The following is a 144,179-nucleotide window of genomic DNA, read 5'->3' on the forward strand; positions in this document are numbered from 1 at the left end:
ACAGCCGGCTGCAGGGGAAGCGTGAGAAGGCAGGGGCTCTGGAGGCACCGCGTCCCCTGGAGCGCGGCCACCGCACCACCTGCTCCCCGCTGCACCCGGCTAGCTCCGCTCCGGGGGCGCTCGCCCGGCAGAGTCCTTGTGCAGGGGCTCCCGCTGCGTGGGGCCCCGACTCCACTCCATCCTTCTGCAGCGGCACAAGGCCAGCCCCCAGCCAGCCCTTAGATTGCAACCCCGGGACGCAGGGCGCGGCCTGTGGGGTCACGCAGCACGAGCCCAGTGGGGAGGAGGACAGGGTCACTGTGGCTGAGGATCACAACTAAGCCCTGGGGAGGGTTTGGCGGGTGGTTCCACAGGCCAGTTTGAACCAGGACAGGAAATTTTACCTTTCCCAACAAGAGACGTCTCTGTAATGACTGAACACATTCCTACCAGCCGGAACGCGGGGGAGAGAGGGTGAAGAGAAAGGAGCCTCACAGCCCAGCCCTGTGTGGGACTAAGGTAAGGTCTCGTTTACACTGGGACTTAGCCCCAGTTCCAACCTCTGGCATAGCCACCCCGGGTGCAGCCCAGCCCAGTTGCAATGCAGGGGCAGCTGCACCTTGCAAGTCACCACTGTCACAGTTCAGGGTAACTTAGGGTGACCAGGTGTCCAGTTTTCGACTGGAACACCAGGTTGTCACGGAGTCCCCGGGCGATGCTCTGGAACTGCTCCCTATGAAGCCAGGCAGGACTCTGGGGAAGTCTCCTCTCTGGGAGCAGCCTGTCTTCAGGACATACAGCTCACCCGGCTTCCCCCTTCCTGGGTCTGACCTCGGAGCATTCAGCATCCTCTGCCCCTCCGTGCGCTTCCCACAGCGGGTCCGCCCAGGCGGGGTCCCGGGAAAGCCAGAGGGTCCTGCCCCCCAACTCCGCAGTCAGATGTGACTCTCAGCCAGCCGGTAAAACAGAGGTTTATCAGACAACAGGGACATGATCTAAAACAGAGCTTGTAGGGGCAGAGAACAGGACCCCTCAGCTGGGTCCACTTTGGGGGGCAGTGAGCCAGACAACCATATCTGCACTTCACTCCATGTCCCAGCCAGCCCCAAACTGAAACTCCCTCCAGCCCCTCCTCCTCTGGGCTTTGTCCCTGTCCCGGGCCAGGAGGTCACCTGATTCCTTTGTTCTCCAACCCTTTAGCTCTCACCTGGCAGGGGGAAGGGCCCAGACTATCAGTTGCCAGGAAACAAGGTGTCGGCCATTCTCCGTGTCCAGACCCCTGCACACACCTGCCCTCTAGGGCTCTGCAAGGATCACGCACCCTTACCCCACCCGATAGATACTTAAGAACTGCATAGGGGAAACTGAGGCACCCCCACACTATTCAGAGGAACCATTAAGAACAGTCCCACTTCATCACACAGGTCAAAAAAGGACCCTGGCGGCTCCGGTCAGCATCGCCGACTGGGCCATGAAAGGTCCAGTCAGGGGTGCTGCAGGGCTAAGGCAGGCTAGTCCCTACCTGTCCTGGCTGGCACCGCTCTGCGCCCCGGAAGCGGCCAGCAGGTCTGGCTCCTAGCCGGGGGGGCCACAGGGCTCTGCACGCTGCCCCTGCCCCGAGCACCGGCTCCACACTCCCATTAGCCAGTTCCCAGCCAATCGGAGCTGGGGGGGGCCTGTGGCAGGCAAGAGCAGTGTGCGGAGCCTCCTGCCCCCCCCACCCCCACCTACTAGTGTCGGACCTGCTGGCTGCTTCCGGGGTGCACATAACGCGGCGTCAGGACAGGCAGGCAGCCTGCCTTAGCCCCGCTGCACCGCTGACCGGGAGCCACCCAAGGTAAGCCTGCACCCCAACCCTCTGCCACAGCCCTGAGACGCCCCCAACCCAGAGCCCCCTCCTACACCCCAACCCACTCATCCCTGGCCCCAGAACCCTCACTCCCTCATACCCAAACCCCCAGCCCTGAGACGCCCCCCAACCCAGAGACCCCTCGTGCATGCCAAAGCACTCATCCCCAGCCCCACCCTAGAGCCCGCACCACCAGCCCAGAGCCTCCCCAAACCTGGAGCCCCCTCCTGCATCCCAAATCCTTGGCCCCAACCCGGAGCCTTCACACCCCAACTCCAGCCTCGGGCTCTGGTGCTTGTCAATGCTCCAAAGCCCACAACTGAATTTGCCCCATAGTTACAAGTTCATAATGGTCTCCAATCCAGAACCAGAGCCCCACCTGGGTGATGCAGCCATTGCTGCTAATGCCGTTGATCTCCAGGAACAGGCAATCAGCAGACAATGACCCACTGCCCGGGTGTGGCATAAAAAGGCTGGGTTTTGCCTAACTGGAAGTGGGGGAATTTGCATTAACTTCTCCCTAGTGATTCCCCGGGAAGTCCACTGCATGCTTGTTGTCCCACAAGTCCATCCTTGTCTGGCAGACTTTCAGTGAAGTCCTTTCCAACTCCCAGGCCTCGCATCACATCCCCCCTCCCGCCCCCTGAGAGGTTACATGTGACCCTGCATTTAATACAACGGACCCCAGAGGTACCTAATTAACCCTAATTCGATACGGTCTCCTGAGGATATTGCAGGAAACTGCCACATCGGTCGCTGCGGCTTGGGTTGGTTTTGCCCGCTGGGGCCTGAGGCAGCAGCCAGTGCGCACAGCCGGGGGCGGGGGTACACTCAGAGGCAGGGGTTGGGCCCACTGGCTTTGGGAGCAGCACTGGTTGCAAAGGGGCTACGACAGGAAATAGCACGGAAAACTGCCAGGCACCAGAATCTAAAGCCAATCAGCACCCTGTACTGCGGCCCGGAGAGCTCGCAGTCTGGTTTGATTGTTGGCGTTTGGGGGCAGGGTCCGAGTCTGTGTTCCGTGTTCATACAGCAGCTGGTACACTGGGGGGCCGGTCCAGGACGGGGGCTCCTCGGCATTCCCACAAGACAAAACATGCTGAAGATTCTCCCTCACTAGGGAAAGGAAATGGAAGATTTGCCCTGGGTTCTGCAGGCCAGGCAGGCACCCGCAGGAAGCCAAATGAGGCAAAGGAAGGCACACTGGTGATGTTGAGAATCGCCTTCTCCTGACACAGAGCGTCTGGTCCAAAGCAAACCCCTCAGCTCAACCCCCACCTCATCATTAGAAATCTTAGCCTTGTTTCACAATAAACTAATCCTGGTTTAGCCCTGCAATAATCCTGGCCACGCAGCCAAACAACAGCTGGGCTTGCATGCTCTGCTCTGGTACTTAACCTTCTCTGGCGACCTAGATTTAACCACTGCACGTTTTAAGCTACTGTCCGCTCATTTCAAAGACTACAAAGCACCTTATGCAGGACCCTTCATAAAGCTAAGGAGCAATACAATCTAATCACAGCAAGATCAAAGCTCTCAAGTGTTTTCCAATTGTCTGGTCAATACCCTTCCAGCTCTGTTAGGGGAGTTGCAGGGGGGTCTCAATTGACTAAGTGGCTGTAAAAACCTGCCAGGATTTGAAAAATATTGGCCAATAAGACTTAATATATTTTATTGTGTATAATTCCATAAAGCCTAAGGCTATATTAATATATCTTTACTATAATCATCGATAAATAAATGATGGGTGTATGATTTAATTTGACATCTGTCATACCCATCTCCATACAAGATATGAAACAATTATGCTCTTTAAAATGTAATAAAAATATGGATTTCATCTGCGTCCGTGACCTTACGGTGAAATTTAGAGGCCAAAGCTGGGGGTAGCCAAGCAACAGAAAAGGAGAAATGCAGGTATTCTGGGACTGCGAAGGGTAAGTGAAAACTAGCTGGTAGTGAGCTGTACGGCACTAGCAGGGGCCTTCACAGTCAACACAATTGCTTGGCTGCTGCTCCAGGGTCAACACACCCAGTGGGAGAGGACAAGAGGGGAGAGAGGCTTGTGGTTATGGCAGGAGAGCAGGGCTTGGAAATAGAGGGAATTTTCCAGTGACATGGGGGTTTTTTTTTATCAGAAAATGCTTATTTGTCGCCACCAAAACTCTTGGCGGAAGCGTGTCAGTTTCAAGGAAACTTTTATCCTTGGGAAGGTTTCTCAGGCCCAGGATGGAATTTCTGATCCAAAGAAGAGGGATCCCGCAGACTAGTTCATAGCCCAGTGCTCAGGGCACACACCTGGAGTAGGGGAGACCCAGGGTCAAGTCCCTACTCTGCCCAATTTGGCACAGATCATGAGAGATGAGACGGGGGGAGTGGCCGAACCACTGGGCTATTGGCTAGTCTGGGGGTGCCGCCATTTGTGAAAAACATGACAAGGGCTCTGGTTTGCTCCGCGCTGCAATGAAAACAAGTTCTGAAACTTTGTTTTTTCCTCATGGCCCAGCCAGCCCTCCTCAGCAAGTCAGTGCCTGGCTTCACCACCAGCTCCCCGCAGGACCCCCGTTTAGTCTCCCTGGACCCCAGCTCCCGCTCTGTATCCTGGGGTAACAGCCCTGCCAGACGGCCGACGTGGGTTGTGGCAATGGAGTCCGTAAGTGTCTGCAGGGGGTGCCTGTATGGCCGAGAGCAGGGCTCTGGAGGACAGGTCGTGACACGGGCTTGTTAAATAGATGTCGATCGCTCTGCCCTGTGGCCAGAAGCTCCAGAAGGGTAGAGCTCTCTACCCCTTCTACGGTGCAAAGGGAAAAGTGATGTCATAGAGACACGGAATTTGGATATGCTGCCTACCCACAATTCCTCTGGTGGCACGTGAGGAGTCACTGTAACCGTGCATGAATTTGGATTTTGGGGGGTAGTGGGCTCTCAGAGCAGCCTGGTGGGGGAGGTATCTTGTGGTAAAGAGGTTATTTCCAACCAGTCAGGACTTTGCTCAAGGGTCTTATGAGTTCTTGGCCCCTCTCCTGTGCGGCTTTAGCTGTGAGAGGTGACCCAGATTGAGGACTCTGCAGCAAGACGTGACCGAGGACAGCAGCAGTGTTCTCCGTTGAAACTCCACCTACCCAACACCTCAGTACAGCTGATCCATTAAACTGCATTAAGGTGATGGCATCTCCAGAACAGCCAGCAAAGCACTTGAGACAGATGTGTAAAGAGCTCCTCAGTCCGCTCCTCCTCGCTGATTCCAAGCACAAGTTGGATTTGGTGGTGCAGTCCAGGGCCTAGCTCCTGTGGGACATTCTCAGCGGTGCGCAGGAAGGCAGCTGAGACTGACCACTGCCGGAGTGGGGCAAATTTTACTCTTTATTTGCTCTTTTGACTGTGGCTGTCTTTTCCCAAGCGCAAGCTCTGCTCCTTACCTTCCCACCAAGCCCCTCGCACGCACAGCCTCAGAGTTCTTGTGAGCAGGGAGATTGTGCCTGTTACGGGCACCCACGGAGGGGCGTTTAGTTTCCCAGATTTCTACGTGGGGGCTCAGGGTGGTTTAATTATTTGTCCGGAGGGACCCTAAATACATTGTACCCAGCCCCGTTGCTGCGGTGGCCCACCTGGCAGAAGGGTTACATGGCCAGCATGTGAAGTTTCATTGATACAGAGGGCTGGAGCGAAGGCCGGCAGTGGCCGGGTCACTGAGGGAAGGGAGACTGGAGGGAGGATTTGGAGAAGAGGAAAGTTGTCTGGGTCAGGCCAGGTGACTCCACAGCAGGGGCCAACCCAGGAGAAGGGCCAGGACAGTTTGTGGGCAAAGGAGCTTGGAGCTGCTTGTGCGACAGAGCTCACTGAGGGAGCCGGGGTGCTGGGTGGAGAGCCAGGCAGCTGGAGGAGACCTGGGCAGAGCCCACAGCAAGGCAGGGAATTCAGGGAGGGGTGTGTGGCGGAGGGGCCCTGCCCAAAGATGGGGAGGAGGGGGCAGTAGCCAAGGCAAGGGCTGGCCTGGCCCCAGCCGCCAGAAAGGCTGAACTTTGGAGACACGAGGGAGGAAGAGCCAGCAGCTCAGCAGGAGCCTGGGGGAAGAGAACACGAATCTGGGCCTGAGGCTGTGAGCCTGGAAGGTGGCAGAGAGGGGCGCTGGCAGGGACAGGAGCTGCAAGGGGGCGGGTTGGTGCCCACCTTGCACAGAAGAGGCCTCGCTGCTGGAACACCCAGCTACAGCCGATTGCCCCGCAGGGCCTGGCCCGTTCCCTCAGCCCAGCCCCACACCACGTCCCCATGGGCCAGGCACTGAGGGGTAGCTGATCCTCATGGCCACCCGGGCTGCTGTGGGGCCAGTGAAGGGCAGCCAGAGGTGCCCCCTCCTTCCCCTATTTCCCTTCCGGGAGGCAGCAGCTCCTTGATTTAGCGGGGGGGGGGGGGGACAGGGGGAGGTGCTGAGGAGCAGCAGGGGGTGCTGGCTGAATGGGAGAGGCCAGTGGTGAGACCCCATATCTCTGCCACCCACCTCCGCACCCTTCCTGACCAGCAGCCACAGCCACCCGAGGGCCCTGCCCCCCTCGCTGCTCCCGTGGCCCCACTGAGGCAAGCGGTGCCGTGCCGTGCACACGGAATACAGCAGCCGGGGCCGGCGGGAGCCTGAACGCACGTCTCGCGTCCCGGCCCCCAGGGGCCGAGTTTGGGCTGCGGCCCGCGTGTTGCCTCCCGGGCTGCACGCGCGCACAGCCAGGGTCTCGCTGGCCCGCGGTTCCCACGGCCTCAGGGAGTGGCCAGCCCCGGAACCCGCTTCCAGCGGGAGGAGAGGAGTCCACAAGGCGAGTCTCCAGCAGGGATCAGACACACACGCAATAGCCTAAGAAGCCCTCGACCAGCCCTTGTGGGTCAGAGCAACGTACCCGGCTCGGCTGCCGGCGCTGCTGCCTCTGGACCCTGAGTCAGACTCGGTTCTCGTCGTCAGCGCCCTCCGCGGGGTTGGCCCAGGCTACCCGCGGGGGCCTCAGCCTGCGTGCCCATGAGCTGCCCTGGCTACATCCCCTGAGACCATGGAACCGTCGTCCCCAAAGGCCAGGCTCGGACGTGCAGCAGGTGGAGACTTCTCAGCCACTGGCCCACGGCTCGTGAACTGGCTCCTGGGAGAGACCGGAGTGAGCAGGGGCCTCAGAACCCCAGAGCAAATGGCCCCCAGAGCCACCTCCCCCTGGCAAACTGCCCCCCCCCAGCCGCCTTCCCCAGGGCAAACTCGCCCCCACACTGACGCTCCAGAGCAAATGGCCCCCAGAGCCGCCTCCCCTAGGCAAACCAGCCCCAGAGCCGCCGCCCCCAGGCAACCTGCGCCCCCCAGAGCCGCCTCCCCTGGGCAAACCGGCCCCCAGAGTCGCCTCCCCCAACATGCAAAACAGCCCTTCCCCTCTGCCCCCAGAGCCTCTTGCTGTGATTTTGGGCAAAAATCCACAAGGGACTAGAAATAGCAACAAACTAACTTCCTCTCTGACCTCTCCTGGGGCTGGAGGAGATGCCAGGTCACCCATTAACTTCCAGCACCAGGGTCCTTTCATCCCTCCGCTTTCCAGCCAGGTGTAAGTCACATGGTCCAGTCGAGAGTTAGGTGGGGACTGGTAACAAGAACTGCTGTGCTCCTGAGCCTTTGTCAGAGGGGTACTCGCATGTCAGGGCCTGCCCGTTACTCTGGCTAGTCTCTCAAGGCCTGTGACCCTTGTCCAATATGCTTTGAACATCTCCCAACTTGGTGTCCTGTTACCTGCACACTCTAGGGCACCCACATTTACCTTTCTGTGGGCTCAAGGAGTAACCCCATTAATGTAGGCACCCCCACCCTTTACTAGGTTCTAGGGCTCAGGGCCACCCATACCCAACTCCTAGAGCTCAGAGTGTAACTTGGTTAATTTAAGTACCCCTCCTTACCCAATTCCCAGGGCTCAGGGCATAATCTTCTGCCAGTTTGTGGGGCCTTTTACCAGTGAAAGAGCCTTACACAAGGATATCCTTAACCTCTATTTATTATCAGTTCCCAAACCAGAACGCACGCACTGAGCATTTGATGCTCACCACTCCCAATAAGGCAGACAAACGTTTCCTAGGGGCCAGTCAGGATCAGGTCGTCCAGGGCTCCTCCAACTTCTGCATGATATAGTTGGCAGGGTGTTGAGATCTGGCAGCTTTGATCTTGGGCTGGGTCCTGGGGTTAGGTTCCAAAGAACTTCCTGTTGGACCCCAGTTTATATAGTTAAACCGGAATTCTGCTTAGCTGTACCTTAACCAATCATTTTAAACTAAAGTTCTACAAAACAGTGTTTTGTACCAATCCTGGCCCACTACAAAACAATTCTTTAACCAATCAGACCCCACCACTATAGCCGATTTAAATCTTGCAAAATTAGTTATGCAACGGACAAACAATTAAAGAATCAGACAGAAACCATTCAGATAAACAAGAGAGAAGTGAGGACCATAAAACAATAAAGAAGTGGGGATTTCACTCTCACAACTGTTGATAAGTGATTCCCTGCCAGACAGATGCCATCAGACAAAGTTTTCTTTAAACCTCTTAAGATCTGTATCTTTATCTGGTGAAGGTGGATTCTATTCGAACAGGATCTCCTTCTTAACAGCCCGATATTTCATTGTTTGGATAGAATTGAGAGAGAATGTGACTTTCTGCTTCTTGGCTCATGGCTGCTGCTGTCCTAACGTAGCTGCAGAAAAAGATCTCTGGCCTTACAGTCCCTCTCTTCCATTCAGAAAGTTTGCATGGCTCCCAGGAGGTCACAGCTTGCTCGCCTGCTGAGGTCTCTAAGCATTTGATGGACGCTTGACTCTAGTGATCAAGTGTCATTGCTCTAACAGCCTATGGCAAAGTCGCCAAGCCAGAGGCTCAGATCCCAGATCGGCAACTCTGGGTCAGCTTCCGAGCACCCCCCACAGGGCTGGCTCCTTAGCAGCGCCAAGGCGGGAGTCAAGGCTAACTAGGGCATCACCCCTCCTTCCTTTCCCAGCATCCCTGGTGTTTCTTAGCTTTGCCAACGAGGACACTAGTTCTGCTCTGGTAATGCTCAATCTAGAGCCTGGGCAGACCTGTTCCTACTGTGGAAATTCATGTGGCGTTTAAAGCTTCACCATTGCTCATCTAGAGATCTGGAGTCTCACCCAGCTGGGTACTGGGTCCATTTTGGGTGCTGCCATCCCCCGGGAAATTTATTTGCCAACATACCCACTGCAGACAAAACCTGGCAGAGGATTTTGAACCGCTCAGAAATCTTTGCTTTGCATTCCTTCACCCTCACTACCCTGCAGAGGATGCATGCATCTCTTGTAAACAAAGCACAACTCCAAGGGGCGGGGGGAGCCCGGCTTGTCTATTGCAGCCAGCTGCTGCCTCCCCAAGCTCTCTATCTATGTACCGAGCAGGCACAGCACAGTAAGTGGCTGCCAAACCAACATTCAATCCAGCCCTCAATTTAATCAATACAGAACAGGCTGGTCCGGGGGGACTGCAAAACCCTATTTAAGGCTACTCAGATCAGGCTGCTTTGAGAAGGGCACAGACTTTCCTTATGGAGGATACAGACTCCGAGGAAGAAGCTGTCACTTGTACCAATGCACTGGCCCAATTAAGCTCCTGCATTATTCAGAACATGATCTAGAAGCTTCAGAGCCAAGTGTCAGGACGTCAGCGCCCGACGGGTCACCTGGCCCCTCCGGAGTCCAGGCCTCTGTGTGGGGGAAGCTTCCAACGGCAGGAACACACGGGATTGGTCTTGGGCTCTGAGTATCAGCTACAGTCCTGCCTGCAAGGGGAGATGCACTGGAGAGGAGCCAGCCCCCCAGTTGAGCCTGGGTCGCGGCTCGTTCACACCAGTGAACAGTCACATCATGCTCACATCGGTGGCAGCTCCTGCAGAGTGGTGGGCACTAAGGGAAGCCATGGCGCCCGCTCAGCAGAGCCCATTAGTCCAGAGGCACAACGGACCTGCTAGTCTCTGGGCTGCTGCTGCAGACGCAGCTAGCGGAGGGAGCCCAAGTTAACTGACAGACCCACAGGCGAGGCAGATTCCCAGAGCCAGGGGTTCAGCCGGCCACGACATGTGGTTTCCTGCTCCCTACGGAGCCCAGGAGTCAGAGCCCACTTTGCCTAATGGAAAAGACAAGCCCAGGAGGGGAAGGAGCAGCATGCAGGCAGTGCTGCTAATAGGCAAATGCAGGGGAATCCCCGCAGCAGCTGGGAAAGAACAGAGCACGGGGCCCCCCACCTCTGCCAGCCTCAAGCAGCCCTGTGACCTGGATGTTTCCAGAAAATCACCACAATCCCATCTGAAGTCTCACCCCAGTGGCTGAAGAAGGGATAGAGCAAGACTCCACAAGGGAGCTGCAGCATCGGTCTCTTTGTTAGCTTCTCCGGGCTTGTGTCTGACGCCAGCGGTAAATGAGATAGTTAAGGCATGGCTGGTTTCTCAGCTTGGTTAAAATCAATGTGGTGACGCTGGCAGACCAGGTGCCAGTTCCTGCCAAGGCCCGTACACCTCACTGGCCACGGACATGGAGCGTATCACCAACCAGCAATTCCAGAGAGCTGGAAACCAGTCTGGCTCACCTGTGCATTAGCCTTGTTAAAACTGATGTGAAGTTGAAGGTGTTTAGACTAGGATAGGGCTGTCAATTAATCGCAGTTAACGTACATGATTAACTCAAAAATTAATCGTGATTAAAAAAATTAATTGCTATTAATTGCCATTTTAATCGCACTGTTAACCAATAGAAATTAAATATTTTGGATGTTTTTTTATGTTTTCATATATATTGTATTCTGTGTTGTAATTGAAATCAAAGTGTATATTACTTTTGATTATAAATATTTGCACTGTAAAAATGATAGACAAAAAAGTACTTCTCAGTTCACCTCATACAAGGACTGTAATGCAATCTCTGTCATGAAAGTGCAACTTACAAATGTAGATTTTTTTTTTGTTACATAAAACTGTGCTCAAACAAAACAATGCAACTTCAGACCCTACAAGTCCACTCAGTCCTATTTCCCGCGCAGCCAATCACTAAGAGAAAACAATTTTTTTACATTTACAGGAGATAATGGTGCTTCTTATTTACAGTGTCACCAGAAAGTGAGAACAGGCATTTGCATGGCACTTTTGTAGCCAGCATCACAAGGTATTTACATGCCAGATATGCTAATCATTCACATGCCCCTTCGTGCTTTGGCCACCATTCCAGAGGACATGCTTCCATGCGGATGCCACTCATTAAAAAAATAATGAGTTAATTATATTTGTGACTGAACTCCTCAGGAGGAGAATTGTATGGCCCCTGCTCTGTTTTACCCACAGTCTGCCCTATAGTTCATGTTCTAGCAGTCTCTGATGATGACCCAGTACATGTTGTTCATTTTAAGAACATTTTCACTGCAGATTTCACAAAACACGAAGAAGGTACCAATGGGAGATTTCTAAAGCTAGCTACAGCACTTGACCCAAGGTTTAAGAATATGAAGTGCCTTCCAAAATCTGAGAGGGACGAGTTGTGGGGCATGCTTTCAGAAGCCTTAAAAGAGTAACACTCTGATGCAGAAACTACAAAACCCGAACCATCAAAAGGGAAAAATCAACCTGCTGGTGGCATCTGACTCGGATGATGCAAATGAACATGCATCAGCCTGCACTGCTTTGGATTGTTATTGAGCAGAACCCGTCATCAGCATGGACGCATGTCCCCTGGAAGGGTGGTTGAAGCATGAAAGGACATATGAATCTTTAGTACATCTGGAATGCAAATATCTTGCGACGCCAGCTACAACTGTGCCATGCGAACGCCTGTTCTCACTTTCAGAAGACATTGTAAACAAGAAGCGGGCAGCATTATCTCCTGCACATGTAAACAAACTTGTTTGTCTTAGCGATTGCCTGAATAAGAAGTAGGACTGAGTGGACTTGCAGGCTTTACAATTTTACATTGTTTTATTTTTGAATGCAGGTTTTTTGTACATAATTCTATATTTGTAAGTTCAACTTTCATGATAAAGAGATTGCACTACAGTACTTATATTAGGTGAATTGAAAAATACTATTTTTTGTTTTTTTACAGCGCAAATACTTGTAATCAAAAATGTAAAGTGAGCATTGTACATTTTGTATTCTGTGTTTGTAACGGAAATCAATATTTGAAAATGTAGAAAACATCAAAAAATATTTAAATAAATGGTATTCTATCATTAACAGTGCAATTAATTTTTTTTAAAGTGCTTGACAGCCCTAGTTTAGACTATATGAAATGCTTGTAGGATGCTGCATGTATTGATCTCGCTTATAATATCTGCAGCCCATGGTCTAAAGTTACACTGAGAGTTTGCATTGCAAACCTCTGTCCCTGTGTAGCTCACCGGACAGAAAAGCAGCCTGAATTATTGCAAAGTGCTGGTCCTGCATTCCAGGGCCCACTGAAACCAAACGAGCCGTTGTGAAATAAAGGCCAAAGACTTTGTTGATTGTCCACACACACACTCCCCCGCCATGAAAAGGAGACAGGTGCTGACACTTGTTCCATCAGTTTGAACTCCAGAGGAAGGGAATAAAAATCCCTGACTAGAATAAACGTGACCAAGGTGCCGTTTGGAATTTGGAGAGGATGATACTTATAAGCTTAAGCAAGGGATCCCCAAGCTGCTTGGCATGGGTTAGCCGTCCAGGGCAGACAGATCTTGCATATTAGAGCAGCTTCTATTATCTTATGAAACCCAAGTCTAACTCACTTGTGTGTTTGTATGTTTACCTGCTTTAACCTTGTAAGTAACATTTCTTTTCCTTAGTTAATAAATCTTTAATTAGTTTACTACAGGACTGGCTACAAGTGTTGTCTTTGGTGAGAGATCTGAGGTGCAAATGACTGGTCTTTTGGGACTAGGAGTAGCCTGAATATTGTTCTGATATTTTATGTAAAGGGACCATCTAGCACAAAGACAGGCTTACCTGGGTGGCAAGACAGACTGGAATGTTCAAGGGGACTGTATGACTCCATGGCAAGGCCATTCTAATGCTTGAGGAATTCACACTTGTTACTTGGTTGTGAAAGGTAAGCATTGAACACAACCAGTTTGGGGTTTGTGCCCTGAAGATGGCACTCTCGGCCGTGAGCCTCTCCAGACACTGTGGCAAATGCCTCTTGATTTTGTTATGAAATTTCCTGAGGCCTCCAAGACACTGGCAGCCTAGTAAATGGCTGAGTCTTGTTCCCCCTTAATGGCTGGCCTCATACGTGCCCTGAGTCAGAGGTGCTGGCATTCATTTCAGAACTGCACCATTCACACTGTACTGATGGACACAAGCTGCAGTACGGGTACATGGGGCCGGGGGCAGGACAAGGCGTCAACAAGGGAAGGAATATTAAGCTCAGCAGCCTCCAGAAGCAGCAGGTTTAGCTCAGGCTCCTGCTGCAGCTGGGAGGGAGCTGGAGTCCCCGTGACAGATCTGGAGATCAGTCCACGTTTGGCCACCAGCAGGTGTCTAGCTCCCCGCCCTGCTGCACAAGGAGTCTCCATAGGAAGGGAGGCTGCAGTGGCTCCACTTCCTCTTTTGAGCCATGTGCCCCAGAGACGGGGCATCCTCCCAGCGCATGCGGCAGCCAGGACAAGCGCATGGAGCAGAGCGTGGCAGACGAGACAGGAGCGTCTGACCCCTGGGGACAAGGGGCCGGAAGACGACAGTCGAGGAGAGCGACTCGCCTGGTCATCAGAGGCTACGTGTCTGAGGAGAGTCTCCCCAACCCCTCCTGCAAACACCATCCCCACCGCAGTGGCTCCACCAGCCCCAGAACGGCAGCCTGAACCCCGCCAGCAGACGCACGGCACCAGTCTCAGCAGCCCTACGTACTCACAAAGCACAGGTCAGACCCGGAAAGTCATGAGGTCTTAAAAAGAAAGATGTCAGGCTCTTGGCCTGTCTTTGGTTGTTCCCAGCCCCGGTGCTGCCACCACTCAGTGGTGGAGGTACCTGCTAGAGGACCCTGCCTAGACCAGGGTACGCCGCTCCGCACTGGGCTCAGAAGTCACCATTCCATCCTTAACCGGCCCTTCTGGTCCTTGGAGCCGGACTGGGACGTTACCCTAGGTACAGCTGTTCAAGCCTCCATACTGTGTCCCCTCAGTGCTCCAACCTGGGGTGCCTTTTACACTGCTTCATTGTGAGCATTCCCACTCCTGGTGTCCGCACACCCCGCCTCCAGCCTCTACGTTACTCCCCGCTGTGCTGCACGAGTGCGACAGCCGCCCGCTCCCGAACTGTGTTACCAAGTGACACCAGCAAATTCCCCGTCCCAGACTTGTCCCCAGAAATGTGCATCTTGTACCGCCCAGCTCTCTCCTCCTCTGGACAATGCGAGCTTATAGAAAGTCCATCCCTTCATGAATAGGAAATAATATGCACAACCCCTATTATCTCCAGTGGAGGTTCCCAAACACTTCAACCAAACACACTGGTTTAGATACAACTATTTTATTAACTACAGATATTTTTTAAGTGACTACAAGTAATGAGGCATAAAAGGTAAAACAAATACCTAACTTAACGAGCTAAGTGAATTCAAAGCAAAATGGCTCTCTCACCACATGCTTTTGCAGTCTGACTGAATCTTTCAGCCAGGATCCCTCCCCAGTCCAGTGATGCTTCCTTTGTCTTTCAAGTATTGTCGATGCCGTGAGTAGAGATGAAGGGAGAGAAGATTTGGGGGGCTCTGTTCCCCCTTTTTTTATACTTTGTCTTTCCTCTGGAAAATCATCTCCAGCTGGGGTTCGGGAGATAGGATGTCTGTGCGGACAAGAACTTCCAGCTGTTCCTTGGCCATAATGTAAATTTCTTGCTCACCCCCTTTTTCCTGCCAAAGAAAGACCACTTAACCAGGTAATTGTCCATCTGACGTTGATGACACCTGGCTCCAGTGTTGGCTAGCCTTTTGTCTCTGGGGAACTGGTTTGAAGTGGTTTCCCCAGACTTGGAACATGTCTTATAGAGTAGAATCTTATAACTTTACATACAATGTTGCCATGCACATTTTACCAGGACAATAATGTTCAGCGGAATACAGGTTTTTGAATGAAACCTCACAAGGCATACTTTGTACAAAATCCATTATAGTTTTGTAGAAAGGATGAACATAGGGATACAGACTGTCACTGTGCTTCCGGTTCAAGCAGCCCAGCTCCATACGTACTTAGCCACGACAACAGGAGCCACCTCCCAGCCTGCCTGACCACAGCCTGGAGTGTTCATTGACATCAGAATTCGTCACAAGCAAACAGCTGGTTGGAGCTGTAATCACCCATCAGAACTGGAGATTTCTCCAATCCCTTCTCCTCCAGCCCCACAACCAGGCTGGAGCACTCCCTCCAGCACGTTCGCCAGCACAGCCTGGAACAAGCCAAGCAATGGAGCTGGAGAACTACTGTACATCCCTGTTCTGACAGCACAGAATCAATCAGCAACTCATCTACATTCCAGGAGAGCTCCCATGTTCTCGTCACTGACGGGGAAAAACCATCACTGCATAACCCACCAAATGAAAAACAATATTTAATTAGGACAGAGCTAGGCAAGCACACAATTAAATGTTCTATTACTATCAGTCTTACCCAGTTTAAGCCTCAGTTCAATAAGGGGCCATTAAAAAAGGCTAATCGAATAGTGAAATGTACACAGGGAAGTTACATGTTGCATTTCAATAACTGCTCCAGCGCAAGAGATCTGAGGAGAGTTCTGCCGAAACCAGCATGAAAACGAAAGGCAAATGGGAGCAAGAGGCAGGAGTCAGACAAGACCTGAATGCGAAGCCTCCCAGCTCCCTCCCGTGAGAATCGGAGAGGAGATGGGAGCAGCCGCAGCTGTAGGACTCTGCAGTTCCTCCTGGAGAGGCAGAAGCAAATGGCCAGAGAATTGAACCAGCTGCCTTTGCTAAGCAGAGGCCCAAGACTTCCCATTTTACTAGGGAGCCTGACAGTGAGGCTGCTTGAGAGGAGCCTGCACCCTGCATAAGGGGACCGTCCCCAGATGCCAGCCTGGGGGCATGGCAGACACGGGAAGGGCTGGAGGAATCCACCCAAGGGAGCCAAACAGGAATCAGAGCGATTCAGACTGCTAGCCTGCTCCCCGCAGACCACCACTCACCAAGATAAATGAGGCTTGCGCCAGCTTGTCGTCTCCCCTCCTCAGGGCATCACAAGGGGATTCCAGTCCAACATAGCAGCGGCCAACGGCAGCACACGAACCAGAACATCCAACATCCTGAGTGTCCGAGAGAGAGGAGGCCTGAAAGAAAAGCGGGATGGGGCAGGGGGTCTGCTTCTCCTTAACCTTAGCAAACAGGAACCATGCCTGGTCTTCCCCGCTTCTGCTGGAGGACTCCTTGGTGGCCTGGAGTGGAAGGCTTCCCAGCCCTCTGAGGAAGAGATGCGAGTGTTGTGCCTTTTACTGAGCGTGCTCTCCGACCCACTGTTGGTCAGGAGATGGAATTCAACTTCTAGATCGCTACTGCCCTGGGCAGCAACGGAACCCTCTGGTTTCCCAGGCTGCCTCCCCTGCCGTGCAAGGGTGAACTGACATTGAAGACGACACACTGGATCTTTCTGTCTTTGCTGAAGAACACACGGCAAAGTGATTCAGGGCCAGGGAGCGGCCTGGGTTGCCTGAAGTTCCCAGCAGCACCTTACCAACCTACCACGCCATCCCAGGCCCAAGCAGAGCTGAGCTGCACAGAACAGTACGAGGGTGGATTTCTGGGAGGGACTGGGTGAAGCCCTGGTTTAACTGCGGACACTTTTCCAAGCGGAGCAGGAAGTGACCTTGCGGAGAGGGGCCTTGGGCATGAGGCAGTGGAGTGAAGTAGGATTTGTCGTGCATCCAACAAGGGGCTCTGAGCCAACACCGGAATCATGGACATTCACTCCCTTTAGGTCTGCGCTGCACCTTGGAGAATCAATTCCATGAAAATCCTGCCTCAGTGGTATATAAACCCACCGAGCCCAAGGCATCAAAACATTTCACTCCTCTAGGAGTCTGCAGACCTGAGGAGCCTCCAGATGAGTTTCTGAAACTTGCCTGCCTGTCAGGGTTTAACAGGATGGTTGTGCCATCTAGCGGCCACAAAGGAGATTCTACGCTACCCACCAGCAAGACACGAACCATGTAATTTGAACATCGTAGAATCTCATCTAACTGTAAGAAGTGCCTTTGGATCTGGCTTATCTCCTATTATTTGCTCGCAGGGACAAGAGACAACCCTGCCCCCGGTCACTAAACTGCCATGTCAGGTATAAAGGCTCTGTATACCACCTGTATACTAGACACACTGCACTCAAAGCCACATAGTCCTTGTACTCTAGAGCTCACAAGTCCAGGCAGTAGCATGCAAACAGAGGAGGGCGAGGGAATGCCCGGTGAAGCCAGGGGGCTGATTGGAGGTGAGTGGCCACAGCATGACAATGCCATCTTTATGTGTGTCCTTGGGCCTGGCCTGAAGGAGAGAACTGGCAGGAGAGATGTGGTGTCAGGCCAGGTTCAGGAAAGGGTTTGAGCAAGGAAGGGAGGCCAACCCAGAAATGGCAGTGAGACCCCAAAGGGAGAAGTTAGTCTGTGGCCAAGGTGGAGCGAAGTGGAGAAAGGGGAAAAACAGGGAGTATCGCAGATATGAAGAAGGGGCAGGTTTATGGGGTGAATCCGAACCACATGCCTTGGGTAGCAGGCACCAACCCCTCACCTCTGAAGAAAGCTCATACAACCAAGATGCATGGTAATAAATTTATTGTATTTTATTACATTTTCCCACTTTTTCCACTTAATTCCAATTCCTTGTATTCAAAACTCTTCTTTCTGAAAGAAAATGATCTTTTAACATAAAAATATAAATTCTGCATATTAAAAGTGCATACACCTCGAATAATAAAACATACAAATAAATAATAAAAGGCATCACAGTCTCATGCACTTGTCCTCAAATAATTTAAAAGTTTTTATGGTACAATGTTCAACCCCAAGTAAAGACAGCCTGCTTTCCAGATTACTGTACAGTTCAAAAACATTAAAATACAGAAGAGTATCAAAGGTAGGGTGATCCCCACTGCCCAGTGTCAGCGTACAGTGATATGACATGCAGCTTTTAGAACTGTAGATATTCCAGTGTAAAATCTGAAATTTGGTGACCAGAAGAGAAACTGCATTTGTAATGGGACTTAAAATTCAATTTTAACCAATGGTGAGGCACAGCTGGTGAGCAAACCTGTATACTCTGAAGGCCAAGTGTTCTAGCCATGTGTAGCCTATATCCCCTGGTGTTTAATACTACCCAAGGCTGTATAGCACCTAGAAACATTTCCATATGGCATTGCACAAATGCTGCATCCTAACACAAGCTTTCTTGAAAAGGGTTTGTGCTGCAGGACCTTAAGAGTGGAATAGAATGTATGTTTGCACCTAGTTTTAATCTGTGCCATTTAAATACTATTTGCAGGTATACTGGATGTTAATGGCTTTTTAAAAAACCCCGCTAAGCTTTGAAAAACCAGAAAGATACTGTAGGAATCTTCATTTTACCTTTGTTCTGCAAAATAAAGCTCCCAGTGGTAACAAACGCTTTATGGTGCTTTTATTAAGAAAACCATGTAGTACTTTCATCTCACCACAGATTAAAACTAAATTTTAGTTGCCTCCACAGATAACATGAGATACTGCCAAATTATTTCAGAGTCGTAGGCAAATGACAGCAAAGATAAAGAGGATTACAGTAAAATGATTTGGAATGTCATTTCAAAACAAACGTTCTTTATAACTGCTGTTGAGCTGAGAAAAAAGGCTCCTGGAACAGATGCCACAAAGAAATGGAGGCAGTAAGGATGTCCTAGAAGTGACCAGTGACTGACTGGATTGTTGGCGATGGAAAAGATGTCTGTATAAGAGGGAATATCTCCTATCGGGGTCACACTCAGTTTTCCAGAAAAATTATAAACACATTTCATTGTGGCTCTTCAGTTTTCCGTACTAAAAATGCCTAATCCCTCAAGAAGTCTTGAAACCCACCTTTGAATTAAGAGGGCACAGTCTCTTAGACCAGCTGTTCTCAACCTCCTAGGGCACCTGTACCAAGCTAAGACCTCAGCCAACCCCATGATGCTCCCATTAGGCCGTGCATGCTCTACCAACCATGGAGTCTGCACTCACACAGGACTGAGGCTTGGTGGTCATAGCCTGGGGTACACAATGGATTGTAGACAGCCAGTGAACAGCAGGGCCTAGGACAAAAGCTTATCATTCAGGGAGGAACCTAAGATCCCAGTCACCAAAGCCTGCTGTGCCGACGTAGGCAACATGCCAATGGCTGGTAACCACTCCCTGAGAGACTGAAATTCTAAAAAAGCTCTTTTAGACTGTCAACACTGCTACGGGTGACCTCCTTGTCTCACAGCATGATGTACAGAATGGGTCATTAAAACCATATAGAAAGTGGCAGGCTACATACAGAACATAACAGAGTCAGGCTATTCCGGTTAAAAATCTATAAAAAAACAGTTTGTTCTCATTTCAACACTTCAGATTCCTTTCTGACTTTACTCTACACTGCAGTCTTGTCAGTAATCCAAAGTTCTGCAAAGGAAAGAGAATCAAAGATGTGCAAATAAAGCAAGAAACTAGATACATGCTCCTCTCTGGTGCTTGATACTTTCTGTGCTGACATGCAGCTGCACTGGGACTCAAAACCAGAGCCCCAGAGTGCACCTAGTAGCTTGTGATACTGACAGTGCAATCTCTAGTTTATCTTTAATGCTTGCATAGTTAATAAGTGCATGCAGTCAGGAAACAGCAAGAATTGCCATGCAAAAATGGTCTTCATTTCTTAGGAAGAATAGTTGGTCATGCTCAAATTTCTGTTGTGACAAGGAGACAGCTCTGCGTGTAGAGACTGGGGAACTTGCAGTGGGCCAAATGGACTGTAATTAAACTGGTAGTTTTCTATCTAAAGCATGTGGTTTTTGACTTAGCCATACAGATCGCGTAGAGTTTTAGAGTTAAAAGTTTGTACATCCATCCAAAGTGAGCCACCTATCACACTTACAAAGAACTGTAGGCACCAGTTTGTCTATCAAATGCAAGTAACACAAAGTACAAGGTGCCTCTATAAATACACTTAATTTAAAATGTACTTATAGTTAACATACTACTAAATACTACCCATAAAACCTTGCCCAGAAGGGTGAAAATAATTTCTTCAGATGGCTCTAGGAAGAATCTAGCTACGGAATGAAGGCTCAGCTCTTCCGCAATCAGAAGGCAAGACATCAGGATTACAAGCGAGTAACTAGAGACATTTGAATCTCCACAATTTAAGAAATAAATTCATTCACACCAGGCCCACCCAGAGATGGTTATAACCATCTATTAAGCCCTTCAAGATGACTAACTCTCTCCCGTCTCCTCTGAGGATTGTGTGGCTCTGCTGGAAGTTCAAAGACAGAGCTAACACTGGAATTCCCTACTCAAAGGACTCTCACATCTAGTAACTTTCTCTTCCAGTTTACCAGTCTCTGATCTTACAGGATTCTCACCTGTGAGCTAAACAAGCTGGAGACCAGACTCGACCCCACTAAAGGCTACACTGGCAATTCAACAGAGGCCCAAAGGCTGCACCTGACTAATAAAATGGAGCAGGATTACAGCCACTTGTCTTTAATTCAGAGCTGCAGGCATGAAGACTACAGGACCCAGCATACAAACCCATGAGATCAGAATGGCATTCTGGGTCCTGCCATCTCCCCAGGTTGCATCTCCTCCACATTAGGTATGAGCTGCTCTGGGAGCCAAAGCTAAATTAAGTTACTGTAAACCAGGTACAGGTAACTGCTTCAGGGCAGTCCAAGACCTTTAAAGGACTAAGACATAAACCCCTGCCAGACCTGGCTTTTAGGACTTGCAAAACTCACAGCCAAAGGGACCCCATACTGGGGTTACCCCTAATTTAGGATTGCTCTGTTGTGTTGGACAACAGCACACACCAACTGCTTCCCCTTCCTCTCATCTTGCAGGAAGGAGAAAAAGTGGATTGATGGGGAAGTGAGGGAAAGAGATTGAGATGTCCCTCCTCCCCAAATCATCTCCTCAGTGGGAAGCCTCCAAAATCATGCAGATGGCCCTAGAAAAATCTACTCCCCATAACTGGTTCAATTAGGGCTAGCAGGACAGATGCTTGGCTTAGATTCATATTCAAGGTGGTTCTTTTTTGGTCAAGCATCACATATCCCCAGAATTTCACATTCTATTTGATATCAACAGAACCCAAGGGCAGAGGATGCAGAGAAAAGCAGCGAACGACCATCACACTTTCCAGACAGTTTTGTGTTCGGGTTTCATCTGCCCATAAAGATACAGCTCCAGTTCTAGTTACTGGTAAGAGTCATAGCCATCATATTTTACTCACTTTGCCCAAAGTTGTGCACTTTATGAGACCAGCAACAGAAAACCACCGCCCTATATAAACCGAAGTGATTTGCTGTATGGCTCAGCCTGCCTAGTCAAAAATATACTGCAGCAAAAATAGATATGAAGTGCAGGCAGTCTGCCACAGGAGAACAGCACGTCACTCACTCTCAGAGATTTCGTTATTATACTTTTCCCTAGAGATGAAAATTAATGGGAAGAGGGCAATATTCTAAAAACTTCAGATGGGCGGGATTGACCAGACGTAAGTGTCCTGTGTATCATAGGTCCTGTTTTCAAAGGCGCAGATACCAACTCGCATTGGACAGTTTGCGGAAGAGGAGAGGATTTTGGAGCTAGTAGGATTCCCAAGAGGGATTATTCGCAGACCCCAGAGAAAGATGGGAGTTACCTACCAGAACGGGGCAGTCTGGCTGTTTTTGATCTTAACTATTAGAATATTTGGCAACAATAAACTTCTTGTTCCCATTTTGGTGCTGCAGCTTCTGTCTGTAGAGCAGACTCACCACATGGTGCTGGCGCACTGGGTTAGCACTGGTCTACAGCACAGTCAGTCTCAAGACGCTGCTGCAAATTTGCTTCAATAAGGCAGTGAACACAAGCAGTAAAGCTACCACTTGGAACCCCTAAATCCACTGTCAGCTGTACATAATACAGGACTTGCACAATGAATGAGTGCACAAGAGGGGAAAGCTATTCCATAAGGTCACTTTGCACAATGCCACCTCACTAGAAAGTGCATCAAACTAGGCCCAGCCTATAGTGAGATGTCGGACCATGTTAGCACTGGCTACTGGAAAGGTGTTTCTGCTAGAAGAGCTGTCGCAACAAAGGAGCTAACATGGTTTGCGCTCTCAAGACGACAAAGCCTTAAACTAATGCTTCAATATCAGAAATTTTAGGTAGAAATTTACGACTAGAGGAATATGCCCAGTAACTCCTGCCTGTTTAGGAAACAGGGTACAAGAAACAAAACAATCCAGCTTCACAAATTAAAATAAATTTTTCATGCTTCTCTCCCCCTTTTTGCTCCATTAAGTGTGCTATAGGAACAGGAATGAATGGAGTCTATGGCCATGTTTGGCTTTTAAAACATAATCCACGACATGGAAAGTCAGGTAGAGTACAGAGAAGTGTTACAGGCTAGAGCGCTGCTTCTGGGTATCAAGAATGCTTGTCCTGCAGAGCACATGGTCTGGACTGGATGGTGTGGGTTACACTGCACATGGGTTCGTATTCACAGGTTACACAGAGCTTTGTGGTATGCAAAATCACGTATGAGGCCGTATATGCAAGTCTTCTGTATTACCAAGATGAAGCTACCCTGAAAGTAAATTTCTCAACAGCTTGTTGCAGATGAACTAAGTGTAAGTGATCAAAGAGCAGCCACAATCAGTGACCTGTGAGCAACTTGCCCAAGAGGTTCAAGAGAGGAGATTGAACTGGATATTTAACAATAACTATTTGTTCCAGGGTCATTTGTTACTGTAATACTGAGCAGGAAAGGTTAATAAATAGGTCTGTCCACACACTAAGCTCACAGAGCCAGAAGTGTTCATGTGACAGGCAAAGAATTAATGTACATAATAATGTAAACTGGAGATGATTTGTGCACACAGTACAACCTGGCTATTATACACCACTTATCACAAAACACAATTCCATGCATGAAGGACAGTTTGTTGTTTTCTTAAAATGAGAATGCAATTCATCATCATCATCTCATGAAATAAAAAAAGACAATGCCACATGTGTGTCAAAGGACTTGAGGGAAGAGAAGCCACCTTTCAAAGAGAAAGTGTGTGCAAAGATGTTGCCGATGTAATGTTTTAACCCTGACAGAATTTCCCAAAGGACAAGAAACCAGACTTGTAAGACATTGTTGCAGCTGGACTCATCAGCAAGCATTAGAAACGTAGAATGAAGAGAAGAATGTGGGACTACACTATTAGTCCAAATACAACCCCGCAGCATTGTGGCCTGGCCACACAGAGATGCGTTGAAACACACTCGGAAAACACAAAAAGGCAGCAGAGAACATGTGGTTATCTATTCACTTCTCCAGCAGATAGAGATGCCACTACAATGAAGCATCTGAGCATGTGTGTGAGAAAATGCTTCTCAGGGGTTTAACGATAAGGGTCCTACCAGCTTCACTATTATTCAAGACTCAGAATTCCAGCTGTCTTTCTAGGCATTGTAATAATCTTTCACCATGGACATTTCACAGCTAATGGCTGGCAACTGACTAGTCATTTTCTCTGTTACTTAGGTAACACTTCAAAGGAAGAAGGAAGCTAGAGCAGACAGTGGAGTCTCCAGATATCCAACAACAAAAAATTAAGCCTGTTGGAATGAAAATATGAACCCTGTTCTGCACAAACATACATGGGAGTACCTTTTGGATCTGTCCGGTCACTAATGCTAACCCTCCTATACTGGCTGAGTATATACCTGAGAAACAACATTAGTGTTGAGATATTGCCCTTTAAAAAGCTTCAAAAATGGGGGACTGGGGAGAGCACAAAGAAGCAGCAGTCTCTCTTTTCACAGTTCCCTTAGCATCTTCTGCAGCCAAGAACCAGGCCACACATCAACAGAGACGGAGCCTGCTTAGACTAAAACCAATGGAATATTAGTTCACAGTTCTATAAAGCACGCTAGTTACAGTATAATGGAGTCACAGGTTTCAAACCTGGTGTCTGAAGAAAGTTGTTGCATTTTTCTATAAAGAGACTGTACAAGTGCTATGGGACAGTTGTGTTTATATTCTATGACTCCAGCTGGACTTCACTTGGTATCAATGCTGGCCAGCTGTGGCTATTTGGTTTGATGGCAGAATCAAAAGGCGCTTTACCAATTTGCAGTTAAGTTCTCCTCAAACACACATTAGGCACATAAACAAAGAAACAACAAGAACTCAGCATAAATTAGCTCTCAGCAGGAGAAAGAAAAACACCTGGATTGCAGCATCTCACTGAGGTTTCGGAGAAGGCCGTGCAGACATGTGCATGCTGGAAGGTAACTTTTTCAATGACTTGTCAGCAGCCTGTTTGTCACTGGAAGGAGACTGCGCTCCGGGGTCTAGCTGGGAAGACTTGGATTTGCGGCTGGACAGCAGAGAATGTTTGCTGGATGTGGCATCTTTTGGGACAAGCTTCTCTTTCACAGCAACCTTGGTGTTTGCATGAGAGGATGGTGGGAGGCTGCTCTTCTCTGACTTGTCTTCTGCCACAGTTTTACTGCCTGGCTTGGAGGAGCCACCTGCAGTCTTCTTTGAAAGCATTGTCGTCTTCCCCAGATCAGCTGACCGTCGGGTCTCCTTCTGCCTCAGGGCTGATTTGAAGAAAGACAGCCCTTTATCTTCCGACTTACTATCCCTCTTTAAACCTGAACGCATACTGATGCTTGGGGACCTCAGGCTGGCCATAGAGGAGCTCCGCACATGCTTGCTGTCCATTGCTCTGCTCTCGCTTCTAGGCTGGCTTATCCGAGGAGAGCTAGTTCTTGAGCTAGAATTGACACTGGTCTTATCCGAACCAAGGCTTACCTTGGAGCCCTCCCTGCTGAGGCTTCGGTCTGAAGTCCTGCTCTTCCCAGCAGAGGGCCCCCGTGTCACTGAGCCCGAAGTAGTTTTCTTGGCAGCTGTGGAGGATGGGGAAGAAACTGACTTGTGTTTCTGTTGAGCCCATGACAAAGCAGTTTCCTGGAGTTTGGCACCAGATTCCTTTCTAGCCTGGCCGGAAGCAGGAGATGCATGTCGCCCACTAGTCCTGGAAGAATCTGTCTTGCTTCTGGAACGGGAAATCTTCTGAGAGGTCTTTAAAGGAGGGGCAGAGGCAGAAGAAGGGTGAGAAATTGGGGATTCTTGGCTAGACAAGACTGTCCTTCCTTTCCTCAAACTTTTATCTGGCTCAGAAATGCCTTTGGAGCTGGGAGCTTTCTTCAGGGTGCCATCTGCCTTCTCGGAGAGCAGCCCTGTCCCACTGGGGGCTTTCACCTCTTTGACTGGAGAGCTCTCTACAGAGTCACTCTGATCTACAAAAGCAATTTGATTGTTGTTATCAAAAGGGTCCAGAGCCAGATGGCTCCTGTCTGCTTGCACCGAGCTTTTCCCATACGGGTCCATGAAAGCAGAATTCGATTTCCTTGCAGTAGATTCCTCTCTGAATAACCCTTCCATGACAGCCAGAGGGGCTCTGCCCACAGTCCTATGTTCTTGCCTCCTGCTGCTGTCGCTTGATTCTGGGTAACTGCTGGAGAGATTCCTTAAGCTGCCAAAGCAGGAGGTGGACACTTTATCATCAGCAGCCTCCCCGATCTTCTCCAGTGTCGAGGCAGAAGCGCGCACAGGGGAGTCTCCAGGGAAGCGTGAAGGAGAGTTGGAGCGCATCTGCAGCTTTGCAGACAGCGACCAGGATGGTCGGACGCCATTTTCATTTACTGCCAGAGGGCTGGTGACAGAGGATCTAGAAGACAAGCTCTGACGCTGGACACTTCTTACAAAGGGTCGAGTTGAGAACCCCCCTGCAGGGGAAGAGAGCAACACTTACTTTTGTAACTCAGAAAGCTAAGCCAGCAGCACATAGAGAAATCCTGGAGAAGCAGGGTGCAGCCAGCAGCTATTGGGGTATTTGTAAAGGTGAATCTGCTAGCATTCTCTTTCCTGGGAAAATGAGAAGATCGCACCCCATGCGTGCTTTGAGCATGGCAACACGACACCAGCAGTTCTCATACTGTGGGTCAGGACCCCAAAGTGGGTAATGACCCCATTTTAATGGGGTTGCCACGGCTGGCTTAGACTTGCTGGGCCTCAGGGCCGAAGCCCAAGCCCCACCACCCGGGGCCGAAGCTGAAACCTGAGGCTTTAGCCCTGGGCGGTGGGGCTCAGGTTACAGGATCCTGCCTGGGACTGAAGCCCTTGGTCTTTGGCTTTGGCACCCCCAGGACAGCAGAGCTCGAGTGGGCTCAGGCTTAAGCCCGCCTCCTGGGGCCATGTAGGAATTTTGTTTTCAGAAGAGGGTTGTGGTGCAATGAAGTTTGAAAACCCCTGCTCTACACTAAACTCACATGGAGTGTCAGCCTGATATTGCTCCCTACAAACATGGAAGAACTTAATTCTCAAAAAAACAAAAAATGTTTTCTAGAGGGGCTGGGCACACGCTGTGGTTTCCCCCTTACATTTTCTTCCTCTAAAAGGCCCCCTATGCTGGTTCCCACACTCCCAAAAAGGGCAGCCCATCAGTGCCACTCAGTCTCCTAGCACTCCTTGATCCACTGTCTGTTGCTCCCAGAGGCTGGGGTCACTGCCTGCCTGCCTGCCTCCCGAGCTCACCCTGCTCAGCTTAGGGAGCCCACTCCCAGGGCTGTGTGCATTCTGCTGCTATCCGAGGAGAGAGTCTGTATTGAGAGGAAACACTGGATCCACAGACCGGTTTTGATTTTATAACCCCCTGCCCACACTGTGTGCCGGAACGCTCACCATCATCTTCACTCCGTTCACCAGTCAGCTCAACTGATTCCGAAAGCGAGGCCAGAGACGTGCGTCGTGAGGAAGCTGCTGAGGCGATGCTGGGCTGTTTGCTGCCAGGAAGCCGGCTCACCCAGTGTTCACACAGAGAAGAGCTTGTAGAGCCTGCAGAGGGGTCAGGGCACTGAGACCACACAGACTAGCAGCATGTGGCCAATTACAGATCACACCCCCCCACCAAGGCGCTGATTGATCACAACCAAATTACATTCCTACCATTAGGATTCAACTCTAACCCCCAGAAACCAGCGCTGTGCCTACATGACTGCAATGTTCTGACTAGCTGAAGCAATAAATCCACATTCATGTCCCATGGTTTGGCCCATAAAGAGAAACTCTTCCTCCAGCAGCATGTGAACTGCAGCAAGAAAGCCACTAGAGCCGAATGCAGCCCAGGCTGCCACTCAGACCCACGGCAGCGATCCTGACCCTGTCCCAGCACCCCTGTGCCTTCGCTTCTATCCGACCCCACCATGGATGGAGTCACTCCCTTCAGTTGACTGACTGGCTGCATTTGGTTGACTTAGTGAATTAAGTGAGATTCTACCAATGACAGACCAGGTTATATTTATACCATATCATTGTAATTGGATGAACAAACTAACTTCAGACTGGTTAGCTTTAAAAAAAAAAACAAAAAAAACCCATTTTAATTGAAGAATAATGCTCCGGCAATCTGACTGGCTGCTACATATACAAACATCCAAATCAAAATGGGCTCCAAGACTCACCTATTTACTCTTTCCCCTTCGCTTTCTCCCCTTCATATTCAACTTTCCCCTTACTATATTCTTCAACTCGCAGCCCTTCGGAGGTGATATCCCCCTCTAACCCTGCCCCACCCCAGTGCGTGCACACGTACCATTTCCCTGGAGGAGATTTTTCTTCCTTTTGTGGGAAGGAGGGGAGAAAAAAAATCAGCCTCCCTTTGTGGCTATTAAGTCTCCTGAGATTTCTTTAAGGCCCTGCCCATATCACATCTTATCCATGATTTTGTAACCAGGCACAGCCACTTCAACCAGTTACGAACAACCCTTCAGTTTGTGGCCAGGGGGCAGGGATCAACAGTCATGTCGCACTCCCCATCGGTACCTGGCCTGGGCCAGGGAAGCTAACGATCCAACCAGCAGCCCAAATCTGGGGATGAAACCTGGGTACAGGGCACCTGAGGCACGGTGCACACACTTAGAAGTAGTTAGTTTGTAGGAGTGCATTCTGGGAAGAGGCTAAGCAGCCAGCCTACAGCAGGGAGAGCATGCCTGGAGAACATGCAGGTGGAGCTGCCCCAGGGACACATGGAGCTGTCCACGTGGACTGGCCTCCTATCAAAAGGGGACTGACCAAAGCCCTGTATACACAAGATCAGCGTGCCCTAGATAAAAAACAGAGCTGAACTGGATCCAGGAAGGAAGCCCCGTGCCTCTGGCAGGGTGAAGGGACAAAGCTGAGCGCAGTAACTGAACTGGAAGCTCCCTGGGCACGGACACTAGCCGGGTTGGTTACGGTTCCCTCTGCACCGAGGAGACCAGAGTCCGGCCGTGCTAGTGCAATCTGGCCAGCAGCGTTTTTATCTCTGGGGTACAAGTGCCAGTGCATTAGCTACAGGAGCGGGTCCCCCAGAGAACAGAGCCAGTGCAAGAGCAGCCGCGGAAGAATTTCCCAGCGTCTAGAAGAGGCCTCAGTGGGAGCAAACTCAGGCCAATGCTCTAGGACGGCCAGAGCTTGGGCTGTACGCTCTTTGGGAGCCGTCTCTATTCCTGCTTGGTCAGCACAAGCTGAAATCGTCACTAAGAATGGGCAGCCACAAGGGCCAGCGGCACAGCTAGTGAGCTACGCCAGCTCCCTGACCACTCCCACAGCAGCCCTGTGCAGCAGGGGCTGACGAGAAGTGAGACACAAGGCTGATCTGATCACTAAGCTAAAGCCCTTCCTTCAGTTCTATAAGGAAAGACCAGGTAAGTTCCTTGACCAAGCCAGCACAGCTTTACCTGCCACAGAGCTGTTAGCTGACCACGATGGGATCGTCGTGCGCCTCTGGTAGAAGAGGATATAAGCGGTCTGCTTGCAGACTTCATTTTCTGCCAGCTGCAGCACATCAGTATCATCGAAGCAGTACCACAAGCCATCTACAGAGTTCTTACAATATGCTGTGAGACAGAAGAGTGCGTTAGAGACCTCACAGCACCAGGCACCATTCACTTCATTCCTGCCAACCCAGCAGCCAAATCCACTGTATGACAAACTGCAAGCAATCTCTTCCGCTACCACAAGCTCAGTTAGACAAAGTGGAGAAGGATGGATCACAGATTTATTATCCTGGCTACCCATACTCTGAATGGCCAGCAGGAAACTTGCTGAAGACACCAGAGATGTGCACTGCCCACATGCCGGTGCCTACAGTTGCCCCATGCTGTCCAGAGAAGGGACCCCTGCTTTGGGGCAGCTCTATTTGTTTTATTGTTTGTTTGTGGCATTTTGCCTCTGTTGCTGTATTTTGTCTCTTAACTGAACCTATTCAGAACGATGCAGGACTGTACCATCCAGAGAACACACACGGAAGGAATGGCATGTGTCTCATCACTGGGCTGGGAGTGCACAAGCACAGACATTGAAAGGTGTTAAATTCCTGTCTCTCGCCAGCTGTTCCTTAGAGCTACATAAGGCCACGCAAGTAGGGATCTGCTGGGATATGCACACACATAGCTGAAGCATCACCACATCACATATACAACACAAGCTCTGGTGGCAGGCGAGCACTGAACAGCATTTTGTAAGATGTAAGGAGGGTTAACTTGATCGTCCATTCTAAGGATTATGGCTTGTTAGCATTTTTATCTGCAAGAAAAGCAGTTAGGATGACTGGGAGAAACTAATTTTTGTCAGATTTGATTGTAGTTTCATCTAATGTGCAGCTCATTTCTAAAACCCTATTGGCACTCCAGACTCAGGCAAACTCCTGTCAGAGTCAAACAGGGCTCTAAGTACCTACCCAGCAGCCTTCATCATCATGTTCTCCAAGCACCTAGAGTTGGAGTCCGCTGTTTTACTGTGTTTCTAGAATTACTGGCACTAGAAGAAGCTGTGCACAGGCTGTTTGGTAGGACGTGTGAAGGGAGTTTGGGCCTACAGGGCATTGTTCCAGTTCCCTGTAAGCAGGTCACAAAAGGCCATAAAAACACACCTATAAAATTGGACACTAAGTGGCCCCTTATTAGCAGGCTCAGGGGGGCCAAGCTAGATTCCTGCACGTTTGGGAAGGCGGCATATCAGTGAGGCTACAGAGATCCACCCTGGAAAGTGCATCAGTCTAAAGCTGCAGAGCACTTGCCTGTATAGTGCCCTCCTTGCATAGTGCCATGGTGATTGCACACAGCATACAGGTCATAGACATAGTCCTCGGGATCCCTTCCAAGTCCGTAGGGTCGTCTCCATGGGGACCAATGAGACGGCAGACTCCAGCTACTCTGACTACGTTTGACGACGTGAGGGGTCATATCCAAGCCGGTCAGAGGGAACTTGACCATGTTTTGAAGTTTCATTCTTCGGTCTCCTTCCTGTTTAAAAGGAAATGTGTGTTACAATGGCAGGGAGGATCCAGAGCTTGAGGAGAAGAGGAATGCATGATGCAGAAGCACAGTCACACCGTAAGGGACTTCTCTCTGCAGCTCCTCTCTCCAGAGGCTACTGAGCCACCAACACAGCAGCAAGAGAAACTAGAGCAAAGTTCCAAAGCCAAAAGCGGTTATGGCAGACAGAAGAACGCACAGGATGGCAGGCAATGCCGACATGTTCCGGTGCACAGTAAATGCGGCTTTGAACCGCAGTGTCAGTTGTGTTTGATTTGCACAAGAACCACAACTCCAGGTGTCAATACAAGCCCATCTAGGATATTCATACTTCTAGTGAGCACAATTGGCCACTTGGGGACAGTATTCCATTGCAATGCAGCCAAAAGGCAAAGGGCTAATCAACTGCCTAGCTTCAGAGGGTCAGTAGTTTGAAAGCCCATTTTTCAGTGTTCCTTTTGGAGTCTCCCACTTCATGCACCTGTTTCTTACCTGTCTAAACCTCTTTAGATGTATGATGAGAACATCAGGTAAAGTCCATAGGCTCAGTGTAATACTCCCCTGCTGCAGCTGCTTGCAATGGGGGCAGCGCCATGCATCATCTGGAGCAAGCTAAGAACAAGGAGCATTAGCAGCTGTTAGCTGGCAAACATCTCAATTAAACCATTTACCAACAGCCATTGCTCACTTATGCGCTCAGACCCAGTGCCTCCAGACACCGGCTCCAAATACCTTCACTGTCTGGCTGGCATGCTGGCCAACCAGGGCTTCCAGCAGCACAGAGGAGCTCCCCAAATTGATGGTGCATAATAAACATGGAGGGGATGGATGCAGGAGACACTTCAGCCAGTGCAGCTGTGCAAAGCACCTACTTCTACTTCCAAACACTCCCTTCCGTGTTCTCTCTCACTCACACGTAATAAATGGACAGGTCTGGCAGTATGAGAAAGCCATTTTTTGCTGAGGGTGAGAACACTCTTGCCCATGGTCTTCATGGCTCAATGGATCACAGACAAATACACAGCTGAAGTCAGTCTGGCTCATCAGGGTGTTAGTATTGTTAAAATAGGAATTGGAATTACAAGGATGTGTTTTGTGTTGAAAAACTTTATTGAACGCTTGTGAGCTGCTGCATTAATCTCACATATAACATCTGTATCCCATACTGTAAGGTAATATTTGAACATTTGTATTCTAAGCCTTTGCAACTGTGCAAATTACCAGACAGGAGAAACATTATTTATTGTCAGGTTTCAGAGTAACAGCCGTGTTAGTCTGTATTCGCAAAAAGAAAAGGAGTACTTGTGGCACCTTAGAGACTAACCAATTTATTTGAGCATAAGCTTTCATGAGCGAAATGCTGGTCTCCCACAGAAGGGGTTCTATCCTGCTGGACAAGAAGGCCCATCAGCGCCAGATGGGCTAGAGTGGAATATCAAAGGACAAAAGACTGGTGTTTACTCTCCCCCTACATCCAATGAGGAAGAGTCTTGCAAGTGAATTCCTCCCATCAGCTCAGTTTGCAGCTCAAAGCAGAAGGGGACCATGGGTATAAAAGCCCCTAACAAGGAGGGACTATATCTCTATGCTGTTTGGACTCGAGGGCAAGGCTTATTTGGCATAAGCAAAAGATCTGCCAGATTTAGCCCTAAAGGTCATATAAAGCTTATTTATCATAGAAGCTTTTATTATCTTTTAAAACTTAGACTAACTCATTTGTGAGTATCTATGTTCCTGCTTTAACCTTGTAAAAAACTCTTGTATCCTTTTCCTACACAAATCTTTAGATAGTTTATTATAGGATGGGCTACAAGTGTGGTTTCTGGGGGGAGATCCAAAGTGCCTGGGATAAGTAACTGGTCCTTTGAGACTGGAGTGTCCTGAATATTGCTGTGATACTTCGTGTAAGGGATGTTCTAACATAAAAGTCAGTTTACCAGGGTGGCAAGACAGAATTGGGAGTATCCAAGGGGACTGTCTATGACTCTGTGAGGAGTTTACACTTGCCAGTTGGTTGGTGAAATCTACGTACAGAGCTCACAGCCAGTCTGGGGTTGGTCCCTGGTTCCGAACACTCCGCCCTTAGGTTGGTACTCATGCTTCTGAGCCACCGCAGAGCAGCTTGACCTTAGAAAGCAGCGTAGCCCCCAAACTATGTATACGTACAGCCCCTGCCCAAGAAATGGGGAACCCAATTTAACGTTCTGGACTGTGCCAGCCCGTTTCATGGACAGGCATATAGATCACATGTGCATGCATGAAAGTGACATCTGCATGTTACCCTCCTTTACAGCCCCATGTTTATCATGTACAGAACATCCCTCCCAGAAGCCATGAAAAGGCTGCTCTCTGAAAGCACCTGACACCAAGCTAGCAGTCTCTCCCTCTAAAGTTCCCTAGCTTGAAGAAGTTCTTCTACGAAAGGTTAAGTACAGCATGATCTAGACGAGGGGAGTCTCCAGCCTTCCTAATAGTCTCCATCTAGCAGGGAGTGCTAAGAGAAAGAGGCAAGACCACTGGAGTGAAGGAACCGTCAGCATGCTTGCTGAGGAGGCCTGTGAGCATGGTGGCTCAGACTGAGCACTGTAGCTCCAAGGTGCACTTGTAGAGGCGTTACAGGCAGCCTGCACTGCAAGAGAAAAAAATCCTCCCGGTCTGCCTCAGAGACTTGGAAACACACAACAGCATAGTTCCGTGAGAAGAAAGAGAAGCCCACGCGGTCTCCAGACTATCGTAAAGGAGATCTGCAGAAAGCATTACCCCTTCGAAAGGCAGATGCTGCCAAGGCGGGGGAGGAGGATTTGAACCTGGGGCTCTGACACCCCAGTGAGTCCATGTCTGCAGAACAGCTACTCCAGCAAATTAGTGAATCTAGGCAGCACTGGAAGTGACTAAAGCAGCAGAGAAGATGATGGAATCCCATTCTCCTCCAGAACTTCCCGCTCCATATTTAAAGAGGCCAGGCCCTGGACTCCTACCTGTTCCTCTTTGGTGTAAAGTTGGAAACACTGAGATAAAGTGCAGGACTGAGGTTGGTGATGAAGCTCCCTCTGCTGACGGACACTTTCAGAGTCTGGGACGTACTCATCCTCCATGTTCACAAACAAACTGCATCAGGGAAACAAGGCATTTACCAGCTGTACAATACACACATCCCAACGTTACAGATGAGCCATTGCAAGGCTGGAAGTATTGCTTGCTTGATCTGTCCCATCCCATAGGTAGCCAGCCTTGGTAAGAGGCTGCTCTACAGCAATTCACTCAAAGAAAGGAAAGCAGTTTTCACTCAGCCTTGGGTCTAGATCAGATAGCAGAAAAGCCACCCCATGAATTTCCCTTAAGACCCCTCGGACATGAATGGGAGCTGTGCACATGGAGCAAATGGTTTGTGATGGAGAAGCCAGCTCGTATATTTCGGAATCCAGGCTAAACAGAAGTAGGGATCCCACCACACAGAAGCTCCCGTAGCTTAGATCCTCCTGTCTTTACAGCTACAGTTTCACCTGAACATTTCCGAAGCTGGAGATTTTATGGGATTTAACATTTTGCTGTATTTCCTATCATGCCAGGCTGTTTGCAAATATTTCCCTGCAGTTAATGCAATCATACTTACTAATCTTTAGTCTCTTTGTCCCATTCTACCACTAATTTCACATGAGCAGTTCCACCCTGTCCACATGATTTCAGTGCCCTGGAGAGAGAGAAGCAGACATTGTAGGGTTAGAACAGCACTGAGTCTAAAGCTCAAATCACCCTGTACTGTGTATGTGTGTATCTATATCTATACCCACTGCGCACCTTCACCCCCTGAACTAACCTAGGAGGGCCCTATGAAGTAGGAACTCAGCTAGATCAGAGAAGCAAGTCTTTCAGCTTAGCTACTACTGCCGCTAACCGGCTGCATCGATACAGACACGGTACTCAAAAGAAAAAAAAAATCCAGCAAGAACAGCTTATCCATAAAGTCTCCATTCACAAGAATGACCAGATATGCTGGGGGATTTTCCTTTGTGCTATCAGCAGGGAATCAAATAAGGAAATGATACCAGAAACAAACTACTTGTCAATTCATGTGCTAGACACACCTCACTGTGCAAAATGGGGCAAAGAAAACAACTTAAACAGCAAGTTATGAAGCCAGCAACATGTGCGACCAGAGAAACATAGCATGAACCAGATTTTCTGTTAGCCAATTGGATTCCAGCATTTTCTCCCTTGAAAAATGGCTGATTTTGTCTGTAATCAAGACTGTCCCATGGACAAGACTGACAAGAATTTTAAAGGGTTTCTCACATCCAAAATTGGAGGCCCTAGCCACTCAGTGTACTATGGTATGTAACAGAGAAGAGTGGTGCCCACAAAACTTTGCCCCAGTGAACTGGCCAAATTCCAATTTGGGGATCTACCTGTGGTATTTCATTATGCCTAAGGATATGATTCTGTCACAGAGGTCACAGGTTCCGTGATTTTCCAGGATCTCCGTGACTCCTTCTGGGGCAGGGCTGAAGCAGTGGCTGGGGTTTGGTCAGCATCGCTTGGGCTGGAGCAGCGGCAGTCAGCCCTGCTGCAGGAGCAGCCCCTGGGTCCAGCTGGATTGCCCCCCCCGGGGGGGGGGCAGCAGCAGACAGCCCATGCCGCAGGGAGCTGGAACAGCTGCAAGCCCCGGCAGTGATCTATTTATCCATCCGTCCCCCCCTCCTACCCTACCCCCTGCGCAGGGTATTTTTAGTAAAAGTCAGGGACAGGTCACAAGCTTCTGTGAATTTTTGTTTATTGCCCACAACCTGTCCCTGACTTTTACTAAAAATAACTATGACAGAATCTTAACCTTAATTATGCCCATCACTTCAGTATTTTATTGCTGGCCATCATATTCCCTTGGGTACAGTTTCTTGCTTCATTCCCTGTCTTAAGGATAATGCAGTAATGTCACACGCTGCTCCCATGGTTTTGTATTCCAATCTATTCTAGCTACATATGTGACTCTGCTCACACATTATCTAAGCACCTAGAGGAGTGTACATTGCAATGATGGGTGAAGTGGTTCTTGAGTAAGTTCCTGAAGCATTGTGGGATGGGAGTACTAGGGAAAGGCAGAATTACTATAATATGTTCCACTCTGGGGGCAGAAACCCAATTTTAGAGATGATGTTTTAGAGCCCACAGTCCCTTCCTTATTTTCCTTCGACACTAGCATGTTTAATGCCAGTTAACAGCCTGCAAGTTGAATTCCTCTCGCTCCTAGAGATGGTCCCATCCTTGGCACAGCTGAACAGCCCTTGCTCAGTACATTATACATGGCTTGCGATGGGCAGCGGGTGGAGCCCCCCTTTGGGGAGGCTAACCCCCAACTCTGCCCCTTCTGCCTGCACCCTCCCCACAGCCGGAGCCCCAAGACCCCCTGCCTCAGCTGGAAGAGCCCCAGGCCAGCTGAAGTCCCGAGTGCCCCCACCTCGGCTGGATGAGCCCCGGGCTGGCCGAAGCCATGCCGTGCCTCCCCACCCCGGACCCAGTCTGCCTGGGGAAAAGCGTCTGTTACAAGATGCTTTTGATATGCCCCATGCAGGTTCCAGGGCGGCTGCGGAGGTGGTATGTGCCGCCTCAGCTGCCCCGCAACCTGCATGGGGCATAATAAAGCAAAAACTTCACCGCCAAACCCCACAACCAAGGGTCTGGCAGCAACGGCAAGGGTCCCCTGGCCTATTCTATCTGCTGCCCGTGTGGCTTGCAGTCATTTTACGCTGTCTGTTACCACCTCCAGTGCCGCACACCTGCCTCTCAAAGCTTCTCTCATCTTCTCTCCCCATTTATTTCCAATCACTTGCTCTCCTTCTCCACACAGTACCAAGTAGGAGTTTTCTAATGGAATTTTCTTACAACAAATATAAAATAATTCATGGCCATCCAGGTTTAGAAAGTCTGTCTGTGCTCCCACACGTAAGGCACCCGCCTCCTAAGGGCTAAGCAGCAATACTCAACTGCAACACTAGAACAAGCGGGTAGTGAACTGGGAAACACTCTGCCCCCCTGGGGGATAAGGCTGTGCTTACCGTTCCACAGTGGGGTGGCAGAGGGGTCGCTCCTCCTGAGGTAATAAGTACGTTATGCCCACAACACTAACCACCCGCAAGCTGAACGGACACACCTATGGTAAACAGGGAAAAATGTTAACTGGTTGAATGACTGAAGTTAGATTTATTCTAAGAGGCTGGTTCACTCCCTGCAAGTGCTAAGGCAGGATCTGCCCCTCTGAGTATGCGTTTCACAAGAGAAAACAAGTAGATTAAGTTCTCGTGGCTACTGTGCTAAGAGTAGATGTTCTTGCACCTGGAAGCCAATGCAGGGACACTTGAAAGAGCTGAGGTTTGGGAGAATCACCAGGAACTCCTCCGTAGTGATAGGCAATGTCTCCTCTCTCCCCTCACCTGCTTGTTCTTACACAGACTTTTCCAACAGACATGTCTACTCTTAGAGCCACCTAGCATGCTTGTGGGAGCCATGAAAACATCAACTAATGTTTCAAAGTCTTTTCTAAGGGAGATTTCTCATTAAGAAGGTTAATCTTCTTTGATCTTACAAATGACTCATTACAGCTTCAAGCCTCAGATTTTTGCAATTTAAACTGTGAACAGTTTGAGGCTTATTGAGTGGGGGTGTGAGGAAAATGAGCAATCATCTCATTGAAACAATTATAAACAAAGGACTCACTGGGGCAAAAGTTCCCCAGGAATAAAGAGTTGGAAAGATCAGCTTGGGTTCTAAGCAGACCGCCAAAGTACTAAGGGGACAGGAAAATTCTCTGGCTTGCCATCTAACCTGATCTCAGCTCCTCCATCCACCTCGCGCAAAGACCAAAGACAAGCAGGGCCCGCATCAGGCTGAAGCCAAATGGCACCCAGAGCACTCTAGTGCATCTGCTCCCCTTCGCATTGCATTTCTATCGCTTGCCTCTGCTCCGCTGGAGGTGCCCAGCTCCAGGGCAATCCCTTTGGTGCTCCCCCAGAATGGGTCACACACCAAATTTCAGACATCTGCTCATCCCAATTTTGCCAAACCCAGGCTTTTTATATCGGGGGGAAATTCCAGGTATGAGACATAAACATTTAGTGGCTCTACGGTTTAGACAGAAAGGCTCTGTTCTAAGGGGTGTAAAAGGCAGACGTCTCCTGTCAGCTGGTTTCAGTTATGGAAGGAAGCGTAAGACAAGAGTTCTTCTCGCGTGCTGCTCTCAGAATGGCGAATAGAGCTCTTGACAGAAATCCTTTACGTGGAAGCTGACTTCATTCAGCCCCTGCCCAGGCGAGCATCTATACGTTTTCAAGGTGGTAAATAAAAGCGGGCAATTCGGCAAACGGCACACGCAGGCTGACCTTCAGACAGCACACCACCCCCCAGTATATATTTCATGTAAGGAATGTTCCATCACCACACACACAGCACCTTCGCCACTTCCAATCAACTGGATTTTCCACCAGCTTCAAGCTACGAAGAGGTGGAAATTCCAGGAGCAGAAGTGTCAGTCTATTTTACCTGAATGCAGGCCGAGGGCCGCAGAATATTCTGCATCTTCTCCAGGATTTCCTTCTGAAGGAGATCCCATACAATTGTTTTCTCCAGGTGCAACACAAAGGGCTGGCCAAACCTATCGAAGGGAGCAACGTTTTAAGAAGCCGTTAAAAGATTAGTCTTTTTGAAGGGACGATCCTGTTATTTTCCCTTTTCTCACAGCATGTCTACAACATGACACTGAACAGCATCAACCCTGCCAAAGCCTGGAGTTTCAAAGGTAAAGAGGACACACTGTATGAGATTGCCAGCATTGGCCCAATTCTGCTCCCAGCGGAGTCCGGGGCAAAGCTCACCCTCTCCTCGTTAACTCCAGTTACCATCTCAGGAAAACACATACAGCCCAATTCTACCCTCACCCCACCTCCACTGACTTCAGTGGCGCCCAGGCCTCGGAGACCTACTGAGATCACAATCAAGCCCAGACGGATTTTGGGGAAGGGAGAGTGAACATTTAGTGGTACACCCTGGAGCACACAGGGACAAATTACAAATGTTAAGACTGTCTCAGAGGTCACATTCAAAAGGGCCTTGTCAGTTGGTTCTAGCTTCCCACCAACAAAGTCCAATTTTCAAGCTGAATTACGAAGACGAGGAAGGAGGATAAACTTCTCATTATAAAATATTTCCCATTCCCACTCGAGCACCTCAGCAAGAGCAGAGCGAGCCTTGACATTTGGCAGGGAGGCACATCAGGTACGAGTGTGAACTGCACCACCCTCAAAGGACAGGCTGGCTCATCAGAGGTGATTTCAGGCCACCTGATGGGATCTAATTCCCTATGACACACACAGTTCCCATTAGCAATCACAGAAGTTGTGCCCATTTAACTGCAGACTCAACTATTAATGGTTTCAAATGAACCCAATGGCTACATCACTGAACATACGTTTTTAGTGGGCCAACAAGTCTTCACACACCACTCTGGTCCCAACAAGAGTTCGGACTTTACACTGTGGCTCCAGAGAGGTGTCTATGTTGTCGTCTCAGTACATGGAGAGTTATAACAGAGAATCCTGGCTTTCCATGGAGGCCACAACCAGAGGTGTAGCCTGGAAGCTGGCGTTTACCTTTTCCCCTGCTGTCCGGTAGATGCTCTGTTGCAGATCAGCAATACAATCTTGTCACTGGCTGCTGAGCGAGTAGAGGTTTCCTGTTTCCCTGACTTCACCGCCCCTTGTGTATAAGATGTTGTTCTGTGGTGATCAGTGCCATATTTCAAGTTATTCAGGTTATTGTTCACATGAATTCCTGGAACATTAGGGGAGAGAAGGCATTTTAAATGGTTTTCCTCTACAATTGGATCCTTGTGCCCTCCACTGACAGGGGAGTGTCAACATGCTCTCAAGAAGTCTTCTTCTAATTTAGAACAGCATGTCAGTGTAAAATCAGTGCTTCTAGATTGGGTCACTTAGATTAGATTCATTGTCGAATACTTTAATTCTATAAAAAAGTTATTTTACATACGTGATTATTTCTATACAACAGAGATACAATATAAAACACACACACACACACACACCCCCAGTATCTCGCACTGGAAACCCAGTTCAATTGTTGCATAGGCACCCGTAGTTTTAGGGCAGGTCATTTTGTTTGTACATAGAAGGAGAACTGTTTGAAGGAGTAAACGAAAAAACCCTTGCTCATTTTCAAATATAAAATTTTGCTTTTGTTCTCCTACATCCCACTCTCAGATGTTTCCTCCTCTAGTTGGTGAAATCTGTACCTGCCAAATTGCCAACAGAACTCCAGCAAATCTAGCTTCTTTTGGTCTCCTTCTCTGCCTGTGCACCAGCAGCATGCAGTTCAGCTGGAAAATGCACAAACTGGCTGAAGCATATGTTAGCACCCGCTGTTGCAAAGAAGACAGGAGAAACTCAGTGCTTTCATCCTGCAGGATCTGAGTTACTCCTATTGACTTGAATGAGAGTTACCCAGACACGGAGAGAAAAGGGGCCCCAAGGGCCTTAGAAAGAGAGAGGCACATTTTGTTTATTCCTGAAACATCACCAGCAATCTGATTTTCATAGAAAAATTTTAGCTTTGTGTCAGAGTTCAGGACAACTGCCACGGTCCCTTTAGCAGCCCAAAAGTTGCACCCACTCTTGTGCTTCCAGCCCTCCAGCTGTTGCCAGAGAGCGAGTGCCCTTGCGGTGCCACTAACGGGAAATACAGAGGCAGGTGCTCTGAACTGTAACACATATGATGACAGTGTATTTGGGATCTGTAACAATCTGAATTGCACGAGTGCCAACAGCAGTAAAAGCAAATACTGAAGAAGGAAAAGCACAGAGACAAGTGTCTCAGTCGTCATTTTGGGAAAAGAAATAGCAAAAAGACTGGTGAAAACGAATTTTGAACAGCTGAAGAAAAATGGGCTGGTTGAGTTATGCAGAGAAATGCTTTCAGAGCGGATTTGTCTAAATCAATCAATTTGTTGTACCCTAATGACCAGCTGAGGAATGATGGTTCAGGTTTGCAGAAAACCTCCAGCCTGCTGGAGGAGGATTCAGCAGATGGAGAGCCCTGCAACTATGTGTCATCCAGACCAAGCCCACCACTGCAACAGGAATGGTGGACAGCTCAATAGCTGGAGCAGGAGAAGCAGGAAACCCAACAGCTTGCAGAGCAGGAGCAGCAGTGTCTGTATGAGAGAGAAGAGGACAAGAAGCAGCACTACCAGCTCCAGACAGAGCGACTGCAACAGAAGAGCAGTCACCCAGTAGGTGGAACCAGACCCCAGTACCTGTACTGATGGGTGGTATCCCTCGCTTCAGGGAGGGGAATGATAAGGATGTGTTCCAACATGCTTTTGAACTGGGGTGCTAGCTGAATAAAGTGGGGGGAAGGAACATGGTAAGGTACCTTGCTCCACTGCTGTCTGGGACAAAGGCCTTGGATATCTTTACCCTTACGGGAAGCGAGGACTATAAAGATGACAGTTAACAAGCTTTGTTACAAAAGTTTAAACTGACCCCCAAAACATATAGGAGAAGGTTTCAGGGAGTTTAGAACAAAAGGGACATGACCTATGCTGAGATTTCAACTAAAACAAGGAGTTATGCAAGGAAAGGGGGAGCAAGTTGTTGGGTGACCATGGTCAATGAGACCTACATATTAATGGGGCTGACAGCCTGAGCTCACACTGTCAGCACCGGAGCAGAAGGAAGGGCCCAGCTGTAAGCCTGTGCCCAGCTGACAGTTCAGGCTGTCAGCAGTGCATCGGAGGAGAGAGGAGGGGAGCGCAGGGCTGTCTGTGTCCCACAATGCCCTACTTCAGTTGGTGGATTGGATGTGATTCTGGGGAGGACGTGCACCACCAACAGAAGGCACAAGAAGGAGCTTTAATTACTGTGGTGGCTGTGAGTCAACTTAACTTTGTAGTGTAGACAAGTCCTCGGCTAGTCTCAAACAGGCAAGGACAGGCAGAGGGCAAAAATGCCTATAGCATAGCTGACTAGGGGAAGGGACATCCCATTTCCACTGCCAGTGTCCATGAGGAGTCTGGTTACATCCCCAGAGCATGCAGAGTGAAGGGCGAGGCGTGAGTGCTTGGTGCTCAGGAGAAGGGACAAGACCTACTGACCTAAAGGGAAATTAACTGGGCCCTAAAATGCAGATCAGGAAATAAAGTTCTCTGCCAGCCCCTAAAAAGGGACCCCGGGGCAGAACAGAGCCTGATGATGGCAATGTCTCCAGCCAAAAGGAGGGAGACTGAGGCAGCTGTGGTGCACTGACAAATCTACGATACCTACCCCAGTGTGGGAAATGCACAAGTACAGGGTAAGACAGCTGCTGGGAGGATAGTGAAGGATCCTGAGCCAGGTGGGAGAGGGAATTCTGCTCACCTTGACTCACTGGAGGTTAGGGGGGTGGACAAAAGGAACCAATGGTGTGGGAGATCAATACTCCATCACCTGCACCCAGAGGAGCTGAGGTGGGGCCACCAGAGTCCTGGAGTCCAACTTCAGGGGAGGTGGGGCAGAGAAAGGAATTTGGCTATGGGGGAGGTTTGAAGACATTCCCTCAGCTTGACTTTTCCTGTTCAAAGCAGCGCATTGTTGACAGCCACTACAGAACTATTTCTCTCTGTGGTCCAAAGAACGGCTGCTTGTAAAATTCCTGGGTGGTGGGAAGTGGGGAACCTCAATCCAGAACAGAAGCAACTGACCCCTTAGGGCCCCACAGAACATGACACATGCTGCCTAGAAACTGCACGAGCAGTGGGAGAATTAGGTCTCAAGTTTCCATCCAAAGGGTTTGGGGTAGCAGGGCAAGAAGGTGCTTGTGAAAGCTCAGTCCCATATGTTTAAAGAGGAAAATTATATAGGATGCTGGTCAGACAACGCCTTACAGATTTTTGAAGGATGTTTGCTAGCAGGGCTGTTATCCGAACAGGTGAAACGTAACACAGAGAAGTAACGGCACAGCTGCCACCCCGGGAATACCCCCACCAAGGCACTCACTCAACGTGCTCCCCTCGGAAGTCAGTCAGCACCCTCATCACACCCACTTCCGCAGGGGGAGAGATGTGGCAGACTGACAATATCCTGACTGAGCCTCAATGAATTAAGTTACACCTTACTGAATTATGGTTAATACCTCTGGGGTACACTGTATTAGAAATGCAAGTGTTTATTTACTGTCATGAGATTGTATGGACCTTCTTTAGCAGGAAGACAGGATTAATGCAATCTCTGAAAGGTATTAGGACCATCAAAGATCTTTCTGCAAAATGTTTGAAGTGAATTCCTAGGAAGTACTTGGAGGTAAGGGGAATGCCAACCTCTTGAAGATACATTCTGAAGAGAGAGGCCCACTTTGTACCAATTACCTACTTCTGGAAATGCCAGGTCAAAGACCCCTGAACTGTATAACGTGCGAACTGAACATGTTATGAGTGTGCTTGTTCTGAGCTGAAGCTGTGATGAACTGGTAACCCTAAGAACTCTCTTAGGGAGGGGTACTGATGGACTTGTCCTGCCACAATTCATGTAAGGCTTGGGGTTCTTAGTACACTTAAAAGCATGTCTGTAGGTTCTTTTATTGCTTTTAATAGGTTTTCCTCTGCAATGCTTTTTACCGGTAGAATAAAGTAGGCTTGATTGGGAAGTCTGTGCGGTAACATATCTGTAACAATTATACTTGTTATCCATCTCTAAAGAGAAAACATGCAGGTGTTCTTGAGCAATTTGTCCATGCTGGGAAGTATTCAGTGAAGGCAGGGACTGTGCAGCCTGGAGACACCGGGTCAGAAGGAGAGGGACACGTCTCCATCCAAGAGAGGCAACAGCTGGGGAGCTGGACGCCTGAGCGAGTGCCCTTGCTGAACTACTAATGAGCAACACAGGTGCAGTTGCCCTGTACTGTAACAGATTGCTTGGCAGCACCGCTCCACCACAAGGTTTGGTAATGCCAGGTTCCAAGCTAAGCCGTCTATGTTTGGAATGCCAGCCCGTGGAAGCAGAGCTCAATTCAGAGTCAGCAAACCAGGAGACACTCCACGTACCGCGTTAGGCCTAGGACATATATAACCAAATGCCCCCTTTTCAAACAAATTCCCCTCAGCCAATACTCCAGTAGAGGTGGAGTTGGAGGGAAGAGGTGTTTAGAAGACCTACCCACTTACCTCTCTGACTAAGGATCCCCTCAGGCCTAAATATCTCAGGGGTCTCAAAGGCAAAAATGCAGTCACTGTCCTGAACGGTGTCCAGGTCATCGGCATCACAGAAGGAGCGATGGAACCCATCGTAGTACATCTCAGTCAGCACAATCTACAAGGCAGAAGTGGAATAGCAGCCATTAGACCATCAGTGCCAGCCACTGCCGAGCTGCAAACTCCCAGGATGGCAAAAGAAGTTAACGAATGGACTTTCGCTGAAGCATTTTGGACAGAGGATAGGAATTCTCCAGTCTTACAGTACCAGCCAATAAGGAGAAATTGGGGAGGGTCTGGCCATGAGGGAGTAGCTGGGATCAAGGGAACACATGCAGAGGTTTTCGTGGGACCCTTTGAGTGTCATCTTAGTAGTTTTCCCTTCAGAGTCTCAAAACCTGAGGACATTTCCCATGAGGCCCTGCTGGTTTCTCAATAGTGAGCAGAGTACACACGGGCACTCTAGGGCTGTTAGGCAGAAGCACCAGGCTTTCCCTTCCTCAGGTAACAGAGCAAAAAGGAGCAGAAGCAGCAGTGCACCTGGAGGCCTGAGCAGGGAACTGGTATAACCTACAGGCAGCCAAACTACACATAAGAGACAGTGCGTTCGGTCTAGTTTCTGCAGTCACCCATTTCCTCCATAAATTGAGGTCCACTGATCTGAACCCCGAGCACCCATTGTTACCTGCCACATCAACCAGAAGAACAAACAGATCGGAGGACACCAGCGGCAGCACGGCGACCGAAGATCAGCCCATTACCTGCTCAGTGGGTATCTTGGTTTCCATGGATACCGCTTCACGCAACTTGGCCACCGTTCCAAACAGAGGTACTGCCACACCGATGCGCATACAGTGCGAACACCTCCCTTGATACACCACGGTGACATACAGAGGGCTGCAGAGAATACAGGGGAGAACTGGGATGGCTGAACATTTCTATACAGTACCTAGGAAAAAAACAGCCCGAGCTAAGCTTGGTCAGATCGACAAAGCAGGCTGCAGAACCCTGAATGGGGATTTTTACATTGCACACATCATAAGAATACAGACCATTTCTGATCTAGTTATGACTCAATCTCCAGGCCATTTAGGGATGGGGAAACAGTGTAAGGATGTCACTCAGTCCTTGGGTTGCGACTCAAGCCTAGTTCCCACATAGAGTTCCCTAAGAGGCTGGTTGCATCATCAGTAATGAAGTCATACATGACCATTCTGGGCCACATTACCCTGGAGCTATTCAGGCAACAAGACCCACCCAGCAGATGCTTTGGAGTCCCAAACGTCTACCAGACCCTTAAATAAAGGAAGGATGGATACCTATCTTGCTCCAAGTTGGAGGTATGTTCTCTATGGTGCTAGCCTCTACTCTATGTACTAACTGGGGAGTCCTCCCAAGGAAGTGGAATCACAGAATACAGTTCCTCAATGAGGCCGCCCTAGATGACCTCTTGATTGAAGGGTAATCCTAATTTTACCTCAAGGATCCTTGTAACGTGGCCCAGATCAATCAAAACTGACATCCTAAAGACACTCTCAGAGAAGTGCTGCTGGGAAAACCCACTGGGTTAAAGAGAACGGGAAGAGTGGAAGCATTTTTGTAGCCTCTTTTCTACAGCTGGTTGGAAGTTTTCCCCCAGAACATTTTCCCATTGGCAAAAGCCAATAGCAAAATGGCCTTTCTGCAACCAAATATTTTCTGTTTACATTTTTTAAAAAATTTTATATTCTAGAATCAAAGAAATGTAGGGCCGGAAAGGACTTTGAGAGGTCATCTAGTCCATCCTTTGCACTGAGGTAGGAACACATCAATCTAGGTCATTCTCTGGCAGATGTTTGTCCAACCCAATGACTGGGATTCTACAGCTTCCCTAGGCAACCTATTCCAGTGCTTAACTAGCCTTATAGTTAGAAAGTTTTTCTTAATATCCAACCTAAATCTCTCTGTTGCTGCAAACTCAGCTCATTACTACTTCTCCTACACTTGGTGAAACCGGAGAACAATTAAAAAAAAAAAAGTCAAAATCAGAACAAAAAACTTAATTCCAAAATTTCATTTTGGGTTAAAGTTTTGTAGGAAATTTCAATCTTTATTGTTTTCATTCTGCTTTGTATAAGAAAAGCTTTTAGATTTATGGAATTCTCTGAGAAATAAGAAATCTAGTTCCCGCACAGCTCATCTTTTCAGCATTTTTTGGGGGCTCAGAATACAGCTCTACCAGTCCATTCAATTCAACCTAATCTGCCACAAATCTTGTTGGCATCTCAATCTCTTCTATAAAAAGATTTGCAATGCTACCAAGCATTGGGAAAGGCGCCCAAAATTTAATTTCGAGGCACAGATTAGCACATTACCGTGTATGAGGCAGAGGAATTGGTAGAGAGATGCAGAGGAAAGGGTCAAAGGTGTTACTCTGCTTCTGACAATGAGGGCACGTCAGAGAGGACCTGTTAAAAACATCAATCGGGTTAAAGTTACATCTCCCATTTAACTAGGGACAAGCAAACCATCAAGAACAAAAACAGTGACCCTGCTCTTCCCGCCTGATCAAACCCCTTCCCCCACACACTCCAGCAAGGCTCTGCGCATTTTGCTGTAAATGAAAGACGCCTAATTCCCAGATGCTCACGCAGTAATTAGTCTCTGAGCTCATTTATTACAGGGCATGACAGGAAGAGAGACTCCTCTCTATTATTCCACTTTGCCTCCACTAAGAGACATTTGTGAAATTAACAATTCACCCATATTTGATTCTAATATAAAGAGACTGACAAGGACTATTCTCCCCCAGACACGTGGGCGAGGGGAGGTTATGCAGGCAGCACTGCATGGGCCTCAATCTCATTCACTCAGAAAGAAAGGAGACTCCTCACATACGCAGGCACACACCCGGAGTATTTCATATCCCAAATTAACAAGCCATAAGGTCACTAAGTCTTGCTCATGATTCTGTAACATCCCAAAGGTTTATTTCTTTGCCACTGGGGAGCCTCAGTGACATACTGGGAAGACCGTTTAACAACTCAATCTCCTACACCAGACTGGCTGCAGTGCTGCTGGGAGAGTTTGGAAACTGGCCTGTTTTTTTCAACTTCAGCTCTCAGGTGGAAAACTGTGGCTGTTCCCATGAACAAAGGGGCAGTGAAGGACTAAGCGCAGAATTTCTTTTCTGCTAGAAGGCTTCCTCATTAATGATAAATTACTACAAGCTTGTTTGGGATTCTAAACTCAAGCAGCCACCACATGCCTCCAGTTCATACCACAGGCTCCTGACTTGGCACAACCCAGGCAGATCTCAGACATGCGAAATTGTGTCTCACACCTTTGCACCCTGACCAGTCGGGCTGGAAACGCCATGGGGGCTTAGGTTGGGGGTGAAGGCTGAAACAAGCACTCCTGATTTACTGGCAAGAGGGAAACAAATGTACGTTTTCCACGGAAGTGACAAAGAATTTTAGTGCAATAAAACTGGCCGTTACTCCCCTTTGGAGCAAGATTTCATTTACCAGAGTGAGAGACAACCACTAAGGGAGTCTGATCAAGTGGGGCATGGAGACACAGCAGCACTGTAAACAAAATGGAGGGCTGCAGAGGGTTACTTGCCTGCCACCTCTCCGCCCCGCCTGCCCCCACACCACACACAGCCCTGCTGCACTGCACCGGGCTCTGCCACCAGGGATGAAAGAATCTTATTGTGATTATAAAGACATGCACATAAACCCCATAATCCAAGTGTGCTGAAAGTTACTGTACCTGTACTGAGCTTGAAAGAGTTCCTGTACGAAAGTGCTACTGATTGGAAAGCCTGGTGCCTCGAGCAGTGCAGCATCTTCCAATGGTGGCTGAAAAGAAAAGGCAGTTCTAAAGGGAAGCCTGCCAGGATATGCAGGAGTGCCACACCAATCACATACAAGAGCCAAGTTAGGTTCTCCTGAGCTAAACATACCAGGACAAAACCAAGTATTTGAAATTGCAAGTGCTTTCAGGCCCACAGAGGGGACTAGAGCAACTGAGCAGCATCTTCGCTGGACATAGCTAGCACATCAGTAAGCTGCCAAACTTAACTGGTGGCAGAGTCAGGGGTCACCATTCACACTGGATTGTGCTGGTGCACACTTGCCATGCATTGACTGAGAAGGCTCTTTGCAGCCACAGGGGCCAGGAACAGCCCTCCGGCTACTGCATTTGTTACAGGAGAGAGATCATGGCTGGGAAGTAGGGCTGTTGATTAATCGCAGTTAACCCATGTGAATAACAAAAAATTAATCGCGATTAATCATAGTTTTAATCTCACTGTTAAACAGAATACCAATTGAAATTTATTAAATATTTGTGGGTGTTTTTTTTACATTTTCAAATATATTGATTTCAATTACAACACGGAATACGAAATGTACAGTGCTCACTTTATATCATTACAAATATTTGCACTATAAAAACGATAAATAAAATAGTATTTTTCAATTCAGCTCATACTAGTTCTATATGCAATCTCTATCGTGAAAGTGCAACTTACAAATGTAGATTTTTGTTATATAAGTGCATTCAAAAACAAAACAAAGTCCACTCGGTCCTTCTTCTTGTTCAGCCAATCGTTAAGACAAACAAATTTGTTTCCATTTGCAGGAGATAATGCTGCCCTCTTCTTATTTACAATGTCTCCTGAAAGTGAGAACGGGCATTCGCATGGCACTTTTGTAGCTGGCATTGCAAGGTATTTACTAAACATTCATATGCCCCTTCGTGCTTCGGCCACCATTCCAGAGGACATGCTTCCATGCTGATGATGCTCATTAAAAAAATAATGCTGTTATAAAGGGAAGGGTAACCACCTTTCTGTATACAGTGCTACAAAATCCCTCCTGGCCAGAGGCAACATCCTGTTACCTGTGAAGGGTTAAGAAATTCAGCTAACCTGGCTGGCACCTGACCCAAAGGACCAATAAGGGGACAAGATACTTTCAAATCTTGGGGGAAGGAAAGCTTTTGTTTTGTGCTCTTTGTTTACGGGGTTGTTCTCTCTTGGGACTGAGAGAGGCCAGACAGAAATCCATCTTCTCCAACCCATCCTAATCCAAGTCTCCAATATTGCAACCAGTATAGGTAAGCCAGGCAAGGCGGATTAGTTTATCTTTTGTTTTTTTATGTGAATTTTCCCTTTGTTAAGAGGGAGGTTTATTCCTGTTTTTTCTGTAACTTTAAGGTTTTGCCCAGAGGGGGGATCCTCTGTGTTTTGAATCTGAATACCCTGTAAAGTATTTTCCATCCTGATTTTACAGAGGTGATTCTTTTACCTTTTCTTTAATTAAAATTCTTCTTTTAAGATCCTGATTGATTTTTCATTGTTCTCAAGATCCAAGGGTTTGGATCTGTGTTCACCTGTACAAATTGGTGAGGATTATCATCAAGCCTTCCTCAGGAAAGGGGGTATAGGGCTTGGGGGCATATTTTGGGGGAAGAAGTCTCCAAGTGGGCTCTTTCCCTGGTCTTTGTTTAAAATGCTTAGTGGTGGCAGCATACTGTTCAAGGACAAGGCAAAGTTTGTACCTTGGGGAAGTTTTTAACCTAAACTGGTAAGAATAAGTTTAGGGGGTCTTTCATGCGGGTCCCCACATCTGTACCCTAGAGTTCAGAGTGGGGAAGAAACCCTGACAAATGCATTAATTAAATTTGTGACTGAACTCATCAGGGGGAGAATTGTATGTCTCCTGTTCTGTTTTTCTCGCATTCTGCCATATAGTTCATGTTATAGCAGTCTCAGATGATGACCCAGCACATGTTGTTTTAAGAACACTTTCACAGCAGATTTGACAAAATACGAAGAAGTTACCAAGGTGAGATTTCTAAAGCTAGCTACAGCACTTGACCCAAGATTTAAAAATCTGAAGTGCCTTCCAAAATCTGAGGGGGACGAGGTGTGGAGCATGCTTTCAGAAGTCTTTAAAAGAGCAACATTCCGATACGGAAACTACAGAACCTAAACCTCCAAAAAAGAAAATCAACCTTCTGCTGGTGGCATCTGATTCAGATGATGAAAACGAACATGCATCAGTCCGTACTGCTTTGGATCGTTTTTGAGCAGAACCCGTCATCAGCACGGAGGCATGTCCTCTGGAATGGTGGTCGAAGCATGAAATACAACATGAATCTTTAGCACATCTGTCACGTAAATATCTTGCGACACCTGCTACAGCAGTGCCATGCAAACGCCTGTTCTCACTTTCAGGTGACATTATCTCCTACAAATGTAGACAAACATGTTTGTCTGAGCAATTGGCTAAACAAGAAATAGGACTAAGCGGACTTGTAGGCTCTAAAGTTTTACATTGTTTTATTTTTGAATGCAGGTTTTTTTGTACATAATTCTACATTTGTATGTTCAATTTTCATGATAAAGAGATTACACTACAGTACTTGTATTAGGTAAATTGAAAAATATTATTTCTTTTGGTTTTTACAGTGTAAATATTTGTAATCAAAAATATAAAGTGAGCACCGTACACTTTGTATTCTTTGTTGTAACTGAAACCAATATATTTGAAAATGTAGAAAATATCCAAAAATATTTAAATAAATAGTACTCTTATTGTTTAACAGTGCAATTAATCGCGATTGATTTTTTTAATTGCTTGACAGCCATACTGGGAAGCTAATACAGAGATATTTTGTTCCAAAAGGAAAGCTTCCGTGGAACCACTACAAAAGAAATGCCCTTGCTGGCCTGTGCTGGATTTGCCTTACCTTCAGTGGAGGTCTGCCACTGTATTTCACTAAATTGTTCAGGTCTTCATGAACTCTGTCTAACAGCCAGAGCAGAAATTCCTGCGCATCATGCTGTGAGTTCCCTCGGTACTGCATGGAGTTCTTCGAGACAATGCTCTGCAGAGGAACAGCAAAGAGGCCTTCAGAACACAGTATAAGCCCAGGGTCAGAACATCTGCCTTCAGGAACAGCCCTGTGATCAGAAACAGGCTCAGCTAGCCACTATATTCAGAAACATACAGCTTCCCTGTTGTCGAGGCGCAGCGTTTACAGGTGGAAGGGGCAATGGGTTCTGTGCCAAGCTTGCAGTAAGCCGAGAGCCGCAGGAGATGTGGAAGGTGCTCTCTGACCTGAAAACCGGACAGCAGGGCTAAGACAGAGGCTGCCAAGGGGCCTGGTTTCTATTTTAGACAGACATGTAAGTGATGCACTGGCTGATGCAAAGAGATCAGCACCAAAACGACCAGTCTGTAGAACTAGCACTAGCTAAAAATCAGGCAGGTGCATTTTAGACCCTCTACAGTGGAGCAGCAGCACGTGCAGGGAGGCTGGCACAGGGGTCTCTTGGAGAAGGTGTAAAACGCCCCTGGCATGTTCCCCCCATCCCTCCCAGAACAAGAGGAAAAATCCAGCTCCATTATTAATATTCTGTTTTGAGGGACGATCTACATTCCTAGTCTAGCCAGGCCAGCAATACTCACCTGGCATGGATGGGGCACCTATACTGTAACACAGCTTTGTCAGTTCTAAACCCATGCTAGGAATCATGTCACAGCCTAAAAGGGTCCAACTTCCTGCAACACAGATGCTACTATGCACACAGTAGTACAGTTAGATCCATAGCATGCCCGGGCCATAAAATTCTCCATTATTTCAAATCGATAAACATGTCTTCACAGTGTCTCTGAGCTTGCGCAGTGTTACTGTGCACAGTTAACCAATCGCCTGTTCAATCCAGAAGTGGCTGCATTTCAGTGATAAGTGAAGTGATCCACAGGTAGGTAAATGTCAGGGCAGTTTGCAAAGTGCTTTGGAATCATTTTGGATAGGTGTTCACGACATATCTTGATTAGCTTCATACTCAACGTATGGAATCCTTAGCTTTAAGCTTTTGCTGTTAAAACGTGTCTTTGGACTCAAGCTTGTGTCAAAGAGCCAGAAGTCAGAAGAATCACATAATCCTCCATTGAGGACACTCAACCCTTGAAGATAGCTACATAAATCCAAAATTTATCTGGATTAGCAAATAGAAATTCCAGCCACTGCTACAATCCTGGGCAAGGGGCTGCATGCCCGAAAGCACATTTACCAAGTGTTTCATCAACAAAGTGAGTGCAATTTTTCCCTTTGGTAAATATAAAGCATCAATGACCCAGTGCACAAACCTAGAATGGAGAGCATGGTTTGCCTTCATATCAGATATGTTGCTACAAACAGGACTTAGCTGTCTGCCTGGAGAGGCAAGAAACTGGGAAGTTTGCCAGAGAACTGCACATTTATCTAGCTATCAGAAAAGTACTATTTATCATACCACTACTGTCCTGGACTGAAGCCATTAAAGACAGGCTGCCATCAAGAACTACATCTCCCAAAGGAACAGCACCAGCAGACAGCAATACCTGATGGAGTCCCTTCACCACTTCTGTAGAGCAGAAGTGATTTCAAATGCTGCTTGTTAGATTTTACTCTGAGAGCCACACATTCGGAGCGGGGGAGGCAGACATCTGGTCTTTTACCATTGTCTATACATAGGAACATCATGGCTCTGGAGCTTAGAGTTGTGATTGAAAGGAGTCTCAGAGCTAAAGCGACCCAAGTATTGACAAGCTAAACTGATAATTGATATTTCAACCTGTTTTCTCTAGCTGAACACATGGTCTTTACAAGCATGCGGCAGATAACTCCTCAGACCCATGTCATCTAGCCTGGATTCTACCTCCAATATTCCCATCTACACAAAAGGCTCCTGTCTTAAGTGCTCCAAAGTCATCTCCCCGCTCCCCAAACCCATCTTCAGTAAATTCTGACAAGGCCACTCTGCCCCCGAAGCAGACTGTGCCGTCACACTCCACGTTATTAATCATGTTTATCATGGCAGTGCTAAGGACCTGTCAGGAATGAAGCCCCATTGTGCCAGGCACTGTACAAATACACAGTTGCAGACAGTTCCTCTCCTGAAGGACATACAACCTAAATAGACCGGACAGACAGGGTCAGGGAAGGGACAGAACACAGAAGCAGAGTAAACACTCTGATGGTAGCAAAGGGCATAACCACCACCAACCCAACAAATACTCCCCAAAGAGACTGCAGGTGGTGATGAGAGAGAGAGAGAGAAAGAGAGAGAAACGCGCACACACACAGCACCGCTGGAGCGGGGATTGAGAGAGACTCGACTCTCTGGAGAGGGATTTCCACACCAGGGGGGAAAGCTGTAACACAGGAGCTACACTGGCTACTTGTCGGGAGCCAGAGGAATGAACCTAATTTACATCCGAGTTCCCAGAAACGTATTCGAAGCATGTGCACGCACCCAGGATATCTGCCCAGACTTGATTCTTCCTGGACATAAACAGGAATTGCTTCTTGGAGTTTACGAGCTGTGAAAACCTGCAATTCAGCTTCAACACCGCTGCAGTTTCAGGGATTGTGCTGGCCAGACTGCTGCTTACAATGCTGCTGCCTGTCTTTAGCCATCCTGCCACACAACATCCAGGCCCCAAACCAAACTGACCAGAGATCGAGAGACCCAAAAATGCCAAATATTGCTGGAGCAGCTTTGCCCAGCTTTTGCTAATGACTCCTGGCCAATAATGGGAAATCGGATATGGCGTGACAGGTGGAGAGATCGGCCATGTCGAGAGGGGGCTTACTGAGCAACAGCAACCGCCATTTCCTCAGCGTCATGGACCTGTCGAGTAAGTCGCCTGGGAAAGCGGCCCAGCACCTTCCTTCGGCCTGTCATTAGCCAGGAGGGACCCACATCTAAACTCCAGCGGTCACAGGGCAAAACCGTTCCTGTGTCTTAGTCTCAGCAATTGTATCCAGAAAATAATTGTCAGATTCCTCATTGAGCAAGGCTCAACTGCCAGGGTGTGCCAATTGCAGGTGATCTGAAAACTACTGTGAAGAAATTGAAAAATAGTTCTCTTTCCATACCAGGCATGTGACAGGACAAGCTTTCCCAATGCAACCGTTGCCAGTCCAGTAACAAAATATTCCTGCAGGACCAGGAACAAGAAAATGGGGCTGTAAGAGCAGCACAATCAGCAATAACGGCATAACCAACCCAGGGGATTGCTGGAAGAGACCAGACATTCTGCACACACACTCATGTTCTCAAGCCCCCCCTTCTCTAATCAGACTTTACAACAGATTTGTGAAAGGAGGTTGGGCTACTTATGTTATCCCTCTTGGAAATGGAGTCACCACTGGGGAGGGAAATGGGCCAATCAATATTGATTCTAATTCCTCAGTAATCTGCCCACTTGCCCCGAAGCAGCAAATGAGAGGAAGTGGAAGCTAAGGCCTATAATCTGCTCTCAATACAGATGTGCAATTCCCACTGACATTAGTGGATTTACTGCTCATGCCTGCACAGGGACTAGTGTCTTCCCACCTGCAAAGTCTTGTATACACCTGAGACCCATTATCCTCCTCATCCACCCCCACAAACCAAAGGGTTGCCATACAGAGAGTCATAGCTTGCAGACATTTTAAACCTAGTCGACTGTCAGGAATGGCAGGGGAACCTGTGGGTCTACAGTCCCGGAAAGCCTCACAGAAAGGACAGTGTCCTGATAGAGAACACACAGTACTAACAGAGCCCTTTGCATACTGTATCAGAAACAGGCAATGTAATAGCATTCACAAGCAGGCAGCACTGAACTGGGCCGGAGGTATTTGCAGAACATTGTAGTTTTAAACCACATAGCCCAGCAACTGGCAAGAATGCGGCTGAAGCAGAGATGAAGGAAGAGCAAAGTTATGAGGGTCCATCAGTAGCCAACATCCTGGCTCTGTAGAAGCATTTGATTCAGAAGCTCTTGGACATGATTAGAGGATTATCCCCACCCCACCCCCTCATGCATCTTCTATATATTTACACTCGTATGTTGGCCTGCTCTCTGATCACTTCTCCACCACCATCTTTTTAAGAATAAGGCTATGTCTACTCTGCATCATTTACAACGGCTCACTTGAAGCGCTACAGTGGTGCAGCTGAAGCCAGTGGGGGAGAGCTCTGTATGTGCAAGTGCTTACCCACGCAGCTGTTGTAGACACTGGTTCATTAAGGCTGGATCCTTCCCTGCCACTTTAAACATTATGCTTCAACGGGAGGAAGTTAGAACAGGGAGGTCCCTCTCCCATCTCTGAGTTCTCTCAAGTACATTTAATGGAGTGAATCTTTACAACATGGCAAATGAGGACAGACCTTGGCTTGCAGCCAGTACCAACAGCATTAATATCCAGCACTCGTACTTTCAATGGATATCAGCAATACGAGGGAAACAAGCAAGGACTAACTTACTGTAAACATTCAGACCCCATTTTAACTAATATCCAGGGGACACCTCACACCCTCTTTTTGGTTTCAGAGGAGTCCACCAGCAGGGAAACAAGGAGGCAACATTGGTGAGATTTCATGGTATGTGGAAAGCAAACTCCAAACCTCCCAGAAAGGCAGAAAATAAGGATCCAGGCCCTCCACGCTTCCCTTCCAGCAGGAACATCTAGTTAATTATGGTAATTTTACCCATTTGTAATATTTAATATAGAGAATCTAGGCGACAATCACAGATTTGCAATTCTCTCTCTCAGATCACTTCCCTGCCAAATCCCCTGTACATATCCATCAAGTGTTATCCAGGACAAGATAGTAATTCCTGACATATAGGACAAAATATTTGGAAGTTATACTAAAAACTCAATGGGCACAAGCAGGAGTAGCCTTTAAGATGCGACCTTGTCATTTTTATATTTGTTTAGCTTATAGCTGCTCTCACAATATCAGATGGGAGCAAACAGCTGGAAAGCCTAAAGTGGACAGTGTTTGGCTTCTTGTTAACCAATGTAGTGCAACATAAGCTTTTTTTATGCTGATTTGGTGAATCCAATGACAGGGGGAAAAAACCACCAGTTTTGGGGAATTGCATTTCACTTATAACATTCCAGGATTCAATGAGACTCACATTCTTTGCTCCTAGATGAAAGACCTTGCATTAGGCTGTTTTAAAAACACATCCAAATGAGTTCCTTACCAGGTATATAACCCACTTTTCGCCTTTATTTACCACTCCACCAAACTGTGTCATCTGCAAATTTACCTAGCGATTTTATACTTTCTTCCAGATCATTTCTAAAGATATTGAATAGCATCAGGCAGAAAGCATGTCCCTAAGGGACCCCACTGGCAACACTCCCATTGGAGGAGGATTCTTCCTTTACAATTATTTTTTGCTATCAGTTCACCAGTTTTTAGTACACTTTGTATGGGCAGCAATGATTTTGTATCATGCTAGTTTTTTTTAATCAGAACCTCACGCATGAAGTCGATGGGAGTTCTGCAATTCGGGCCAACAGTTTCTGAAGAAAGTATCTACAGCAGGAGTCAGCAACCTATGGCACGCGTGCCAAAGATGGCACGCTGCTGCCTGCCGGGTCCCAGCTGCCGGCCCCGCTCAGCCTGCTGCCAAACCCAGGCTGGGACCCCAGCAGGCAGCAGCGTGCCATTAAAAATCCTGCATGCCCTGGCCCGCTCTTCTCCGCTCCCCCCAGGAAGGGTAAAGAAGCTTGGTCCTGCCGGCTGCTATTGCAGGGCAGGCAAGCTCCACCACCTCCCTCCTCTCCCCCTTCCCCCAGCATGCTGGGTTCCTGCCCCTCCTCCTCTCCCTCCCTGCCGCTGATCACTGATGGCCCTTGCGGGAGAGGAGGAGAAGCAGAGCCCTGCTCCGGGGAGGAGGCTGCGAAGAGGTGGGGACGGGGCCTTGGGGAACCAGGGTGGAATGGAATCAGGGCATATCCACACCAGCCCCCTGCCGTGAGCTGCTCTGAGCAGAGGGCTGGGAAGTACCCCCACGACCCTAGCCCTCTGCCCTGACCCCCACACACACACACACACCCCCAGCCCTCTGCCCTGATCCTGGCACCCCTACACACACACCCAGCCCCCCCACGCCCTGACTCCTGCACCCCTCCTCATACACCTCCAGCCCTCTGCCCTGACCTCTGCACCTCCCACAACCCCAGCCTTGACTCCAGCACCCGCCTCACACATCCCCAGCCTCCTGCCCTGACCTCTGCAGCCCCCCCGACCCCAGCCTTTACTCCAGCACCCCACACACATACCCAGCCCCCCCACACATACCCAGCCTCCCCACACCCCATGCCCTGACTCTTGCACCCCCCACATTCTCACCCCCCCACACACACACTCTCTCTCCTACCTGAACCCCTCGCACCAAATAGGAGCTGCCCAGGTAAGCACTCCACACCCAAACCTCCTGCCCCAACCCTGAGCCCCCTCCCTCATTCTAGCTCCTGGCCAGACCCTGCACCCCAACCTGCTCCTTCACCCCCAGCCCTGTGCTTAGTGCACTCCCACCCTCAGCTCAGTGCAGAGAGGAAGAGAACAGGCTAGGACCAGCGAGAAGGTAGGTACCCACTCTATGTGGGCAGGGCCGGGATCCCAGACCAGCAGCGGGCTGAGCGGGGCCGGCAGCTGGGACCCTGGCTGGCAGGAGCCGGCAGACAGAATCCCAGACCGGCAGCAGGCCGAGTGGCAGCGGGCTGAGCCGCTCAGCCCACTGCTGGTCTGGGGTCACGGCCGCCGACCCCGCTCAGCCTGCTGCCTGCCGGTCTGGGGTTCTGGCTGCTGCCTCTTGCCCGCCAGGGTCCCGCTCAGCCTGCTGCCGGCCTAGGTGAACGGAACCCCAGGCTGGCAGCAGGCTGAGCGGGCCAGCACTGTAAGATCAGCATTTTAATTTAATTTTAAATGAAGCTTTTAAACATTTTGAAAACCTTGTTTACTTCACATACGACAATAGTTTAGTTATATAATATATAGACTTATAGAGAGAGACCTTCTAAAAAACGTTAAAATGTATTACTGGCACGCAAAACCCTAAATTCAAGCGAATAAATGAAGACTTGGCATACCACTTCTGAAAGGTTGCCGACCCCTGATCTACATTGTGGTGCCACCTTATTTTTAAGAAAACGCAGAAACTGATCCACATCACAGAACACTTGAGGAAATTCCACATAACTGAACATTGACGAGGCACACCAGGCAAGTGCCAAAGACTCAGACACAATCCACGCTCTGCCTTCCCGTGGCAGAGGCCTCTTCCGAGCTCCTGCAAATCCCTACAATCACCCTCCACACACACACCCAAAGCCTGACTCATCCCCATATCTGCCGCACAGACCAGTCCACCTCACCTGGGGCACATGCACAACACAGCTGGAGGAGTATGGCAGTAAGAGTACAGAAGACCTGATGGATTTGTGCAGTCTAAACTCTATTATCCAGAATTAGGGGAATAACTAAGTATTTTAAAGTTTCAAGAGTGAGCTATACCCTAGGTATTAGGGCCAATGTATGAAGTTTAATGCTCCAAGAGAATGTGGCTGAAGTTGGATTAGCTAGAAAAACCCAAAGAAATGTCGGAAAACCAGGACAATTTTTCCCCTAAAGCAGCATTTTTACACATTTCCTCAGCATTCATTAGTACATATTTTGCTGAAAAGGTTGCACAGAAAATTCAATTGGTCCTTGAATTATTGGGCCAACTTTGTAGACCAAATTCAACTCATTCAAATGAGTAAGAGGGACTTCAGTCCCAGTTTAAGTGCTAATCTCAATACAACCTTACTCCAGTGCCTCCACAATAATAAATTTGCACTTTACAGCCTTGTCAGAGCATTCACCCTTCCCACCAGACAGCACTTCACCCACTGAAAAACTGCCTAGGATATTATCCCCAGAGGCAGAAAGTCTACATCACAGACCAGCCTCACAACCATCCTCCTCGCCCTCTGGCCACTGAGAAGGAAGAGAGGGACAAGCAAGAAGCAGTTCTATGGCCTTGTCTTGATTAGGCGTGATGTTAGCCTGTTAGCTTTAACTCTACCAGTTTAGCATGCCAAAGCCTTGTTTATACTAGATTTTAAAACATATTAGTTATATGCTAATATGTGCTATCACCACACCTTAAAATCCTAGTCTAGACAAAGCCTCAGAGGAAAGTCTGCAGAACCCCTCTTGGAAGTATATAAGGTAAAAGTGAGCTTTCTATATAGAAATAGTCTACAGAAATCTAGGCCCAAGTTGCCCCATTTCCCCTTCCTCACTATTGTCTGCACATCATTCCAATCAAAAGCCTAGTGGCATTTGACCAAAAGCTTCACTGATGAGTTTTCATGCCACAAGGAAGCCAGCCAATACTGTAGAAATGGAAGTCTCTGTTCATAATGGAGAGAAAAAAGCCAGGCAACTAGAAGCAAACAGCACATCTTGGGTGGTATCTTCCTTCTCTGCCTCACAGGTCTCCAGGATACTTATCCTGCCCCAACTCCCTAACATCGAGAAGGGAGCAGGCAGAGAATAAAGACAGTTGCCTGTGGAGATGGATCGCTAGGTCACTGGACGTGAATCAGGAAGTACCACAGAACATCAGCTGCAGTTCCCTCATGAGTTGCTTTGCTCTGGAGACTCCACCGACAGTAGCTGCACCTTCCCGGTTCTATTCAGGCCCCTTTTGCCATCACTGCTGTGAAGTGGGTTTGTTCCTGAAACTTTTATATTTGCTGGTCTGTGAAATGTTACATGTCTTTCTTCTAATAAGATGCTGTGGCAGCAAAGTAATCAAACGACAAGCAAGGTAGAAAGGAAGCAAGAGACATATAGCAAAGAACACAGTACAATCTGGCTGTACCGCTAAGGAGCGCAATTAAACCTAGAGAAAAGATCAAGAGTAGACTCTTAATTACAAGTGCAATTTAGTAAGACAAAAAAAAAAAAAAAAGATGTTCTTTAAATTTACACTCAATGGCTTGGTAGTGGGATAGGGTCCTTCTCACTGCCAGGTCAACAGTTCAAGTCAAGCCCATTCTCATAGCCTGCTGCCCAGTCACTAGATGAGAACACACTACACTGATCTCTGGGGGGCAGTTCAAAATTGGCAGGTGCTCACACCACAAGAAAACCCACCACAATTAGTACTAGATTAATGAAACTGTCCAAGTTGTCAGACAGTTAAGAAAAATTGGATGGGCCACAAACGCAGAATAAGGAAGCCCCCTTGCACTCAAGTGGTGCCCACACTGAGAATTTCCTGCAGTTTTCCCACTGTTAGTCTAGCACCTGTACAGATCTACTAGGGTACACAAGCCACATGCCTTCCTTTGCTCAAGCAGCTCCAGATGACAGTGCTAAAATGCCTGTGCTGATTCACAGTAGTAAAACTGAACAAATACTTAGGCCAGCAGTGAGAAAACAGCATCAAATTCTCAGGGTAGACAAGGCCCTAAGATAGCGCCTCTACATCAGGACACAGGAAGTCTGGCAGGACAGAGTGGGGAAGCCTATTCTGCTGCCCATGCTATATAAGTTCAGTGTACAGCCTATTTCACTATACAGTAACTCCAGCATTTACCACCAACTACAATCTCACAAAAATTAGAGGGTAGAAGTGTGAAACAGGGTCACTAGGAAGAAGGGGACTTTTGCAAATTCCACACTCAGATCCTGTCTACACTGAGGGAACTACATGGACATAAACCCCTAGTGTGAGAACCTTACCCAGACACAAGTTGCTGTTCACATCAGTGCTGTGTGTCTAAACTAGGGGATCTGCATTGGTGCAGCTACATCAGTGCAGAACACTACACACAAGACCAAACAACTAGTTTAATTTACTGCTCTAATCACAAACAGTAAATAAAATCACATGGAACAGAATGATTAGCCTTTCATTTGCTGTTTCTGTTCCCTGGAACACACAAGATTCTAATGGAAAAATATGGGCCTGCTATTTTCCAGTACATCTCTGGTAGGAAACAGCTGTTAAAAGGATTTTGTACGTACACGGATGAGGCTAGCTCATTAGAGGTCTGAAAACATAATGGCACAGATGTGCACAGGAAAGATATCTATTCTTTATCTTTCAATACAGAACACCAGTGACGTTCAGACAGATTTTTATCACACACAAACCTCATTCTGCATTTGGAAGATGATGTTAGAGGCAGAACATCCCATACTGAGAGAGAGAGAGATCTCCATAGCACCAACGTGTCCACCTCCACCCTGCTCCACACACACACACACGCCCCTCCCCAGCCAGCTATCCTTCTCTATAAAGGTGAAATAGAAATCCGGAAACTGCAGAGTTTGTTTCTCCAAGAGCAAAACACCATGGAACTAAAAAGGGGTTGGACAGTCAAGATCTTCTATTTGTCCCCAAAACAGGACACAGTGTCCCTGAAACACTGGAGACTTGAACCAAAAAGCCACCTGGGCTTGCAATGACTGGTGTGAGGCCACCACATGTTCCTTCCTGGCCTGCCCGCCACTGGGCTGACTCCTCCATCGTGGGACCAGCATGGCCTCCAGATACAGAGGACAGTACAGAGGAGGAGCTGCCTTAACTGTAGGCAGGGAAATGGTGCCAAGGATACAGAAGCAGATGAAACAGTCTCCCTTCCCCACACCCTTAACAGTAGCAGTATCAACTGGGGTTGGGGGGGGAAATGAGGCAGAAATAGAAGAGGTAATACAGCAACAAAGGAAGGGTTTGTTTAGAGTAGGAAGAAAGCCAATGTTGACCTAATCTCAGCCTAAACACATCGGCCAACTCTGAGCAAACCTCAAGCTTTTTTCCCCACCAGATGTATCCAAAGAGGAGACTGAATCCCAGGGGAGGCTGCAACAGGAAGAGGGATTCCACGTTCCTCTCCCTGCCCCACCGACTGCAGTGCCTCCTTGGGGACAGAGAAGGAAAGGGCATCTCTGTGAGGGGGCAAAGAGAAAATGTTTGGGGGGGGGGGGAGAACACACAAAAACAGAGCACAAATACAAAATGGGGAAAGGAAATGCCGTTGCTTCCCAATAGAGAGATAAGAAAACACAGAGAGGAAACAGTGGGGGGAAAGCTCTGCCCAACACTCCTGTCACATTCCAGCGTGCAATGCATACCAATGAGGGGTTCCATCCCCCCCTGCCCTGAAACCTTGGGTGCCTCACAAAGTTCTGCTGTTGTATCTCCTAACCTGGGTCACTCTCAAACAGCATGCAGGGCACGCCCTGAGTGTCTGTGTATAGCTGCAGCCCTGGTCCAGCAATTCTGACTCGAGGAGCCTGTCAGCTACATACCAGCTACACTCTGACCTCCAGCAGCCTTGCTTACTATGTGCAGGGTGACCCCAACACACTCCCAGTCCCAAATTTTCCCCAAAATGTGTATTCTGCACTGTCCAGCCCTCTCCTGGGCAGTTCAGTTAAAGTAGCAAACTACTGGAAATTTGTTCCCTTACAGGGGCAAGAGACCTAATATCTGGAGTTACCCAAACAGTTCAGTTTAAACTCTAGATTAGTTTTGATTAAAAACAAGTTTATTTAACTTCAAAGAGATATAGTTGTACTCACTCAAGGCAGTAAAGTCAGAAATGATTACAAAATAAAATGCCTTCTAGTAGCTAAAACTTAAACTAGATTTGATTCAAAGTAAAATCCTCACCACATTACCAGCTACGCTGCTGACCACTACGCTGCTGACCACATTTTCAAATCAGAATCACACCCAAAGTCAAAAGGCTGGTTCCTTTGTTTTCTTAGATAAGACAGAGATAAGGAGAGAAAAAGATAACTTGGGGTGATTTTTATAGTCCAGTCACACTTTGAAATGCGTTGTCCTGAGGGTTACCCAGGGACAAAGTATCTTCCAGCTGACAGGACAGAACCACAGAGTGTCCTGGTGAAAGAGGTTCTATGTTGCTGCTACTAAAAGGCAGATCAATCTATTCCTGTCCCCGCCTCATTGCCAAAAATGGCCACCAGAACAGTGATCGCCAATCAACTTTTATGACAGCTCGCTAGAGGAATCAGCTTGTCCTTTGTCTTTGAGTTACCGGTTTACCCTTATAGCTGTTCCAAGAACCCTGTTTACTGCTTAAATATATTTACTTCAGTTTACATGTATTTGTTTAGGATACACCTGTTTAACTACTGCGTAGTCAGGGCTACATAGGTTTGAACATGTGCTAACAACGTCCTAGGGGGGAATTCATAACTTTACATATAATGTTGCTACGCACACTGCTCCATGATATTATTGACCAGTGAGTTATTAGTTTTCAAATGATACCTCCCAAGGCATATTCTGTACAAAGATAATTACACTGGGGTGCAGGGTGTGAATATGGGGGTGCATTCGGTCACAACCAACTCCCCAGACAGAGGGAGGCTTAGCATCCCCCAGATTTCCAGCTGATCTGGAGAGTCATTCCTCAAACAAGTGTTAGATGGTGGCAACCAGGCACGGGCTCAAGCACAAGTGCCACATCTCCTGCAGCAGAGGATGCAGCAGACCTTAGGTCACCATCAACTCGCCCTTCAATTTAAGAAGGATCAGATATGGGGGAGGGATCTGGGGAAGGGAGAGGGGGGATAGCCAAAATAATCCTCTCACTAACCCTCCCAAAAGTCCTAATCCTAGACCTACAAAGGGCTAAGTGGCAAGGGGGGGTTAGCACACAGTCACATGGCTACTAAAGCCATTGGGAGAAAGAGGTCTCTCCACAGGGCTTTTTGGCTTCTTGGTGGTGAACATTCTGGAACATGGGGACTAACAAGAAAGATCAGCCAGTCGGAAGACTGTGGCACAAATTCACTTCATCATGATTTCTACTCTAGTTTAAGATGGGTCAGAAGGACAGTCCTTTGAAATGGCACATTTGTATTTCAAAACAGTACCTCTCAAAGACTGTTGTATCCCAGTGAATAGAAAAAGCCACCTCCTATCTCAAAAGGTAGACATTTCAAGAAAGCTTTTATATACTTAGTCCACAGAGAAACACCCAGTTTTATGGCTCCTGGTGAAGTTTTGCTCCAGGTTTTATAGGGCTCCCTCACGGCTGAGTATGTTTGTATGTACTACAGTTAACCTTCCTAGCCTTCGCACATAAAGTAATGCCATCTGGCCAGACAAACAGTAAGCCATCCATTATTATTGTGTAGATGGAGAGGAATAAGCCACATGCAAACAACATCTCAATGGCTGTTTAAAAGCTCCCTGCTCTGTCTCAGATGGACATTAAGCTGACAATGCACTGAGCTCACCACTAGCCTCCCAAGCATGTTTGACTGTCATGCTACCCTGGTACTAAAAATAAGGTGCTTATAACTTTGATAAACTGAACCCTTTTCCTTTGTGAGAGATTTTACAGCCTCGTAGTAAATTCAGTCTTTCAGAATTTAAGAAAGAAATACAGCCATCAATTGGCCATCATGAAGATCAATCAGGCTTTACCGTCTTACTGCATATGAAATTGCTAGGAGAAGCGTTAAGGCTCTTTAACCTTATCCAAAATTGCTTAATGAGTCTTGTTGCCAAACACAGCTAAGCATGGCATTCCAAAGAGGAAAGCGGAAGCCTCTCTGGCAGCCCCTCCCCCCGAAGCTGCTGCTATGTTCTGTTCAACACCAGAGCACTCGCCTTCTTCAGAGAGACAAGTGTGGTAATTTGCTTTTCCCTAAAGAAAGTCACAGCCTCAATAGAAACTGAGCATATTAAGAAGCAGCACAGTGGATTCCTACCCCATGTTTCATACAAATTCATAGATCAATGAACACTGCCCAGCTTTCCCTATGCCAGCAGCCTGGCAAAACACTAGCAGTTAGCCCCATTCCTCTAGTTTTAACCTTTAACCTATTTCTAGTTTTCTCTAATTTTGTTGAAGAAAAAACAATTTGTCAGGGACACCATAATCATAAGCCTTCCAGTAAAATAACCCACTCCTTTGGTCACGCAGCAATTGGGGATGGTACTGTACAGACAACCCTGCTATTAAAAATATAAACATTCAGTGAATCAATCGATATAGCTAGACCTGGGTCTCAATGCTACTGGGCAAAATACCAAGGGATGGGATGCTGTTTTCACATGAGCAGGATTCAAAATGTAGTTAAAATGCAGAGACAGGGCACAGGATTGGGACTCAGGAGACCTTAGTTCCCCGCCACTGACCTGCTGTGCAATCTTAAGCAAGTTACTTCCCTTTGCAGTTTTCCTTCCCACCTTTTTGCCTCATATCTCAAATTAGATTGTAAACCCACTGGGGCAGGGACCTTGCTTTTATTTCTTCTGTAAAGCTCCTAGCACATTTCATGTGCTGTAAAATGTGAGAACTTAACTGTCATGTCAGTCACATCCAAAATGATCAGATGTCACTAACTATTCTTAAAGGCCAAATTTCAAATGGGGCCTTGAATAGGCTCAATTCCGTGGCAAGCACACTCATTTATAAATGCTAGGCTGCAAATGAAGGGTTAGGACATATGGATTAATTTCAGTCTCATTGGAACAAGTCACTCACTTATTTTATCATGTCCCAGTGGGTGACTAAAAGGGGCAGCTTGATGTTTTTGCTGCTTATGCTTTGGCTGTATGATAAAAATTGTGACATAAGTTACAGTGCCCAGCCACCTCTGAGATCACACACCTCATTAGAAAAAGCTTTTAGGGCTATCTGGCAAAGCAACATACAGCTATAACTGTAAAGTTGCTTACCCCTCCTTGTGTTTGTTTCCTTTCCCTTCTAAAAATGTCAGGCCTCATTGCCACTCTTCTTCCTTACTGCAGACCTGGCTTTACAATGGAGACAGCTTCTTCTGACTGTTCAACATTGAAATTTGCTTTCCGTTTCTAACTTCCTTCTCCTTTACCACCCACAGCCTAACCCACTCAAATTGCCAGCAAACCACTGAACTTGACAGATCAAAGCAGCAGCCTGATGACGACCTAATCTCAGTGAGCCCGCCTCAAGGTCAGAGCAAAAAGGCAGCAAACACTGACTAGCATTTTGAAATATGTTTGGGGTCTTCTAGTAGCAACTACAGACAAGTAGTAAAAGCAAAGCTCAGATTTTATTGATGATTAAAACAAAAAAAATTAACTTGGGAAGACTACCAGAGACTTTAGCGAATAGCAGGTCACATTTACTCCCGATAACATGCCAGAAGTGCTTCAATTGTTTTAAAGTAAAGTTTAAAAACCTTCTGTTCAATTTTAGTAAGAAAAGGCACCTGACAATGATACCAACTAACAGAGCAGCTGTGGGATTAGCACTCAATTTACCACATCTATACTAACCTTTTTTTTGGAAGTCTCCCACCATTACATCTCTACCAGTGGTAGCAAAGATGGGGCAACGGCGTTTCAAGTCACCTTGCCTAGATCTACGCCAGCCTAGAGAAGCACAGTGCCAAACATCCAGCAGTCTACACTAGCGCTACCAACACGTGAAACTGGCTGAAAAAGGCAAACATGACGTGACTGGGTTCAAGCCTGCACCCCATCCCCTCGCGCTGAAGCAGAACGGACAGGCTGGAGTGATCACTCGCTGAGTGGAGCGCGCTCCATAAACACATTACTGCCTCACTGCAAACTCCACTAAACATGATCAACTGGGAAATGCTTCCGAAACAAGTTTTAAACGGTGCATTGAGTTGCTTCTTTCACAAGAAGAACTATCCATACAACAGGAAAATGGTGGGCCTGGAGCCAAGGTTAGAACCACATACTGTTTCATGTTTCAGAATAGCAGCCGTGTTAGAGAGTATTCGCAAAAAGAAAAAGGAGGACTTGTGGCACCTTAGAGACTAATAAATTTATTTGAGCATAAGCTTTCGTGGGTGGTGGGGGGGAATAAACAGGGGGAAATAGTTTTACTTTGTATAAGACCCATCCACTCCCAGTCTCTATTCAAGCCTAAGTTAATTGTATCCAATATGCAAATTAATTCAAATTGCCAACTGGATACAATTGACTTAGGCTTGAATAGAGACTGGGAGTGGATGGGTCATTATACAAAGTAAAACTATTTCCCCATGTTTATTCCACCCCCCACTGTTCCTCAGACGTTCTTGTCAACTGCTGGAAATGGCCCACCTTGATTATCACTACAAAAGGTTTTTTCCCCCCCAACTCTCCTGTTGGTAATAGCTCACCTTAAGTGATCACTCTCGTTACAGTGTGTATGGTAATACCCATTGTTTCATGTTCTCTATGTATATAAATCTCCCCACTGTATTTTCCACTGAATGCATCCGATGAAGTGAGCTGTAGCTCACGAAAGCTTATGCTCAAATAAATATACTGTTTCATATACAACTATTTTAAAACAAACATGCAATTGACCTTTTGCACAGAATAAAAAGAACTGACCACTATGCTGAACGTGCAGGGTACAAGATATTAAACTCTGACCTGAAGGGGGATCCTATTGCCCGTATAATAATGAACTGGTTTCCTAAAAGACTATCTTTTAGTCTAATGCATGGGATGGAAGCTAAGAAGCTCATGGCCCAAATGACTGCATGTGTAGGGCAAAAGTTCTGCCCAGAAGGTCAGCATGGGCCAGGCAGCCCAGGCCAGGCAGCAGTCTGGGAATTTCTAACCTCTCTCCATCTACCAGGAAAGTAGGATCAATAGCAATGGACTTAAGCACTCATTAAGAGTCACCTTTTTAAAGGTCAGAAGCAGAATTAACAGATGAATGACCAGAGTCCAATGTTTATCCAACTTACAAAGAAACTGAGCTTTACTGTCCCTATAGAAGTCAGTGATCACAAGGCAGCATGTGTTAACGTTTGGATAAAAGACATATAACCAATCTGTACTAAAAGAACTGCCTTTACGCAGGATGTAGTTCAATTGTCTATTGCAGCCGTTTGCAAACTTTTTTTTTCGCGGACCACTTGAAAATTGCTAAGGGCCTCAGCGGACCACTTAATGATCTTTCCAGTTGTTGTTTGTACTGTTAGGTAACTATTGTAAAGCACTTTGGATAAAAGCGCTATATAAAAAAAAAACCTTAATTAACTTTTTTTTGTCTACAAATGAAAGCACACAACTCAGATTTTAATATCAGTAGTCTTACCTTTCTAATGCGATGGATGTGCCCTCTCTCCCCCGCCTCAGCAGCCCCCGAACTGGAGCTGGGAAGGAGGAGAGTCACTCTCCAGCAGCCGCAGCCCTGGAGCTGGGGAAAGTCGCCTCTTTCTCTGTCCTCCACAGCGCTGCATGTCCCAAATTCCCTCAATCCCTCCTCACCCCACTGCCCCCTCCCACCTACTCCCCAAGGCCACTACCTTATCTTACAAGTGTGTCTTCTCCAGGGTCCAGGCACCTAATTAGTGGAGCCACGCCTGTGTGGCTCCACTAATTAGGTGGGTGGCCCATCACTCTCTCATGTGCGGCCGCTCAGGCACGCACCTTAGAGGGAACTATCCGCAGACCACCTGAATTGAGCTTGTGTGCCATTGGTGGTCCGCGGACCACAGTTTAAGAGCCTCTGGTCTATTGCAACAGAGCTAGCTCTTATTTAAGCAGATTGAAACCAGAAATATTTTATTATTTCTACTAGGACTTCACATAGCAAGCTCATACCATAGTGGGAGTTGTCAACAGTCAGCAGTGGAAGGCAATAACCCATTCCTGGAAACATGTCAGTGGTCTTAGGAAAGCACTGCTTCATACCATAGTGATGATATTCAAATACATATATTGGATCAATTTATTCCTTCATCCCTAGATTTGCTCAACATTTCACCATTTGTACAGATTTGACCTAAACTGATACAGAACATAACGAACTTGTACTAACTGGTAAGAAATTTCCCTGTTACACAAGAAGCATTCCTCTCTCAGAGGTTTTATTTATATAAGGATTTCATTGTTCATACCACATGCACTTTGAACACATTTGTCCACAGAACATTTTGCTTTACTACTGTCCCTGGATTGCACACAAATGCTGTTGTGGAGTACGGGCAACTCTTCTAGCAGTAAAATTCCTATGTTTCTACTCCCCCACATACAGGCGCACGTCCCCAGAAGTAAAGCCTCTGAGGATGGATTGCTCTTTCCCCCACATAGATGGTTTAGATTCTCCACCTTTTCAAACATTGACACTTACAATATCTAAACCAATGATTGTGCACTAACTCCATCCAGCATGAGATGCTACCTCTGTCCAAGGTGCAGAAGCAGTAACATTCATTAAAGCCAATTAAAGTGCCTCATATTCTAAATATTCAACACTCATCCTGACCTTTAGCTACCACCATCCCTAATTTGTGCAGTCAGTTCCACAGTGATGTCTGTGTATGGTATTTCTAATGCACCCAACACTACCCTGCACTTGGTTTTCCCAGGACTGTGGATTGCTAAATTTTGCAGAGCAATTAACTACATCCAGTTCTAAGACTTCAGCACCACCACAATATTTACAAGATTGCTTCTCATGGTACTGGTGCTTACATCAAGAATGTCCCCAAAGCATGTGCATCTTGAAACCCTAGGATTTATTTCTATACAAATACTAAGTATTATAAATTACACGAACAATAGAATGGGTGCAGTTTTGTCAATATAGCATAGTGATCAAATTTATAGCACTCCTGGCAGTTATCCATCAGCTCTGCTAAGAATTCAGCTCAGGATCAAATGTCAAAATTTACAAAATACAAATGCTCCTTTAAATCAAAGTTACCAAAAAAAAAAAAAAAAAAAAAAGGGCAGTCCTCAACTCGTAGAATGTAAAGCATCACCATCAACATGCTCTAGCCAACTAAGGATGCTTTACAGCCTATGTACTCAGGTCCTGAGTTGACGGGCAGTTAGTATGTAAAGTTCAAAAGAGAATATATAATATTGTTCCCAGGAGAAGCCCCATGAGAAGAACAAGAGCCCAAGGAAGGCCAGTTAGGGGAGTTTGGAGAGTGCTGAAAGTGGGATTTTCAAAGCCTAATTCTCACTGCTTTTAATGGAAATTGGACACCGAGATCCTTTAAGCAGCTTTAAAAATCTCTCTGGCACAGATTGTTCTGTGTGTGTTAGAGCCCAAAGCTGTTCAGAGGAAGAAATGGCAAGCCTGAGGCACAGCTACTGCTTACCCAGCAATTGCGTGTTGCCAATCCCACAACATTACCAAGAGGAAAAGGAAGCAGAGGCTGCGAAATTGGCACTAGTTAGCAGAGCTGCTGCTCTCATTAGGCAGAAAAAAGGCCGAACAGCCAGGAGAAGCTGGTCGTTGCATTGTGTCAGGGCCACAGGAAGCAGAGCCACAGGAAGCAGAGTCCCCCCAAGCAGAGAGCGGGAACACACGCCACCTCTACATTCAACAGTGCTTCTTCCGCAGAATCTCCCCCTCCAACCCTGCCCAGCTCCATTACATAGTGCTATTCTCCCAAAGCTAGTGCCGAGAAGCTACTGTACAAACACACAGATGCAAGTATCAAGACATCAGAGGAGAGGAAGAGCTGCCATCAAGTCGTTTTTCTAAAAAGCCAGAGACCATGTGAAAACTCGGGAGAAGAAGGGCTAATGTCTGGCAAAGAGAGATTTAACAGAGTACAATTACAATAAGAACAAGTTAAAGCGATTCTATAGTTCTAAATGCAGACAAAGATGTCGAGTCCCCTGGCAGGCTAGAATCCATCTGCTGGGCAGGAGTTCGCAATCTGGGAGGAGATTATCTCAGCTGCATGCCTCACTGCATCTCTGCCCCCTTTCTGGTCTCCGGGAGAGCCCTCCCCCCCGGTCAGGCCCCATGCCTTTACCTCTCCTGGGACAGAATTCCATAATTCTCCCACTCTTACCCAGCATGCTGTAGCCCAGGACCCACTGCACCAATCACAGTTATCAAGCAGGTCTGACTAGGTTCTTCCCTTGAGGAATTCTGGACCAGTGGTCACTACATATACCAAACAGCTTCCTCAAAACCAAATCATTGCTATGTTGTTTATTGTTTAGTAGGAACAAAGCACTTAGAGAAAAAGGATTTTAGAACAATATACTTGTATGTCTATCTTATCTAGTGGTTTACCATCCCCAATGGTAACCTAGATAGGCCTACCCTCTTCAGACACCTCCAGCTGGTATCTGTATCTTAATCAAGTTCCCCAAACAACTCCCCCCTCTCAACAGGCAGAGAGTCCCTTTTTACATTACTACAGTCCTTTTGAGCTTCTGGCTCCCTCCGGTCGGAGCACTGTCTCTCAACAAATCAGGTGTTCGCTGAGAAGTGGCTTATCTTGAGCTAGGCTTATTAAAATTTAGGACTGGAAAGTACCTTCTCTTCAAGATAATTTGCTGCTTTTTCTCTTCCAGCTTATTTTTTCATACAGCCTCCTGTGATGCTATCTAATTAAAATATGACCATGCAAATCATTGCTGCTACCACTGTTAGATAATTGCAACGAATCTTATACAAAATGTGACACGTGGCCAGAAAGGGTTAAGCAGCTTGCAGGATAATTGACCCAGAATCAACCATTAGAGAGATGGTAGAACAGTATGTAAATGGTCATTAGGGCCATTCCATGGTAGATGGTCTAGAACTTTGAAATGCAAACGTGTATTGTTAGAAATTAGAGGTGATATTAATTGTATGTATGTACTCATATCTTGTTAAATGCAAGCCATGTAAACACACAGTTCCTGTCACTATAGCTATTGATTCAGAGATCAAAAGGGAATATTAACATTTAGATTAATCTTGGGTGCAATAATGTCATTGTGTATGTGTCTCTTTAAAGTTTGTGATAGACTGCCTAATGGATAAATTGCCTTATGTTAAATTGGGTAGCTAATCACCAGTGATTCTTAGGAAATCAAAGTATCCGTGATTGCCTATTGTTCGCCTAAGGACTCCGAACTGTATAAAGATGCCTTGGGTCTCAATCCATTTTATCTCAGATCTGCTTGATGCTTCATGCAGGGGAAGCTTAAGCCCAAGATTGAGATCTCCAGCCCTAACCTGGAATTACCCTGAATATAATTATTGGACTATAACCTATGACTAATTCTGAAAGAACTCTTTGCAACTACAAAGCTCACCATCTCTGCTATGAATCAATCTCAAGAATTGTACTCATGTCTGTACGTATACTGATCTTTTAACCAATACTCCCTCTTTTTTTAAATAAATATTAGTTTAGTTAATAAGAATTGGCTGTAAGCATGTATTTGGGTAAGATCTAGAATATTCATTAACCTGGGAGGTAATGTGTCCGAGCCTTTGGGATTGGTAGAACTTTATGTGATGAAGAAGATTTCCAGTAATCCTCCTCATATTTGACTTGGGTGTCTGGGTGGAGGCCTGAGGCTGGGTGGCTTTAAGGAAACTGTGTTGCTGGCTTCTGAGGAACCAGTGAGGTATTAGAGAAGTCTGTTTTGTGCTGGAGGTAAATTTAAGTATTGGAATATCCACCAGCTTTGGGGATTGTCTGCCCCATCCTGGCCACTATGGATGTAGAAGCCCTCTACACCAACATTCCACACAAAGATGGACTACAAGCCGTCAGGAACACTATCCCCGATAATGTCACGGCTAACCTGGTGGCTGAACTTTGTGACTTTGTCCTTACCCATAACTATTTCACATTTGGGGACAATGTATACCTTCAGATCAGCGGCACTGCTATGGGCACCCGCATGGCCCCACAGTATGCCAACATTTTTATGGCTGATTTAGAACAACGCTTCCTCAGCTCTCGTCCCCTAAAGCCCCTACTCTACTTGCGCTATATTGATGACATCTTCATCATCTGGACCCATGGAAAAGAAGCCCTTGAGGAATTCCACCATGATTTCAACAATTTCCATCCCACCATCAACCTCAGCCTGGTCCAGTCCACACAAGAGATCCACTTCCTGGACACTACAGTGCTAATAAACAATGGTCACATAAACACCACCCTATACCGGAAACCTACTGACCGCTATTCCTACCTGCATGCCTCCAGCTTTCACCCTGACCACACCACACGATCCATCGTCTACAGCCAAGCTCTGCGATACAACCGCATTTGCTCCAACCCCTCAGACAGAGACAAACACCTACAAGATCTCTGTCAAGCTTTCTTACAACTACAATACCCACCTGCGGAAGTAAAGAAACAGATTGATAGAGCCAGAAGAGTTCCCAGAAGTTACCTACTACAGGACAGGCCTAACAAAGAAAATAACAGAACGCCACTAGCCGTCACCTTCAGCCCCCAACTAAAACCCCTCCAACGCATTATTAAGGATCTACAACCTATCCTAAAGGATGACCCAACACTCTCACAAATCTTGGGAGACAGGCCAGTCCTTGCCTACAGACAGCCCCGCAACCTGAAGCAAATACTCACCAACAACCACATACCACACAACAGAACCACTAACCCAGGAACTTATCCTTGCAACAAAGCCCGTTGCCAATTGTGCCCACATATCTATTCAGGGGACACCATCACAGGGCCTAATAACATCAGCCACACTATCAGAGGCTCGTTCACCTGCACATCCACCAATGTGATTTATGCCATCATGTGCCAGCAATGCCCCTCTGCCATGTACATTGGTCAAACTGGACAGTCTCTACGTAAAAGAATAAATGGACACAAATCAGATGTCAAGAATTATAACATTCATAAACCAGTCGGAGAACACTTCAATCTCTCTGGTCACGCAATCACAGACATGAAGGTCGCTATCTTAAAACAAAAAAACTTCAAATCCAGACTCCAGCGAGAAACTGCTGAATTGGAATTCATTTGCAAATTGGATAATTAGGCTTAAATAGAGACTGGGAGTGGCTAAGTCATTATGCAAAGTAGCCTATTTCCTCTTGTTTTTTCCTCCCCCCCCCCCCCAGATGTTCTGGTTTAACTTGGATTTAAACTTGGAGAGTGGTCAGTTTGGACGAGCTATTACCAGCAGGAGAGTGAGTCTGTGTGTGTATGGGGGTGGGTTTTTGGAGGGGGGTGAGGGAGTGAGAGAACCTGGATTTGTGCAGGAAATGGCCTAACTTCATTATCATGCACATTGTGTAAAGAGTTGTCACCTTGGATGGGCTATCACCAGCAGGAGAGTGAATTTGTGTGGGGGGGTGGAGGGTGAGAAAACCTGGATTTGTGCTGGAAATGGCCTAACCTGACGATTACTTTAGATAAGCTATTACCAGCAGGACAGTGGGGTGGGAGGAGGTATTGTTTCATATTCTCTGTGTATATATAAAATCTGCTGCAGTTTCCACGGTATGTATCTGATGAAGTGAGCTGTAGCTCACGAAAGCTCATGCTCAAATAAATTGGTTAGTCTCTAAGGTGCCACAAGTACTCCTTTTCTTTTTCTGAAACCATTCTTTAGAGTTCACCCTAATTGAGTGACCTCAGTTGGCTCCCCTGGGACCCTGGTCACACACCCTAACTAAACCAAACCAATATATTTATGCAATAAACATCTCATCAATCAGATCAACACACAGCATTCATCAGTTATAGGACAGTTCCACTTCTATCAGAGAGCTTAATGAGTAACTCCAAACATCATCTTCCCACAATGGAGCCTTACCTTAAAGTTGGAATTGGTTGCAGACACCATCTGTGGATCTACCCGCAATGGATTACACACAAAGCATCGGTCTGGAACAACGATAATCCAGTGGAACTGGGTAAGCAGTTTTATTAGTGTATAATGAGCTTTGGACACCCCCTTTATCAGAGGCCAGGACATAAATCCAGGGCTTTATTTAAAAATAAAACAGGTCCTAGGAGACTGGAGAGATCCTGGGACACTCACAAAACATGGCACATCTGACCAAAGAGTGGATAGTGATTCTAGCTCTATAAACATTATCTTTTCACTACAGAACTAGCTACAGCAAGCTCCACAGAGTTACCACGAGAGGTATGTTCTACAAACTCTCTGTCTTAACCGGATTTTCTGGATTTTTTAAAAAAAATACGATTATGTGATTCATGGACCATGGGTTAGGCAATTTCTCACAGGCAAACTGAACGGGAAGAACACACCTTAACCGCTACAGAAACATAGTGAAGGATAAAGGGTGTTTGGAGCCTTCATCCACTCTGAGGTGCCTGTCAATAAGGGTTCAGAGGGAGGTGCCCTCTCTCAGAGGACAAGTCGTAAGGGCAAGCAGATAGAAGAGACACTCAAGGACCAAGGAGGAGACAAGAGTCAGCAGGGGTGCAAGTGACAGTAGGAGTCAACAACCCCGGCAGATCAGCATTTTCTCCCCATCCCAACTTACTCCACAGAGAGAAGGGAAAATTGTGTTTGTCCAGCAACTGTCCAGCTCCATCCCAAGTCACAGAGCAGAGGGGACTGGAATTTCCACAGCATGCTGGCTGCTACACTAACAGTTATAGGAACTTTACCTTTGGGTAGTTATTTTCTGGTAACAAGCTTTTAGGGCTTCCAAAAAGTCTGCACACGAAGTTATTAGGATGGGGTGCAATATTGCTCTCCTCTAGATACCTTCAAACTTCAACAAACATATTAAAGACTGACTAAGGAAAGGATAGAATTAGGAAACAGTGTGTTGCTTCTGATAACAGGATAACATTCGTTTAGCTAAAAGAAAAGGAGGACTTGTGGCACCTTAGAGACTAACAAATTTATTTGAGCATAAGCTTTCGTGAGCTACTGGCACTGAGTAAGGTCCATCTTCACATCTGCAAGGAGTGAGCAAGCAGGTTTATACCAGATACAAAGTGATTTGATGATTACACTCTGTCATGTGCTAGCTAGGCTGCCTCTTTACAAGGGGCAAGCTGTTTCTAGTGAATTTACTTTTTGCATTCTCTGTCCTGAAGTGTAACCATCCTGAGCCTGCAGTTAAATCCTGTGTTTAATGGGATTATTTGCTAACTGACAGATTTGCACAATGCCTCTTTAAAGGTATAAGTAAATACTCTTGTGTGGCTAAGGCGGGGACTGTAAAGTATGGGAAAAAGTAGAACTTGAATTTTTCCATTTAAAAGCGAGAGCTAAATGAATGGTTTCAAAGTAGCAGCCGTGTTAGTCTGTATCTGCAAAAAGAAAAGGAGGACTTGTGGCACCTTAGAGACTAACCCACTTATTTGAGCATAAGCTTTCATGAGCTTTTCTTTTTGCGGATACAGACTAACACAGCTGCTACTGTGAAACCAGTAAGTTAGGGTGTGAATCTATTGTCCGTGTGGCCCCTCTGAATAGGATAAACAGGAGTATATCAAAGCATGCTAGGGACCTTTTAGTGCATTGCAGCAGGGTTCACACGGACAGCTAGTGAGCTTAGATTTACACTCCATCTTACTGACTTCATTCAGACAATCCCTCAACAGCATTCCCCATGATATGTTGCTTGACAGATCATCCAGAAGGCTCCTCAGGTGACTCAAAAGATGGTATGTGAGAGAGGCATATAACGAATGCCTAGAAAGAGGTGTTCACCTAGCAGTTGTGGGGTTTTTGAGAGGAATGGGAATGCAGAAGAAAAGAGTGCTACTAAAACCTTTTGAAGGCAGGAGTTATTTCTATCTAGGTATCATTGTTATTAATCATGAACATGATGGTAGTGCTTAAAGACTAAACAAGTGAGGCCTCATGGATGCATTGTACAAGCACAAGAGTAGTAGATGTTCCCTTCCCCCACTTCCATCGCCATTTTGTCACTGCAATGTAAACTCCTCTGCAATCTGAAGTCATTTATAAATTTCCAAATGCAAGTTCAACTGATTATTTGATCATGGCAGTCGAAGGAGTAATTGGTAACAGTTTATACGATCCATTCAAAGACTAGTTTTTAGACTGTGGACTCCTTGGGACAACACTGTCCTTTCTCTATTCAGGAAGCACTTTGCACACTCCAGACACTATCAGAAAAAAAATGATTTGAAGTATCTGTGTCCCCAAGCATGTCTAGAAATGGTTTCATTATTCCTGCAGTTCAAGGGCTCTGTTCTTCAAGTGCTTATACAGCCCAGCACGATACTCAGTATTGAAAACTCAAGTGTTCACTCACATGAGGACCCCACACAGCAACTATGCACAATGTAATCGCTGAATACGCAGTTAGCTGAGCCATGCACACATGACAGGGACAGCAGCTAGTGGGGCCCAGCTCACAAATGAATTAACAGACCTCCACAACAAAAAACATGGAAATAGCAGGACTGCAATGGAAAGACATCAGTGGATTTCCTGTGTGGAAACAGACAAGATTGCTGGCCATTGTCCCAAATTCAGAAGATTAGGGAGCCTAAATTGTGTCCGTGCAACCCCCAAATGGGCATTTTAACAGGAATCAAGAGGGCACACCTAGTAGATACATCGGGTGGGTCAGGATATTACTGTCTTCATCTTCAGTAAGAAAGTGCAGCATGTGAAGATTACATATTCTGGAACTTGATGGGACCTAGTTGCTCAGATCAAGGTACAGCACTGCATGCTGGGACCTGTAATCTCCACTGGTCACACCATCATTTGGATAACGGAGCCCTATAGTGCCTTCAAGAGCCACATCAGACGCACAAACCATACTTCCGGCTGCTCTTGCTATAATCCAGTACATCCTCTCTTCATCCTGCCATGCAGGAAAAGAATTCACCATTTAGATGAACAAAATGAAGTCTCCACTGTCTCTTAATCCTGCAAGGGAGCGCTGAATTTTGATGCTCCAAAGAGTCATTGTTTCAAAGAAGGTAATTTAGTAGTACTGTACTCTCACTATGCTAGGAGTAAAGTTAGCCCAGGAATAACCTCTTACTGTAGCTTTGTCAGGTGCCTTTCATCCCAAAGGACCGACAGTGCTTTAAAGACTACAGACACAAGATCACTTCCCCCACCACCACAGAAGTGACCTGACTTCTGGGGCAACCATGACAGCTATTTAACAGCACAATACTTTACAGTAGCTTTGGGCAGAAACTAAAACTGCAGAAGAAATGTTTAAGTAGGCAGAATGCACCCAAGTAAAACAGGAGTTGGCACAGATGTGGAGATTAAAATCCTCCACTCTTGCAAAAAGTGAAATTGGATATTTTCATGTGGTCAGAAACTTGGTTTGAGTGTAAGAATCTACCCTTTAAAATGAGCGACTCTGTAAGAATGGCATCTTATTATTCAACAGATCTACTTTCTGCATGTAATCAGTCAGACTTGCTCACCTGAGTGACAAAAACAAGTTTTAATTTTAACACATTAGCACTGCAGAATCCACACAGCAATGGAACAGCAAGGTGGATGCTTTCTGGGCTCTCACAAAACCAAGAGAATTGTTTATCAAGTTTCAATAGAACACTAAAAATAAAAATACTGGAGTTACTAAGGATAGAATCTGATCTGCAGAATATTTATTACTGGTGACGATACATGAGCCAGAAAGCACCTCATTTGATTTATAGCTTGAGTCTGTGGCACTATCATGTAAAATGCTAGCCCGCTTTTTTGAAGACACTTAGAAGCTAAGTTAGGTCTCTGGAGCTGCTGAAATACAAATGTTGAATCCCACAAGGCCCCTTACGGAGAAGCATGTTTCAAATTAGAACCATGCTTTGCATTCCTCCTGAAAGACAGCATCAATACAGTACTCTCCTGCACCGTGCTGGGAAGTCGTGCCCACTGAATCATGAACACCAGGTCCTACAGCACCTGCAGCTAGACTACAAAAATTGGAAGTCATGTGACAGCAACAATCAGTGGTTCTCAACCTGTGGCCCTATCAGCACACAGCTGCAGCCCATGTGACATCCTCAGGGCCACACAAATACTATATATATTGTGTGGATGTCGTCCACATAACAGAGAGAGCGCTTCATGTGCGGCCCACAGTAGTAAATAGGTTGAGAACCACTGCATTAGTGGTAAGCTGCTAGGGCAGCCATGTAAACCTGCTCTGTCCTGTCATGGTGCCATGACTACACCAGTGCTTGCAATATTCATGGCAGCAGTTGTAATACAGGTAATAATTTTTCTTGTGTAGACCAAATCTAGGGTGAGAGTTCTCCGAGGAACACCAAGAAGTAACCTAACCCAATAATGCTTCTGACTAGACCACAAGTTAAAACTATCCCAGTTTTCACATCCGGAAATAGAAATGGCAAAGAAAAAGTGTGGCCTGAGGCAAAAGCAAGCAGTTGTTACAGGAGACTACTTGAGAAAGAGTACTATTTACACAAAACAAACTGTTCATTGCTCAGCTTTGCGAACCAGAGGACTGAAGCATACCTTCTGCTCACAGCCACAAGTTGGTTCCACCAGGCAGCTTTCAATTAGCAACATGTGGGCCACATATCTAGAAATAAGAAAAGGAGGACTTGTGGCACCTTAGAGACGAACCAATTTATTTGAGCACAAGCTTTTGTGAGCTACAGCTCACTTCATTGGATACATGTTTTTATACACACAGACCATGAAAAAAAGTGAGGATGTTTTTATACACACAGACCATGAAAAAATGGGTGTTTATTACTACAAACACCCATTTTTTCATAGTCTGTGTGTATAAAAACATCCTCACTTTTTTTCATGGTCTGTGTGTATAAAAACAAACATCTTCTGTATTTTCCACGGTATGCATCTGATGAAGTGAGCTGTAGCTCACGAAAGCTCATGCTCAAATAAATTGGTTAGTCTCTAAGGTGCCACAAGTACTCCTTTTCTTTTTGCGAATACAGACTAACACGGCTGTTACTCTGAAACATATCTAGAAATAGTATTTCAGACATGTCAAGAACCCCAAAATTCTGTTCCATGGGACTTTGGAATAAGCTTTAAGACAGGAAAAGACCACCAAAATAAAGTCTGGTACACACTTAACTTGCTATGTGCCTGGTTTGGTATTGATGTTAATAAGTTAAAAACTTATCCAGAGAAGGGTTCTCAGGCAAACTAGTCCCAAGGGCAAGGTTAGCCACTGGCACATGAGACTGGATCTGAGTAAAGAGAGAGGAGGGCTAACTTAAAAGTAAACTAGTTTAAGAAGGTAAGTAGTGTATTGCTAGCATAGCCAGGTTAACAAGCAACTGCTGCTCTACAGACAAGAAACAAGCTGTTTGCAAACACTGCCAAGTTAACCTTCACGCTCGATTTCAACATTTAGTTTTTTGCTTTGCATGACAGAAGTTTCAAACTTTGAAAACTCCAATCTGCTGTTTGTCTGTTTACAGACAGCTAGCATTTTTGCTTACTGAGAACTGTGAGAAACAACATTCTCCATAGGCATTGGTTATCCCAGAGAGTCACTAGTGACTGCCATTGTACAACATGCCTTATGAATCTGCTTATACTTCAGCTAGTGGTACACATCTGTCCCAGCTTCTTAATAGAACCAAAATTAACATTTGTGGCCAAGAATAAAAAGATAAATATCCACTAAAAAGAGTTCCTTTCTCCTGAAAACACTTAATTGAAACAATAAAGGAATCTCTCTAGTGCACTGATATTCAAACTTGTTTTCTGGTGACCCAATTGAAGAAAATTGTTGATGCCTGCAACTCAGGGCTGGGGCAGAGGGTTGGGGTGCAGGGGATGGAATGCTTGGGGACATGAAGGGATGCAGGAGTGGGGACAGGGCTCTGGGTTCAGGCTCTGGGGTGGGGACAGGGATGAGGGGTTTGGGGTGCAGAAAGCAGCTCCAGGTTTGGAGGGAGGGCTCAGGGCTGGGGATTGGCAGGCAGGGTTGGTCCCAGTCAGCAGCACAGCAGAGATGCTAAGGCAGGCTTCCTGCCTGTCCTGGCACTACAGACTGCACTGTACCCCAGAGGAGGCCAGCAGCAGGTCCGGCTCCTAAGCAGAGAGCAGCAAGCGGCTCCACATGGTTCTTGCCTGCAGAGACCACACCCCCCAGCTCCCACTGGCTGGTTCACGGCCAATGGGAGTGCAGCGCCAGTGCTCAGGGCAGGGGCAGTGCCTGGAACCCCATGGCCTGCCCCCCCTAGGAGGCAGATCTGCTGTTGGCTGCTTCCAGGGCACAGTGCGGTGTCAGAACAAGTAGGAACTAGCCTGCCTTAGCCAGGCAGCACCGCTGATGCGCCTTTTAACCGCCCAGTCAGCAGTACTGAGGAGAGCCGTGGGGACCCAGTGCTTGACATTCCTTGACCCAGTACTGGGTTGTGACCCGCAGTTTGAAAACCACTGCCCTAGTGTATACCAAAGCCCTCACGCCTGTAAATAAGATAGCTAAACATTAGGTCAGCCTATGTCCTACTAAAGTATGACCTTGTATAACCTGCCTTTCCTCTTGCTTTTTCAGTTACAAGTTCTCCTCTTAGTCATTATAAACGGTGAAAGATTTCCACATAGCCCGGGGCCAGCTAATGGGCGTGAACAAGGAATGGCAGGTGCCTGTGTCGGGGACCATAGCACAGCTGTTCAATAAAAATCAGACCCAATTCAAAGAAAGCGCTGCTGAAGGCAAAACGCCCGATCAGAGGCACATGCCCGATCGGTTCGCACCCCAGCCCCTCACCTGCGCGGCTCAGTGGCGGGCGTGGCGCGGAGCACGTGTTCCACAGGTTACACCCCTGGGCCAGAGGCAGGCGCCGGGGAAAGGGCCAGCAGCGGCCCCCAGCCCAAAGGCGAGCCCAGGCAGCCGCGCCCCCGAGGCTGCCCCGCCTCACCTTGAACTCGCGGCTGTGCTGCGGGGTGTACTCCAGCGTCCAGAGCGCCCGCACCAGCTGCGCCAGCTGCTCGGTGACCTCGCCCTTGGGCGGCGGCGGGGCGGTGTCGCCGGGCGGCGGGGCGGCGTCCGCGGCGCGGGGCGGCTCGCCGCCCGCCTGGCCCCGGTAGTGCTCCAGCGCCAGGTACTCGGCGAAGAGCTCGGTGTTGCTGAGGCACTGCAGGACGGCGTTCATGAAGCACGTGTTCCCGTGGTTCTTCAGCCCGGCCACCCCGGGCACCGGCTCCAGCGCCTCGGGCGGCGTCGGCGGCGGCAGCGGCGGCTCGGGGCTGGGCGGCGGCGGCGGCGGCCGGGCCGGGTGGAAGCAGCTGCCCAGGCCGCGGGCCGCCGCCGGCGGGGGCAGGCGCGGGGGCTGCGGGCCGCGGGCCGCCTCGGGCTCGCTGCTGTAGTGCGACAGGGTGGAGAGGGTCTTGAGCACCCGGCTCATGAAGCCGCTGAGCGAGCGGGCCGAGCCCGCGCCGGCCCGGCCCCGGAACAGCCGCTTGCTGAAGGAGCGTTTCTCTGGGGGGCCGCCGGCCGGCCCGGGGCCGCCCACCCTGGACATGGCTCCTGAGCCCACGGCACATCCCCGGCGGGCGCTGCGATCAGCCGCTCGGGCCGCGGCCTCCCGTAGCCTCTGCAGCCCGGCTCCCGTCCCCGCTGGGCGGCGAGCAGAGCGGCGGGGGGGGGCTCACCGGGACTCCACGGAGCGGCGGGGGGCGGGGCCACCGCGGGTCACGTGCCCGCCGTGAGGCCGCCGGCGCCATGTTGGGCGCGGGCCGGCCCGGCGCCATCTTTACTAGGGCGGCACGTTCGGAGCCCGCCACGGGGGCCAGAGCGGGCGGCCAGGGTCCCCTTCCACTTCGATGCGCAGCCCCAGCCCCGAGTACAGCAGCGGCCCTGGCGGGAAACCTTTCCGGGGCCCGCAACGGGCGCCGTCCGCAGGATCCTGCCTAGCGCCCCCCTCAGCGCCTGCCCGCCCGGCAACCACGTCCCAGGGCCCGGGAGACCCTAGGCCGGGCAGGGGGCGGAGGGTGGCACCAGCGGCCATCTTCTGCCACCAACTGCCCTGCCTGTCCCTGGTCTGTCACCAGCTGCCATCTTCTGTCACCAGCTGCCACCAACTGCCCTGCCTGCCCAACTTTTGCCACCAACTGCCCCGCCTGTCCCTGGTTTGTCACCAGCTGCCACCTTCTGTCCCTGTTCTGTCACCAACTGCCACCTTCTGCCACCAGCTGCCCCGCCTATCCCTCTTCTGCCACCAACTGCCCTGCCTGTCACCAACTGCCACCAGCTGCCCTGCCTGTCCCTGGTCTGTCACCAACTGCCATCTTCTGCCACCAACTGCCCCGCCTGCCCCACTTCTGCCACCAACTGCCCCGCCTGTCCCTGGTTTGTCACCAGCTGCCACCTTCTGTCCCTGTTCTGTCACCAGCTGCCCCGCCTATCCCTCTTCTGCCACCAGCTGCCCCGCATGTCACCAACTGCCACCAGCTGTCCCACCTGTCCCTCTTCTGCCACCAGCTGCCCTGCCTGTCCCTGGTCTGTCACTAACTGCCACCAGCTGCCCTGCCTGTCCCTGTTCTGCCACCAACTGCCACCTTCTGTCACCAACTGCCACCAACAGCCCTGCCTGCCCCACTTCTTCCATCAACTGCCCCGCCTGTCCCTGTTCTCTCACCAACTGCCACCTTCTGTCACCAACTGCCCCGCCTGTCCCTGTTCTGCCATCAACTGCCCTGCCTGTCCCTGGTCTGTCACCAACTACCATCTTCTGTCACCAACTGCCTCGCCTGTCACCAGCAGCCCCGCCTGTCCCTCTTCTGTCCCCAACTGCCCCACCTGTCACCAACTGCCTTGCCTATCCCTGTTCTGTCACCAACTGCCATCTTCTGTCACCAACTGCCCCGCCTGTCCCTGTTCTGCCACCAACTACCTTGCCTGCCACCAACTGCCCCGCCTGTCCCTCTTCTGTCACCTGCTGCCTTGCTGGTCACCAGCAGCCATATTCTGCCACCAACTGCCCTGCCTGTCCCTCTTCTGTCACCAGTGGCCATGTTCTGTCACCAGCTGCCTTGCCTGTCACCAGCAGCTGTGTTCTGCCACAGCCTGTCACCAACTGTCCCACCTGTCACCAGTGGCCATATTCTACCACCAATGGCCACATTCTGTCACAGCCTGTCATCAAGTGCCCTGCTTGTCACTAGTAAGGTTACCACCCAGCCAGTATTTGACTGGCCTGGCTGTTTTGGGGGGGCGGGGGTTAATGGATTTGCCAGTTGCCAGAAAAATAATTTAATCTGCCGGGTTTGGTTTGTTTTTTTTTGCTGGGTCTAAAGATTTGCATTATCACAATATACTGGGATATCTAATGTTAAAAGTTTCTTTTTAGTGTATGCACAACGTGTCTCAAGTGGCATGTGACCAGGATTCATCACCAAATTTAGTCCACTGGTTGGATCACTGGCAGGGAGTGTGACGTGAACCATGTTTCATGCCCCCCCCAAAAGTTTCTGTGTCTAGATAAAGATGCTGCAGTGTTCATACTTCCATAGTTAAGCAATAACAGATCAAAACTGTTGAAAATGTAGCAGCTGTCTGCCCACCAACACGCAAGTGCACTGTGCTTGTGTGTGAGAGAGGATTTGAGTCGCGAGGGAGGAGACGTGAGGCATATTAAATAATGGAAGATGAGGGCAATGGTGCAAGTGATCCTACTACACCCCCGAAAAAAAATCTCGCACATTCAGTGACAAGAAACAAACTACAAAGACCGGCTGGCAAAATGTGCTGATAAAACAAATGTCCGTTTATTATCAATGATGTTATCAATCTTATCTATATGTGTTATCTCTCTAGATACTATAAGTGGCTGTTGAAGGGGGGGAGTTGTGGAGTTACCTTGTCATTTGGGTTATGGCAAGCGTGCCTTGTTGGGGGAAGGGGTTGCTGGGTTTTTTGCATTTCAAAGATGGTAACCCCAGTCACCGATGGCCGTGTTCTGCCACTAACTGCCCCACCTGTCACTAGTGGCCATGTTCTGCCACCAGCTGCCCTGCCTGTCACCAATGGCCATGTTATGTCACAGCCTGTTACAACTTCCCCATCTCTCACCAGTGGCCATGTTCTCATGGAGGACAGGAGAGATACTCAAGGACTGGAAAAGGGCAAATACAGTACCTATTTGTATAAAGGGGAATAAGGAAACCCAGGGAGTTATAGACCGGTTAGCTTCACGTCAGTACCTGGCAAGATAATGGAACAAATAATCAATTTGTAAGCACCCAGAACAAAATAAGATGATGAGTAACAGTCAACATTGATTTGTCAAGAACAAATCATGTCTAACCAACCTGATATCCCCCTTTGACTGGGTAACAAGCCTTGTGGGTAGAGGGGAGCAGTATATACGATATACCTCGACTTTAATAAGGCTTTTGACACTGTCTCACACGGTCGCATAAACAAACTAGAGAAATACAGCCTAGACAAACCTACTATAAGGTGGGAGCAAAACTGCTTGGGAAACTGTACTCAGAAGCCAATGCTCAAACCACTGAGCTATCTCTCCTCCTCAGAGAGTAATTATCAATGGTTCACAATCAAGCTGGAAGGGCATATCGAGTGCCGTCCTGCATGAATCTGTCCTGGGTCTGGTTCTATTCAATATCTTCATAAATGATTTGGATAATGGTATATAGAGAGTACACTTATAAAGTCTGTGGATAATACCAAAATAGGAAGGGTTGCAAGCACTTTGGAGGACAGGATTAGAATTCAAAATGATCTTGATAAACTGGAGAAATTGTCTGAAAATTCATAGGATGAAATTCAATAAGGATAAATGCAAAGTATTACACTTAGGAAGAAATAATCAACTGCACAAATACAAAATGGGAAATGAGTGCCTAGGAAGGAGTACTGCCAAGAAAAGAATCTGGAGGTTATAGTGGATCACAAATTAAATGTGAGTTAACAGTATAATACCATTGCAAAAAAAGCAAAATCATTCTGGGATGTATTAGCAGGAGTGTCATAGGAAAAACATGAGAAGTAATTCTTTTACTCTACTCAGCACTGATAAGGCCTCAACTGGAGTAGTGTGTCCAGTTCTAGGCACCACACTTTGGGGAAAATGTAGATAAATTGGAGAAAGTTCAGGGGAGAGCAACAAAAAATGATTAAACATCTAGAAAACATGACGTTGAGGAAAGATTGAAAAAAATTGATTTGTTTAGTCTGGGGAAGAGAAGACTGAGGTGGGACATAACAGTCTTCAAGTACAAAAAAGGTTGTTACAAAAAGAAGGGTGATAAACTGTTCTCCTGAGGACAAGGCAAGAAGTAATGAGCTTAGATTGCAGCAAGGGAGGTTTAGATTAGACATTAGGAAAAACTTCCTTACTCTAAAGGGTAGTTAAGCACCAGAACAAATTACCTAGGGAGGTTGTGGGATTTCCATCATTGGAGGTTTTTAAGAACTGATTAGACTGACACCTGTCAGAGATGGTCTAGATAATACCTTAGTCCTGCTGCAGTGGGCAGGGGACTGGATTAGATGACCTATTGAGGTCCCTTGCAGTTCTACATTTCATAGAATTGTAGGACTGGAAGGGACCTCGTGAGGTCTTCTACTCCAGTCCCTGCACTCATGGCAGGACTAAGTTATTATCTAGACCAAGGGTCTCAAACAGCGGCCAGTGAAGTTATTTCCTGTGGCCTGCCATAGGCACTGACTCCACCAGCAGCCAAGCTGCCCTCCACCCCTTCTTCCCCCCCGAGCACGCTGCATCCCTGCTCCTCCACTTACCTCCCAGCACATCCCGCCACTGAACAGCTGTTTGGCGGCACTTAGGACTTTCCGGGAGGGAGGGGGAAGGAGCAGGGACACAGCATGCTCAGGGGAGGAGGCAGAGAAGAGGCGGGGCCAGGGCGGGAATTTGCGGAAGGGGTTGGAATAGGGCGGAGTTGGGGTGGGGACTTTGGGGAACGGATTGGAATGGGGGTGGGGCCTCGTGGACTAGACCAGCAGTCTGAGGTATGAATTTCAGCATGTATGGTTCTTTGCTGTGAGTAGTTGCAAAGAATGTTTGTTAAAAGAGGCAACGTATTTTGATTGAATAGTTACTTTAAAAAGTTCCTGCCATTACGGTGATGTTGATAGACTGTTAGTGTAGATCATCATCAGTGTTACTGACCACATAAGGAATAATTACAGGTGTTTATATTTTATTAAATCCCTCTTCGCATTACAGTTTTTAAAAAGTTATTACATTGACTTTTAATAGCACACTATATTACTCTTCATTTTTGACTATACTTTTGTATCGTTGAATGAAAAAGTTTCAGTGATGCGGCCCTCAGGCCAATGTACTAGTGCTCATGCAGCCCTCGTGGTGATCTGAGTTTGAGATCCTTGATCTAGACCATTCCTGACAGGTGTTTGTCTAACCTGCTCTTAAAAATCTCCAATGATGGAGATTCCAAAACCTCCCTGGGCAATTTATTCCAATGCTTGACCACCCTGACAGTTAGGAAGTTTTTCCTAATGTCCAACCTAACCCTCCCTTGATGCAATTTAAGCCCATTGCTTCTTGTCCTGTCCTCAGTGGTTAAGGAGAACAATTTTTCTCTCTCCTCCTTGTAATAATAAAGGCAAAAAGTTCTGAGACATTCACAGTTGCTCCTGAGATCACGCTTTTAAAAAACCTCAGAAAATCACAAGACGTGTGATAATATCACAAGAGCTGGAAAGTCTGCTGCCTGCCACTGTGCCTGCTGCCACCCACTGCAACCCTCCCCTGATGCCTGTATCACTCACCACTACCATCACTGCCCCTCCCTCTCACAACATGCCACAATTGCTCCCATATGTCAGTAACTGCCACTCCAATTGCCACCTGGGCAGTCTCTGTTCTGTGAATGAAAACTGGACATGAGCCTCCAGGACTGCCAGTCCAGCACATTTCCCCAGCATAAGGTTCACTTAAAGAGTAAGGATTATGCCTGCAGACCCACCCCATACTCACATGCTCGTGTCAGCTTTTGACATCCCCCGACAACGGGGCCCTGGCCTGGCTAGCTTCTAGGTGCTACCTCATTATAAATGTTAAAATAATAATAATTTTGTTCTCATCCCAAAGCATCTTCACTGACATGGCAAACAGTGCGGCATCCCCATCCATTCCTGCCCGTGGCTCATCCCTCCATTAAGCACAGCCTGATCATGTCCCTGCACACCGTGTCCCACCATCTAGTTGGTGGTTGGCCTCTAGGTCTGGCTGACCTTGGTTGCATTGGCATTAATAATAATAACTTCTCCAAGCAAAGGGAAACTTGCCTTTGGGGCACGCTGCTGCCATTCTCTACCCTGAGACCACCCTCACATAGTGCCCGGGGCAGCGCTCCTTGCTCCCAGGCTCAGTCAGACACTTACCTTCAACCTCAGGCACTAATCATTAGTTCACCCCCATGTGCACATGCCATGCACTCTTATTTCTCCAGGCCCGCATTTCCTGTAGATTTCCTGTGTTTTCTTTGGCACCAATGACCCTTCAGTGTGTGCCAGTCCCATGCCTCCAACGCCTGGCTTTCCTCAATGTTCAGGGATTGGCAGCAGCTCAAGGGCTGGGCTTCCTATATTTATTTGTAAAGAGGTAACTGGGTAAAGATCACTACGAATGGGGGGAGGTCAACTAAATATTTCTCTTCTCTTTTTAGGGGAGAGTGGAAGGGAGGTCCAAAGGGGAAACCCAGCAGGGCCCCCCGGTGTGTTTACTGAGCTAGTGGGGAGGTAAGGACAGTTCAGAGCTGTAATAACTAAACATATTTGAAAGAGAATGTGGTTTTACAAAATAAGGAGTGATAAGAGCCCAGGAGACATGGCAAATTTAAAGATGAAAACTATGGGGCAGATCCTGCACTGCAACTCACGAGAGACAGTGCACAGAAAGTGCAGTCAAGGGAGGGAGGGAGGACAAGGTGACTTTAAGCCACCTTTGTGCCTTCCAGATTCTGAGCCTCTAATGGGGCCTAAACATCCCTCAACATAATTTAGAGCAACTACGAGCATAAGCTAGGGCCACCAGGTATCCGGTTTTGGACCAGAACACCCAGTCAAAAAGGGATCCTGGCAGCTCCAGTCAGCACCACTGACCGGGCTGTTGACTGGGCGGTGGCAGCATGCGGCGGGGCTGGCAGGTTCCCTGCTAGCCACCATGCTGCATGGCTCCCAGGTCAGGAAGCAGCCAGCATGTCAGGCTCCTAGCCTAAGGGGCGGCCAGGGGGGTCTGTGTGCTGCCCCGCCCCCCGCCCACCGGCGCTGCTCCCATTGGCTGGGTCGGGTCAAGGTAGGGGAGGAACTAGCGCAACTTGCAAGCACTCAGCAGGCTGCTGTTGAGGGGTCGTGTGGCGTGCGCCTCTCCCGCTGCTGCCCGGCTTCTCCTCCTCACGCTCCTCATGCCGCTGGGCTCGAGCTGCAGCGTGTGCCCTGCAGCGACCCAGGGTCTGTCTGTCACCCCATCGCCGGCACCCAGGAGTTTGAGGTATGTGTATCCTCATCTCCAAGTGCTAGGAATGGGGCTACACCCCCATCTCCCCCCTACTGCATCCCTCCCCGTCCCAACCCCACCGCACCCCCGTCCCCCGTCACTGCATCCCTCCCCGTCCCAACCCCACCGCACCCCGTCACTGCATCCCTCCCCGTCCCAACCCCACCGCACCCCTGTCACTGCATTCCTCCCCGTCCCAACCCCACCGCACCCCCATCCCCCGTCACTGCATCCCTCCCCGTCCCAACCCCGCCGCACCCCCGTCCCCCGTTACTGCATTCCTCCCCGTCCCAACCCCACCGCACTCCCATCCCCCTCCACTGCATCCCTCCCCGTCCCAACCCCACCGCACCCCCATCCCCCCATCACTGCATCCCTCCCTGTCCCAACCCCACCGCACCCCCATCCCCCGTCACTGCATCCCTCCCCGTCCCAACCCCGCCGCACCCCCGTCACTGCATCCCTCCCCGTCCCAACCCCACCGCACCCCCATCCCCCCATCATTGCATCCCTCCCCGTCCCAACCCCACCACACCCCCATCCCTCGTCACTGCATCCAATGGATGATACATTTCTCCCCACCTTTGCCTAGCTACATTATAAACTCTTTGTTGCAGACTCTCTCTATTTACGTGTGTGTCCAGCACCTACCACCCTGGAGCCCTTATCGTAGTTTGGGTCTCTAGGCACTAAACAACAAGTCTAATATTAAATTATGTGGAAGTCTATGAGTTAGTGCATGCTGGATGTGTACACATGAAGACACGTGTGTATCTGCATGTAGGTGTGGGAGTCAGTTTCGACAGATTTATTTATATAGGTATCTGGACAGCTATGCATTTCTGTGGTTGTGCTCTATGGATTTATATTTGGGCTTCAGAAGTGAGCCTTTATTGGACCCAGTGCAGCTGTGAGAATTCCACACATAAAATTACAGTAACTTTAGTGAACAAAAAACATGGAGCTGGTTACGAGAAATGGGAAGAGGGGAGGGAAAGAATCGTGAAAACCTTTGTGAAATTTCATTTTTTTAAATGACCGTTTTTGACTATTTTGCTGCCAGCTCTCGTGTCCTGTAACAAATAAAACCTGAATTTACCATAATACAGCTCTCAAAACAAGAACTATGCCTGTCTGGGCCTTGCAGTGAAAAGGAGCATGCGAGAGAGCGTGTGGGAGAGCAAGTGATGGAGGGAGGGGGGATAGAGTGAGCAGGGGGGAGCGCTCGGAAAGGGGTGGGGCCTCAGGGAAGGGGCGGGGCAGTGGGAGGGGCACGGCTGTTCAGTTTTCTGGAATTAGAAAGTTGGCAACCCTAGCATAACCCCACCCCCAATCCTTTCCAAGCCCAGCCTTTAATACCCTCTGTGGCAGGGCCTCAATCTGCTCCAAGCCCCACTCGCAAAATGTCCCCTATGCCCAGTTCCATTGAGGGGGCAGTTTTGAGCCATTTATATCAATCCTACAATGCTCCTGCACTGGGAGAATTCTCCTGGGCCCATTGTGGCTCATTTTACAGCCCCTGTGTGTTACTATAGCAGTGTACCAGAGCCAGGCCAGGGCCAGAATCACTCCCTGCAAATCTACCAGGAACTTCTGAAGTGAAGGCCCGTACTGTGTGAAGCATGCCAAGTACTGATTCACTCCAGACACTTTCCACATCACCTGAGTCTTCCTTGGCAGATTCCCACCCAAATAACGACTATGCCTAACGCTACCCGGCTTGTGACAGCTAAGGAGACCATGACCTGGGTGGTGGCTTCACGCACATTTCCTGCGCTTTCATAGAAAAGAATGCGGTACACAACAGGATTTGTGAGGAGCAGGACCCTTGCTATGAAGACGGCAGGGAAAGGGGGCTCAATTATTGTAGGGAACCCAAACAGTTGCCCTACTGAGATTATATTTTTTTACTTACCGTGCATAGATTTTATATTGTGTGCATCCACTTTACTGTTGTTTTATTATCATCATCGTTATTTATTATTTCTACTGTGAGAACACTAGAGGCCCTGATCCAGGCCCCTTTGCACCAGGCCCTGTACAAGGGGTGAGAGCTAGGCCAAGAATTTGGGCAGCTGTAAAAGTGGCATAAAATGACCATGAGCTCCTCCTCCTCTGGAGCTGTGCCTAGCTCACTCAGAGGCCAGGCCAACGTCTTTTATCAGAAACAATAAAATGGCCTTTCTTTGCAAGTTCTGTCCCCTCACACTGGCCCAGCAATGGAGCCCAAGATAAATCAGTTCTGTACTGATCAGCATCCTATATTACCTGGTATCATATTGCACTCAGATGTGCGGTTTGGTAATTTACTGCTGCAAACCATATCTAGCAGTCTTTCCACTCAGCTTGGCTTTGCCTAAGCTTATGGTTTGGAGACATGCCTCACTGCTCTGATATTGTGGTTCGCACACAAATCCTCACATACAGTTGTTTTCATTCCTAAAAGTACTTTGGTTAGTTGACATTTTTTGCAGAAGGTATTTTACCACCTCTCGCGCACGGCAGTATTTCTGTGGCTTCCCGTAAGCCAGCTCTTTGTTATGTTTTACCGTGCTCTGAAGGTCTGAATGCCTGTGTGTGCACTTCACAGCAGTTATCTGATCAGGGCAGTTCTCTTTCCAAAGCTCCAGTTTACCCTTCTGCAGGGGGGTCCATTAGCAAGATGGCAATGAGCCAGCTAGTCTGTGTGTGTACTACTGCCCTCTACTGGCGAGAATCAAAACTGCTCATTGAAGTACGGTTACAGTTACAGTATCATTCAGAGGCCCCCAGTCCGGACTTGGCTCTATAGAAACATGTAGTAAGAGACAGTCTGACTCACAGAGCAACCATCTGTACTGCTACTAGCTAGTGGAGATTCTCCTTAACTCAGTGGTAGGAGCCTGTGGTTTGAATTAGGAGGATCTGGGTTCTGTCCCAACGGTTGGTTTGAAGTTCCAAGCAAGGACCGCCCTGGCAGCTGGGAAGACTTAGCTGGCCAGGCATTTGTTAAAATATGTCTGTGTCTGGTTTATCGCCACTGTACAAGAACCCTCCTTTTACCTGCATGTTTGTTACAAAAATTCCCTCACTATGTTTTTATTTTCAGATAATTTACAGTATTTAAATTGTTCTGTAAGTGGATGCACGGATCTGGAAGAAGTCTTTGTGCCTAGTACATTAATGTTGGTTAGAATATGGTGTTAGATTTTATTAATAGGTTTCCCCTACGTCCCACTGACATCAGTCATATGCAACTATTGGGCAGCAGCAGGGCGTTCAGAAGTGACTTTTCTCCACTTCGTGAGGTCTGACTTGTATAACCTGTTATGGGCACAGTCTGAGATTCACGGTGGTGTGAATGAGGCCCACCAAATCCATACCACTGACTTGATACATAAAGCAGCAGGGGTCTTCTGATCACCCACCACAAAAAGAGAAACAGGATTACACAGACTAGTTCACACACTGGGATCAGAAAACAAGTGACACATTCTTGATATTCACAATTGCCCCTCTCCCCAGGCTTCCCCAAAAACCCAGGGGAGGGAGGAAAGGCCAAAGACTCCACGAAGTCCGTTGGGGACCTTACCATGTCAATTATTAACCAAGGAGGTGCTCAGATACTGTAGTGATGGATGCCAGTCCAGAACCCTGAAATACGTGAAGCTCAGGAATGCTTCTCTTAGGTGTGTGGGATTAGTGAGATAAGCAATTGTAATTTTTACAATGACTGCTTTAGCATGTCAGCGCTTTGTCTGCAGACACCTTATGGATCCCATCCCGCGCCCTCTGTGAATGTAATGGAATAGTTCCAGGTACAGCTGATTTCAGACACGGCCTGTGGACAGCCCTCCTCTTTCTCCCCTCTCTATTGGCAGCACCAGTGGAAACTCTGAAATCCTAGTCATGATGTTGTTTGCAGCTCTTGGGCTTAGTGATGCAAGGCTGCCATTTCCACACCCTGGAACTGTATAAAGATTAGCCAGCTCCCTGTGACCAACTTCAGACTGTTGGGGAAGGGAACTGTTCCAAGTTTGGGTTCAGACACTGCTGAGATCACAAGAAGCCATGAACATTTCATCCTGGGGGCCATTCTTTCCCCAAACTCCTCAACGCCCACTTTCCAAGCTCCCAAGTGCTAGCACACGTGGAGTGTGAGACCAGTGCCAATGCCACCTCAGGAAGCAGTGGGGCTGGAGAGCCAGAGCCGTGTAAGTTTTCCTCCATACCAGGCCCATTCCCTCCGTAACATCGTGTCTCTGGGCTAAAACCACAAAGGGACCTAGGTGTTGCAATGCTCAATCCAAGCCCCGCCCTTCTGAGGTAGTTAGATACTGAACTCCGGGCCCTAGGAAGGCGCCTAGCTCTGCTTGGGATTCACAGCCATGAACTTTCTCCTGGAATTAGGCACCTAAGCCAGGTCAGCCTCCCTTTCTCAATAAAGAACAGAGAGCAGGAGATCCCATTACAGCAGTAGCCCAGGGGGGATGATCAGGGCACTCACTTGGGATGTGGGAAAGCTGTTTTCAAATCCCTACTCTGCCTGATTTGCAGCAGGGACTTGAATTTGGGTTTCTTACATCCCAGGTGAGTCACCTGATGGCCCGCCATGCTAGGGGATTCTGCTGAAGCTGGTCCAGGGCTCAGGCCTGGGTGAGGGTGACGAGCCGGTCAGCACTAGGATGTAGGTGGTTTGTGCATACCAACTGGCAGGCACCTCACCCACTTTGCCAGAGAAACAGCATCTATGGAGTTGGGCAGCAACTTGAGCAGGAGGTTGGAGGATTTCAGTTAGCACCAAAGCTCTTTTGTGGCGCTGACCCTCTGCCATTATCTCTGGCCCTTTGTTTCTCCCATAGCAGCACGTATGTCTGACAAAGAACCAGGATGATTAGCCATGTGCCCTGTTTCCTGGCTTGCTGTCCGCCACCAGCCGCGATACACCTCGGGCAGCAAGCAGACTGGTGGTCGAGGGGGAGTTCCTATGCAGCCCTGCTTTCCACACAGAGCTGGCTGCATAGGGAAACTGACCAGAACTGCACAGTTCCCTGTCTCGGGGTATGTTTCCCCCTGAGAATTATGTGAGTCCCTCAATGTGTAGAGATGAGCAACCAAAACATTTGTCTAACCCTCCACATGGCTATCCCATGGAGGCATTTGTTCCTCCTTGTTAATACATGAGGAAGAAACGCTTTGGGGAAGTACCAGGGGAGCATACTGTAAAGAAAATCACGGGGAATAACCCCCTCCCCACATGTGTACAAAATACCCTAATAGCCTCCTATACCTCATCCCCCCAACCACACACTCATGCACACCCTGCCTTCCAAGAGATTTCTTAGTGCTCAGAGGACATCTCTCTCCACCATCTCCCAAGATCTGGGAGGAACCTGCGCTCACGTTGGGGTCTCCCACATGTTGTACCTGTGTGATAACCCCCCCACACACACACACACACACACACACACACCCCACCACCAGGCAGCAGGAGGGACATCCAGAGCAGGTGCTCATCCAGGACAGTGGTTTTCAACCTTTTTTCATTTGGATGGAGGTGCGGACCCCTTGGAAATCTTAGACACAGCCTGGGACCCCCAGGGTCCATGGATCATAGGTTGGGAACCCTGATCTAGAACCTCGACAACGGACTGACCTTGCTTGGAGCGAGGGAGTGAAGAGCAAGGAGGGCAGGCAGGCTCTTGGGCCCAGGGCTCAAGAGGCCTGGAGCTGACACTAGGGGGACAGGAGACTCCGTTTGGGAATCCTCGGACAGTATCATTGTGGCTTGCTCTCCTTTGGGGCAGGTTTTATGTGTCTTGTGTTTGTGTCAACATTGAGACTGCGCCTTGTTCCTTTGAAAGTAATGTTCAGAAAAGCCAGGCAGAGGGTGCAGTGGGGAGCGCTGCCCCACACCCATGGACAGGAGGGGAAGTGCCCCACGCTTTAACCCCTTCTCCTGCTCCATCCCCTCCAGGGCTTTCACCAGGATGGCCCCGGTCCACAGGCTACTGTCCTGGGAATGGGACCCCCGGGCAGCGCTCCGCACTGCTCTGCGGCTGGCCGGTCCAGTGCGCCCAGGCTCACCCCATGTCCCACCAGAGGGGGCAGCCCCGCAAGGCCCCTGCCTGCAGCCCGGGCCGCCCCACTCCCCGCAGCTGCAGCCCCACCGGCTCCGCAGGGAACGGGCCCCCGACGCACGCAGGGGCAGGCTCAGCACCAGGCCTGCCGGCAGGGGGCGCCGCCGGGCCGCCGCGGGCCGGGCAGGGGCGGGGCAGCGGCAGGGGACGGGGACGGGGCGGCCGCAGCAGGTGCGGGTCGGGGCGCAGCGCTCGCATCCCGCAGTGACACCTGCCGCCTCCTGCCTGCAGCACCCGCCGGCCGCCGCGCCGGCCGCATGGAGTCCCGCAGGCCAGGAGACGCCCGAGGTGAGAGCGCCCCGGGGTGCCCCGTCACTGGGGTCCTGCCCCGAGCAGAGCGGGGTCCGAGGGGAGGGACCTGGGGCCGCGGAGCAGAGCGGGGCTCGGGGAAAGGGACCCGGGGAGGACGGGGGGACGGAGCAGAGCGGAGCCCGGCGGGGACGGAGCAGAGCGGGGCCCGGGGGGAGGGACCCGGCGGGGACGGAGCAGAGCGGGGCCCGGGGGGAGGGACCCGGGGAGGACTGGGGGACGGAGCAGAGCGGGGTCCGAGGGGAGGGACCTGGGGCCGCGGAGCAGAGCGGGGCTCGGGGAAAGGGACCCGGGGAGGACGGGGGGACGGAGTAGAGCGGGGCCCGGGGGGAGGGACCCGGGGGGGACGGAGCAGAGCGGAGCCCGGGGGGGACGGAGCAGAGCAGGGCCCGGGGGGAGGGACCCGGAGCGGGGGACGGGGGGACGGAGCAGAGCGGGGCTCAGGGAAAGGGACCTGGCGGGGACGGAGCAGAGCGGGGCCCGGGGGGAGGGACCCGGGGGGGAGGACTGGGGGACGGAGCAGAGCGGGGCCCGCGGGGAGGGACCCGGAGAGGACTGGGGGACGGAGCAGAGCGGGGCTCGGGGAAAGGGACCCGGGGGGGACGGAGCAGAGCGGGGCCCGGGGGGAGGGACCCGGGGAGGACTGGGGGACGGAGCAGAGCGGAGCCCGGGGGGGACGGAGCAGAGCGGGGCCCGGGGGGGACGGAGCAGAGCGGGGCCCGCGGGGAGGGACCCGGGGAGGACTGGGGGACGGAGCAGAGCGGAGCCCGGCGGGGACGGAGCGGAGCCCGGGGGGGACGGAGCAGAGCGGGGCCCGCGGGGAGGGACCCGGGGAGGACTGGGGGACGGAGCAGAGCGGAGCCCGGGGGGGACGGAGCAGAGCGGAGCCCGGCGGGGACTGAGCAGAGCGGGGCCCGGGGAAAGGGACCCGGGGAATGCGCACCTGTCAGTCCTTGCGCGCTTAGGGTCCACGGGCATCTCCTCCGCCCTATGGCCTCGGCGCTGACTCCTGCCAGTCTCTGCGCTGGGGTGAGGCGGGCAGCCTGCGCCAGGCGCTGCGATGCCCCCTCCTGTGTCTCCGGGCAGCCAGAGCCTTCCCCCGGGCCGAGGGTCTCGTGTCCCCAGCTCCCCTCCCCGGCCTGGAGACACCGGCGCCGTTTGGGAAAGACCGGAGCGTTTTAAAGGCGATTCTGTCTCTGCAGCTACCCCAGCGCCTGCCTCCGAGAGCTGGCGGGGCTCAGCGCCCCTGGCTGGGCTCGTGGCTGGTCCGCCTGCCTGGAGAGCTGGCGGCAACCCACAGCTCCTGGGGCATGGCAGAGCTTTTCAGCCTTTCATTCTCTTCCTGAGCGAAGGGTCCCAGGACCGATTGGGATGGGGACTGCTCATGTACTGCTTCTTCCCGGCAGGAGCCTTGGGGCCTTGATCCTTCCCTCCTTGTATAGGCAAAACCCAGGGCCAGGAGGAGTGCTGGGGATGGACCCTGCAGGTCTGTCCCACCAGTGGGAGATCTGCACAAGGGTTTGTGCCCAAGGAGGCCAGGTGAACCTCAGGGCAGGGGGTGACAAAGGAGAGCCCCAATTAGCTGAGAGGTGAGGCTGGTGCCTTCCAGGGCTGCTTCAGTTCCACTTCCTAGAAACATCGGGGTAGAAAATAAGTGTGTATCTTTCACGTTAAAATCAGCAAACACTTGTAATAATGGATAACTTAAACCACACGGGAAAGCTCCTGCCTGGCTCTTGCTTTCAAATGCGGAGGGACCCTTCCCTTGTCACAGATCATGGCCCTGATCCTGGGGAAACTCAAGCACCTGGGTAACTTTACTTATCTCAGTAGCCCTATTAACTTAAATGGGACTGACTGCACCAGTAAAGTTGCTCACTTGATTAAATCTGTTGTAATTGGCCCCAGTGTCTGTACGTACAAGATGATGGTTTCCTATTTCTTGAGTAAACTTCATTTTTCTGAGTAACAGCCGTGTTAGTCTGTATTTGCAAAAAGAAAAGGAGGACTTGTGGCACCTTAGAGACTAACCAATTTATTTGAGCATAAGCTTTCGTGAGCTACAGCTCACTTCATCAGATGCATACTGTGGAAAGTACAGAAGACGTTTTTATACACACAAACCATGAAAAAATGGGTGATTATCACTACAAAAGGTTTTCTCTCCCCCCCACCCCACTCTCCTGCTGGTAATAGCTTATGTAAAGTGATCACTCTCCTTACAATGTGTATGATAATCATTTTTCTAACATTTTGTACATGACTGGAGATCTGCAGGTGTGCGTGTCTTTACGTCTGGTTTTGAATAGTGGGATTTTCCTTTAAAAGATTCATGAATTCAAGAGACTTGGGCAAATCTGCAATAAGAACATATTGTGGAATGTCAGGTTTCAGAGTAGCAGCCGTGTTAGTCTGTATTCGCCATTTCAATGTGCCATTTGTGTGGAAGTGTTTTGCTATTTTTTGCACAAATGCATGTGACAGTGACACTTCCTAGTTGGGAAATATTTAGAAAAATGATCAGTGATGCACTTAGCAGCTGGCACGCACCAGGACACTTTCTAGGTGCTCAAATTCCATGATACAGAACAATAGGCTAGGGCCAGTAACTGCGGGTTCCTGTCCCTGTAGCTGCCAGGTGTTTCTATTGTAATCAGAGGCCTGTGCTTCCCAGCCTGGCAGCTGTGTCAGTGAGCTGCTATGCCGATGTCATTATCCTGTTTGCCCTGGAAGTGCCTGTAATTCTCACTTAGGGCCCAATCCTGCAAACAGTTCTGTGTAAGAGTAACTTTACTCATGTCAGTAAACCCCGGCGTTGAGATCAACAGTATTTGCAGGATTGGGCCCACAGTGAATTTGGTGCAAGAGGAGCAGATGAGCTCTAAGGCAGGGGGCCCTGGCTTAACACAGATCACCCGGATAATTAGCAAAGGGAGCAAGCAAGAAATACCAGAGATTAATGAGTTTGCATATGCCTTTGCTAGATTTGTGAATGCCCTCCAGAGACCGCTGTCTGCTTAGGGAAGTGGCCTTGTACTCACTTGGTTCCATATTTTTTTAAAATACTGAATACCTTTCCCAGATAGGGTTGCCAACCCTCTAGGATTGGAGTCTCCAGGAATCAGCACTGATCACCTGGTGACTATTGAAAGTAATCTGGGAGATTTTAATAGGATATTTTAAACGACATTTCGTCATGTTGGGGGAAAACATCTCCCAGAATAGCTTCAGTCAGAGTTGGCAACTCTACTCCCAGACCTGAAGAAGAGCTCTGTAATGCAAAATCATAGAAGATTAGGGTTGGAAGAGACCTCAGGAGGTCATCTAGTCCAACCCCCTACTCAAAACAGGACCAACCCCAACTAAACCAGCCCAGCCAGGGCTTTGTCAAGCCAGGCCTTAAAAACCTCTAAGATTCCACCAACTCCCTAGGTAACCCATTCTAGTGCTTCACCACCCTCCTAGTGAAATAGTTTTTCCTAATATCCAACCTAGACATCTCCCACTGCAACTTGAGACCATTGCTCCTTGTACTGTCATCTGCTGCCACTGAAGAGCTGAGCTCCATCCTCTTTGGAACCCCCCTTCAGGTAGCTGAAAGCAGCTATCAAATCCCCCCCTCACTCTTCTCTTCTGCAGACTAAACAAGCCCACTTCCCTCAGCCTCTCCTCATAAGTCATGCACCCCAGCCCCCTAATCATTTTTGTTGCCCTCTGCTGGACTCTCTCCAATTTGTCCACATCCTTTCTGTAGTGGGGGCCCCAAAACTGGACACAATACTCCAGGTGTGGCCTCACCAGTGCCGAATAGAGAGGAATAATCACTTCCCTCAATCTGCTGGCAACGCTCCTACTAATACAGCCCAATACGCCATTGGCCTTCTTGGCAACAAGAGCACACTTTTGACTCATATCCAGCTTCTCATCCACTGTAACCCCTAGGTCCTTTTCTGCAGACCTGCCACTTAGCCATTCGGTCCCTAGTCTGTAGCGATGCATGGGATTCTTCCGTCCTAAGTGCAGGACTCTGCACTTGTCCTTGTTGAACCTCATCAGATTTCTTTTGGCCCAGTCCTCCAATTTGTCTAAATCACTCTGGACCCTATCCCTACCCTCCAGCAAATCTATCTCCCCCCCCCACCCCCAGCTTAGTGTCATCTGCGAACTTGCTGTGGGTGCAATCCATCCCATCCTCCAGATCATTAATAAAGATGTTGAACAAAACCGGCCCCAGGACTGACCACTGGGGCACTCCGCTCGATACCAGCTGCCAACTAGACATTGAGCCGTTGATCACAAAAGCTTGTCTCTCTCACCAATTGCTGGTACAATAAAAGATATTACCTCACCCATTTTGTTTCTTTAAAATATTTTTTCACCCTCCATGTGTAGAGTTAAACATGGCTCCTGGGCAGATGATCAAAGCAAGGATCAAGAAGACTTTGCCAGTGACTGGCCCTCAGGCTCCAACAGTCAGTGAGCTGATGCATTGGTACTGCATGAACACCAATACGCATGGCTGCCGGCGTATCGTGGTATCAAGGGGTCGCTTGCGCAGGTTCATCTGGATCCTGCTCACCTTGAGCGCCGTGGGGCTGATCCTGTGGCAGTGTGCTGAGCTCGTCATGTCCTATTACACGGCCTCTGTCTCAGTCACCGTGCAGTTCCAGAAGCTGCCCTTCCCCGCTGTCACCATCTGCAATATCAACCCTTACAAGTAAGCCATGAGGGGCCAGGGGATGGCTAATTACTGTATGAATGGCAGGGTCATGCCATTATGGCCAGGGTGGGCATGCTTTCAAAGGACACGAGGAAAGTGTTTCTCAGACATTTGTTAAATAATTTTTCCTCAAAACTCTGTCCAGCACTGAGCCCCTCAGGAAGCTTATCCTGCTGCTCTGACACCACTGCTCTTTAATTCCATCCCCTTATTGTTAGCTCTGCCCCCTTCCCACAGCACCCTAAAATGCTGCACCTCTACTTTCTGGCTGTTTACACTCGTCAGACATTTGTAGCCATATTTGACTTACCAGCGCTGAGCCAAGCTAGATGCATTTAGCTTGTTTTATCTTTCTGCACGCATCAGCCCCCCCAGTCCCCTCTCTCTGAATGCCGTCCTTCCAGTAATGGAGAGCTCAGGCCTAACTAATATTCCAGGCACAAACTCTCCAACAGGGGACAGAGAGTTTTCCATCTCCTCTTGCTTGGATGGGATGCCTTGGCATATGCCGTCCAAAATCGCATGGGGTTCTTTTTCCTGCCAAACTGTATTGCACACTTCTGTCTAATCTGCTGTCCGCTCTCCCCACCCCAGTCTCTCTCTGCCATTCTTGCTTTCTGGTCTCTCCTGCCCATGGAGGATCTGCATTTCAGACTGTATTGTCCCAGCTGCATTGTCCCCAGGATAAATCTTTTCCATTTCTTGTCCATCTTTCTGCTCTCTCTAGTTTTGGCAATTCCTCCTCATTTAGTGCAATCCCCCAATATCTATCTGTTACTGCCTTCTCTAGCTTCTCCAGCTCATTAATTAAGATTTTAAAGAAGCTTGGATCTTACAGTGACCTCTTCACAGCTCAGTCTGTTGCTGTTTATAATGGCCTGTTGTCCATAGTCCTTCAGTCAATGGGCAATCTCTAGGATCTAGTTTTTACCCAAGCCAATTCAAATTAATTGTGTGAATAAAAGTTCCAAGTGAAGCATCAGCACTAAGTCAGTCTAGGGAGGAGAATGAGGAAGAGCTGGGTGTCCCCTATAATGGGCTATTCATTGTACAATGCGTAGGACAGGATAGGACTGCAGGGAGTAGTCCAGCAGGTTGACACCGGGAGAATATGGCATGTTATTTACTATTACCTTCTCTCCAATGTAGATATAGTGCAATGAAAGAGCATTTGTCTGAACTGGACAAAGAGACAAAAAATGCTTTGGAGACTTTATATGGCTTTTCAGAGGGCAAATCCAAGATACGTCGGGATGCAGATGACTGGAACGCTACAGAGAGCAAATTTCTTGAAAGAATCCCTCTGCTAAAGTTCAAAGACCTCTCTAAGAAGACTGTTACTGAGATTCCAAGTGGCAATAAGCGGAAAATTGAGACTAGTGTCTTTCACCAAGGTTCCAGCATGGTGAATACTGGGGAGCCACAAGATGTCGTGGGCTTTCAGCTGGTGAGTTCCATTCCTACGTGGTGACTGGGCGCGGTGTTGGCACAGGGAGTGGATGTGCTAGGGCAGGCATGACTGTTTGAGCAGATGACAAGTGCAGCAGTGGAGGGAAATGATAAAACTTTCAAGAGTTAATTGAGGCTTTAGTGAGGAATAGATACAAGAACCTTCCAGGATGGAGAGACCCTGTACTGTAGGTCTTCCAAATCCATCGGTTCCTTAAACATGTCCATCCACTGCTTCCCGCAGATTATTCCACATACCCACAACCCTCGGGGACAAAAAGTTCTTTTTGAAATCCAGCCTAAACTGCTTCCTCTTTATTTCCAACTATGACACCAGGGAGGTCATTTCTTAGATCCCCTATGATGAGCCCCCACTAGCCATGCTTCTTTAAGGTTACACACATTCAGTTCCTGATGTCCATGCTCACAGGAAAGGCCACTGGTGCCCAGATGAGCCACTTTGCTTCCTCTGTACCTTTTCCAGACTGATCTGCCTTCAGAATGCACACAGTTCTCAACACGAGGTCTACCAAGGACTTTTTGAAGAGGAACTGTTTGTATCCCGTAATACCTTATTTGTCTTTTTTTCCTCCACCTGCAACTAGAAACTTCTTGCTTGAGTAGCATTGTTCAGTAGAAATCATATTGCAAACCCTTCAGTAGAAAATTATACCACATCTTCCTCATCTGAAACTCATTTTCCTCCTTTATTATTGTTAGTGTGACCCAAACAACAGCAGTGACTGTGCAGTTTACACATTCAGCTCTGGGGTAAATGCTATTCAAGAATGGTACAAGCTGCATTATATGAACATCATGGCACAAATACCCCTGGAGACGAAAGTGAATATGGGCTACTCCGCTGAGGATCTTCTGCTGACGTGTTTCTTCGATGGCATATCTTGCGACACAAGGTCAGTGCACAAAAATTACTCACCAGCCTAACTTCTCACTTCTTAAAATAAACGTCAAACAATTAGGAATTAAATGTTTGTTATTTACAGAGTGCAAATCAGTGCGCTCAGGAATATACAGAGCATAGAGGAAGCCACCGTCCCTTGCTTACTATCTAGATTAGGCGGACTGCACCATTCAGACTGACAATCAGCCAATCACCAGGCTCAGAATGGTGAAGACAGATGTGTAAATTTTAACATTGTGTTACACACGTCTTGCTCTGACAGATTATCACTGACAGGTTTAGCAGTAAACGTGCATTTGAAGGTGGGTTGAATGAAGGAGGATAGTCATTTGGAGCACAAAGAAAGACTGTTAAAATGAACTTCAAGCACCAAACCTGCTTGTTCTCTCTCCTCTCAGGCTCATGGGCGATCCAGTGAGTAATTTACATTGCCATGGGCAGTTAGACCAGAGCCTAGGATGAAAAAAATGTTTGCTCTCTTTTAGAAACTTCACCCCTTTCCATCATCCACTGCACGGCAACTGCTACACCTTCAATAGTGGAGAAGATGGGAAAGTCCTGACCACCTCCACAGGAGGCAGCGAGTATGGTAAGGGGACCAAGCTGGTAGAGACATTCGAAAGCAGATTGTTCAGGGAACTCCATCCTAAGGGGGTTGACGGACATGTTGGCATTAGACGTGTTATCTGATTGGGTTGGTTCAAATGAACATTTCCCCAAGCTGTTGCCAAATCACATGAATCAAGTGTTGTTGCATCACTAGAGTTTTTCCACCTGAAATTATTCCTCTCCAGTTATGTAACTTGGTTTTTTAACAGGTTTTCAGTAACATTCGAAGTCATCACTAGTAGCTATTATTAGTTGTGCTGGATGCTAAAGATTAGCTGCAGGAATACTTGGACACTCCAATGATATCCGGACAATTCCACTTGAAGCCAGATGTTTAATCCAAACGGATGATGACAGTTAAAACTGAAGAAGATTGTACAGTGACCATAGACGAGTCAACTCTCCCTGAGCTAGGGCTCTAGCTTTTTTAACCCCGTTGATGCTATTTCTTTGTTCTGCAGGATTGCAGGTCGTTCTTTACATAGAGGAAGCAGATTACAATCCCTTCCTGGTGACCTCGACGGGGGCCAAAATCATTGTCCACGACCAGCAGGAATATCCCTTTATTGAAGATATTGGCACTGAGATTGAGACTGCAGTGGCCACCTCCATTGGGATGCACTTTGTGAGTGGCAGAGATCTTTCTTCTCGGGCTCATGAGCGCTTACAAACACTGTGTTAACTGTGTTAAATAGATCCCCGCTGCTGCCTCACAGCATCCAGGAAAGCTAGCAGAGAGCTGGGAGGGTACATTTATGCCCCAGGCCTGGCTATCTAAAGCACCTTAGAAAGCATGAGGCCAGAGAGAGAGCCACTGTAACTGAGCAGTGTTTGAGCACTCTCCTGACTCAGGTTTTACTGCTCGGGGTGAGAGCTGTTGGAAATACAGGCCTGTGGGAATCCCACACCTACGGGTGATCCTGGTTTTATCCCATGGATTTCTTGAGGATTTTGATGTTTTCTACAACGTCTGAGGCACCATCCACACCATCAAACCCCTGCTTTAACTCATGTTCTGCAGCACAGTACAGACATGGTTGTGGGTCAGATCAGGCGGTTTGGCTGCCAGAGCAGACGAGCTAAAGCACAACTCTGACGTCTGGCTATTCTGATTGGCTAGATGGGTCTGTGCTTACTGCCCTCCTGGCTGTGAAGAGACCTTTCCAGGTGGCCATGTCTGCACTCGCCTGCCTCGGGAAATCTCCCACCATTACTATCACTCAGGGTAGGGTGGAGGCTGAAATAAGGTGCTGGGAGTTTCCCAAAGTAGTATTTGGAGTGGCTGGGTGTGTCAAGCCGTGCCCTGATAGTCCATGCATTAGAAAGGACAGTAGGGTAAAGTCTGACAGGTTCACATGTGCATATAGTTGACTGTCTTCCAGGTGTCTGGATAAGCATTAGGGACAAGTGACTTTATAGTGTCTAAAAATATGGGACTTTCCAAAGAGGCTTGTAGCTTTCTATAAAAGCAAGCATGAGTAATCAGCAGCAGAGGGTTAGATCTATAGAGACCTAAAATACCTCCCAATCCTGCCTAACCCCCATGTCCTTGTTTTGGTGCCTATAGAATAAGAACAACTCCACATATCACATCAGCAAAACTCTACTAGAACAACTCTAGATATTGAAAAACATGGTTTGCCTTGGCATTCCTCAATCAAGTCATACACTGCCTTAAAGTCCCAGAGTCGTGTCTTGAGACAGCTGGTCACAGAACAAGACTTGGTGCACAGTGAATAAGACAGTCACTCAAACAGAAAAGATTGACAGCACACAAACTCTGATGTGGAAGAAGTGCCCTTTCGTAGCAGGGAGCCATTGCAAATATTCTGAATGTGTAGGCGGTTAGACTTTGAGTACCCTGAATTATGGTAGGCAGGAGGCATCTCATGGAGGCGTCAAATATAATTAGGAAAAAATCTAAAAACCATTCTAGCCACATAATCTCCTACTAAAAGCAACCAGGCTAATTCACGTAAGCTAGCTTCAGTCCTGCCCCATCATTGTTATAGTTTAGGACTGTGCTCCCAGGCCGTCCAATAAGCAGCACTGAATGGTCTCTTTCCTTCAGCTCGGCTGGGGTCTCTCAAGTCAACATTTGTTTTCTGGTTTTCAGACTCGGTCTCACAAGCTAAGCAAACCGTACAGCGACTGCACAGAGACCGGCACTGACATTCCAGTAGCGAACCTCTACAACAAGAGCTACTCACTCCAGGTAAAGCTCTGTTACGCTTGCTTTTTCAGAGACCAGGTGGGGGATGTAATATTAATAAAATTATTATATCTGCTCTTGGACCAACTTCTGTTGGTGAGAGAGACGAGCTTTCGAGCCACAAGGAGCTCTTCCTCAGGCTTTTCAGTCATTTGAGTGATCCCCTTGTACAAACAGCACAGGATTCTGCCCCCAACCCTGCAGGATCACTGCTGCAGTTGAATGCTTTGGATCACAGCTGTAGAATACCGCAGTACTTTTAAAATCAGGGTTTTGTTCCAAAATGATTGAAGCTTGAAGTTGCCTTGGGGATTCTGTCATATAGCAGGAACATTAGCTCATTATGAAATTCTCTGGCACTGCTGGACTGGAAAATATTGGCCAAACAAATGTTGCAGCTTAGTAAGCCTTGAAACCAGAAATTGTGACCCCTGTCAGATAAGACTCCATGAACAACTGATACTATCTAATCTGTGTCCAACCAGCAGAACGCTTACAAAGAAAGTTTCCACTAGTTTTGCAAGGCTCCTGTAATAGGCTCCACCGTGAGAGCATCAAGCATCCTGGTTTCCTCCATGCTAATTCCCATTGCTCTTGTATTAATTGCTACTTTTTGCAAATCCAGTACCTGGGCTTGATTTTTCTCTTAACGGGTATTAAAATGCCAGCGCCCGGTGATGTGATGCCAGCTGAGGTCACACGGGCCTCCAGCAGAGTTAGTGCCTTAAAGCATGGAGCCCGGCACTGCAGTCGGTAGGGACTGAAGATGGGACCCCACCTACTGGAAATGCCAGTTGAAAATGTTAGTTCCTGCTGGTTCCAGCTGACAACCCATTTTGGAACAGAGCAGTAACCTAGAAGCAACCCAGGCCTGCTTGTGCATTTGTTGACCCATGGAAACCCAACTCTTGGTTTCTTTCCCTGCAGATTTGCCTGCATTCCTGTTTCCAGAGGGCCATGGTGGATACCTGTGGCTGTGCCCAGTACGCCCAGCCCTTACCTCCCGGGGCAGAATACTGCAACTACAAGAAATACCCCAACTGGAGTAAGTTCTCCACAGCATGAGTAAAGCCCCCGCACAGCCTCCTTTACTGCCTAGTTACAACCACCAAATGTCCTGCTGGCAGACAGGTCCCAGCTCCGCCCCTGGCATTAGATCATTACCACACACACTATACTCCACTGAAATTGCCACCCACACAAGCCCATCCGGGCTGGAGGAAAGGTGAATCTGCCTTGGACTAATGCGGGCGCCCTGGCCAGCTTTTATTGCTCAGCCCAGAGATAGCTCTCTGCTAGCAAGAGCCGCCTTGTCTCTGAAATCCCAGCAACACACTTTGTAACACTAGTTAATTGTACTCTGGTAGCATCTGGAGGCCCCGCCTGAGTCCAGGGCTCTGTTGTGCTAGGGGCTCTCAGGACAAATTTTTTGGTGGCCAGTCAGAGTGCGGCTACCAACTCTTGCTGGTGGCCACTCTCACACTTTTCCCTAAAATATTTAATTAGCATTAGGAAAAACAAACAAATATGCACATAGACACGGCCAAATCATTGTAACTTATTTATTGCTAACTAGTAATGGGGCATTGGGGTGGTTGGCCAGGGGAGGTAGCAGGGGTCCAGAGCATGAAGCTTTGTGGCTGGGGGTCAGGGCCTGGGGCTGGAGCCCAAAGCCCCATGGCCAGAGCCTGCTGTCCTGCCACCCCAGGGCTGGAGCCCAACGCCTGAGCCCCACTGCCACTGGAAAGGTAGGGAACTCACCAGCTGCCTGCTCCCCCAGGTGTCTCCAGATGGGAGCAGGGCCCAACCCCCTGCTGGCGGCCGCAGCAACCAACACCAGGGCAGTGCATCCAGGAGCAACAGGGACGGGGAGGGGCCGCTGCTTTCCCATCCCTCCCAAATCACAGTCAAGGAGGCTGTGGCCACAAGAAAAGCCGCTGGTGGCTGCATTTGAGAAACACCATGCTCACTGCTAGACACGGCATAAGCATAGCGAGCACCTGTCCCTGCCCCGAGGAGCGTGTCTTTCCAGGGAAAGTATTTACCCCCATTTCGTAGCTGGGGAAATGAAACCCTCAGAAGAGGGGGGACTTGCCCAAGGCACAGAGTGAGTCTGTTACAGAGCCAGGAATTGAACCCAGATCTCCCAAGCCCAGTGTATTAAGCACAAGACCAGACTCTCTCTGGCTTCCCCAGCCAGTTACCCTGCACTCTCTTTCTGCAGTGTACTGCTACTACAAGCTGCATGAGAAGTTTGTGAAGGAGCAGTTGGGCTGTCAGCAGATTTGCAAAGAAGCCTGCAGGTAAGTCCAGCTGCCAGATAGGCAAGAAATGAAACATTCCTTATGCAGGAATTCAGACTGACAGCTAACACTAGGCTTCTTTTCCCACAGCTTTAAGGAATGGACGCTGACCACCAGCTTAGCTCAGTGGCCATCTTCAGTTTCTGAGGTGAGCTCCCAGTTCTGCTCTGCTTGCTCAGCCGGCCTAGATGCACAACGAGAGTTGCAGGCTCCGCGTTCAGGCTGGCTTGGTTCCCTTGTGCCTTGGACCACAGGATCATTGTCAGGCTGGGGCTTTCCCCTGCTTCTGCTGCTGTGTCAGTGAGGGCTGCCCTCCCCCCAAAGGGGGGGATGAGCCCAGATTTCTCAGCGATGGGGAGATGAGGTTACAAGGGCGAACGGCCTCCCGCAATGAAAAGGGGCAGGGAAGCTTCACAGCTCCAACAGGAACTAGGTAAAATCCAGAGGTGCAGCCTTGGGAGTGAGAGGCCCCTTCTGTATTTGTGAGCATTGGCCTGGTGCTCCTGACCAGGGGATCTGAACACTTGCAATGTGTGAGGCTCCCATAGCCAGGTACAAGGACACGGCCCTGGCCAAGGAGCTCACCAGCTAACCTGCAAACGTGTCCCCTGGGGGTTCAGTCTCTCTGGGTCTGCGAGATCCCCCCACTTGGCGGTAGCGTGAGGGCCCCACCACACAATCATGGCATTCTAGAATGGAACCCGAGCCAAATGAGCTGTCACATCCTGGGCTCCCTGGGCTTGTGCTCATGGCAGTTGCATTGTTTTCTTGTTTTCCAAGGACTGGATGCTTCGAGTCCTCTCTTGGGACAAAGGGCAGAAAATCAACAAAATGCTGAACAAGTAAGTTTCCCCCTGTGTATTTCCAGCCTGTGTCCCGAGTTCAGATACAATCACAGCGGCCCTAACAATGGCAATGGAAAAGAACGCTCCCTTCGACGGGCCTGGCCCTACTCGTCCAACTGGTTCTTTAAATCACTCTTCAGTGAGCCTCACGCTATTGTTTGACTAAAGCCAGGGCCTGCTCTCTCTCTCTCTCCCTTCCCAGAACGGACCTTGCAAACCTCGTGGTGTTCTACAAAGACCTGAACGAGAGATTCATTTCTGAGAATCCCGCCAACAACGTAAGCTCTGACGTCTGCAGTCTGTTTAGACCCAGAATAGGTCCAGTGCAGGCAGCGGCAGAACAAGCTCCCCCAAACAGTGCCCTCCAACGTGCCCCAGTCCTGTCCTGTCGCTAGCATCTCCAGGGGCATGTGGGGAGGTCAGGTTCCTTGGCTCATTCAGTCCTTGTCCTCTGTCACGTAGGCACCTCTCCATGGGGAACTGCCCGGAGACAAGTGTAAGTGACTGTTCTGTTTCAACGTTAGTTGACATTTCTAGAGCATAAGCTAGAGTGGAGCAGGCAGGAAGCTTAGAGACGTGCCCATTATATTTTGCCTTCACTTTAGTGACCAGACTCCTGTATTGGGCAAGTTGTGTCCCTTTAACAGTGTCTAGTTACCCAGCCCCTGGGCACCTCGTGACAGACGCTGATTGCTCTAGCTCAGAGACGTCTCCTCTCTGGCTGCTGCTGGTTGCCTGGCTGGTTCAGGTGTAACCTTGCACTCTCTTCTCCTCCAGATTGTTATTCTTCTTTCCAACTTCGGGGGCCAGCTGGGCCTTTGGATGAGCTGCTCCGTGGTTTGTGTCATTGAGATCATCGAAGTTTTCTTCATCGACTCCTTCTTCATCGTCATGCGGCACCGCTGGCAAAAGGCGAAGAAATGGTGGAATGACCGAAAAGCAACACCCCATCAGGAGCCCCCTCAGCGTAATGCTCCAGCCAAAAGGGGCCACGACCACGCCGTGTGCCCCGACGAAGACCTGCCCACCTTTAACACTGCCCTTCACTTACCACTGCCCCAGGAAAATCACATGCCCAGGACTCCCCCGCCCAACTACAGCACTTTGCAGCTAAACGCTGCTTTCACAGACACGCTGCCCGACCCTCTGGAGGGCAGGAGCCATTGACCATATTTGTCTCCTCATCCAGAGGCCAAAGCAGGCAATGAACGTGTCATCCGGGTGTCCAGGAACGAGAGGTGTGTGTCTGGGGGTGAGCGCTAGGGGACTATTGGGTCCAGCCTCGAATTCAGGGATTTGGAGCTTTGTGGTGAAAGCGTCTCTGGGAGGAGCGTGGGCAGGAGGACTCAGCCCCCGGCATAGAGCAGGGGTTGGTAACGCCAGGTCCAAGTCCCTGGTGTTTTCCAATGAAGGGTTGCTGGCGCTGGTTTGTGTAGGATGTGGAACTGAGCTGTGATGGGTCTTGCCAAACAGTGACAAGCCACACACCCCTCCCCATTTCATCTGGGTAGGAATCACGCCTCGGGAGAAGCAGGCATATCAACATGATGCCACACCTGCTCCAGGCCTGACATGTGGGACCAACCCAGGCCTTTAGCGCGGCTTGTGTTACTTGGCTAGGAGCAGGCAGAGAGGGAGCTCTCGGAAAAGAGTTAAAACCTGCAGGTACTGGATGGTGGCGAGAGGAAAGGAAAATACCACTGTAGGGTCAGATTCTAACCGGTTCAGCTAAACACTGAGCAGGTAGGATTCTGCCAGCTGCATCCCAAGAGAGAAATTCCTTAGCCTGGAGGAGAACCTTGAAAGCCAATCGAACTCCTCCTGGAGTAAGGCACGACTCAGCCTGAGTAAAAGGGAGCCAGAGTCATCCCCAACCCTTCCTTTAAAATGCCTAAAGTCTAATTTTGAGCAGGATAATGACCAGACACAGCAATCAGTGCGCTCAAAGTAACCCACTTAAAGTGCAGGTGCCCTTGGCACACTCGGGTTCCAGCACTCTCAAAGGGCAGCTGCATCCTCTTCATGCTACAGTCATTTTGGCCCTTCTGCTGGGAAATACCATTCAAATGCCAGCCTCATTCACTGGCACACACCCTTAGCCCGCACACAGCCTGAAGAAGTGGGCTGTGCTCTGGGGAGCATCTCAAGGGCCAGGAAGGAAGAGGAATCCCACTCCAGGGCACAGTGGCAGCAGAGCCCCCTGGGAATTCCTGCACCCAGACCCAGCCTTAACGGGGAACAGTGAGCAGAAGATACACTGACCCCATCCCCAGGCATGTTTCCCTTAAACTCCCCTTGTCCATTAGCATGCAGCGAGTTCCCTATGGAGCTGCTCTCTCTGATGCCAAGCTCCTGTGCACGGGCTCCTTGGGTCCTACCACTAGTTCCTCCCTGGCCGGGAGGCACTGTACCTGTAGATCTGACCCACTGAACTGAGATGAAAACAGACGCTGGTTTTCAAGCATTGGTTCTGAAAAGGTCACTGCTCACGCCCGTTCTCACAGAATGGGTTAGCCCGAATCACTGGCGTTTCCCTGCCTTGAGCACATGATCGTGATAACATTCAGGGCCCAATTCTGCCCCCCTTGAAGTCAACAGCAAAACTCCCATTGAGACCCCAGAGTGAAGGCTGCAGTTCATTGTTCTCTCTGGTGTGCCCAGTTTATTGCAGGGGAGCACACAGCTGGCAGATGCATTCTGTATGGAGGGGTGGGCGCCCGGCCATGACTCAGAATCTCCCTCTTCCTAGTTGGTTCCAGCAATGGCCTCCTGGGAGCTGAGTCGGGTGGGCTGCATGAGTGTTAGGATGGCTGTGTGCTGGGCCAGCATGACCTCATGGGCTTTCAGAGTACTGTGTTGTCAAATGAATCAGGCATTTTAACAGTGAGAACAAAGATGTTTCCAAGAGTGCAATATAAGAAGTCTTTTTTAACTGAATTATTTACCAGCAGGGAGGCTGGAAAACGAAGAACAGGGAAAGATATATTTTTGAATAAACTGGGGTTTTTTAGTTAATGGATGTGTGTGTTGTTCTGCTTGGATGTCCAAAGTCATTGCTGAGAACAAGTGAGCTGTGCCTCGCTCTGCCCTGGCCCGCTCTATCCTAGTTCTTTACATTTGTAACAAGGGACCAACTCAGAACTGCTCAGCAACTGGGAGTTACCCTTCGGGCTTGTCTACACAGTGGCTAATGTAATGTGCACCATGCGGCTGTAATTTCTAAAACGCGTCGTGTTACACATTAATTGGTCCATGTGGTCCCCGCAGGTGTGTACAACACATTCCCTGGAGGGCTTTAACTACCAGCAGGGTCTACGTGGACCAATTAACACACTTTAGAAATCACATCCCCCAGAGCACATTACCCCACCGTGTAGATACGCTATAGGGGAATTGATTTACCTTGCCACCAAAGGGGCAAGGTAGAGGCTCTACCTTGAAGGGATGAAATGCTGAGAGCAAAGGGTTGGCTGCCTGGGTCCTCTATAAACAACCATGTCTTGTTTTTGAAGAGGCACCTTCTCCCACAAGGCATACCTTCTTCCAACTTCCTGATTAAATTCTATGCCAAATCAAAACAAAAATTCCCCCACATCTTCCGGGGCTTTGCCAAAGGTGTGTGCTGCAATCAGGTGGTCATTTCCCAGAAGTTACACCTCATTAACACTATAAATATGCTGTGATTTATAGTGAGAAAGGCAGGGCTCCTTGGACAGCGGATTCTCCAGGGTTCTGTCTGGAACAAAGCTCGGGAACTGAAACATGCTTTTCTTTTGTGGGGTGACATTCTAAATGAAACATGTCAAGGGCTTTCCCACTTTCCTATGCAACCAGGATGGTAACATCTCCCTGGCTCACGACCTGCCATGCTCTTAAGGCGGGGCCTTTCCCAGCCTCTCCTCCATTTAGTTGGATGAAACCAGGACTATGACCTCAGTCAGCTCCTCCCTCTGTTCCATGACGAAGTTTAACGTCTGAAAGGGAAGAAGGATGCCAGGCCTCATATGCACAATGGAGAGCCGTGATGTACATATATACACAGCTTGGCTTCCCACCAGGCCATCCTGCATGACCTCTGGGCATTGTTCCCAGTGGAAGCCGTGAGCCTGGCCTTGCCAGCTTGCAGCGGGATGTGGTGAAGCTGGTATGTTCTCAGCCTGTTAGGGCCACTGAGATATGTCACCAGTTGTGCTTCACATTTTTGGTAGCAGTGAGGAGTTTGGGGGCCTGTGTGTCACTTGGCTAGACCAATGCTGCACACTGGCTTCCTGAGCTTTATGCAAGAAATGAGGCTTTAAAGAATGAACGTTTTCGCTGCAGACAGAACAGTTTACAACCCCTCTCTGAGGCAAGGAGCCAGCATGTTCCAACACAATAGGAGTTCTAGAGCATTTTACGTCTTTGCGGCTTTCCAAAATCACTAGTTAGGCAGAGTAGCCCCAACACCTCTCACGTAGCTGAGGGTTTTAGCAAGTGTGCCCACTAGACACACTTTGCATTTGAACTGACATTCCAGTATGTGAAAAGCTGTTTGGTTGATTTAAAATTACTGAAGCATCCAGTTCTCTGAACGTGGGAAGTTCCCCCAGGGTCACACCTATCAGAAAACTGCAACATGTGCCCTGGTTAGAAGTTACTTTTGTAACTAAGCGAGAGCAAGCTCAGGAATAAGCCATTACATGTTACATACTTTAGAAGGCTGCACTCCATCATCCATGCAGCTGCATCACACCTGTCCTTGCTGATGCCACTTGAAGGGCAGAAAACCCTGGCATGGCTGTACAAGCATGGGTATGTGGGGGGAGGGTTAATTCAAGCTTCAATTACTGTATACATGCAGAATCCTAAATGCCAGAAAGGCAGAGAAAAGGGGCGGAAAACAGCTGTTCAATACACCCCAGCCTTCATGCGCTCAAAGAGTCCAAGACAATTTTTGTACTAGCTTACACAGCTCCATCCTGTGTAACAGCAACATCTCTTCCTCCTTTTCACCAATCACTTATTTGAGGAGCAGACGAGAATGTCAATTATCTTAAAATCCATTTCTTTGCCACTAGGGCAGCAGTCTCAGTTAGTGACGACTCAGGTCGATTTTGTAAGTCTCCCAGGAGAAGGAGACGGAGGAAGGGTGCCGCGTTGCTTCCACATCAATTAGTTACTGGATGCAGCGAATACTCTCATGCTTATGCAATTGGATAGCCCCTGTTAGATTCACATCACCCGTGTGTATTGCCAGTCTGCTGAGCACAGCTTGCTGGATTAAAGGCACACACGGCCTGAAGTTCTGATCTTAGAAATACGTGGTTCCGCAATGTCAGGTTTAAGTCTGTGCTGGCTCCTGATTCCAAAGGCTTCTGGGGCCATCTCAGCTGACAGGACCTTTGGAGATGAATCGCTGGAGGGTGCATATTTTGGCAGCAACAGACTGTAAACAGCTTGTGGTGCTGAGGAATTTTCTGGCTTGAGAAGGGCCAACATCCAGATGCGTAACATCCAGGCTATGCTTGGCCAGGAGCCACCACCTCATGTCAAGATTTTATCTGTCATCAACTGAAGAACACTGGGTCTGGGTCAATACTTTGGGCCACTCTGCACTAGGAGCACTTTACCAATGCCAGGATACTCTAGACTTATAGACAGGCAGGACTGGAAGGGACCGTAACAGGCCATCTAGTGTAGGCCCCTGCACTCAAGGCAAAGCACTCCTCGCGTGGAGGCAGCTATACTGCCAAAGCAGGGTTTTTGCCGGTACAGCTAACTCCCCATTTAACCAAAACCTTATTATCCAAATCCCTTTTTGTCCCCCAGCATGAGACACACGCCCTCTGCAGCAATCGCATGCTTGGAGACAAAGAAGGGTTTTGGATAATGCAGTGGTACACAGATAATAGAGAAGAGACCCCTCCAAGGACTGCATGGAAGAAGAGGATGAGCACTTAGCCATGGGGAAGGCCACTCTGCTGCTGAATGGCTTCTGCCTTGTAGATTATCCAACCTCCCAATTATCTGAATAAAGTCTGTGACCCACCTGCTACGCGAATAGTCAGGAGTGTACGGTACAGCTCACTCCACACACACACGCACTGCAACAAAACAAGCTATACTGGTAGAAGCAACGTTCTGCTGGTATGTACACTCAGGCTTTGGGTGGCACAGCCATGGCAGTCATGGATCACAGCTCTTCACGCCCCGGACTGACATAGCTCTGCTGGCCGACCTGGCCGTCGACAGGAAATCTGCCAGGAAAACCCAGGTGTTGCAAACATGGAATAGATGACTCATGCTCGTCCCTGTTAGCCAGCAGTGCTCAGCTAATGGCCCAGGGTGGTGTCCTGCAGCCCCAGGCTGGCTGACGTGGCACTGACATCCTGACCATAACCAGTAATTAAAGATCCCATGGTACGTTTGGCAAGACTTAGGCTCGGTGTTCCACTTTGGGTAATTACATTCTACCGACAAAAAATTCCCATTGCAGCTTCTATTTCACACGGGATTCTTCACTTCCTGCCCAAAGCTGTTGTGTAGTGCTGCAGAACAGCTGGGAAGGTTCACATCAGAGGAAGGTGAAGTGGTCTGTACATCCAGCCTTCACTCAGTCTTTCTACAGCACCACAGAGAGGGCTCAGAGCTTTACCGAACACAGTAGAAGTCCCTGTCCAGAAGAGTTCACAGTCTCACGTCCTGATCCTGCAGTTGGATCCACTAGCAAGGAGCCCAACTGGGCTTCTTGGGGGTACAGGGCTCCACGCTAGAACACTGGATTGAAGGTTCGGGGCCTAAGTTAGATCATAAGGTGAGGGTGGCATTAGGACAGTTCATGTTTGGTGGCTTCTTGCTGGTGGTTTGTTTGCTTTGCTTTTTAATACTAAGGAACTAGAGCTTTGGGGTGCTGGCAGGCGGCAGCCAGAGGGGCCAGAAAGTTGCCAGCATAAGACACAATAGAAGTAAGATTCTCGGAAGGCTGTGGAGAGCAGGAAGGCTCAGTGTGCTGGAGGGGAGATGGGTCTAAGCATGGGAGACCTGCACTGCAGGCTGGTCTGCACTTGCACGTCTGACAGAAATAAGCATGTCAGTTAGGGGTGTGAATTTTTGCTGACATTCCAACCCAGGGCAAACCCATGAGCAGGGGCATTTACAGCAGCATAAAGGTGCCTTGGAGTGGTATGGATTATTTCAGTTCCTAATCTGGAACAAGCTATTGTGAGCTAAAGCCCTTTAACACTTGTATAACTGCACCTGCATAGGACAGGCTTGTCAGTCTATGCCTGCATGGGTAAAGTGGCTAAACTTCTAAGTGTGAGCAAGCAGCCCCTAGAGCAAAGAGGGATGCAGCCAGAGAGGTCCCACCACTCTCTCCAGGCTCAGTGGGCAGGGGCAAAGGTGCTGTCTGTATGCATGAGTCACCCTGTACTTACAGTTTTTTCATTCAGTAGAACACACAATCAGTGCTGGTCAGAAACCATTTCTTGTAGCCCCAGAGGAGACACTAACAGTGCAGAGGAACCCTTTAGCCATAAGGACAAGATTTAACTCAGAGCTTCGGGGCTTCAGGCAAGAACCACAAACACTTTCCTGTTCATTGTATCATCATATGTTGCAGATGAAGTGCAAATCTTCTTGCTCACTTGCCGTAATGCACATTCCCAGGAGACAGGGCCTGCACTGAGTATGGGGCTGAATGTCTGCTCCAGGGGGGAAGTCAATCTCATGGGTTTATTTTGATTTGGCTTCTGAGCTGTGACTTTCTAGAGACGCTGGACTTATGACTTATTGCAATATGTAACCCACTAACAAACCTCTCCCAGCTGCTCCTCTGCCCATTTCCTCCCTGTGACAGGAGGGGTGTTAACCGGCCACTTCGCCTTCAATGGTCTCTTGAAACATGCTAAACAAATCTGTTCAAAGCCTGTAGTTAGCAGTGATACTGTTAGTTTCTCAGACCTGAGGAAAAGCTCTGTGTTGAAAGTTGGGCGTGGCTACACTTGCAGATGTAGAGCGCTGTGAGTTAAACCCGCCTTCGGAGAGCGCAGCAGGGAAAGGGCTGCAGTCTGTCCACGCGGACAGGAACAAACGCACTGGTGTGGCCACATTTGCAGCACTTGCAGCAGCCTTGGGGGTGGTGCATTGTGGGCAGCTATCCCACAGAGCCCCTCTTCCCATTCTGGCCCTGGGGCTTGTGGGAAGGGGGTGGGGCATTCTGGGTCCTGTCCCAACCCCCCCGATGCATCCGTTCGCATCCCAGCAATCCCTGGGCTTCTGTCCACATTTGGCGCCATCTTTCAACAGTTTTTGTACTGCCCGCTCTGTCTTCCCTTTCGGTTTGCGGGAATGGAGCCCGAAGTGCTGAGGAGTATGCTGACACGTCTCGCCAGCGCATCACGTTTGGCAGTCGAGTTATTCCTTATGATCCAAAGTGACAGTGAGGGCTCCGACAATATCAACTCGAGAAACGCATATGACACGAGTTTGCTTGTGGCATTCACGGACACGCTCACCACCGTGAAACGCCGCTTTTGGGCTCAGGAAACAAGCACCGAGTGGTGGGATCACATCGTCATGCAAGTCTGGGATGACGAGCAGTGGCTGCAGAACTTTCGGATGAGAAAAGCCACTTTCTTGGGACTGTGTGAGGAGCTCGCCCCCACCCTGCAGCGCAAGGACATGAGCTTGAGAGCTGCCCTGCCGGGATGGCTATTGTAATCTGGAAGCTGGCAACTCCAGACAGCTACCGATTGGTCGCTAATCAGTTTGGAGTGGGAAAGTCAACCACTGGAATCGTGTTGATTCAAGTTTACAGGGCCATTAATTGCATCCTGCACAGAAGAACCGTGACTCCGGGTAACATGCATGACACTGTGGCTTGTTTTGCACAAATGGGTTTCCCTAACTGCGGAGGGGCGATAGATGGGATAGAATTCTGGCACCAGCCCACTTAGCCTCCGAGTACATTAATCGGAAGGGCTATTTCTCGATGGTTCTTCAGGCGCTTGTGGATCACCGTGGGCGTTTCACTGACATTAACACAAGCTGGCCCAGAAAGGTGCACGATGCACGCATCTTTCGGAACACTGGCCTGTCCAGGAAGCTGCAAGCTGGGACTTTTTTCCGAGACCAGAAGATCACCGTAGGGAAAGTCGAAATGCCCATTGTGATCCTTAGAGATCCCACTTACCCTTTAATGCCATGGCTCATGAAACCCTACACAGGGAGCCTTGACAGTAGCAAGGAGCAGTTCAACAACAGGCTGAGCCGGTGCAGAATGACTGTGGAGTGTGCTTTTGGCCATTTAAAGAGCCGCTGGCGCTCTCTGCATGGGAAGCTGGACCTGGCCGATGACAGCATCCCTGTGGTTACATCCGTGTGCTGTACCCTCCATAACATTTGTGAAGGGAAGGGTGAACAATTCACTCAGGCATGGAACTCGGAGATTCAACACCTGGAGGCTGAATTTGAACAGCCAGAGAGCAGGGCTATTAGAGGGGCCCAGCGCAGGGCTGCAAGGATTAGGGATGCCTTGAGGGAGCAATTTGAGGCTGAAAGCCAGCAGTAATGTCTGGTGCCCTGCAAGGGAGTGAAGTGCAGTGGTTCCAATGTTAGTAGGAATCTGTGCTTGCTGCGCTGACTTGCGGTGCCTGTTTCTTTCCTGGGCTAAGGTATCATTTACTTTATGCAATAATAAAGAATGTTTTCAAAGCCAAAAAATCCATTTATTGAAATGAAAATTCATTTATTGAAAAGAAACACAACTGCTTGGGAAACAGAAAGGGCTAAGGGGTGGGGTGGGGAACGGTACAATCACAGATTTGCTTTTGTCCTGTTATCATACTCAGCCGTGCAATGAGTGCTGCACTTCAGGATGGCTATACTGCCTGGTGATGGGGGCTGAGTGCAGTGGGTCAGGGTCGTAGTTTTCAGGGCTGGGTGGTGAACCTACAGGTGTTGGAGGCAGCTGGTGGCGGTAAGAACCCCAATGTTGGGGAAAGTGAGTTGGAGGTGACATGGGGGCACAAGGGAAAGAGTTTTGGGACAGAGGCTGCAGGGGCGGGGCGGGCATGGAAATGTCCTGGATCAAGTCCGCTTGGCGCTCCATTATGCTTATCAGCCAATCCGTGCTTTGCTGCCAGAGCACCGCGCTTTTGTGCCAGCCCTCCTCATTCTGCTGGCAGATCTTCCTTTCACTGTCCTGCCACTCCTGCACTTTTTGATTTTCATTTCTTGAATGCTGCATTACTTCATGCAGCATGTCTTCCTTGGTTCTACGTGGCCTCTTTTTGATTCTTTGGAGTCTTTCGGCCGGTGATAACACGGACGGCTGAGATCTCAAGGTTGCATCTGTAAAGGCAAAATGCATGACTTGACAGAGGCAGCATTGTTCATACCAAACAGAGCAATGATTCCCCTGTACATAAGGGCAAGCACAGTCTACACAACAGCATAATTTGCCTGTCCCAAAGCAAGCGCACATAACCCACAGGAGCCCCAAAATGGTGAGTAAGCACAGGGTCAAGGGGGACTGATTCTTTCATGACTGTACTGTCCTCTGGCGTTCTGTGCCTTGGGGAGAGCCAACAGCGGCAGGGGCCCCTATACTGAACACTGTCCCCACATTTTCAACAGGAGTCCATCCCGGAAGAGATCTCGCTGCTGAGGGTGACCTGGGAAGCAAGGGAGGGTCTTCTACTGCAGTGCGGCTTCTGCCCTGGCCCATATGCAGCTTGCCTGTGTGCAGCAATGGCCCCCTGGCCCCTCACAGCACAGTGGCAGGGACATGTTAGCCTGACTGGGACAAGGACCACAGTGGCTCTCCCATGAAACCTGTGCAAGCACATTGCCCAAGTTCTGGCTGAGACCTCTGAAGAGATCACTGAGGCCGATTACCACGATGTGAGAGAGCACATCAACACCCTATTCCGCATCGAGCCATGCATGCAGCCCTAACCCTCCTCGCCCCAAGAGCCCGCACCAAATAACTTCCTTCCCAAAATAAAAGCCGCTTACCGGGAACCTCCTCTCATGTTTGTCCTTCCCCAAGCACCGGCCACCGTAACTGGCTACCTTCCTCCTGGCTTGAGAACAGCTCCTGGCTGCATGCATCTAGGGATGCCAGGGCATCTTCCTCCTCCGGAGCACCCTCGCTCCCGCTTTGCTCCTCCTCCTCCTGTCTTGTTGCACTGGGCTCTGAAGTGTCCATGGTGGTTCCCGGAGTGGAGGTGGGGTTGCCCCCAAGTATTGTGTCCAGCTCTTTGTAGAAACGGCAGGTCGCGGGGGTAGCACCGGAGCGGCTGTTTGCCTCACGGGCTTTGCGATAGGCATTCGGCAGCTCCTTCACTTTAACCCTGCACTGCAGTGCATCTCGGCCATGGCTCCTTTCCATCATGGCCCTTGATATCTGCCCGAAGATACTGTAATTCCTACGGCTGGAGCGCAGCTGGGACTGGTCAGTTTCCTCCCCCCTAACACTGATGAGGTCCAGCACTGCGCCACTGCTCCATACTGGGGATCTCCTGGCGCGTGGAGGCATGGTCATCTGGAAAGATTTGCTGAGAGCACTCCACGCCTGGCTGAGCAAACAGGAAGGGGATTTTCAGAATTCCCAGATGATTGAACGGGCGGGTCTGACGGTTGGTCACCTGAGGGCAGGGCAGTAGAGTTCAAGGTGATGACCAGAGTGGCTAGCACAGGCATTGTGGGACACGTCTGGAGGCCGATCAGAGCGCACTATAGGACCAGGGCGTCCACACTGGCGACTCGGCACTCCAGCGGGGGCGCAGCAAACGTTATTCCCCTCGCCGAGGTGGAGACCAGCCGCGCTGTAGCCGCGGAGTCAGAGCGCTCTACGTGCCTGGCCAGCGTGGACGCGTCGTGCGTTAGTGCACCCTGGGCTCCTTTACTGTGCTGTAACTCACAAGTGTAGCCAAGCCCTCGGTCTCTCTCACGTACAGACGCTGGTCCAATAACAGATATCACCTCACCCCCTTGTCTCTCTAATACCCTGGAACCAACACGGCTACAACACTACATGCAATTCCTGGTGTTGGCGATCCAGCCATTAGCCAACCGGAGATCATCCATGTCCTGTGGTGATCCAGCTGCTACTAACCACATTGTATGCAGTGTAGTTGTAGCCATGTCTATCTGTCACTCTGTATCTGACCTTTCAGGCCTCAGCCTCCAAGGAAACTTGCACAACACTTTCAAAAGATGAGCCCAGGAGCCTACATTCATAACTCTGCCAGCCAGACACTAAAACTCATGAACTGACCGGAGACGCTGGATTTATGGCTTATTACAACGATCCGTAACCCACTAGCCCCCATTTTTGTCCTATAACTGCAGAGGTGTTAACGGGGCTCTCTACCTTCAATAGACCCTTACAGCATGTGCTAACTACCTATGCTAAACACTCTGTCCCACCTGGCATTTTGCTGTGATGCTGAATGTTCCTTTCCTGTGGCTCTGAGAGCCCTGACGAAGAGCTTGGTGTGGCTCCAAAGCTTGTGTGTCTCACTAACAGAAGCTGGTCATAAAAGATATTCCCTTTGTCTCACTCACCACATTATCATTCTGAGCCACTTGCTACCCAGCATCTCCCAGGGCTCTGCAGCCACACAGCATTCCCTGAATGTCAAACTCGGCCCATTTCACCCAGGCTGTGAATCCTGCCCTCTTTTCCACGCTCTCCAACTGAGCATTCCCACTCACTAACTCCTCAAACAACTAAGCTGCCTGTCCAAATGCATGAGGTTCCATCCCTGGGCAGACACACAGAGCACCTCTAAGACTGTAAGCCAGGATACTCCCTACTGAAGCCACGGGCCAGGCTTCAGAGTAACAGCCGTGTTAGTCTGTATTCGCAAAAAGAAAAGGAGTACTTGTGGCACCTTAGAGACTAACCAATTTATTTGAGCATAAGCTTTCGTGAGCTACAGCTCACTTCATCGGATGCATACTGTGGAAAGTACAGATATTACAACAGAAAAAAAACACACTCTGGGGACTGTGTTTGGCCCATGGCCACACTCTTGTGTTAAGTGAAGATGTTCCTAGCTGGAGGCAGACTGGGAAGTGATACAGAAATTCCTCCCTGCTTAGGCTGTCCGCCAGAAGTGCCTCACCTGGGAGGCTGGAGGGAAGTGGAAGAGCCCAACACCCTGGTAAAATAGGGGTGAACACAATGACTAGCTAGGCTTTCCCACTGAACCGACATGCCAAGGATACCTGGGAACATAAGTTTGTGGAGAACAGTCCCATGATTCCTGGGGATTCCTGGCATCCCATTGGTTCGAATGGACTTTCCACTGAAAGCTGCTCCCAAGAAGCACATCCAGCACATTCCACCAGCACTGATGGGGTTAAAAGCTCCACCACTCCAGAGGGTAACACCCACATTTCAATGGTCCCCAAACAAGTTTTGAAGTTAAATGCCTCATTAAGGTAAGTGGGGCTGAGCATCTTAAGAAACATGCCTAGGGAAAAGCTATTCAGGCTGTAAAGACTGTTCAGAGCACAGACGGGAGTCCTGGGAGCCTGCAGACAGATCCGTGGAGCAATAGGACATCATTTGAATGTTTCCCTTTCATCTCAAGGGGGTTTTAAACTCGAACCTTAATTATCACTATTTAAATATCAGCAGAGTTAAAGGTTAGACTCCCAACCCTCTTAAATATCAGAAACACCAAGCTAATATTTGTCCAGTCGGGCAAGATAGTTCCTCATGTTCCATTCATATCCAATGGGACAGATTGTTAATACAAAGCCACATGATCTGACCATACAAACAGAATATTTCGCTACCAGATATTCTTTTGATTATTCGCACAGCTAAGGTGCCGCTATCTAAAGGACTTTGTCCACACTAGCTAATCCCGGTACAATTGACACAAAGTCTAATTGGCACAACACTGAGAGTGGCTGCTGAAGCCTGACAGCTGTCTACACTAGGCTCCTAAAATTGCATGTACCAGGACCTCAGTGGAAATTTTTTTGTAAAAACACCTACTGCAGACACAGTTCAACAGCGAGCAGTAAAGTGGCCTTTACAGTCAGAGCTACAGTGCAAAGAGTTGGACTCCGAGGTGTTTTCTTAAAAACTTGGTCCACAGCAAAGGCCATTTGGGTTAATAAGACTGTAAATATTTATGATCCACTTTCCTTGTCACTAGCAATAAGAACTGGTACTTGAATCTGTAGAACAGGTCATTTCCTAAGCCGGTGCCTACACACCAGAGCTACAGGACCTTGAGAAATACAGATGGATTGGATTACACAAAGCAGGCCCTTCCTCTGCCTACAGATTTGGCCAAAAAATCCCAAACTTCAGTTGGCCCCAGACGGCTAACAGATGCATCAGTGAATGTTTGTAATGTGCTTTGAAATGGAAAATGCCACGTAAGTGTTAAGGAGAATTAATTATCATGACCAGTTCATTCACATTTCAGCTGCTGTTCTTCTCTGGCCGGCTGGAGTCTGGCTGTGGTAGGTGCATGAGCAGCAGTACATGGCTGTGTGGGGAAAGCCATCTCACAGGTGCCAAAGAACACAGTGACAATCAGATCCACAGGTGCAGAGCTGTGCAAATAACTCAGTTTTCGATTGCTAGATGAATTGTTCAGCAAATCAAAAAAGTAAAAACAAAAATTCATTTGGTGTTTAACAAAAAGTGTAATTTGATCTAAAATGAAACATTTGGTTTTTGAGGGAATTAAACCTTTTTTAATGGAAGTAAAATTAAAAACTGAGCAACTGAAACATTTTTCGATTTAAAATGTGGAAACTGAATGTCGAGATTTTTTCAGATTTTTTTTTTCCAAACCAAACCAATTTAGTGAATTTGATACAAATTCACAAAATGTTTCAGTCAATCCAAATCTGCACTTTTCAGGGAAAAACAGTTTCAGCCAAACAATTTTGCCCAGCTTTACTCTAGAGCTACGAGTTGTTTCCTTGTGCCATCTCCCCGTCATTGCGGGCCCCCTAGGTGGGTGACTGTCCTGCCCCAGGGCCTGAGCCCCAGCCCTGGTGCAAAGAGGGAGACACTGCAGCCGGCACACAGCCCACAAGGATGGGACATTTTTGCCTTTATTTTTTGTTGTTTTGTTCCTCTAATAATTGCAGGCGACAGAATTGCTCCAAATATCTGAGATATACTTGTAACTCTGCTACAGCCTTTGAAATGGGATGTGCTCAACGCAGGAACATTGGAGAGATAGACAGCCACTGAAATCACTAATTTCTGTTTCAAATTATCCTTCCTAGCTCCCTCAACATCTCAGACCGAAGGGACGGCTCCGCTCATTAAAATACCAGGTGGAAGCCACACCTTCCATCTCCAGCAGGGTACCTGAACCTAGCCCAAAATGCCCTGCACTGAGGGCTGTAGCAGGTGATATAGAACATGATTGTTTTCTCAGAATGGATCTTGGATAACCCCTGGAAGAGCAGTATCTTTTCTTTAAATGTTGGAATGTTATCACATGAGGATAGGCAGGACTTTTGCTACAAGCAAACCGAGATGAATGAACCATACCTGTAGGACTGGAGAAGACACTACAAGACATAAGAACATAAGAACGGCCAGACTGGGTCAGACCAAGGGTCCATCCAGCCCAGCATCCTGTCCTCCAACAGTGGCCAATGCCAGGTGCCCCAGAGGGAATGAACAGAACAGGGAATCATCAAGTGATTGTCGCCCTTTCCCAGCTTCTGGCAAACAGAGGCTAGGGACACCATCCCAACCCATCCTGGCTAATAGCCATTGATGGACCTGTCCTCCATGAATTTATCTAGCTCTTTTTTGAACCCTGTTATGGTCTTGGCCTTCACAACATCCTCTGGCAAGGAGTTCCATGGGTTGTCTGTGTGTTGTGTGAAGAAATACTTCCTTTGTTTGTTTTAAACCGGCTGCCTATTAATTTCATTTGGTGGCTCCTAGTTCTTGTGTTACGAGAAGGAGTAAATAACACTTCCTTATTTACTTCCTCCACACCAGTCATGATTTTATAAACCTCAATCATATCCCCTCTTAGTCATCTCTTTTCCAAACTGAAAAGTCCCAGTCTTATTCATCTCTCCTCATACAGCAGCCGTTCCATATCTCTAATCATTTTTGTTGCCCTTTTCTGAGCCTTTTCCAATTCCAGTAGATCTTTTTGAGATGGGGCGAGCACATCTGCATGCATTATTCAAGGTGTGGGCATACCCTGGATTTATATAGAGGCAATAGGATATTTTCTGTCTTATTATCTGTCCCTTTCTTAATGATTCCCAACATTCTGGTCACTTTTTTGACTGCCGCTGTGCATTGAGTGGATGTTTTCAGAGAACTATCCACAATGACTCCAAGATCTCTCTCGAGTGGTAACAGCTAACTTAGACCCCATAATTTTATACATATAGTATAAAAGACATAGTTCTGGATCAGAGAGGATTCTCAGCCTTCTGATTACAAGAGATACCCAGAGCCTCCCAGAGGGAATAAAGGGGGGAAATCCCAGCAATTGACTAGCTGGTCTCAAGGCTGAGCTTGAGACCCAGATATGACCCATGTATATAGATCTCCACCTCAAAGTACTGGAAGAGTCAGGGTCCTGCAGCTCTTACCCAGTTCAGGCACGATGGCTCATCTGTGCACGTGCTGCATGGCATGGCCCTGCCCTCAGGTTAAAGGCCAAAAAGCTGTGCCCAACTCCAGGCCTGACTGACACTGAAATTCCATTCACAATGATGTATTTTGGCTCCCATTAATGACTATGATTGATGTCTCTAAATCCTGCATAAGAAGCCAAAGCAGTGTGCAATACCATTCCATTACAGGGGTAAATGCCTACATGAAGTAGAATTGCTAGTTGACATTCATTCCATGCCTTTCCATCAGGGTTTTCCATAAAATCTTAAAAAGAACAGGAGGACTTGTGGCACCTTAGAGACTAACAAATTTATTAGAGCATAAGCTTTCACTTGCATCCGATGAAGTGGGCTGTAGCTCACAAAAGCTTATGCTCTAATAAATTGGTTAGTCTCTAAGGTGCCACGAGTCCTCCTTTTCTTTTTGTGGATACAGACTAACACGGCTGCTACTCTGAAACCTGTCATAAAATCTTAAACCCTGTTATTCCCAGAATGTAATAAATCCTGTATGAATCTCATAGGCTTCAAGGCACAGTGTGCTGTTACTGGAATTCCTTGTGCAACTGTCAATCATCTATTTGATTTATTGTGTCATAAATGAGTTGCTTTTACTACAGGAGAAGGCAGCTGCATTCACATGATATTCTGGTGCTTTGAAAGGTGATTTCTCCACTGCTATCCAGGGCGTTTGACAATGGACATGGATCAAACTGGCTATTCAAGACCAGATTATAAACTCAAAGTCACTGAAGCCCGAACATACATTAGTGAATAACACAGGATTAAAACCATTCTCTAATGCATTGTATTCGCTTCCCTGTAACTCAGGTAGCCACTGCAGCTCTCATTCAGACTCATGCTGAAATCAGGCCATGGGCAGTGCTGCTGTTTTACTGCAAGGTTTGCACTATTCAGAGCTTTTCTTAAAGCCCCAGCTCCTGAGAATCTTGGCTTCCTTCCCCCTCCCCCCTCCCCCCCAGTAAGTTTCCATCTCTCAGACTTGTGGAGAAAAGCTTGAGATCAAGAACTCCAAAGGCTCAAAAACCAGAAGGCAAATATACAAGAATGCAAAATTAATTATCTTTAAAAGCTCATGGTTTTTACGTGCCTGACTTCTGATTTTTGAACACTTGCTGCTCTGCTGGGGATCTGGGCTCTTTCCCATTGAGTGTGTACTGGGCTCAGACATTACATGGAAGTCTGTAGTGGGGTTATAGTCTTTAAAGCACAAAAGAAACAGAACAATATGAAAACCCAGAATGATCAGGCCACCCCCACAACCTCCGGTTCCTAGTAGTTGCCTTATGACAACAAGTTATGAGAGGAAGAACCACTTCACAAAGCTGGGGGAGGTAAAGAGAAACTGGACACATGTGCACACACACACAAACTGGGCAAACACACACACAAACAGCGCGAACACACACAGCACACACATATACACACACACTCCAGATTCTGTGAAAAAAGGAAAGAAATACATTGAAAACACAAAAAGAAAAGGAGGATTTGTGGCATCTTAGAGACTAACAAATGTATCTGAGCATAAGCTTTTGTGAGCTACAGCTCACTTCATCAGATGTATTCAGTGGAAAATACAGTGGGGAGATTTATATACATAGAGAACATGAAACAATGGGTGTTACCATACGCACTGTAATGAGAGTGATCAGGTAAGGTGAGCTATTACCAGCAGGAGAGGGGTGGGAGGGGGAGAAATCTTTTGTAGTGATAATCAAGGTGGGCCATTTCCAGCAGTTGACAAGAACGTCTGAGGAACAGTGTGGGGGGCGGGAAATAAATATGGGAAAATAGTTTTACTTTGTGTAATGACACATCCACTCCCAGTTCTATTCAAGCCTAATTTAATGGTGTCCAGTTTGCAAATTAATTCCAATTCAGCATTCTCTCGTTGGAGTCTGTTTTTGAAGTTTTTTTGTTGAAGAATTGCGACTTTTCAGCTAGCTGCTGTGGGCAGCATCGTAACCACTGAATTGCTGCCTGACTGCAAAATGCCCCCTTCATAGAAAAAACAACGAGGAGTCCTTGTGGCACCTTAGAGACTAACAAATTTATTTGGGCATAAGCTTTTGTGGGTAGAACCCACTTCATCGGATGCATGGAGTGAAAATACAGGAGCAGGTATAAATACATGAAAGGATGGGGGGTTGCTTTACCAAGTGTGAGGTCAGTCTAATGAGTTAAATCAATTAACAGCAGGATACCAAAGAAGGAAAAATAACTTTTGAAGTGGTAGGAGAGTGGCCCATTACAGACAGTTGACAAGAAGGTGTGAGTAACAGTAGGGAGAAATTAGTATTGGGGAAATTAAATTTAGGTTTTGTAATGACCCAACCACTCCCAGTCTCTATTCAGGCCTGATCTGATGGTATCCAGTTTGCAAATTAATTCCAGTTCTGCAGCTTCACGTTGGAGTCTGTTTCTGAAGTTTTTTTGTTGAACAATTGCCACTTTTAGGTCTGTTATTGAGTGACCAGAGAGATTGAAGTGACCTTCTCAAACCTTCTTGTCAACTGTCTGTAATGGGCCACTCTCTTACCACTTCAAAAGTTATTTTTCCTCCCTTGGTATCCTGCTGTTAACTGATTTAACTCATTAGACTGACCTCACACTTGGTAAAGCAACCCCCCATCCTTTCATGTATTTATATCTGCTCCTGTATTTTCACTCCATGCATCCAATGAAGTGGGTTCTAGCCCACAAAAGCTTATGCCCAAATAAATTTGTTAGTCTCTAAGGTGCCACAAGGACTCCTCGTTGTTTTTGCTGATACAGACTAACACGGCTACCACTCTGAAACCTCCCTCCACAGAAGACAATTCAGACAGTTCCTCCACCCAACACAGTCATACAAGAGTACAGAAGGGACATAAGCAGACAAATCCCAGGATCCACCCCATATAGATTTCTTACAGGGATAAAATCACTTTGACCCCAGTCCCCCAACTCCCAGCACATGAGCACCATCACTCTGCTCAGCACCTTGCACACCATGGGCCGTTCTAACTGAAGATCCCACCCCCCTGCAATTTCTACTGCATCGAGATGGTTCCAGATCTTCTGAAAACAATACAAATGTTGTTCACAAAAAAGGAAAATGCTTCAACAGGTTCCTTTACTGTTTCTGTGAGATGAGCATCTCCAACAGGCAGGACAAGTGTGGTAACTTAGCCTTACTTAAAGCTACACCTTAGGAACATGGGAATTGCCAAACTGAATCAGACCAATGGTCCAGCTAGTCCAATATCCTTTCTCTGACACTGACCTGCACCAGGCCATACAGAGGAAGGGGATAACGAGACAATCAAACAGAAAAAGGCTCCACATTCAGCTCAGAGCCTGATATGAAAGGTACAAACACCAAGAGGGGTCAGCTAATCAGACTTCAGGGAAAGGACAGTGTATGTGCGTGTGGTTGTATCATTGCCTGGCAGGAAAAGAAGAAAACAACATAAAAGAAGATGAGTACTTACCAACTAGGCAGGAAGAAGCTGGAGTCTGGAGTAAATGAAGACAACATGACCCCTTAGGACTGCCCCTGCTTCTCTCCCCCAGACTTAAAGGGCCAGCTATCAACAGAGTATGTTGGGAAAGGCTTTATGAAAGAGCAAACCAAACAAGGGGGCCCTGTGACTGCCCAGCACTTAGGAAGCATGGAGCTCTGGGACGAGAATTTCTCATCCTTTCTGAAGGCCACTGATCTGGGGCAGGAACAACCTGAGATGTCCAGAACAGGAGCCTCATGTGCTATGGAGCTGGGCTGGTTGTATCTTTCCTTTGGTTTGTTCTGTAACATAAGAGACACCCAGCTCCCTTCGGGGCACCAGTTGCTTCCTTTGCTTGAGGCTTATCAGCACTTGGTCACAATGTGTTCATGGTCTGAAATGGAAGGAGGATCAACTTCAGCTCCAGCTCAAAAGGACCTTTGCCTCCCATATGGCTGTAGTATGACGAGTTGAATTAAAGAAAGAGGATCAGGCTTCAGGATGGACCTCGAATAGTGTGACACCATGGGCTCAGAACTGCAAGATGAGTCCAGGCTGCTAGCTCTCCAACTGCAGAGCCCCCAGGTGTAGCAACGGCCACTTTCCTCCAACTCGTCCTGCCTGACACCTCTTTTATTGCTAATGAACCAGGAGTCCTTGGCTGTGAAACAATCCCTCATGATAAAAGTAATATTTAATAAAAGGATGGAGAGATGTTCTAAAAAACACACTTTTAAAGCCATGTGCCACAGCTGTGCCCACAAAGTCTGGGCAGACAGGTACTTAATTAATTTGAATTCCTGTCTCTTCTTGGAGGTTTTGAGTCTCAGCTCCTGGCATAAAAGAGTTAAGTGCTCAGATACCCTGGTGATGGACACAATAAAAGAACCTGAAGAGAACAGGATAATATTCTTTGATCTCTCTCACTCTCAGTCCCCAACAAAAATATTTAAACTGAATTATCTCAGTCAGCAGTTCTCACTCCCACTGCTTCTCAGGAGTGTCTTTAAATGCCTTCTCCTTCTTGCATAGTTCACACACAGCATCCAAAACAATCAGCCTGTGTCTCTGTCAAGCTGTGAGGATTCAGCTGAGAGATTTCAGGCAATTCTGACAGATTTTGAATAACACAGTGCAAAACTCTTCCTCTGGAAAGTGAGATACTTTAGACGTAGCTCTAACCCAGGGGTGGGCAAACTTTTTGGGCTGAGGGCCACATCTGGGTGGGGAAATTGTATGCAGGGCCGGGGCAGGGGGTTGGGGTGCGGGAGGGAGTGCGGGGTGTGGAAGGGGGTGCGGTGTGTAGGAACGGGCTCAGGGCAAGTGATTGGGGCAGAGGAGGGGTGTGGGGCGTATGAGGGGGCTCAGGGAAGGGGTTGGGATGCAGGAGGGGTGCAGAGTGCAGAAGGGGGCTCGGGGTGGCAGCGGCATGCGCCAGGGCCAGGACAGGCTCCCTGCCGGCCTGCCCGGGCCCCACACCACACCGCTCCAGGAAGCGGCCGGAACCACGTCCCTGCACAGCCTCTGGGGGGCAGGGAGAGAAGGCCTCCGTGCGCTGCCCTTGCCACGCCTCCAGGTACCTCCCCCGAAGCTCCCATTGGCTGCGGTTCCCCGTTCCCAGCCAATGGGAGCTGCAGGGGGCGGTGCCTGGAGGCAAGGGCAACGCATGGAGCCCTCTGCCCCCCACCCCCACCCCGGGGCCCCAGGGACGTGGTGCTGGCTGCTTCTGAGAGCGGCGTGGGGCCTGCGGCACCACGGGGGGCAATCTCATGGGCTGGATCCAAAGCCCTGAGGGGCCAGATCCATCCTGCGGGCCATAGTTTGCCCACCCCTGCTCCAACCAGAGCTCAAATTATGGGTAAAGAGTAGGAGGAGCCTGAGGGTCACGTGGCTGTCTTTAATTTAAACAGTAGGGTGAAGTAAGGAGGCCACAGGCAGAAGCGAGGCAACCTCTGAAAGCAGTAAGCACCCCCCAAACTCCTCAATAATTTGAGGTTAATCCAAAATAAGGGGGGGGGGTCTCCTTGCAGATGAGCAAGACTTGGCAGGTATGAAGTCCCTGCCATCGCCCCACCACACCCACAACATAAACAGGTCCTTGTGGTTGCCATTGCTTATTTACTGGAAAATTAAGGCAGGCAAAACTGATCACACGTTTTAAGAGAATTCAGAGATGTACAGGTCCAGCAGAAATGGTGCGTGAGGAAACGGCACAATCACAGAGCACAGTGGACAATTCTCCTCATGGAAAATATGCTTCATTCCCTTTGTAGACAACTTTAGAGTTTCCCCTTTTTGCTGTGGGCCAGTGTGCTCCCCAAGCTTTCCCTATTGGTCGCATATTCATCCCTCTCCTGTTTCTGCAACAGTACGTGCCTTGCATTCATAGAATCATAGAAGATTAGGGTTGGAAGGGACCGCAGGAAGTCATCTAGTCCAACCCCCTGTTCAAAGCAGGACCAATCCCCAACTAAATCATCCCAGCCAGGGCTTTGTCAAGCCGGGCCTTCAAAACCTCTAAGATGGAGATTCCACCACCTCCCTAGGTAACCCATTCCAGGAGTGAGGGCTTGTAAGCCTTGTGGCTATTTGGTATTTATGAGCATTTCATGTGCATGTGGTAGGTTGCTACATTGTATTTGAAACTATTTTTGTCATTGGTTTAACTTCTCCCAGAGTTTTGCTCAATTTTTCTTCCTCACTTTCTGGAGGGAGAATCTTTCATTGTTGCTGAGCTTTGAAGAAATCTTTCTCACGTGTCCCCCTCCAACTTTAGCTTTGAGTCCAACCTTTGTGTGAGCAGCACCTGCCTGCATTGGAGAACTCAGTTTGCACAGGCTGTATTAAGGACCTATGACAGTCCAAAGCCCGAACAACCATTGAGGAAGCAGGTTACAATTCAAATACAGTTCTTAAACTATGTGAAAACTGGCTGCCAATCACAGTCTGTCCCACTGAAAATATCCTACTTTAATATCAAGCTTATGCCACTCTTTTCCCAGACTGAGAATCCCCATGGCAGCCTTCCTATTAACAAAGCTTATACCCCTCCTTTCAACAGTCATTGCTTTCTTATTTACCAGCAGTGAAAGCTCCTCCCATGGGATTAAGAAGAAGCCACAAATGAGATCACAGTAACCTGGGGTCTGATTTTCAGAGATGCCCAGGATCCACGATTCCAGTTAAAATAAATGGGAGCTGCCGATGCTCAGCACCTTGAGAAATCAGACCCAGGATCTATAGTGGAGGGAAATCTAGTGCACAGTTCATGAAAGATTTTAAAAAATTGAAGCACAGGCCTAATATCCTCTTTCTCTCTTATGCTGCTCTCAGTTCTGTAGACAGAATCCTGATACCTCATCTGTACACAGAATTCTGTAAGTAGAATTCTGAGATTTCTTCTTTACACTGCAATAAGCTGGTTTCTTCCTTTTATTTCTTTACATTTCTCTAATCCACTCATCCAGAGCCCTGATTTAAAAATACATCAAATAGCAAAGTAGACAACAGCCACAAAATGCCTTCGAAACCCATCAAAAGGAAACCCTGTGCTGAGCCACTTGCCACAGCCACACCCTGAACTGACCCTCCTGGAACAACTAGGAAAACAAGACAGGCTGGGACAGGCAGATAGTATGTAGTAATAATGTGGAGTCCATAGGTAGGGCGCAACACACACTAATCAAACCCCATGACACCCAGGTGAGGTAAGAAAGCATTGTCCCCATTATACAGGTGAGGTCATAAAGGAAGCAAGGTAAAGGAACTTGCCCAGAGCCACAGGAGAAGGCCATGTTAGGGCTGGGATTGGAACTTGGGAGTTTCTAATTCCCATTCCCAAGCTTACTCACCAACCAGTCTGAATGCATGGGTGCAGCCTTGCCAGTGTTCCCTCTAAGCTGTGTGCACGCACACAGATCCTAAACCCCACGCCCTCAGCGAAACACCGCGTGCACAAAAATTTGCACAGAAGCACAATTTGCACAGAAGACATTTTTTGCACACACGGCCTGTCAAAAATTAGAGGGAACATTGGCCTTGACTGACACACAGGTTGGCACAAGCCTTGGAATGCAGGGCTACAACCTTATTGCAAAATTACTTAATGTACTTAATGCGACTCTTCCCTTTAGCTTACAACACGATCAGGCCTCAGAGATCCTCAGCAGGTGGAACTGAAGTCTCATCAGTCCCTCCTGCCTGAGAGCATGGTTGCGATGTAATTTGAAAGAGCAAAAAGAACATACTTAATTGTAGGGTCTGGACTAACATTACACTGTTCTCCTCCTTTTTATATCACCACTGGGGATCCTAGTTTTCTGTGATAAAACCCCAGAATTCTCCAATGAAAAGAACATAAAAATCCATTTTCCACAATTAAAATGAAACACTGAACTTCAGTTTCCCTATCCACAATATATATAAGTATCAGTTGAACACAATATTTTATTGATATATTTACAATGTTTAAGCAATTTCAAAGCCTACCAGTGCCATCAATTATTATAATAAAATAAAATAAATAGAATTTAAATTTGGTTAGATTTACCCAATACTTATATGTTTGTAGTCTATATTTTCAGAAAATTGGGGTGGGGGGTGCGTTAATGCACACAAAAAACTCAAAAATTGCTTTTATCTTAACATTACTGACTTGCTGAGTTAGTCCTGGAGGTCGAAGTGAAATTTGAGATGCATTAAAACATGACCCCCTATACGCCATTGCGTAACCTCCACACGCTGGAAGCAGTTTATTGGAATATGTTTAGCTATGTACAGTAGAACCCCATTTATTAGAGCCTCCATTATCTGGCTCTCCATATTAACCAAACAGGGCCGGCCCACAACATTTTGGCACCTGAGGCGGGGAGCTCAAATGACACCCCCATGCCCCCTCGCTTGGGCCAAAACTTTGAAAGTTCTCAATTCTGCCTTCTTTCTCTTCTACTCCTCTCATGGCACTGCTCTGCTACCCCAGTAAAGGAGAACTAACAACTTAAAATGCCTTGTTCAAAAATTTTAAGTAACACTTAACTTTCAAATGCCTGAACAGCAAATGTAACTTTTCTTGTCTGCATAGTAAACACTGGCATTTTTATCTGTTTGAATAATCAAAATGGTGCTTTCCGTGCCTTCTTGGTTGCAAAGATTTGAACTGCTTCCTGAAGGTCCACAGTCTGGGCCAGCTCATGCTCTATTGAGACGGTTGCAAGGCTGACCAGCCTCTCCTGTGTCATTGTGGCGTGTAGATGTGTTTTTATTAACTTCAGCTTGGAGAAGCTGCGTTCTCCACTGGCAATTGTTACAGGAAGTGTTAGAAGTATGCGCAGAGCAACAAAAGCATTTGGAAAGAGGGTAGTCATCTTATTTTGTGCACATATATTCCAGAACAGTGTTTGGAGTTGATCCTGCTGAAATGTATTTTGAAAGGACTTTCAGTTCATCACCTAAATCACTCACGTCAATATCGCACATGTCATCATGTGTCAACACTGTCTCTAGTGCCCTGCATTGCTGGTATAGGTCTTCTTCAGGTATAGTGAGGAGTTTTGGAATATCATACAACATCCCAAATATACTGCTGTGTTCCTTGAGCTGCATGAAATGTTCTTCAACTGACTGTATTGCACAATCTAGCACCTGGTTAAAGGATTCAACTTTGAATTGTTGTTTGGGGTCTCTTATGGGATTATCCTGTGCCTTGTAATCAAAATGTCTTCTTTTTCGGTGACTCTTGTATTCTTGAATGGGTGGGAAAATAGCTTGAATGGGTGGGAAAATAGTGAAGTTCCTCTGCCAACTTATGTGCACTCTTCAGAACATTTTGAAATTCCTCATCTGACCAGTAAGACTTTGCTTTGTTCAGCTGTTCCATTATTCCAGATATATCAAGGTCAACACCTTGGAGTCTCTTGCTTACAACATTTATTTCAAACGGTATGTCATGCCACAACACTAAGCCACACAGAAATTTGAAGTTATGTATGTTTCTGGTGATTCCATTTCCCTCCGCCACTGTTCTCCCATGAACAGTGCCTGTCATAACACTATCCTCCATAATGGCAACTGTGGTATCATCTATCTTCCCAATCTGGTGTTTGATAGGCTTTATCTCTTCCACTCGACTTTCCCATCGTGTGGCACTCAGTGGTTTCAGTGTCAGAGAGGATGTTCCCAGATGTTGCTTCAAAATTTGCCATCGATAAGTTGATGCAGAGAAAAATACATAGATGCTTTGAATTACATTAAAAAATTCAGCAGCCTCACGAGAAGCTGATGCTGCATCACTGACCATCAAGTTCAATGAATGAGAACTGCATGGGACAAAAAAAGCTCGAGGGTTTAACTCTCGGATCCGTGTCTGCACTGCTCTGTTCTTTCCTCTCATGTTGGCACCATTATCGTAGCCCTGACCTCTCCTGTCAGCTATCGCAATTCCTGTCTCTTCCAGCTTTTTAAGAAGCACATTTGTCATACCAGCTCCTGTAGTATCATCAATGTCAATACAGTCTAGAAAATCCTCTGGCAGTCACCACTGCAGGGACATTTTCACTAGGCTCTGTTGTTGTTACAAAACACACCATTAAAGTAGTTTGTTCCATATGGCTGATGTCAGGTGTGCAGTCCAGAATAACAGAGTCATATCTTGCTGACTTCAGATCTGCCACAATCTTCTGTTTGACTTTTGTTGCCAGTATGATCTCATTTTGAATTGTTTTTCCAAGGTAGTGGTGTGTGACTCTTCTTAAATACTCTTGGAGTACAGCATCAAACTCAGCCATCAGCTCCACAACTTTAAGGAAGTTTCCATTGTTTGGCACGTACAGCTGATCTGAAGTGCCACGCAGGGCTAGGTTTTGGGTCGCAAGCATTCTCACAATGGCAATGAGCCTTTTCAGAACGTTTTACCAGTAAAGAGACTCTGATGCAATCTTCTCTTGATGCTGATCATCTATGGTGGCCTTTAACTTTAGTCTCATCTCAAGCTTTTTCCACCTACGGAATGCTCTCTGATGATTTGCTGCCTTCTCATGGCATGCCAGATTTCTAGCCAGATTTTTCCAGTCCTTCATTCCTGTAGAACCCAGTGTGGCTGGAACATTAGACTGGAAGAGTTTGCAACAAAAACAGTATGCAGCATTCTGCGTTTTTGAGTACATACGCCACGGCCTCCCCACTTTGTCACCATTGGGGATTTCATGCCAGTAATGTGTTGGATGGAAACTTCTATTTTCATTGTCTTTGGGGAACATGAAGTTTTTTTCTCTTGCTGTGGCCCGTGCAGTACAAGGAAGTCCCTCAGGCTACTGCTCAAGTGGGTCCACAGTCCCAGATCATCTAGACTTAAGGAACTAAACTCAGCAGCAGCTGTTTCTTGTGCCCCCACCACACTCTTCTCTGATCTACTCTTTTCTTCAGGAACGTGCATGGTTACATCCATTTGAGATGGAGATATGGATGCTGCAGTAGCTGCCAGGTCACCTGCACTCTGACTAACTGGAAGATCAGGCATCTCCTCACCACTCACATCCTCCCTGGGGCCGGAAGGTCCACCGTGAACATTTGTGTCTATGTATCTCAGGAGAGCTCCTTCCTGTTTAGATAGAAAAGCTTCCTTTGCTTTCTGTCTTTTCCCGAATGCTGCCCCAGAGGGGCGTTTTCTTCTTTCACTCATGACTGCTGTTCTAGGCCAGCTAGAGTGGCTCTCAACACTCAATTGAAGGGGACAAATAAGCAGGCTGGTAGCAGGGCCTGAGTGAGGGAAGATATCAGCGTCTTAAGGGCCTAACTGGCTCCTACTACTTCAGTTGACTGCCTGTTCTCCTCAAGTGGGTTCAGGGAAGCAGCAGGACACAGGAAGCTCCCTGAGAAGTTGGGGTTAATCAGTCCAGGTTCCTGGGGGTAGTAGAGAGGTACATAAGAGTCTCCTCCTCCTCTCTCTCCCTGCAGCTCCTGCTGCTTTCTGTGATTCCCTCTCCCCTTTTCTCCTACCTGCCTGTTCTGTCTCTTGTGCCCTCCTTCCTCCAGCCCAGCACTCCACCATCTCTGTGCATCTCCAGCAGAGAGAATCCAGCCCCACACAGTCTGCCTCAGTTCGCCTCATGGTAAGGCCAGCCCTGTAACCGAACCACCAGCTGCTTGGGTGGCTGGGGCTCGGGCAGTCAGCACATTCAAAAATCAACGACAAGAAGGGGAGTTGTGCACATTGAATAAGTGACACTGGCACTGTCAGTAAAATTTAGTTAATATATGTTTATTTTTTCACAAAATATAAAAACTAAAGATTCTCTGTAAAAATGCAAATTCAGCATTTTTGTGCACTGTTCTGTGGCGAACGGATTTCTAGGATCCCTGATCACCACCTGTATTTGATTGGAATTCTCTGCCAGTTCTTTTCTCTCATACTCTCCTGTCTCACACACTCCCCCAGGGGGAGCCCAGCCTGCAAACCACATCCAGCGAGAGAGAGAGAGAGGAGGATAAATTAGTGAGTTTCCTCTCCTTCTTCACTGTGCAATGCATGTTTATCTGGGCCCTAAGAATCATTGTGGAGTTGTCTTTCTGGATGCTGTTATTCCCATTCGGTTGGCTCATGTATCAAGGAAAACTCAAGGATCACATAAATGAAATTCTATGCACCACTCTGAACTGCATACAAGAAGCAACGAGGAAAAAATAAATGTTTCTTAAACAAGCTAATTAAAACAAATAACAAATAACAGGAAGCCACCATCTCGACAAGTCGAGAATGCAAAGCAGGAGTGGAGAGATCAGCTGTCATGCTAACTAAAATACTTTTTCCATTATAGTAAAAACATGGAAACTACCCAATTATCAATATTTTCTGCATCAGATTCTCATTTACACTACAGTCCCTTTACTCTGCTCCTTAAAGTTCACGTACATGTAACTGTAAAATGTACTTTATTCCCACTTTACGGTCCCGTTACACTGACATTGCAGTATAAAGTAAATGAGGATCAGACCCTCTATTACATCGGATGAAGTGAGCTGTAGCTCACGAAAGCTTATGCTCAAATAAATTGGTTAGTCTCTAAGGTGCCACAAGTACTCCTTTTCTTTTTGTCAATACAGACTAACACAGCTGCTACTCTGAAACCTCTATTATGACTGTTATTATTATTATTTGTCTGACAGTAATGCCCAGAGGCCCCAAGATCAGGGCCCCTTGGAGTTAGGTGCTGTACAAACACTGAACACTGTCCTGAGGAGCTTACGTATAATTTGAAACAAGATGTAATAAATGGATGTGACAAATAGGAAGGGAAAAGAAGGTAACCATACTAAGACCATAGGGTTGCATAGGGTTACAGTGTGCACAGCTAGATGGTTCTGAGTCATTTTAAAGATATTTTTAAACTAAAGTAAATAAAATAAATAAAATCAGCCATTATTATTATTTATAATACAAAATCTCCTAGGGGCCGCAACAAGACAAGGGCCCCATTCTATTTGGTTCTGTACATATATGTAATAAGAAAAAGTCCCTTCCCCAAAGCCCTTATAGTCTAAATAGACAAAATAGAGAAAGAGTGAGAGGGAAACAGAGGTCTAGAGAAAAGAAGTGATCTGCCCAAGGTCTTGCAGCAGATCACACTGCTGTATCACTGTAGTGTAGACATATTACAGCTATAAAAGAGGTTATTCCATCAGTGTAGTAAATCCAGCTCTCCGAGAGGCGTAACTAGGTCAACACAAAAATTCTTCCATTGGCCTAGGGGGACGTGCATGACCAATTCCCATTAACCCTTCAGAGTCAGATTTGTATGTGGGAACTGTAACCGCAAGCGACATCTAAATTCAAACCTAGTGAGGGAGTGTCTCAATCTCTCCTTCAAGATGGAGTGTAAGCACACTTGTTCCTCGCCGCCTTATGGGAGAACGTTACCCAGCAAAAGTAACAGTGGGTGGTCATTATGGCTGATAGGGAAATCAGCTGCCCCCTCCCTGGCCAAAGGATATCATGGCTGGTAGGTTGCACTTTGTCCTTCGTTCCTCCTCTTCCTCCATGTGGAAAAACAGCAAGGAAGGGAAAAATATCCATCATCAGATAAAATAAAATCCTTAGGCACTGTCTGCTGGCTGTTTTGTCCCCGGCATCCCTGTGAGTGTGTAACTCACCTTTTAACAAAGGAGTCGCATTTTCACTTTCCATTTCACTGCTGTGATAAACCCAAAGAGGAATCCCTTTCTTATCCTCCGAATCTGAGTAATTCCAACACCATCAGACATTGCTGAAGGCATGGAAAAGGTTCCATCATTCTCAGGGCCGGCTCTAGGCCCCAGCAAAGCCAGCCCATGCTTGGAGCAGCACGATTCCAGGGGCAGCGTTCCGGCCACTTTTTGATTTTTTTCCTCTTGGGCAGTTGCGCTCTCGGAGCTTGGGGCGGCAAATTATTTGCTTGGAGCGGCAAAAAACCTCGAGTCGGCCCTGACCATTCTGGTCTCTCCTGGGCTGCTCTTTGTATGTCCTCTATGTTGTTAAATCCTGTAAGTTTTCCCTCTCTGAGTACTGTTCAAAGGAGGGGATGGCTCCTTTTGCGTTTCTTCAGCTGCCCAGTGGCGCACTTGCCATGGAAGACACACTTGCTTCATTCTTCATACGTCTCAAATATTTTCATCTTCTCTCTTGGATAACATTATAGATAAGGGATTGTTGAACACTAACAAAATTGTGGTATTTGTTATAAAGTAATTCAGTTTAATACCTAGAATATTTCTAAGGCAATTTCTTTTGAAGGCATATAGACATCTGCCTAAACCTTTGGTGGATTTCCACCTTTCACATCCATATGTTAATATGGAAATAACAGCTGAGTTAAAGATCTAACTATGAACCTTTAAGTTGTAGATTTTCAATGGCCAAATCTTGTTTAAGCTGGTAAATGCAGCTGCTGCCTTGTGACCTTATTCCCTTCTGGATATTCCCAGTGGCTTCCACATTATTGCAACATGTGCATTTTTTTCTTAGTGATTGTAATTGACTTTTAGTTCCCGTGCAATTTAATTATTCAGAGAATAGTAGGATAATGCAATCTCTGTATAGATACACTTGACTTTCAATAGAACTTTGGCTCTTAAGTTACTTGGTGCTTTTGATATTTTTAACTTGTTTAATGGAATAACCATGACTAACTCTGCTGTGTCAGCTTCTTGTGAACTGCTTACATTAGTGATGGTTTATTCCATTTACTGGTATTAAATGTTTTGAGGCTCTGGAAAGTCAAATTTTAAAGTAGGCCCCACAGTAAGGAAATCAGTAGCCCAAGCTTTGTTTCCTCTCTTTCGATAGCTTGAGCTGTCTGTCAAAATTTTGGAGAAGTAGTTTCTTCATTTTAGCATATGGCTATCTCCTTTATATTTGTTGGAACATTTAGTCCAGTTTTGGAGGCAGTCTTGGAGGATTTTGTGATGAATGTTCCCTTCCAAAATCTGTTCTTATGGATGTGTTGGGAGCCTCTGAATTCCTAGGAAGAACCATGCTGATTGCTACAAAAAGGACTGTGAATTCATAACTCTTTCTTCTGAAAGAAATCTGAAACTTTTTCAGACTGCAATAAAACCAAAACTCTAATTAAGCATCTTTTGCTACTATAGACAGTAACAAGGTGTTATTACATTGAATGAAAATCCTTTTTGTATCTACTGAGCTCTAAGCGCAGCCTCTATAATTCTAACAACCTGAATGATTTAAAAAGCAGAAAGTATCAACCCAGCACTGCAGTGGATTAATAATCAGGTAACAGCTGCTAGCATTGGGGGACCTCTCAGGCCACATGGCCCAGGGAAATGTCTAGCTAAAAGCGAAAGAATGTGCAAAACTTACTATCTCCTGACATCCATACAGAATTCTGAAGCCAATAGCTAGTTCCCCCTGTTAACAATTTTGTGACCCATCTAATTGTGCTGGTGAGATCCTCACTTTCTTCTTATTATTTATTCGTATGCAGGTAGTGCTCCCAATGTGCAACGTGCTAAATACCACCGCCCCACCCACTTGTGGCACAGAGCTCACTTTGTAAGGAGAGTGATCACTTTAGATAAGCTATTACCAGCAGGAGAGTGTGGTGGGGGGAGAAAAAACCTTTTGTAGTGATAAACACCCATTTTTTCATGATCTGTGTGTATAAAAACATCTTCTGTATTTTCCACGGTATGCATCCGATGAAGTGAGCTGTAGCTCACGAAAGCTCATGCTCAAATAAATTGGTTAGTCTCTAAGGTGCCACAAGTCCTCCTTTTCTTTTTGCGAATACAGACTAACATGGCTGTTACTCTGAAACCTGTCATTATGCAAGGCACTGCATTTAGCCGTATGGAGTGGAAATCTATCAACTGCATGAAAAAACTTGTACAGATACAGACAGACATCATCTTCCTTTCCAAATGCAAACAGATGGACATCGTACCAAAAGGACTGAAGGTAAAAAATCCATTACAATCGACATACCACACAGACTACGCTGACAGCTTGTGCCACACGCTCTCAAAGAAACTGCGGAATCACCTGATCAACATCCTCTACAGCAAACAGGGAAAGATTAAGAATGAGCTCTCAAAACTGGATACTCTCATAAAAAAACAACCTTCCACACAAACTTCCTCATGGCTGGACTTTACTAAAACTAGACAAGCCATTTACAACGCACACTTTGCTTCTCTACAAAAGAAAAAGGACACTAAACTTTCTAAACTACTACATGCCACAAGGGGCCACAGCAATGGTTCCGTCAACCCACCCAGCAATATTGTTAACCTATCCAACTATACTCTTAGCCCAGCAGAAGCAGCTCTCCTATCTCGGGGCCTCTCCTTCTGCCCCTCCACTCCCACGAACATGATACAGTTCTGTGGTGACCTAGAATCCTATTTTCGATGTCTCTGACTCAAGGAATATTTCCAACACACCTCTGAACAACATACTAATCCACAGAGACCTCCCTACCAATACTACAGAAAGAAGGATTCTAGGTGGACTCCTCCTGAAGGTCGAGACAGCAGACTGGACTTCTACACAGAGTGCTTCCGCCGACGTGCACGGGCTGAAATTGTGGAAAAGCAGCATCACTTGCCCCACAACCTCAGCCGTGCAGAACACAATGCCATCCACAGCCTCAGAAACAACTCTGACATCATAATCAAAAAGGCTGACAAAGGAGGTGCTGTTGTCATCATGAATAGGTCGGAATATGAACAAGAGGCTGCTCAGCAGCTCTCCAACACCACTTTCTACAAGCCATTACCCTCTGATCCCACTGAGAGTTACCAAAAGAAACTTCAGCATTTGCTCAAGAAACTCCCTGAAAAAGCACAAGATCAAATCCGCACAGACACACCCCTGGAACTCCGACCTGGGATATTCTATCTACCCAAGATCCATAGACCTGGAAATCCTGGGCACCCCATCGTCTCAGGCATTGGCACCCTGACAGCAGGATTGTCTGGCTATGTAGACTCCCTCCTCAGGCCCTATGCTACCAGCACTCCCAGCTCTCTTCGAGACACCACTGACTTCCTGAGGAAACTACAATCCATCAGTGATCTTCCTGATAACACCATCCTGGCCACTATGGATGTAGAAGCCCTCCACATCAACATTTCACACAAAGATGGACTACAAGCCGTCAGTAACACTATCCCTGATAATGTCACGGCAAACCTGGTGGCTATGGGTACCCGCATGGCCCCACCGTATTCCAACATTTTTATGGCTGACTTAGAACAACGCTTCCTCAGCTCTCGTCCCCTAACTCCCCTACTCTACTTGCACTACATTGATGACATCTTCATCATCTGGACCCATGGAAAAGAAGCTCTTGAGGAATTCCACCATGATTTCAACAATTTCCATCCCACCATCAACCTCAGCCTGGTCCAGGCCACACAAGAGATCCACTTCCTGGACACTACAGTGCTAATAAACGATGGTCACATAAACACCACCCTATACCAGAAACCTACTGACCGCTATTCCTACCTACATGCCTCCAGCTTTCACCCTGACCACACCACACGATCCATCGTCTACAGCCAAGCTCTGTGATACAACCGCATTTGCTCCAACCCCTCAGACAGAGACAAACACCTACAAGATCTCTATCAAGCATTCTTACAACTACAATACCCACCTGCGGAAGTGAAGAAACAGATTGATAGAGCCAGAAGAGTTCCCAGAAGTCACCTACTAGAGGACAGGCCTAACAAAGAAAATAACAGAACGCCACTAGCCGTCACCTTCAGCCCCCAACTAAAACCTCTCCAACGCATTATCAAGGATCTACAACCTATCCTGAAGGAAGACCCAACACTCTCACAAATCTTGGGAGACAGGCCAGTCCTTGCCTACAGACAGCCCCCCAACCTGAAGCAAATACTCACCAGCAACCACATACCACACAACAGAACCACTAACCCAGGAACCTATCCTTGCAACAAAGCCCCTTGCCAACTGTGCCCATATATCTATTCAGGGGACACCATCACAGGGCCTAATCACATCAGCCACACTATCAGAAGCTCATTCACCTGCACATCTACCAATGTTATATATGCCATCATGTGCCAGCAATGCCCCTCTGCCATGTACATTGGGCAAACTGGACAGTCTCTACGTAAAAGAATAAATGGACACAAATCAGATGTCAAGAATTATAAAATTCATAAACCAGTCGGAGAACACTTCAATCTCTCTGGTCACTCGATTTCTGATCTCAAAGTGACTATCCTTCAACAAAAAAACTTTGAAAACAGACTCCAACGAGAGACTGCTGAATTGGAATTAATTTGCAAATTGGATACAATTTACTTAGGCTTGAATAGAGACTGGGAATGGTTGATTCATTATAAAAAGTAACCTATTTCCCCTTGTTTATTTCTTCACACACACCCCCACTGTTCCTCAGACGTTCTTGTTAAACCCTGGATTTGTGCTGGAAATGGCCCACCTTGATTATCATACACATTGTAAGGAGAGTGATCACTTTAGATAAGCTATTACCAACAGGAGAGTGGGGTGGGGGGAGAGAAAACCTTTTGCAGTGATAAACACCCATTTTTTCATGGTCTGTGTGTATAAAAACATCTTCTGTATTTTCCACAGTATGCATCCGATGAAGTGAACTGTAGCTCACGAAAGCTTATGCTCAAATAAATTGGTTAGTCTCTAAGGTGCCACAAGTCCTCCTTTTCTTTTTGCGAATACAGACTAACACGGCTGTTACTCTGAAACCTGCCTAAGAAAGAATACTCTCCTGATTAGCAGAACCAGAACCTTGAACACCTTCCACCCGTTTGTCTTAAGAACTTAATTAAAGTGATTAAAATATCATAAAAGTAAAAACTGTCCTATTAGGGACTGTTAGGCTAAGTAATGTATAAGACCAAAGGTCTCTTGGTCCTCTGGTAGTGGCCTATACCTGCTGATTCAGAGGAAGAAAAATACCCAATAAAACAAATAAACCATAATGCTCCTTAGCCAAATTTTACATATCAGGACTTGCTACTCCGGCAGGTGATGAGTTTACACTCTGAAGTGCATGTTACTTGTATTATGTTGGGCCCAGTCCTGCTCCTGGAGAAGGCACTGGGAGTTTTGCTATTGATTTGTGGCACATAATGTACAGCCTGGGGAGGGGATTGGGCTCACTGTCTTTTAGCTTCTATCCTTGTAAATGTTATCAATGACCATAATATTACCCACTCCCAGCCCTTTTAAAAAAACCTTCTTACACTATTTGCCTCAATGTCCCACTGGGGGCTGCCCTGAGTTCCAGGCAATATTTTAGAAACAGACTGTGAAATGTTTGTTTATTGCGAGCTACTTTGGAAGAGAGGAGGAAAAACTGCAAAGAGTTTCTCCATGGTGCAGTTAGTTCCAGTG

The 144,179-nt window shown here is 48.1% G+C and overlaps 2 protein-coding genes across 3 annotated transcripts; one reads left to right on the forward strand and one right to left on the reverse strand.

Moving 5' to 3' along the window:
• Positions 1-14,361: 14,361 nt before the first annotated feature.
• Positions 14,362-81,755, reverse strand: USP31 (ubiquitin specific peptidase 31). Of its 2 annotated transcripts, XM_077827735.1 has the most exons (16): positions 81,072-81,755; positions 50,375-50,512; positions 47,387-47,475; positions 45,988-46,080; positions 44,395-44,530; positions 43,607-43,751; positions 39,045-39,225; positions 37,939-38,050; positions 36,459-36,553; positions 34,022-34,099; positions 33,387-33,516; positions 30,901-31,020; positions 30,171-30,396; positions 28,831-28,989; positions 26,795-26,947; positions 14,362-25,839 (listed from the first exon to the last, which is right to left on the reverse strand). In XM_077827735.1, the coding sequence occupies exons 1-16, from the start codon at positions 81,672-81,674 to the stop codon at positions 24,287-24,289; spliced, it is 4,011 nt and encodes a 1,336-aa protein (XP_077683861.1). In that variant the 5' UTR covers positions 81,675-81,755; the 3' UTR covers positions 14,362-24,286. The 2 variants fall into 2 exon arrangements, with proteins under 2 accessions (XP_077683861.1, XP_077683862.1); XM_077827736.1 differs by lacking the exon at positions 30,901-31,020.
• A 13,279-nt stretch (positions 81,756-95,034) lies between these two features.
• Positions 95,035-109,313, forward strand: SCNN1G (sodium channel epithelial 1 subunit gamma). The gene is made up of 13 exons (XM_077828470.1): positions 95,035-95,065; positions 99,479-99,803; positions 100,956-101,253; positions 101,976-102,169; positions 102,663-102,766; positions 103,248-103,411; positions 104,903-105,001; positions 105,926-106,043; positions 107,223-107,301; positions 107,392-107,449; positions 108,082-108,143; positions 108,349-108,424; positions 108,924-109,313. The coding sequence occupies exons 1-13, from the start codon at positions 95,035-95,037 to the stop codon at positions 109,311-109,313; spliced, it is 1,998 nt and encodes a 665-aa protein (XP_077684596.1).
• Positions 109,314-144,179: the final 34,866 nt, after the last annotated feature.

Source organism: Eretmochelys imbricata, chromosome 10 (assembly GCF_965152235.1).
Source record: "Eretmochelys imbricata isolate rEreImb1 chromosome 10, rEreImb1.hap1, whole genome shotgun sequence".
Taxonomy (NCBI): Eukaryota; Metazoa; Chordata; order Testudines; family Cheloniidae; genus Eretmochelys; species Eretmochelys imbricata.

What these genes read in the sequence shown, in the direction of transcription:
- USP31 (XM_077827735.1), bottom strand. Translation starts at nt 81,674, where the DNA reads ATGTCCAGGGTGGGCGGCCCCGGGCCGGCCGGCGGCCCCCCAGAGAAA. An exon ending in CTCTTTCAAGCTCAGTACAG is followed by an intron (nt 46,081 to 47,386) that starts GTACAGTAACTT and finishes TGTTTTTAACAG; the next exon opens with GTCCTCTCTGACGTGCCCTC. An exon ending in ATTCCTCTGCCTCATACACG is followed by an intron (nt 44,531 to 45,987) that starts GTAATGTGCTAA and finishes TATTCTCTGCAG; the next exon opens with CCCTCTGTATGTCACCGTGG.
- SCNN1G (XM_077828470.1), top strand. Translation starts at nt 95,035, where the DNA reads ATGGAGTCCCGCAGGCCAGGAGACGCCCGAG. An exon ending in CAGGCCAGGAGACGCCCGAG is followed by an intron (nt 95,066 to 99,478) that starts GTGAGAGCGCCC and finishes CTCCATGTGTAG; the next exon opens with AGTTAAACATGGCTCCTGGG. An exon ending in CACAGGAGGCAGCGAGTATG is followed by an intron (nt 102,767 to 103,247) that starts GTAAGGGGACCA and finishes TTTGTTCTGCAG; the next exon opens with GATTGCAGGTCGTTCTTTAC.